Source organism: Onychomys torridus, chromosome 6 (genome assembly GCF_903995425.1).
Source record: "Onychomys torridus chromosome 6, mOncTor1.1, whole genome shotgun sequence".
In the NCBI taxonomy this organism is placed as follows: domain Eukaryota; kingdom Metazoa; phylum Chordata; class Mammalia; order Rodentia; family Cricetidae; genus Onychomys; species Onychomys torridus.
The window spans coordinates 107,438,274-107,582,452 of NC_050448.1; the positions used below are offsets into that span (position 1 = coordinate 107,438,274).

The 144,179-nt window shown below is 38.8% G+C and overlaps 1 protein-coding gene across 1 annotated transcript; it reads left to right on the top strand.

The window, feature by feature from the left end:
• Positions 1-13,202: 13,202 nt before the first annotated feature.
• Dkk2 (dickkopf WNT signaling pathway inhibitor 2) lies at positions 13,203-112,069 on the top strand. The gene is made up of 4 exons (XM_036190802.1): positions 13,203-14,079; positions 104,720-104,870; positions 105,965-106,120; positions 109,875-112,069. The coding sequence occupies exons 1-4, from the start codon at positions 13,858-13,860 to the stop codon at positions 110,123-110,125; spliced, it is 780 nt and encodes a 259-aa protein (XP_036046695.1). The 5' UTR covers positions 13,203-13,857; the 3' UTR covers positions 110,126-112,069.
• Positions 112,070-144,179: the final 32,110 nt, after the last annotated feature.

The window sequence follows — 144,179 nt, forward strand, 5'->3', positions numbered from 1 at the left end:
AGCCTTTCACCTGCTGACTGAGCCATCTCCTCAGCCCAGAGGTTGACCTTCATTCTAATGTTTGCATTGGGCATACATGTACAAGCACAATACAGCTGGGCTACATTTCTAGGCAGTGGGCTTTTCTTAACCATGTAACTTGGAACTAGCTGTTTGTGACAATTATTTATGGCATACTCTATCACCATCTCCTTCCATATTTACTTACCTGCTTGCCTGCTTATCCATTTGTCCACATATCTCCCATGGGTTTTCACACTATGCAGTTTACATTATATCTCCACCTCTCTTGGTGCCTATTGCACCCTCCTGTCTCTTCTCTTCCAGTTCAGTAGGTAGAAACCTCTTCCAGTGAGTTCCCATCTGTTTTTCTATCAAGGCCCTTGAAAGTCACACCCTGTTATTTTTACAACAAATACATGGCCATACTGGCCATACAGGATTGGCTCCCATGTGGTACAAACCCACCTTCTGTGCTTGGGGAGGAGATGGTGGTCTCATAACATGACAACCAGAAATCCTGTCTCTCAGTCACAAGAAGAAAAGAGGCTAAGGGAAATGGGATTTTCTTAGCCAAGGGATTTTCTTTCCCAAGTTCAATGGTCTAACTAGAATACTCTATGATATTCATCTTGGAAGATTTGTTCTTGTGAAAGTTTTATGGTCTGTAGCTTCAACTCACTATGTTTCTGCTGTTCTAGAAAAATCTCATGAATTATTGCTTTTAGTGTTTCATTTGCTGTATTGCTTGGGCTTTTAAAGCTTTTAAAAATATCTTTGTTTCCTATCTTCTGCATTTAATATTTCACATAAACCCCATCTCCTTCCCTCCTCCATAGTTTGCATTTTTCTTGTCCGGCTTTCCATTGATTTCTTTTACAGCTTTACATGATGCTTGTTTTTTTCAAGTTGAATATTTATTTCTGTATAATTCCTTCATTCTGCTGTTTTTCAATTTCAATTTTTCTCAAGCATACCAGAAAAAGTCTTCTGCTAATTGGCTTATGATGCTTGCTCATGGTTTTAATATTTGTCTCCATTTCTTTTGGAGTATTTTGAAATTGTGAGGTTACTGTTTTGTGTGCTTCCCAAGCATTGCACTTTGTCCTTCCTATGGTGACTTTTCTTTTTGGTTATTATCCTGGTTTTCCTTAAATTAAATTTGTACAAGGTTGGGCCACAGTCTTTTTTGGTTGCCCATTTTTAAAACATGTTTTCTTAACTAATTAAGAGAAGGTTTACCAGAAGTACATTTCTGGTGTTACTGCTCCTGGTATTAACATCCCATGGTTTTTATGAAGGGGTTTTCAAAGGTCTTGTTCTTCTGTGATCTCCCCTTCCCTTCGTTTTTCCTTCTCTGTCTGTCTTGTCCTTGGCCTGCTGACTTTACAGGGCGGTCCCAGTAGTTTCTCCTCCCCAAAGTACACCATTCATCTAGTGTCCACAGAAGCCACCCACTCCTGGTGCGAGTGACTCTTTTTCAAATTCTCAGGGGTCTCCTAAGGGGTCCTATGGGAGAACTGAGGGATGACTTGTTCTTGGAGCTCCATTAATTGCCCTCAAACTTCTCTCACAGAAACTGTCATCTTATAATTTGTGATTTGGTTTCCCTGGCTCTAACCTAATGTGACTGTCAGTGTTTCTCTTTGTGTGTGGTCGTCTTGGTTCTGTTACCCATGTGTCCCCTTTCTGGTTCTATGCTGACCATGGCTGTGGGGATTAGAACTGCTATACCATAAAGTTTTCCCAGGTTCTAAACATCCCTCCCCCTCCTACAAGCCTGGGCCACCCTGTGCCCATGCCATTTCCCTGGATGGTTCCTCTTCAGCAGGAGTCAAGACAGAGTGTGTGAGGTATGGAGGTTGATTTTGGAAAAACCAGGATAAAATGACATAAAGGTGTGGGGATGATTGACAGCTGCATCAGCTACAGTAGGGCAGGTACTGCTGGTGATAGACTTTTGGTTTTTGTTTGTTTGTTTGTTGTTTTGTTTTGTTTTTGTCTGGATAACTTGAAGCATTTTACAGTGTCTCAAGAACAACCTTAGCACAGACTCTGACATGGAGTCAGTCACCTGTATGTAAAGCTTCCTGAGTTTATGATTGCTGATCAATTATTTGAAGAACATTTTAACCCTCTATATGGGAGGAATAACTATATTTATTCATTTACTCTTTTATTATTTAATCTTTGACAACTGTGATATAGTAATGACCTTTAAAATACTTTTCTCCAGAAAAAAATGACTTGTTCATAAACTCTTTATCGTTCATCTTCACCTTCATAGGAGAGCATCAGTGCATGAACCTGGGGCTCTCACAGTATTTCCCACTGGTTTAATGACATGAATTTTTTAAAAACCTCATTGTTACAGTTAGCAGGAACTCTTTGGCTTCCAAGGAATAATATCATAATGTGTTGTAATTTCCATCCCCAACTTACATAGACTTACTTAAAAGCATGCCATAGAATGAATTTGTTTCATATTTTTTAATATTAAATGGCTACTCAAATAAAATAAAGTGGTCATACTATATTCAGGAAGGGATTTCCTAGTAAACATCTTGTATATTAGCACATTTATGAGTCTCAGGATTTGTCTACATTTGGCTAAAGGAGATGTAAGAGTTTGAGCTGTTATATAACTTTTGGTTGAACCTTATAGCTATGGAAATTTAAAATAAATCAACCCATGAAGTATCACAAATATATAAGCAGAGAAATTCATGTGATTCCGTGAATTTGAAAGTAGCACTGAGAGGTTCTGGATGTGCTTTGCTCTGTGATGTCAAAAATTGTTCTACTGTGCACGTGTCTGGCCTCAATGAGTTCCAACCTAGTGAGACTCTGTTTTTAAACACCAAAAAATGAAAAGTTTACCAATTCTATTATGTTCTATGATAATATTTATAAAATTTGAAGTATAAAGGCATTGATTGAAGATTTAAGAATTTCATTTTAATTAAATATACGAAATATATGCTTTTGAAAAATAAGGCTGACATAATTTTATCCATGTTATGCACAGTTGCTGTGTCATAAGAGAGATTACTTGATAGTTGGCACATATAAATCTGCACATGTATTCTCAATAGTAACCACCAATGTGTGTTTTACAATTTTAGATGGGATCACAGCACCAATACTCAATTTGAACTCATTAAACCTCAGATTTCTTGATAATTTAAAGACTTAATGGTCTAGTGTGCATATGTTAACAAATGATTTCATGAACAGTTTCAGTGAAATTAGATATTCCCCCTGCTTTCACTTATTTAGTGCTGCCTTGAACTAATTAAAGGTGCTGTGATTCCAGGCAACTATTAATTTACTCAGCAAATTGAACAAATCAAATTAAATAAATGGACAAATTAAGTTAGTAACAGAATGACTTGCTGATTGCTAGACCACTCACTTTCTGATTGCTGCTTCTTTATTCTTTGATCTGCGATGATTTCATTTTTGTATCATGTACTGCTGTTTTATTGTTTCCATCCTTCATTAGCTAGGTACTCTTTAAACAATGTGAAAATGACCTTATCTTCTTGGAAAATAGCTTTCATTATTTGATTTCATCTTCAAGGCCCCAGTGGAATCTTAAAACCACACTTAAACGCTGTTGACTGAGCTCAAATTTAGCCATATGTAATATGCAGAAAGAATTTAAAAACTTAACATTAGCACTGCTCTGGAGGTCAAATGACAATAGAAAGACATTTATATATCACATTTAAATAGATATGAAACAAAGCTTCTCCATTACATATCAGAACTTGGGGAGACTGCTATACAGATTTTGTATGAAAATGTTAGCTTCTCCCAAGTACTTTAATACATACCACATTTATAAATCCACCTGTGGCAGCCTGAGTTGTGTTCTCTTTCCCAGAAATTTACATGTTGAGGACCTAGTTCTCAATATGTAGCCAGACTTGGAGACAAGGTCATCAAAGAAGTAATTAAAATGAGGTCTTTAAGGGGACCCAATGCAACGTAACTGGTGTGTCCAAATATGAGGAAATTTGGGTAAAGACCAAAAAGGATGACCATTTCAAGACACCATAAGAAAGTGGTGATCTAAAAGCCAGGAAGAAAATCCTCCAAAGAACCAAAAGCTTTTGATCTCGGTCTTTAAATGCTAACTTTCAGAATAGTGATGAAATGAAGTTCTGTTTTTAAGCCACCAAAGCAAGAGGAGCACTGTGGTGTGGCCATCTAATCCACCATGCTGGAAGTAAGGGGTCTTTTTCCTGCTGGCCATGGTCATTTTGTTCTAAGAGTTTTACTATGGTAGGCAAAGTATAACACTTGTGCTTAACTACTTAAGCATGTGGAGCTTTCATAGTCAAAGGAAGAACCTTATTTTACTCAGAAGAGTCCATGTTGGGACATACTATAAGAATACAAAGGCACCACTGTGGGACTGGCGGGTAAGAAAGATTTGTCCTAACTGGGCCGGGCAGGAAAACTCCAACTACAAATGGCACCCAACGTGGGGCCCGAACCCACGACCCTGGGATTAAGAGTCTCATGCTCTACCGACTGAGCTAAACAGTGTAAGTTTCTGTGTGCTTTCTTGGTTGGGTCTGAGCAACTGTGGGACTGGCAGGTAAGAGAGATTTGTCCTGACTGGGTATACACAGAGATATTTCAGATAGATAGGTAATCTTCAAATACTTCAAAGACCTTCAAAATATGGCATTTAAAATATTTTTAAAATTTAGACTTTCTGGACAATGAGACATGTCTGCTCCTGGCAGCACTGATTTACTTCAGAGAGGAGGATGGGCATTGAAGACACTTCATATGGAGTTTATCTTCACCTTGGCAAAAATAGCCATTTGGGCAAGAAACTGTTCTTGCCTGGACTGCTCGATCAACTAGACATGCAGGACCCATAGAAAGGTGACCACTGAACTTTGCTTGACAAAATGGTCCTCAGGCTCCTGCTTCACAGAGGAAACTGACAGACATTCTACAGGACACTGAGAGAAGTGACCGAGAGACTCTAGCCCTGTGGACTGAAGACAAATGCCCCAACTTTACAAAGGAACATTAGGTGACTGTTCAGGCTGCCAGCTGTCTCTGTCTACCCTGCAAGACTCCCGAAAATTGCTTGCATCCTTCTCCCGGTTCTCAGGTAATATTATATCCTTCTGAGGTCTTTGATGTGATTGAAGACTAGATAGTTATAATTTCCTCAATTATGATAAAAGATAAGTCAGATATAAAACCTTAGACTCACAAATATAAGATAGATAGGATATCTTCTTTAATATTGTAACTGTAATTCTTGCTTGATAATTGTTTTGTTATATGTAATTGTACTATGTAAAAGTTAAAACCTTCCTTAAAAAAAAAAAGAAAAGAGGAAGTGCTGTGGATATTGCTCTGTGTAAATAAAGTTCTGATTGGCCAGTGGCCAGGCAGGAAGTATAGGCGGGACAAGAGAGAAGAGAATTCTGGGAAGTAAAAGGTTGGAGAGAGACACCGCCAGCCGCTGCCATGAAAAGCAACATGTAAAGACACTGGTAAGCCACAAGCCATGTGGCAAAGTATAGACTAACAGAAATGGGTTAATTTAAGATAAAAAAAGGTAGATAACAAGCAGCCTGCCACAGCCATACAGTTTGTAAGCAATATAAGTTTTTGTGTGCTTTCTTGGTTGGGTCTGAGCGACTATGGGACTGGCGGGTAAGAGAGATTTGTCCTGACTGGGCCGGGCAGGAAAACTCCAACTACACACCACCCAATAGACCTAGGTGGAAATCCCAGCCTTGGGTGCATTTCCCTGGGGCCATATTCTTTGCTCAGTGTTATTTTAATGTTGGCTTATATACTCATTGTTTTTGAGGTATGAATTATGGGGACCCAACTAAGAGATAATGCATGTCATATGTTTAACAAACCTGGCATATAGAGTGGCAAGCAATTATGATACTTCATTATTTTCATTTTTATGTATTCTTAATCAGTTATCTATAAAACTCCACAGACTAATTGGTGTTATCTTGATTCTGTCACATTCCAAACTGTTTTTAAGCTTGAGCATTAGTAATTTATATTTTTATAGTTTGAAAAACTGAGATCTAATTTAAGATGATCATTCAAAGAGAAACTGAATGCATTTATATTTTCTATTACTAAACCCACTATTATACTTCAAATACAGATGTCAAATCACCACTTGGAAATTTTCTAATTGTTTGAAGATAATCTCATTGTTTTTCCTCCCTCCCTCCCTTCCTCCCTCCCTCCCTCCCTCCTTCCTTCCTTCTTTTCTTCCTCCTTCCTTTTTTTTTTTAGTAGTTCTTACTACAAATGACCAAATAATTTCTGACAGAATGAACTTTCAGTTTGAATACTTTCCCCACTTGAGTAACATTCATTTGGGGAATGTCTTTAATAATAATAGGGCAGAAACCAATCCATCTTGTGATTGGCAGGTTGAGTTTAGAGTATTTTATCTACTCACTGTGGTTCCCAGACCTGAGCAGTCTGATTTCTGACTAAAGCCACCTATCCAACAAACATAGTCCTCTTCTAAAAGGAACAACAACAAAAGTAGGCATTTTACGCCTATTCTTTCTGCTTCCTCTTTTAAAAAGTCATATAAAAAAATACAACTCTCAGCCAGTTCTAGCAATGGAGGCTACTCAGAAGGCTGAGGTAGGAGGGCCACAAGTTCAAAGCCTTCCTAGGACACAATTCAACCTAAGCAATTTAATGAGACCCTGTCTCAAAATAAAAGGTAGAAAAGTGAGACTGGAGATGTTTCTCATGGGTAGAGCATTTATCTAACATGTACTAGACTCATGGTTTCAATACCCATATTACTAACAAAAAAAATCACAACTCCTGGCTTTGTTTGTGTGTGTGTAACTTCTGCAGAGCCCTGGAGTTCTAAGGCTCTGAGTCCAGACAACTTTAGTCCAGGTTATCTAGAAGTTATTGTTTCCCAGGATGAGATTTCTTAACTTGAACTTCACAAATGATCAAATCATTTCTGACAGACTAAACTTGAAGAACTCACTCTTCTTGTTCATGTCATTTGTTCCTTGATGCTTCCATACAGTTTTCTTTTTACTATTGCTTGGGACAAGGTTTCATGGTGTCGGCTAGGATTACCTGGACCTCACAGAACCCCTGCTACTCCAGTCTCCTAAGTGTTGAGCTTACTGAGGTGAGCCACCACACTTAGCTCTTGTATTGTTCTCAAAGATGAGTCTTCACTCCACGGGAAGGATAAACACATTACCAGGAAGGACATTTGGTGTATATAAACAACAGGAAATGTGTATCAGAAGGAGAAATTTAGATTTGAGTATGTGGAGATTGTTTCTGATTCCAATCCCAGGTACAGTCACGTTCACGCCGTTCACGCATGGGAATAGATACAAGTCTATCTACTTGAGTCTTAGGTTGTATTATTTGGATAAAAAAAAAATACTTGTGTTCAGACTGCGAAGGAACAAGCTACAGAGCAATTTTCTTTCATTTGGATATTAGGATGAACAATGGGAGGATGACTGATTTTGCAAGGTTCAAGTTAACTAGACATTGGCCAAGCAGCTATGCTTTTGATTGTTTCTTTGTAAAACCTTCTGGTCTGTTTTGTTTGTATGTGTCGGTGTCAAGCCCAGGCCAATGACTCATATGTATGTGCTGAGGATACCTCATCTTTTGTCCATCAGATGAAGACAGGATGCAGTTAGTAGTATAAACCAAAGCAAGCATCAAATATGAGATTCAGGTTTTTTTCATATCTAAATTTATTTCCAAAGTTGTTAGTGCTCATTAACATCTATTAAAATCAGTTAAACATTACTGATAGGAACTTATGTTGTTGCTGTTCTTTTGGCAGGATGAGTAACTTCAACTTCACATGTATTAAGAATCAAAGGGTGAGGACTGCTGAGTAACAGTATCATGTGGTTTGGATCACTATACAATAATGAAACTCCTAATCCATATTTTCCAGATTCTTAACAACCACCAAGATTCATTGATATCACAAAGGTCTTCCATGTCCATTTTGTATATGCAAGGTGATATGGAATCCTGTGGGCCTGCAGTATTGTAGCCTCCCTTCCCAAGTTGGCCAACATCTAATACTTTATTCTTTTTTTTTTTTTTTTTTTTTTTTTTGGTTTTTCGAGACAGTGTTTCTCTGTGTAGCTTTGCGCCTTTCCTGGAACTCACTTGGTAGCCCAGGCTGGCCTCAAATTCACAGAGATCCACCTGCCTCTGCCTCCCAAGTGCCACTACCGCCCAGCCTAATACTTTATTCTTAATGACCTTATTGTGGCTATTTGTGTGGGTTCAAACTCAAACATGGGTATATGTGAAGTATATGCCATTCTTAAGATGTATGTGAAAGTACTGTATGAAAAAAGGGGATGTCTTTAATCATCTTTATTTCTATAGTCACATGACTTCACTAGCTTGGAAGCTGTAGATAACCTAGGAGAGACTGAATTCAGAGAATTCTGCTTCTGACCACCATTGTACAGAATTTTAATCAGAAATCATTGGTTGACACAAAGGACATTGACACTACCCCATTGGCCAGTACTTTTGGCTGCGTACCATCTTCATACCAGCTGTGCTTCATTCCTCATTAAAGAGCAGACTGGCTGATGCCATGCAGGTGCCTGTGACTTCTTCCCAGAGGCATGGTCCACCTCCTTCCCACTATTAGGGATACCTTTCTGTTTTATTCTCTCACATCTCTCCATTCCCCACAATCCAGTGAACAACCATCCATCCTTCTTTAAGAAGATTTTATGAGTTATGCAAATTCACCCACTGCCTCCTTCAGTCTGTAACTCTTGCATTGACCATGACCTGTACTGACATAAATGCAGAATTATTAATATGCTACTGACATAAATGCAGAATTATTAATATGCTATGAGTGTAATACAGAACAGTTCAGCCAAGAGCCATCTCTGCTCTGCTTGGTTCAAAATAAAAAGAGTTATTAATGGAAAACAATTTCAACAGTGGGCAAGAACAGAAGAGAGCTCAGAGCAGCTGCCCTTCCCAGGTGTTAGAGGTAGATGTCAAGGGCTTGACAGTAGGCTGTAAGCCTCAACAATGTCATGGACTCCGTCCATTCACCTCTGTTTTCACACCGCCCCATGCTTACTAAATGTGCAGCAATATCATAAGGGACCGCTAAAGGAAGCATTACGGGAAGTACTAATCCAGGAGGCTTGACAATAGACTGGAATAGTAAGGAGCTGCAAATGAAAGCAAAAAGGGCAAATGCTGTTTTAGGGTTAAGTATTAGGAGGAAACCTGGTTTCTGAACAATTGCCAAGAAAGTTGTTTCTTTTTCAATGGAGCCAAACAAGATGGCTCAAAGCTAGAGGAAGAGAGAGGAGAGGGCAGGTTTAGCCAACGAATAATACACACTTTCTTCTGGGCAGGAGAGATCCGACTTTACCTATGTACAATCTTCTTTAGATGTATTTTCTGTCTAATTATGTTATAGCCTGTGACCTAAGAATCAATCCTCCCAAGTAAAATATGATGGTGTTTCTTCCTATTTAAGAAAACACAAGGAGAAAATATGTGCAGATTTATGACAGCAGCCCAAGGCATGGGCTTATTCAGTTATTGATTTTTTTTAATGTTTGTATCTCTCTGTATATATAAATTATGTGTGTTTGTGTATGCCAAATAATCTATAGGCAGCATTTCAGTCATCAATGAAATTAGTTTTTGCTTCCTTTCTAGTCTAAGGTGTGGTTGTTTGTATTTAACTGTTTTATTCCCATATATTCGATTTCATTTAATGTAGGAGAATAATTGCAAAAGAAAATTTTATGTGAACTTTTTTTTTTTTTTTTTTTTTTTTTGGCCGAGTCTCACTGAGTATCCTTGCCTGGCCTGGAACTCACTATGTATATCTGGCTGGCTGGCCTGGAACTCACAACAATCACCTGCCTCTGTTTCTTGGGTCCTTGTACCACCACCACGCCTGATATGGCCATATGAATGTTGAGTTTAACTGGACTTTTGTTTGTCTCTGGAGTTTATTTGAGTTGTGTTGGCTTCTAGATAGACTCACTATCATGGTCCTCAAATCAGTGGGATTTATTCAGTAAGTACACTGTGATGGCCATTAGTTTTCTGAACAGAGTGCATATGGAGGGGTGATTGGATATAAAGTATAAAGTGACAAAAACAGGCAATTATTCTTTATATTTTTCTTAATTAACTTGATTTTTTTCTTCAACTAGTGTCAAATTCTATTTCTTTTCAAATGAATGTATGGCAATACATTGCATATATGTTTAAATACATTGTTTTTCTTCTTTTGCTTGAAAATATTTGTCAGGGGTGGCTCAGCTAATAAAAGAACCTTTTGTATGAGTCTTACCACTGGAATTTGATTCCAGGAGGCCATGCAAAGACAGAAAGACTGAACTAACTCCATCAAGCTCTCCTCTGACCTCCATAGATGCCAGGACACATGGACGCCCTTATACATGCACTGATAACAAGTAAGAGTTATAAAATAAAATAAAATATTCCTTAAAATATCTGAATCAATACATATGTAACTTAACTTCTTGCATTTTTGTGATGTTTCCTGATGGGTGATGTTGCTCTGTTTGCTGTGAATGTGTTGCTCTGATTGTTTGATAAATAAAATGCTGATTGGCCAGTAGCCAGGCAGGAAGTATAGGTTGGATAAACAGAGAAGAAGAATTCTGGGAGAGGAAGGCTGAGTCAGGAGATGTCAGCCTGCCATCCAGGGAGCAGCATGTAATGGCACACATGTAAAGCCACAGAACACGTGGCTACATACAGATTAACAGAAATGGGCTGAATTTAAGTGTAAGAGCTAGTCAGCAATAAGTCTGAGCTAATGGCTGAGCAGTTTTAATTAATATAAGCTTCTGAGTGATTATTTTATAAGCAGTCCACAGGACCTGAGAAACTTCTAGCCACAATTTCCTGATTGGCAAATCAAATCAAAACAAAAGCAAAAAATACTATCCATTTGTAAAGACTAAGAGCTTATTCACAACATATAGACCATTCTTCTGCCTGTCTTCCAGTAAAGCCTTGCTTATCCTTAAAGACATACAAATTCATTCTTGGGCTCACACAGCACACACCACTTTTGCTGTAAAAAATTATATGTCCATGTGTGTGGTTTATTGTAGTGGGGCCATTTACCAAGAGATCTTCTCTTTAGACAATGTTTGATGTTCATTTCATTATTGTTTATGCTAGATGCTATGTGATTTAGCAAGTATCCAGAGTTTATTTATCTTGGTGTATAAAGACTTTGTACCTCTTGATACAGTAACTCCCGACCCTTCCTTCCCCCAGCCCTTGATAACCACCATTACTCTTTGGCTGTCTTAAATGTGTATGGCCGCTGGTTTTAACTGGCATCATTTCTTCAAGAGTTATCCATCTTATTCCTAAGCATTTTTAAAAAGAGACACAACCATTAACTATGAAGACCTGATGAAATCGATGGCAGTTGTCTGTAATCTCAGCACTTTGGAGGAGGAGGAGGAGGTAGGAGGATTACTAGATTGAAGTCAGCTTGAACAATGTAATCAGAACATGGCCTCAAAAACAAACAAACAAAAGGCAATAGGCATCCAAAGATAAGACATGTTTTATTTCCGGTTTGGTTGTATATTTTAAAAACAAGAAAATCAGGGCCACCACTCCGTGTTCATGGTAAGTTTCAGGACAGGCTGACTCACAGGTCAGGAAATCAAAGTGCATAGCTGAGTCTGCCCGGGACACCCCAGTTCTGAATACACACCTCAGGTCTTAGCATGTTTGGTGGAAAATACCTTCCCCTTAGCGACATGTTAAATTCGGCTCCTGGACAGACTGATATATGCCAGAATCAGGCGTGACAGAAGAGAGTTAAATCCAAAATTCCAGAGTGTGCTGCTGGAATCCGCTCCTCACAGAAGGCCACCCCTGTCTGACTCCAGGCTCAAGGACACTGTTAGTGGTTGCACGAGAGAGCTCCGTCTAATGAAACAAGTAAAGACCTTTGCTCCATCACCCTGGACGACCAAACTTCTCCAAACCCAGAGCTTGCTGGCAATGCTGGTCTCCCGCAGTGTTTGTGAGCCGGGCTGATGGCTGCGGCTGGCGCCCCCAAGTGCTGCAAGCCGGTAGGCGCGTCTGGGTAGCTCCCTGCGTTGTCGGTGGCTTTTTTTTTTAGAAAAGTGCAGAACTCCCAGCCTCAAGGGCTGACCCAAAAGGCTATCCAAGGAATGAGAAGGAGGGCGCAGCGTAGGAGACAGTACCAGAAGCTTCCGGCCTATTTAGCCACTCACCCGGTTCCCCATTAAGCTTTTTATTCCTGTCCGGGATTTCCTCTTTGCAAAGAGATGGCTTTGGCATCATAAGGTGCCTCATCAAGCGGTGAGGTCGCACACCCAGGGATATCATCCCCTTCCTCCCACTCCCTGGATAGACAAATGTGTAATATGTGTGTGGGAACGGGCAGGGGATGAGGAAATAAAAAAGATGCCAGCACTTCAAACGGGAAAGAATGGTGCCTTATCTCTCTCTTTCCTCAGTTCTCTGGTACCGGTTTCTACAGCTCCTCCCCGCCCCCCGCGCCCCCAGGATCGGATGTGCACTCTCATGATACACCTATAGCGGTCAGCTTCACACAGCACGTTAACCGAGAGGCAGCAGGCTGAAGTCACACTAGGCTGCACACAGTCCACCAAGTTAACTTACAGATGTTCTCCAGGGCTTTTCCAGAGCTCCTAGTTGGAGGCTGGAGCTGGGTGGGAGAATTAAGAAAGGATGGTTGGTGGCAGTCATCACAAACAGAGACAACTTTTCCCTTCCTTTTCTCCCGTTTCCAAACTCCCAATCACTCCCAGAGCTGTGATCAGCCACGAAGAGCTCCCCACACGCTGCTCTGAAGGCGAACCCCAAGTTTTCAGTCACAGGGTGAAGGAAGGGTGGGAGGGTAGAAAAGGTGGGGACAAGGGGGAACAGTCCCAGAAAGAGCGCCTACTGGGGGAAGGGGAGGGGAGCGTGGTGGGGGGAGTGAGAGAAACGTTTTCACTCTTTGTCACTCTTGAATTGGGGGCGGAGGAAAAACCCACTGTGAAAGCTATAAAAAGAGAAGAGGGCGGGGGAGAGCAGAGAGAGAGCGCTGGCCCTCTGCTCAGCGCATCCCTGCATCGCTGGCCGTGTTTGGTGTGAACCAAGGGGCAACTCTCCACCGCACCAGTGCGCGTGTGCGTTCAGGGACCTCGGCTAGCCTCAGATCTCCGGAGTGCGGTCAGCGGGCGGGTGACTCTTGATCACCAGTTATAAAGCGTGCTGACTCGGAAAAGAGGGGCTTGACTGGAGCAAAGGTTGAGAGCTAAAGCACAGGAAAGGAAGGAAAAGCAACCGAGGCCGAAGGGAAAGAAGCTGGGGAGAACCCAGCTTGGTGAGCCACTGAGAAGAAGGCTTCAACCGCGGAAAATCGGGCGAGAGCTCAGAGGTGTGGAACTCAGAGCCGCCAGCGGTGCGATCCGCAGGGCTGGGTCTCCTAGCACCTTGGGTCACGCCTCCTTGGCGAGAAGGCGCCTGGCCTTTGATTGCTTCCAGGGACTGCAGAACTTCCTGCCCGCCAGAGGAGCGGGTCTCTCTGGGGTCGCGTTTGCTCCCTGCTGGAGGGTCGAGACTGAGTTCTAAAAGTTCTGGGTGCCTGCCTGGTCCAAGAAGGGCTGGGGGAACGGTGTCTGTGAGGAGCCCACGAGCCCCACGTCAGGGGTTGAGTGTTGGCGTCCTCCCTCTCCTGGCATTCACATCTCGGGGCTCCACCCCACCACGGGAACCCCTCACCCGGAGATGGCCGCATTGATGCGGGGCAAGGATTCATCCCGATGCCTACTCCTACTGGCCGCGGTGCTGATGGTGGAGAGCTCACAGCTAGGCAGCTCGCGGGCCAAACTCAACTCCATCAAGTCCTCTCTGGGAGGGGAGACTCCTGCTCAGGCTGCCAATCGATCTGCGGGCATGAACCAAGGACTGGCGTTCGGCGGCAGTAAGAAGGGCAAAAGCCTGGGGCAGGTAGGAAACCCCCTCAAACACACTCTTCAGCCAGGAGAGATAGGGACCAGAGATATTGCGCCTGCAGTTCTCTTTTGCGCCCTGAAAAGATCAAAGCTTTACCCTAGCCAGGTGTGGCGGCGCTTCTGGCTACTTGGGAGGGGGTTCATGAAGCTGGGTCTGCATGAGCACCCCGGCCTGGGAGATTTGCTGGCCTCTGGGATATTTGTCTATAGCGGGAACGGGGTAGATTTGAGTTGAGACATGGGCACTTTACAAGATGTAGTGCGTTTCTTTGGCAAAGTGGCCAGAATAGTCCTTCCATGTAAGAAGCGGGTGCAATTGATGTGAACAGCAGCTGACATAGCAACTGAGATGTGCCTGCTAGTCTTGATTCTAAGCGCTTTGGGTGTTCCCTTGTTTAATCTTCACAACTCTGGAAAATAGGGCCTGCTGCCTCCCCATCTTCACACGAAATGTTTGTGTGCGCTCAAAACTCACCACTGGTGTAAGGGACAGCGCGGGATGAACAGTGCTGTGAGAATATGAATTCCAGGAGCCCAAAACATTTCACACTGCCTAGAAGGGGACTTGATTTCTTTCTCATTCTCTCTCTGTCAAATTCTTTGCACTGGCAAACAAGATCTCCAATATACTCGCATTTTTCACACAAGTAGAACTGCACATAAATCAACTGGGAGGAAGAAAATAACGAAGGGACAATGACAGCCTCTTAGGTGCCTGCAACACAGCAGGGATACCAAAACTGATTTTCAGGGAGGGAACTTGCCAAGGGGGGTCTCGGTGTCTGTCACACAGGCAGATAGGTTGACAGTCATTTGTGAAGGGTTACACACACCCAGAGCTAAGCAAGCCTGCGCCCTGGGCACCAAATGTGGTCGGTGCGCTGTGGCCAGGAGAGGGGGCTCTGTGGGCACTGGGAACCACCACAGCTCCACCTTCTGCTCCTTTTGTGGGAAGCCAAAATCGAAAGCCAGTTTGCCAAGCAGCACAGGCACCTCGCACAAGTGTCAACCACAGGGGGAGTTCCAAGCTCAGCAGATGCGGGGTTTTCTGGTTCCTCAGAGTTGAGTCTGCACCGGTTTTCAGCGCGCTGTCAGCAGCTGCGGCGGCCCACAGCCCAGGAGGCAGGGAGAAGACTGGCCACTAAGGCTGGACAGCCAGGGAACTCTCACTCAGGCCTGAACTTGGCCCCCTACTGCCCTCTCATGGTCTGCAATGCCTGGTGTGTGTGTGTGTGTGTGTGTGTGTGTGTGTGTGTGTGTGTGTGTGTGTGTGTGGTTTCAGCTCCTCTCTCAAAGGACTGCAAAGTCTTCAAACGCAGGACTTTAGAAGAATATACGGAGAGTAAAAAAAAAACCCAAAAAACTATACATATATGTACACGAGTACATATATACACAATCTTTGCACATCATATCTCTCTGACACACACATCTACACCAACATAGCTCCCTCTCTTTCTATTTCTTCTTCCATGGGATATACCCCAACATTTTTAACAGCAATTAACTTAACATTCTCTTTGGAAGTTCATCACCAACTGGGGCCATCATGAGCTGGGGTCCTTGCTGAGAGGACATTTACAGATAATCTACTGCAGAGTGCTCTCTTCTCATTCCATCTTAGTTTAAGAGAGCATTAGCTCTCCCAAGAACAGAAGGACATAGCATCTCCTCAGGCTGCTCTTGTGCTAATCAGTGTATATCGGGAGAGTCTACAACGTGCCTTTACTTCTGACATAACTTTGGGCCCCAATTCCTGATGTTCCTCTGTCAAATAACCTGTTATGCCAGGAGCCCGAGTGCCTTACAGACAGGACTAAAGAACATATCTTTGAGTCTAACTTACCCATTAAGTTTTGCTAACATTTTGCTATGGTTTATCTTTTCTGTCCCTCAGAGACCTCCTTAACTATGTTTTTTTTTTTTTTTTTAAGAGTTTGCAACCACACTTTGACTCCTGAAATTGAGTATCTAATTGTTTATTTTACAAAAAAGTTGAATTCCTGATATGCCCTTCAGAACTTGGCATATAAAATATATTTCATTTTAGGTTCTTAACTATAATTAAGAGATTCTTAAAATGTAACAGTAGCTTTGTGAAAAAGTCTAACCAGCAGGAATTAAGAGTAAGCAAAACAAAATGTCAGGTTATGTGGCAGGAGAGTCGCTCTTCAGGAGGACTTAGCCTGTCTAGTCTGTCTTCCCACTTGTGGTTTGCTCTAAAGCATGTATTCTCCTCAAAAGAGAAGTGCTTCTTTGAAGAAGAGGAATGAATTATTTTAACATTTATTACTCCATCCTCTTTATTCCACTGAATACATAGTCTCCAAAAGTCTTGGTATTCATAATTTCACAAATAGGATATAAATTAGAAAATCAACCCAAGAGAAATGATGCCGCTATTTTTTTTTTTTTTTTTTTTTTTTTTTTTAAAGGCGAGGGGACGGGAATCTCTAGAACAGCAATATCGTGCCCAGAAATTTTTGCTTGCCATGATAACAAAGTTCAGTTGAGAAGACTGAAGGCAAAGTGTCAATTGCTGAAAACAGCTGTTTACATATTAACTCCCAAGGCCTAAGAAGTTCAGTTTTGTCCATTGCCTACAGTGGTGACTGGTGACATTGAAATGTCTTTAAGATACAGGGGGAATCTCTAGGATAAAACCCCGCTCCAATCGGGAGATTAGAATCTTAGTCTTTGATTTTCTTTCTAGTAAACTGAAATTTAACAACTATCTATTTTAAAAGTTCAGAATAGGGAGCTAAAATGAAAATTTTATTGCCGTTGCAGAATGATTTTTTTTTTTAAGAAATGTAATAATTTTCGTCAATCCACAAAAGTGAAAAAAGGACTGAGGAAGCTCCAGGGTTTCCCAGAATCGGTTCAGCCCGATTTCATGGAAGAGAAGCAGTCTTAATTTATAGATTCTTTCTCTTCTGGAGGAATTGTGGGTGGGTTGTAAATTACTCCTAGGAAACACACCCTTGCATTTTCAGAAAGAAAGAGCACAGAGGGAAAAACACACTGCTGAGCAGAGGTGTTGTAGGCCTGTTTTCGCTGATGGTAGGAACTGACAGAAAAACTTCAGCTTCCTTTCCAAGACACCACAAAAGCTCATGGTGGGAACTGACAAGGAAAACTGAGGGTAGTACTATGTAGGTAGTTGGTACAAAATTAACTAGGACAGGTGATTTTCATGATTTATTCAGAATTTTTAACGTAACTTTCTGTTCTGGCACTGTGAATGGGTTTTAAAACATAGTGCATGCCGTATACAAGTACAGGATAAATCAAGTTCCACAACTAATACATATATCTATGTATTTCAGTTCCTAGGGGAAGTATTTCACATGTTTGAAACCAGAAGTAATTTTAAATACTATCTTCAAAATCATGGAAATAAATACATTTTTATGATATTCCCTGACAGCTCCTTGACCATTTTCCATATTGTACATTATGGGCCACCTTTGAAATGAGTTTAAAAACACACCAACGAAATTAAACAATCATTTTATCCTTTACAGTTCACAGTGTTTGTGTGTGAATGACAAATCTTCTAGATTTGTGTTTCTAAGCATTTCTGTTACATCTTATTGGTCTTCTTAGTAGATGTATTTAACCTGAATGCAAGCTATACAATTTCAAATATTTCTAACAGTGATAGGTAGATTTATCAGTGACAAACAGGTATATTAAAAAAACTTGAAAAGCATTGTTTTTACATGTTTGTAAATCTTCAGCTAGTTCAATGTAATCCCGACTCTATGACTTTTGAATAGAACTTGGACCCTTGAAGGGCAATTACTTGGATGAAATTATGCTTTGAGTAAAGAATTATTGAAATTCACTGAACTTAGAACTTGGGAGACGTAGTTAGAGATCACTAATATTGGTAGATTTCATTTTCTTTAATAAAAATGTGGTATCTATTTGCACTTGTGAAGATTCACGAGAGCACCCACTAAAATAAACTACACCGTCTTTTCTTTGTAGCGGCTCACCTCGCTTTCTGAAATTATCCGAGATTTATTTTAACCCTAGCCCACCTTCTCCCTGCTAAGAAATAAATAACCTGCTAACACTTGTTGGATATCACAATTCAAGTGTGTTATTTTGTAGTTAATTTTTCAAAAATAATTTAAAATATTTTGAAAGAATCTACATTTATATTCCATCACTTTCATGATAAGTCATATACAATTGGGAAGGTCACAATGACTAGCAGGAGAAGCATTTCAATGATAATCTAAGTATAAGCATCCATCATGTTATTTTTGTGCTAGGCAAGAGTGAACAAGAGGACAAGGTGACTTAAATTCACTCCAGCTGTGACTCTGACTGAGGGTAGACTTTTTTATTATTCTGTCGGATACAGATTTCTGCCCTCTTCACTCCTTTCCCGACTGTTTCAAATCTATGGTTAAAGTTAGCGATGTCATAGAACAGTAACGGTATATTCTGTTTCAGGAGAATATTTGTGTCCACTCTTTTTATGCATGGGTAGTTATTCCTTAATATAAGGACTGACTTAAAATGGTAAATCTAATAATTATTATAAATCTCTTCTAAAACTCCACAGATGATTTTAACACACATTTTAATCAATTGCATGCATAAAAAGAGTGGACACAAATATTCTCCTGAAACAGAATATACTGTTACTGTTCTATGACATCGATTCCTTAATATAAAGATAATGTCAATGTGAATTACAATCTTATTTCTTCCCGTGACTCCCTGAAAACATATTAAAGTTGATTTGCTTCATTATACCTCTAGTTGCTTGTATTCATCTATAAAAAGAGGTAAACCCACCTCCTGTTATTTATCTGACAACTGGTAAGATTTATGTCACAAATTGTCTGCATGAGTCTCTTAGTCATTTTTACTATTTTTTATATATTTTAATCATATTCTTTCATTTTCTCCAATTCCTCCCAGATTCTCTTCATTTCCCTATCCACCCAACTTGGTGTTCTTTTTCTCTCTTTCTCGACCGTCTCCAAAAATCAGAAAATCAAAACAGACTGAAATTAGTAATAATTAATGGATTTATTTTTGCATTTTTGGCATTACATTTTAAGGTTGCATAGAAAGATTTAATATAGAATGCATAATGAAATTTAGTATTAATGTTTCAGGTAAGTTAACAATATTTTCTTTTTCTATCACATGTGCATAGAAATTGGAACAGAACATCTTATTTTCCCTTGTTGGTTTTACTAAAATAAATCCAAACCATTCTCTCAAACAAAGAGGTCAGTTGATATAAAATTTGGGAAGTATTTTTTTCTTTTTTAAAATAGAAACATCTGTCCACAGGATAAAATGTCACCATCCAAATATTTAAAATAATGGCTTTTCAATGAGTGTTTCATGATGACAACTTTGGGTCACTGCCTACTTTGGTTCTGAGTCAATAATAAGAAGGCCATAGACAACACCTATATCTAGTCAGAATCATTCTGGAGTGTTTATGCCATGAATTATTTTCTGGTTAATGGCAAATTGAATCAGAGAGATCTTTAAGATTAGTGATTTCAATCTGATAGTGAAATTATTGTACTGTTAATTAAATAACTAGCTTAAACTTTAATAATATTGTTCCACAACCACTGAACCTATATGGCAGATTATTTTTGTGAGATCTTAAAATTAGTTTTTATTTAGCTTTGGACTACAAATTAGATTTGTAGAAATCAAGTCAATAAGACTGAATGGAAATAGTAAAAGTTTAAGAGATTGCTAGCTAACTTGTTTATATAACAAAGTAACAGGACCAATGTACATTACTTCTTTCAAACCTTTAGCAGCATCTAATTTAATTTATTTGTTAATATTTTATAATTTGGTACACACAATAATTTAAATTCAAGTATCTCACAATTACCCATTAAATGGCCCTCTCCTGTAAAAAACAAAAATTAAAAAAATCAGTAAGTGAATAAGTACAGGACATGATGAGATGAACCCAAGCCTCACAATGAGTGAAAGAGACATCAGTTTTCAATATTATGATTTATAATGCGCATAAGATAAAGCATATGTCCTTTCTCCTGGAGACAAGAAGAATTAGTTATCATCAAATGTATTAATTCCTTAAACAGCTTGCAAATACTTAGAGCATATATTAAAATTGACTAAGGGGTACTATTGATTGACCATCTACTCTGTGTCAGACATGACTCCAAACCCCTATTTGTATTAACTCTTTTGATTTTCTAGACAGTTCAAAGCTAACCTTAATATTCTTACTTTTCCAAATGATGAAGATGCATGAAAAAAAACATGGGGCTAGATGGAGAGATAGTTCAGCATTTAAGAGTGCGCGGTGCTCTTCAGAGACCAAAGTTTTGTTTCTAAAACCCAAGTCAAGTGGCTCACATTTGCCTTAGGAACACTTCCAGGGGATCTAATGCCCTCTTATGACCTCTTTAAGTACCTGCACACAGGTGTTTCACACACACACACACACACACACACACACACACACACAAATAAATAGAAATGTAAACAAGAGCTAGAGATTATGCAATTTGTATAGTTTATAAAGTGGTTAGTGCAGAAAGCGAAAATCCTGGACCTAATCTGTCTGATTTTTGAGCTAGTGTATTTAATCACCAGGCTCTGATATTAGTATGATAAGCTTATTGTTATTCTGTATTTAAGAAGAATTTGTAGCCACTTTTTCTAGTGTCTCTTATATTGGGTAGTGATGTGGGTTTACCCACAGCTGTGTTAAAACACACAGCAAAAACAAGCCATCTGTGGCTGTCAACTGCTACTCAAAGTCGTCCAAAGCTTGTGATTATAAAGGTAGACAACACAGCAGTATATTTTATCTCTACCTCTACTTACCTCTCACAGATTTTATGAGTAAGAAAAATTCATGTGTGCCCAACACCCACACACCCACAGCCACAGTCACAGCCACAGCCACACACAGACACACAGACACAGACACACACAGACACACAAACACACACACACATGCACACACACACACATGGATATCCACCACTTTCCTACCTAATTATAGTAGTGCCATCAGCAGCATGGGATGTTCTTGAGTAGATCTTACTTTCTCATGCCAATAGCATATGTCCTTCTACACATGTCTCAGAACATGAACACTTCCATGAGACCAGGCCTCCTCCATTGTGTTTCTTCTAGGGCATCCCTTACTCTCGTGGTGCATGGAGGGGATTATCTGTATTTAGACTTTTTATTGCTTTTGCTTTTTCCTTGGATTTCTTTCTCCTAGACTCCTGTTAGAGTATCAGTTGGCCCTACAGTTTCCTAACTGGTTTTGAGTGGCAGCTCACCACTGCCTAGCTGAATATTTTGGAAAGTGTCTCTTTATATAAGTACAATCAGCATCATGATAACAACAACTAGTGAATAACAATACTAATTAAACATGAATGGGTAAGAATAAGAATCACACAACCTAACATGTATAAAAAAAATCATAGAATGCTGATGCCATTACTTCAGGCTGTACAGAAACAGATACAATCAAGTATCCATAAACCAAAGAAGAGTCTGTTTAATCTTCCTTAGTAAGTACAGGAAAAGTAAATAAGCTATGTGGTGTGCATGGAGGGAAGAATCAAATTCATACAAGGCTGAGAACCACAAGAAAGACCAACTAAGTAACCTAGATATCGTCACATTTTTCTCATTGAATGCTGCCAATAAGAGTGACTACATCACTGTCATAGAAGGGAAGCTAACTCATTACTGGTTAACTGGCAAAATTATGGATGAATATGGAAGCAAGAATAGCTCAGACTTCAAGGATACAATCATAATAAGTTGGGGTTTTAATACCCAAGGCAATATTAGTTACTTAACCACAGGAATCAAAATAATTGAGCATACTTGTAGAATCTACTCCAAAAACATTAATCTGGTGCTGTTTAAAGCTAAGACAGTCCCTCAAGTGCAAGACTCTATTGATTTTGAATGTCTAGACCCACATATTGAGCTCAGAATTCAGAGTGCTGGCGTGTCTTTGCATATCTGCTGTCTCTATGAGAAGTATCCATAAACTGGAGGTGTATTGTTTCTATGCCATCTCCTCTGGCTTTGACATTTTCATCTTGAATGATGTTTTCATAATTCACACAAATTAGAAGCACTTTTAATAATGTTGAGAATTAAATCCAACTCACAAAAGGGTGTAATAAATAAATTTCTTTTAACAGTGCTCTTACAAACAATAGTATTTGCTGATACTGTTTCTATCTGGTCAAGGATGACACATAAGCCTTCATCCAAATGGGAGCACCGAGGGAAATTTCAGTTTCAAATCACCTAAAATTGTGGTTGTCTGCAAATAGTGGTGTTCTCTTGCACACCCTTGAAATGTGGCTCTACCTGCATTTGGGGTGGTCTATTGAAACCTAAAGTCCTTGTCTCCCCAACAATTATCTTTGCATTCTAGGGTCTGCTGTTAATTCCTTATGCTTAAGTTTTCCCTCTATCTCTAATATTGTGCTGTTTCTGTTTTCTTTATTTCCTCTATTGATTGCCAACTGTAGCCATCTACCTGTAAACCTGGGTGCTTCTCACAGTCTTTTCTGTTTGTTTCTCTCCCACTCCTGCTTTCACTCAATGAAAGACAGGACCTTCCATTTTTAGAATCATTTGCTACTTATGCAGATTCCTGCCTTTAAGAGGATAACCCTCTTCCAGAAATGAGAGCAACAACAAATGAAGCCTCAGTAACAAAGCTTTCACTCTTAACATCAAATTGCCAGCACTTAGGCCACCAAGCACCCACCTTTGTGTAACTGTCTCTGTCCTGGTGATGAAAGAGCTACAGGGCACCTATCAGGATGGGTGCTTTGTTTTTGTCTTTTTTAAATCTCTGTTGTTTGGAAATCTTGGATCTTACATGATTTTTAACTTTGCTCTGTGGTGCATATGATGTTTGTTTGATTAGAATGTACATATAGCAATGATTTATTCTTATAAAGTGTTCCATACTATAAAATGTCTAAAAACAGTTTAAATAACGGATTATTTTTCTGTATAGCTTGAATGATATAGTAAAGAATGACTATTATTTTTTGCTGTATCCTGTAAGATCAGTTGTTATTTTCAGTGTGAAGATTCTTAACTTTTTTCAAATGGACGGACTCTTAAAAAATGCTTGAATATTTGATAACAAATAAAGTCACTGTTATGTGTTTAACCATTGTTAAGATGGATGCATTTATAGAAAAAAATCAAAATCAAAATAAACATCATCATCAACAAATATAAATGCTGCAAGACCTCATACAAGAGATTAAATGAATACCTGAGCGGCACATGGGCAATCATTTAGTTTTACTTCATCCTCTTATATTTGAGGGAGTGAGGTTGAGAGCAGTGGTGCACAGATGGTACCCATGGCAAAAGAATCCTCTCTAGATCTTGGGTCCTGCAACTCTAACACAAACGTTTCAAATAAGTAAAAGCCATGTTTTCGGTGAACCCTGTGCCATCTGAGCTCCGTGTAAGGATTAAATTCATCCTCTTGAGCTGATTAAAAAATAACTGGTGGGAGATAAATTATGCATAGTTCTTTCAATGGTTGTAAACTTGTGCATATTCAAATGTGTTAACAAGGATTACAGTGTTGTTGTGACAACTGTATCTGTAGCTTTTAAACAAAATTAATGAAGGGAAATGGCTGGGATTGTGTTGTCCTCATTTCTTTCTCAGGCCTGACACTTCATAATGTGATTAGCCAGAGCCTGGCTGATCCGCACTGCAATGGCTGGTATCACAAAAGAAGCCAGGATGGATGCTACAGAGGATGCAAATTACTTGACTTTGGTCCAAGCCTCACCAGGATAGGGGCCAATGGCTTTAAAACTTTTCCTGAGTCAGAAATGTATTTTACAGTGTGATCCAGTGTGACCTTCTACTGTCACAGCCCCCCAAAATGTCTCAAGTATAAATTCGATTATAATTGGCAATGAAGCACATTTAACAATTTCATTTCTTTCCTTTTTTTCTGTCCCATTTTATCATCAATTCCTTCTTTTCTTCCTCCTGGGCCTCCTTTATCCACCTCTTTTAGAAATGCTGGTTATCACTGCTTGAATTAGTGATTAAAACCTATTGTTTGAATAACACTGAGCCAATGAACTATTAGTTGTGCTCAGCAGGGATCTCAGGTACTATTCTTGGCAGCTGGCATAATTTTCTGAAGACACTCAGAATTCACCATGGTAGTATTAGAGAGAAAGTCTTGTGAAGAGAAGCATCCATCTCTTAAACTTCTTCTGTTCTCTTATAACTCAGGCAGCCATGGGCCCAGATATGCTGGATCTCCTCACTTACAGATATATTTAATGTCTTTCTCTTTCACTACCAGTAGATGTAAGCAATAGTTATGGGCCTTTGCTATTTTGACATTTCTGGCAGACATCTGTAAACCCTGTATTAGTATCCTATTTCTATGTACAGGTCATCTGCACTCTCCTATAGTTTTTCAGAATTTGCTATTGAAGAACATAGCACTCAAGGAACAATTTCTACCCAGCACAGCAGGTGAATCAGAAAGTAGATAGACATGTGTATAGTAGTCAGAATTACCCATATGTGTTGGACCTTAAGGAAATCAGTTAACACCCAATGCTTTTTTATCATTGCATCTTACCTCTTTGCAGTTAACATTAAAAGCTGCTTTAAAGAGAAAGTTATGACCTTCTCATTTAAAGTTATGAATGTTAATTCCAAGTTAGACAATCAGCCCAAGTAAATTATCATTCTAAAATCATTACTATAGTTTCCACATTGATGATTAACACTTTTTTTTTCTGGAAAAAAGGTATAGGTATAAGAAAATGAAAGTGGAAAGTATTTTCAGGTTTTAAATTATTTTTATTATGACCTATGGGTTTGGGTTTTCTTGAATTTTCTTTTAAAATCTCAGTACCATGGTAATATGTTCACAGTTCTGATAAACACTTACTTATTTGTATGCTTGTTTCCTACAAGCAGCATCCCTGCCTGCCACTACAGTACTCTGTGACTTTCAGGAAGAGCCTGCTTTTCTTCCTGACATACCTGAGATATGTTCCTTGAGTGCTATGTTTTGGACCCATAACAGATCACAGGTTTAGAATGCATAAAGTTCAGGGAAATGACTCCTTGTACAGCTGAGCTTCATTAATGTGAAGCAACATCAACTAGGATAGGAGAAAAGTGTGTGGACGGGGAAGAGGTTCTTTTTCAAAGCTGTTGAAAATATATTACTCTGTTGAGTAAGAATATCCTCCTCAATTCCATAGTAACTCATTATCCATGTTACAGGATCAGGAATCTCTGAGTCATAAATACAATGGAGACACACACACACACACACACACACACACACAAAATAATGGGGTTAAATTTATTTTCAGAAAATTGATATGATTGTTTAAAAAATTACTATTAATTTAACAGACCTCACATTCAGAACAGTTTCAATGTTACAGGAAAATGGAGCAGTAAAGTAATGTGACAGTAGACCTTTAGCCTCTGACCTCACCAAGTCATTGTATTTCTCACTCTTCCCTGTCCCCTATCAAGCAGTGATAACTTTGTGCTTTCCAGAATCTCAGTAAGGTAGAATCATATAGCATGCTGCTCATTTCTTTTTAGACCTAGCAACATGCATTTAAGTTTCTCCCATGCCTTTTCATGGTGGGGGGTGTTGTAAGGTAAAATTGTTCTCCAAAATAAGTAAACAGTCCTAATTCAGGTTACTATGAGCATAATTTATGACTTCTGGCTTCCTCATTAAATGAGAACATGTAATGGCTTTTATAAACATGATCATTCTTCAATAAAATAAAGAAAATAAAATGATTACAATCTACTGAAAAACCATAAAGTGAGACTCTACACTGGCAAAAGTACAGGAAAGTAATCTAGGCTATTTGGTTACGAGTTTAGATTTTCAGGCACAGATCTATGTATTTATTTTCTTAGGAGTTATATATGTTTGGACAGTTGATAGATGACTTAAATAAAATATATTCAAAACTAAATATTATTTATTTCTTCAAAACTTGCTTTGCTTATTATACTCCTTACAAATTTTGTTATTGTCAATATCCAACTAGTTATTCAATCTAGAAACATGCTAGGGATTCTCTTTTTTATCCTCCACCAAGGCAATTCTCCTATCTTATTGCCGGTCATTATTTAATGCTTTTTTTGTCATCTAGTTGCTGTCTAGACTCACAGGACATCAGTATCATTCTCCATAAAGTATTATCAATGTTTTACACTTCTGCAAGGTGTCTTCCACATCGTCTCTGAATGAATTTTCTAAAGTTAAAATCTGATTAGCCTGTTCTCCATCAGCTGACCATTTCTAAAGCATAGAAGCTAACCTTAATATTTCAGAAGGTTATATTACTTCCACTACTTAGTCCCTCAAATTATATAGTACATGAGTGACAGAACTGGAGTGTAAGTCAATCAGTCTTGTGGCTGAGAATGTAGTTCAGTGGTTGAGTGCTTGTCTTAAATGCGCAGGGTTCTGGGATCAATCCACAGCACTGCAAAAATTAAACAAAATAAAGTCAAATAGTCCTCCTTGAGTCTGTATAGTTTATTATTATTCTATGCCACCTCATACATATCAGAGGCCAGGGAAACAAGTTAAAGATCTTTTCACTGATACACCTGAAAATTCAGATGTAATTAATTCTTTAGGTAAATCAATCAGCTTGTTAATTGCTTTCTTTTCAAGTGTCTTAGAGTCTTAGACACTGTGATTTCAGGTAACCAGCATGGGGTTGATGGAGGCAATGATGGCAGCAAGGGACCCAAGATCTCACTACTGGGAATGCAGGAGCAGTATGTGGGCTGAAATACAGTACGGAAAGCAATTTCATAGAAAGATATATTTCAAGCTTTGTCATAGATTTTTAAAAGTATATTCACATAATAATTTTCCAAATTAGCTACCACGAAATTTCTTTCTCATGACACTAGAATGTAGACCTTTGTTCTGAAACTGACTTCAGAAGAAACTCACATGTTTATTTCTTCTGGGCCCTATAACCAATGTCATGCATATTGATTAGTATATCACATTCAAAATACCTGTCATAGTGGCTTTTTGTTGTTTTCATAAACTCAATGCCTATACTCAATGAAGATGTCAAAAAAACAAAATACAGAATTATTTCCGAAAACAATTACAAAAAGTTCCCCAAGTCGTTCTGAGTCAAGGCAGTATTGTGGCTGTAATCCTCTCAATGCCAGTTTAACACGGGAAGCCTCATGCGGCTTTATAAAATCTGAAACTTAAAAAAGAAGATCTCCAGGATTATCCTGTAAACTGGTCTCCATTAAAAAACCTGGGAAGAATTTTTATAAGATGCTCTCCATTTCTGAGAGAATCACCATGTTCCAGTGTAGGCTAGAAGTATGTTCCCCACCCCAAGCCCACTCTCCTCGAAAGAGGCAGGAAGAGGTCACACCCAGTATAACTCTCTGGAGTCCAATCTGGTGACACAGGGTACTTCACGTGTAACTTGTTAGTTAAAACACATGCACCAAGAAAAGAAAACAATGTCTGTAAGAAGGTTTTGTTTTGTTTTTTTAATGTGAACATATTATAATTTCAGAGGAAATCTGGACTTCTTAACTCTGTAAAAACGTCTTTGGAATTGCTTAACTAACACAATGCTTCCACAATACTTTGGAAATCCTTGTAGACTCCCTTGCTTGTCTATTCGTGCCACAGGTATGTTCTCCAACATGTTTTAAAAGGAAATAGCTTTAAACAAGAAAAATCCTCTTGAAGTGACATTTCCAAGGGGGTCCTAGCCACAGCAGCTGCAGGGCATTGTAGCTAAATTTTAAGGTCTGTTGGTTGTTAAAAGCATGAGGGGCTGATGTGCAGGTCTTAGGGTACAGGTCACCCACTAATTGATTACAAATTGCACTGGAGTGTGTACTGTGATTTTTCTTGTTAGAAAATACAAGCTTTCAGTACAAAAGAGCGACTATATTTGATGGCCTAGAGCTTACAATATGAAGGACAAAAAAAAAATACAACAGTGGTTTATTGAAGACATGAAAAAAGAATAGTGTGGCTCAACCACACCAATAATTCTATTTGAAAAAACATATTTCACTTCTGGGAAAGCCAAGGACTGGGTGGAGAGGATGCTTTGATGGTGGGAGGAGGAAATTCTGGAAATTGAAGGAGCTGTTTAAAATATCTTAAGAAAGTGCATGGCCAAAGCAGTGAGCAGATGATTGATTTCAAATCCATGCTATCAGGTTTAGCAACATGCCAATAGTAATCATCGCTGTGGGCTTGAATGCAGGGTTCTGAAGGAGTGATAGTCTGCAGCTAAGATACATGAAAGGGGTCGGAACAAACCATGGCAGCTGCTTGTGACTCAAGCACACACAAATCAAACAGAACACATGCAAACCATAGTAATTGTTTATCCATGCATGAAGCAGCCTGGCACTAAATGTGGTTTCACTAGAAGAATCCCGTGTATTTTTAGCAGCACCCTCCCAGCTAGTGTCAGTACCATCAGATATCTGAGAAGAAGTAGGTGTTGTCTGTTGTCTAGAAGCTGTACGCAACTAACATTGGTTGAACACCTACATTTTCCCAGGGTTTTTCTTTAAATTGGGCTTAACCTCTCTGTACCCTACCAGCTTCTGGGTGTCCTGCAAAGCACTCACTGAAAATCTGAAGGAGGAGGAAGGAAAAAAGGCGTCTGCTTCTCTGGAGGTTCAGCCTTATGGTCAGAATTACTTTTTTCCATTTAGATATAAGATGCTTTTGCCTTGTTAAGTTAAATGGGGAGGCCACTTTGTTTCTCATTTTTGTAAAAGTGGAAAAAGTTTTTTTCAACATATTGGAGCTTTGGTTTGATTTATAAATTTTAATAACTTTAACAGAATTTTGCCTGTAAACTTTGAAAATTATTAATGTTCCTGTCTTCTATCCCTAGAAGACAATTATAAAAAGGATATATGTTTTAAATCTCCATAAAAATCAGACCAAACAAAACAAAACACCTCCAAAGGCTAAGTGAAAGAAAAAAACCATAATATTTTAAATACAAAATAATTACTCATAGCTACTGAAAGATGGATTACTAAATAGGTATATGCTGACGGCTTGTAGGTAATTAACCCCTAAATTCAAACAAGTATATTGTTCTAGATGTTAGTGATATGTGTGGTGGGGAAGGGCAGTAAGAACTGAAGATTCACTTATCCAGAGGGCCTGATCCAGCGGAGGCACCCAGTCTGTGGGACCAGGGTCTGTCCTTAGTGCATGAGCTGGCTGTTTGGAACCTTGGGCTTACACAGGGACACTTTGCTCAGTCTGGAAGGAGGGGACTGGACCTGCCTGTACTGAATCCACCAGGTTTAAATGAATCCCCAGGGGAGTCTTGATCCTGGAGGAGATGGGAATGGAGGGGAGGGGCTGAGGGGAAGTTGGGGGTGGGGGGGGGGGGGGGGAGGACAGGGGAACCCATGGCTGATGTGTAAAATTAAAACACACAATAATAAAGAAAAACAAAAGATCTGACGATTCTATGGAGTCTGGATCCTCCGCCATGTTCTTTTTTTTTCTAACAGGAAGTGAAGGTGTGGGCCAAGAGTCTTGTTATGTGTCTGATGAGCTAGAGAAGAGAGCTATTCCCTTGCTGGTCTGATTGTTGCAAACCCAGGCACAGGAACACAGAGCATGTTTGGAATTTGCACATGCTTAACACCTGGAATTTTCCAAGAGTACGGTCATACTTCATCCGTCACCAGAGTGAAAAGCCAAATGCCGATCTGAAGGAGGACTTCAGAGGCAAGGCTTCTGGAGCTCACAATATACCCTCCTTGTCATCTCTCAGACATAAGCCTTTAATTCCCTCTTCCTAAAATTGTTTATTTTAAAATGTGAGAAAGTTTATGGATGTCACAGCCGAGCTGTGAGCTTTCTCTTTAAAGACTCTCATCCTTCAAACCCATCTTCAGCAAGAAACTGGCATTTCATGTGCTGAGCAGATGGTGTCAGGCAGCGCTGGACAGCCCTCGGGTGCAGCTGGGTGGATCTGGCACACAGGTGTCCTGATTTGGACCTTCTTGCAATTCTGACACCACACTCCCCTCCATGGGGAAGTATGGCTTGACAATGATGCTATTTTCCCAGTACAATAGCTTTACCTCCCTAACCAAATCAGTTTGGACCAACCTAGGTGATAATGTAGCTCTGACTTAGATGTAGCGTGGACAGAGGATGTGGATGCTTTGGTCTAAGTCTCGGGGGCCAAGTGTTTGGTTTTAATTTCTTTGTTTATATTCTGTATTGTCCACTGTGACTTATTCCTTCACCTCTTAGAATTTGGGGTGCTTCTCACCAGGGTGGGGCTGTCCCACTGAGAGAAACTATACTGCAGTACTCAAAAAAGCAAGCAAGCAAACAAACAAAGCTAAAAATTGTGCTGGAATGGGTGGCTTTTGTAATCATGGGTGATGATTGGGCAATCCCATGCCCAGCTTAGGAAGTCTTCAAGGGTTTCAAATGAGACTCATTTTTCAACGAGGAAAACAGGACAGGTTTGTTACACATTTCACAAACGCTACTGTGAAAGTAAAAGGTTCATAAATAGAATAACAAAGAGACCGACCTACTGTCTGCTTCTTCTGCATAATCTTTTACATAATCATTTCAGTCTCACCAAAACTATTTCCCAGTGCAGAGCCCAGATGTTTTTGAACTGTGGCTTTTTTTTTTTTTTTTGAAAGCAATATTTAAAAACTTTCCCGTTCCTTCCTATCTTTGTAAGAGCTGTTAATAGTGAGTATAGCCAAGTAGGAAAAAAGTAATTTGGAGATGCAAAAGGGGAGTGGTGTGGACCACAACTCAGACATGCAGATTTTGCTCATGTTTTGCTTCTGCTTCTCTCTCTTTCACAAAAACACAAACTTGAAAAGTACATCTCATTACTTAAACCTCCCTATTTTCATTCAGGTATGCCATGCAGAGTCAAGTGATCCTACTTAAACCACAGGGGCAGATAACAGGGGCTGCACTGGGAACAGAAAGTTCATCTTCTCTAAGTGTCTTCATCCCTCCCTTGCCCTCATTCTGGCAGGATCATTTACTGTTGAAGAGCAATCCTGTTCTCAAAAAGTGTAAGTTGTTGAATAAAGCAATGAGCTTGAAGTTCATTCTGAACCACATTACGAAGCGCGGTTCCATTTTAAACGCTGAGTTCTAAGGGAAATGGATGACTAACAAAACAACATAGGCTTGTCAAACTCATCATATGTATCATTTCTTGTGACTTAATGATAATTTAGATTTAAATGCCTGTATATTCATAACAATGACCCTCATATTTCTAGGCATAACCCCTCTCTCTTGAACTCAAGTAGCCACATAACAGATACAGGAATCAATAATCCCTTCTGAGCACACCTAAAAATCCATCTTTTTCCTTAACAATCTCTAGCCCTGATTTCTCTATCCCAACTGATGGAAGAAATGCTTTGGTAATTGCTCTACAATTGTACCCATCTGTACCCATCATCCATATTCCACCCGTTAGGAAAGTTCTTTAGCTAAGAGTTAATTAAGTCTCTTAGCTGTATCTTCGAAATACGTTCTTAGATTTAAAAGGGCCATTATCTATTAAGATATGACTTCATATTAGGCCACAGGGAGGTACCCTAAGAATTTAAATCAGGCTGATGAGATACACACAGGACAAAGCAGATCTTTCTAAGAAAATAACCTCAGATAAATGTGAAAAACATCTTTATTTTATGGTCTTGCATCTGTTCTATCTGTTTACATTTATAACATTTAAAAATGGATATTCTAGAAACCAATTAAATCATCAACTCTACCACTGCAAAGCAGGAAAATTACTGAAATATCATTTGTTAACCATATCCTATAAAAAGAACGGAATGTGAAAAGCCTGTTCTGTGGTGGTGAGAAAGAGAAGTGTGAAACATTGTCTTAAGTGGCAAACCAACATCAAAACTCACACACAACTATCTTCTTGATGTTTTCCCAAACTAGTCTATTTGTGTGTGTGTGTGTGTGTGTGTGTGTGTATGTTTTAGTTTCTCTGTATCCTGGGCATACATCCAGCTAAAGTTAGCAGCTAAACAATGATGATTGTGTATTGGTAGATTAACATCATGAAGTGCTTTGGTAACATATGACTCAGACCCTAAACCAAGATTTCTAAATACCTTTGTTCCAATTTGACTCATTTAATGGGCAGGCCTTGTTTAGCGTTAAGGAAAATTATCTCACTTAAGAAGTGTCAGGGCATCTTCATCACATTCCTTATTGTAGATAACATTTTTTTTTTATCTTAAGTATTAAGTCTCTTCTTTAATTCTACTCATGTTATCAATATTTATTCACAGACACTTAAGAAAATTACATCTCATCTGAATGATTGGAACTATTTTCCTTTGTCTCAATATCATCCCACTTACAGGAACCAGCCAGAATGTGTGTGCTTAGGTGAAAAAAAGCACAATTTATCAACTGGCACTGTGGCATTAACATTGACCAATAAAACAGACCAGAATACATAGATCTAAACCAACACATAAATCAGTAAGGAAATAAGGCACCATTTAAAAATGATGCTGAGCTGGGTGGTGGTGGTGGCGGCGGCGGCGGCGGCGGCGCACACCTTTAATCCCAGCACTCAGGAGGCAGAGCCAGGCAGATCTCTGTGAGTTTCAGGCCACCCTGGGCTACAGATTGAGTTCTAGGAAAGGTGCAAAGCTGCACAGAAAAATCCTGTCTCAAAAACCAAATACTACTACCACTACTACTACTAATAATAATGTACTATAAAAAGAGAAAATTGGCACTAACTTGGATTTGTATTTAGCACAAAGAGCCAACCAAACTTTTGTATGACTAGAAATTACTGTCCATAGTATACAACAAATCTCTGTAAATCCCTAGGCGTTTCTCCTAGGCATTTTTAGGGAGACACATATCTCCCTAGCCATTACTACAGAGATAAACAATCTTGTAAAACTGGGTAAAGCCTATGAACAACCATTTATCAGACCAATAAAAGTAGCTAGTAAGTATTAGAATAGAGAATTAATTGTATTAGTTTAAAATAACAAATGAAAATTGAGATATAGATCCTTCAATTTATAACATTAGATTTTCAAATGTTAAAACTGGTAACATGAAGTAAGTAGGTATATGTGTGAAACTTTAATGCATGGTTCATGAAGATGAAATTGTTTCAGTCATTTTGTCATGACTTGTAACCCTAAACACTGAAATACTTCCATACATGATGACCTAGGTAGGGTTCTTCTAAGCATGTTCAGAAGCCGAGCCCAAGGTTGACTATGGGAGTACCACTTGTAATATCAAGAGAGGAAACTGCCTAAAAGTTTATTGTCTACAATGAGAAAATGTCTACACAGGTTATGGTATAGTCAAACCATGATGTGTTGGGAGGATTGAACATGTGTAAGTGAATTACAGGTAGAGAGGAGTATAATGAGGATCAGAAATACAATGACTATGGCTTGTATGTAGCATATTAAATTTTCAAATTAGTTAATAAAAGAATAGTTAATATGGAGAATAGTGTTCATTTGGGAAAGAGTGAAGGGAGTCGGAGTGAGGAAGGTATTTTTAAATAGAAACAAGATACTAGCACATCCTAGTTCTTGGGTTGGATGGTGGCCTCATAGTCTTAATTGTTAACCTAAAACACTTAAGTATACTGCTATGATAAAAAAAAAAATCAACGCAAGGAATGCATCTGAGAATTACTAGGCAACAAGGGCATCTTCCACTCAGGTATGTTAAGTGTGGATGAGAGCATGAGGAAATACCTTTGAGCATAGCTCTTCACTGTAGATGGTTTCTGGTGAATGGTGAGGGATGGGAGAAGGAATCAGTTTTCTTTAAGGGGCTGGCCACTGGGATTTTGTACATGCCCCAATAAGTATATGAGCAACACATTTGGACTCGGTGTATATTTTTTCTCTTCTTTTGGGGGGTGGGGAGGGAAAGGCACAAAGGTGGAATATGGACCTGGGAAGACTAGGAAGAGAGTATGATCTAATGGGTTGCATTGTGTGAAATTCCCAAATATTGAATAAAAATATTAGATTGGGGAAATAGTGAGATCGTTGTAAAAGTATTTTTAGAGGCCATATGTTGAAAGCATCATGATAAACAGTGTTGGGGAAAGCTGGGTGAAATAACTTGGAACTTAGAGATTACAGCTAAAGTTTTTATGAGTCTCCTCCCTGGCTAGTGATAAATCCCTTTCCCATTCCCACACACCCCACCCTCTGGAACATTCTCCTGACATAAATCTTGTATCCCTCTGATTCTTCACCATCTCTGTCAAAATTATGTCCTGAGTATTTTCCACCTATCCTGGAAACAGCCTTTTTTCAGAAAAGCATTCATAGCTCCTAGAAGCAGCTCCTTCTGTAAGGCACGTCACTCCCCTTTGGCTGTTGTTTCTCAGGAAACTATAAAAATATGAAATAACTTACAATGAATGAGCGTCTAACACTGAAATTGAGATAAACATGAAGAAGTCTATTAAATGTGCTTACAAATAATGCTCCTGAATTGTTGTGATGCAAATGTTACTAAACTTGCTTTTTTCTTTTATCCAGAGGGTAATAATTCTTAAGTTGCAGTAAAAAAGTTAACATATTTTAAAATAAACTTTAAAGTTTACATAACATTACATTACAGTATATGAAGTATTTCAGGAGGAATACTTGGGAAGTCAGCTGAACTTTCTTCATGGACATCAAATGCTACCTGAAAGAATGGCAGGTGAATACATGAAGGGTGTCTAGACTGGAGGACTAAGTGAGTATTTTTTCAGAAATGAATAAAGCAAATCTACCACTTCAAAGACAACAACTTGCAGTATTGGTTGCCTAATTTGGGCTTTCAGGCTCTACACAATTACATGAACCAATATTTTGCGAATTATCAGCAGATGCTGACAAAAAATCAGACTGAATTGTGTGAAATAAGATTTTACTCATGTGTATTCCCTCAAAATTTATTTAGAAATTTTGACGTGATGATTGTCCAAGAACCAGTAACATAGAGAAGCTGTAAATGTCCCTTAAATAAGCTTATAATTATAATAGTGAAAGGTTTTGTAAAGATAGTGAGGCAGGCTAGGGATTTGGGAGGCAGAAACAGGTGAATTTCTGTGAGTTCAAGGCCAGTGATGACTACATTACAAGTTCCAGGTCACCAGGATTTCATTGTGAAACACTGCCTAATAAAAAGAGAAGAAAAGAAAAGAGAAAGAAAACACTGGTATTTATATTCAGATATTTATATATAGTAGATTACTTTGATGTAGAAAAATAGCAACAAAAATTGTCTATTGCCCCATGGTTTTCACATTTAGATGTTTTGTTAAAGGTTAACCTGTACCTTGAAAAGGACCCATGGGACATTTAATAATATTTTTGACAGACAGGGATTTACTCAAGAATCATGGCTGCAATTTAGATAAAAAGTTAATCCATTGTGTAAACACATTTAAGTATTACAGTGTCCTGCTTTTCAAGAAAGCAGTTTACTGGTAGATAAATTAAGTAATTTAAATGAGAGGACTCACACACACACACACACACACACACACACACACACACACACACACACAAGTATATTATTTGAGTTTGTAAGGTGATGGCAAACTTCACAGATGGCAAGATTATTTGGGACTCTCAAGAAAAATAAATCCCTTCAAACTACAAATTTGAGGAAGAGAGGAACAGTCACTATGGGCTAAAATGTTAGTACTCTATAATTCTAGGAGCATTCTCACAGATTACAGAGATCTAGAACATGGACAGCAAATAGTCATTTAAAGGAATACTTCAGCTTAGCCAAGAAGCCAGAGATTATTTTGTGCTCAACAGAATGCCTGATTCCACTTTGATCTGAACGCCAGAACATCCTTTCCAATACTGTGTCAAAGCAAGGGCTCAGATACTTTATTTGAGTGAAAAAATATCACTGTCCCTTTGCCCCCACCCAGCTGCAAGTTCCCTTGTTGAAGTGTAATTTCATGAATTTATTCTGAACTAAAATTTCAGTTTCCTGAACTTTCCAGCTGCAAACTTCTACCCAGCTTTGTTCAATAATTAATACATATGCTTAAAATAAGAGCACATCTCCCCTCTCTCCTACCAGCTGCACATTTCTAGTATTTTTTAAATGGATTTGAGGGAGTTTTTTTGTTTGCAATAATATTTCAAAAATATGAAGCAGTCCAGATTCTCCCATCCCTCTTTCCAAGCCCACACTGCTATGCCAATTCTCAGGGGTTCTGACAGCTGCCAGTGGCAATCACCCCAAGCCCTTCCTCAGTTGCAGCAGTACTTTTGAATCCCACTGTTTTTTAGTTTTGAACATTTCAGATCTTAAAAACATGACAAAATTAGCATTAGTCAAGGAAGTGAGTGTTAAAGACTTCTTGTGAAACGATGGGAATTTTTTTCTGTGCTTGAATATAACAGCAGAGTTTATCTTTTGAATTATTGCTCAGTTATTTGTTATTTCTTCCTTTTAGATATGTGTTTGTAAACATTTTAGGTGCCAGAAAAATATATTCGGTTCATCTACAGTAACACATAATGTTTATGATGATTTTCATTAATTTATTAGATTTACAGGCAGAAAATGTCTTGCTGTTCAGTCAATTCTGAAAAAGAATTTCAAATTATCAAGTATTTCTGATATTGAAAAAGAATTGGTATTTCTGTTAGATAACCCAATATCATTTATTTATTCCTATTTTACATACCCTTATAGGTAGACTTCTGAATAATAAAATCACATCTTCTGTTTTATTACTATGCAAATAATTTTATTTGACATGAAGTTTTTTAGAGTTTTAAAGAGTAAGACCTTGTCAACACATGTAAGCCTAAATGGACTGTGGGGGAAAGTGGGGATTCCATGGAGGCATTCTCCCCAGCCTCTGCTTAGTCAGAATGCCACATTCTCACAGTCCCACTCGTGCTCACTGGAGTCCATTGCTTCTGAGTTCTTGTCTCTTGCATTTAAAGAGCTTGAGAGGCTGAAGGCAGAGCCCTGCATAACAGGGCTGAGTCCCCAGAAAGGTTACCAATAGGCTACTAGTCTGGGGTCCATTTGAAGACTGAAGGCAGAAACTGGTGATGCATGAGATCAGTCAAGTTGATCCACCCCTAACTGGCCAGGTGCTTCCACTTGGTTTGGGTCATGTCCTCATCCTCATATCCTCATGTAATAGCTTCCAGATAGTGGGTGCTCTTTTGGAAGAGATAACAAGAACCCAGGAGCCAAAATTCTCTTCTGATATACTCTGCCTCCTGCAGGGACATTCTCAGGACTGCAGCTTTGTGGTCCCTGATCTAACTGACCCAATTTTCTCACTAGTTCTCATCAATATGAAGTCTAGAGAAGGCTCCATTTGAGTGTGTGTGTGTGTGTGTGTGTGTGTGTGTGTGTGTGTGTGTGTGTTTAATATTTCTTGTGTGTGGAAACATTCAGGATGCCTTGGCTCTCTCTCTTGATCCTCCATATTATGGCTGTGATAGCATGCTCAAAATTGCAAATTGATTATTTCACTTAAAAGAAAGGTAGTGGTTTTGTTTTTCCCATTACAGATTTTACTGATAATAGATTACCTTTCTTATCCTAGTCTACCAACCTATATCACCTTATTAGAAAGTCTTTCATAACTTTTCATATCAAGATCCCCATCTAGATGTCCCAACAGTACCTTGTATCTTTCTGAACATTTTGGGTCAGTGTTACTGAAGAGAAATACTATACTCACATTGAAAGATCCTATCATGTTTACCACAGCAGACTCAGTGTTACTGATCTACACCCATTGTGTACCCACAATAGCAGCCTATAGGAAATGTCAGCCTTTACTTGAATAATGAGTAAATGGATACTGAATTACAAATCCCAAATTCTTTTTGTGAACCAGAAAGTAGAATTTTTGAAACCTACATGGTCTACTCAGGAATGAGTGGTTGTCACGATCTATTTCATTGTGCCCTTGCTTTTCAGAGGCAGAAGCATCACTAGGGGCATAACTTGTAGAGTGCTGGAGTTGACTCAACATTCTACAAGAAAAGGAGTAATGGGTCAGGAGGTGATACAGGGTCACGTGTGGGGAACTGTCTCATCCTGACAACTGATGTGTTCCAGGGAACCAGCACAGCTGCGCAACAGTGAGCAACCGAGTCACTCACTGTTCTTACCCTCCATTCTTAGCAACATCTTATGTGTCCTTGGGCACAAATGACATAACATATGAGTTCACCCACTGCACACCACCAGCTCCTAGATTTAGGTATACTTGACATCTCCAAGTAACATAAGGTTGTGCCTAGGCCAAGTTAGCTAACCTCTGTCCCATATCTAGATCTCAAAGTCACCCACGTGAGATCAGACATGCTTCAGGATGATGGCAGGACTGCTGGTTTGAAATGATGAGTTTCCTTGGGTTAGAAAAATTATCTCAACCTGTGAGCATATCTGCAGTATTTGATTCCTTTTCAAACCATTTATTTTTAGCACAGTAACATAGAAATTATTTGTATTTTAAAGCAGCCTACTTCTTTAACACCATCTTTTAAGCTATAATAACAAAGAATTTAAAGTGTTTCATGACTGACTAAAAAAAAAATAGTTTTTATGGCTCCCAGCTCTCGTGGCTCAGAATGGCATAAACATTCCATGTAGGAGCTTCAGCTTAAGCAAAACTTTAAAAGTCAACACAAGACCATTATCTATTTTTTAAAAATAAATCCATGGTAATTCATTGGAGAAAAAGTATTACTTATTTAGGAAAAGCAAAGTTGCTATAGGAATCACTCCTTCAGGGTATGGGAATGCATCTGTGCCATCTATTAACCCTGAAAATGAAATTCTGTTTTAAACAATATCTTTCCTGTACATCTAAAACACTGAAGTTGCTCAATGTATCCATGTTTGACCTAACTATCACAGTGATATTCTTGAACTCACCTGACTACGCCTCTTTTTAAATGGATGCATCTATCATCAGGGAAATTTAACCTTTAATTTAAGCAGACCTTGGACAAGATGCTGTACTTTCTAAGCAAAATTTGGGAGCAGCATTTTGACTCTCATTGAACAGTCAATATTTCCTCGATTTCCATTTGAATGGTCTTGTATCTGCATAGTACACAAGTCACGATCATCACCCACCTTTTCCTTTCCACGTGAGCATCACTGAGAGCTGCAGTGGACACAGGGACAGAAGAAAATCTTAGAAAGGAAATATATCCGCACTCAACTCAGCCACTATGAGACTCATATAGAATTTTACCTTGATAAGTCAATGCAATTAACATGATCTTGAGATCACTGAAGATTTCAACCAGCTCCTAGAAATTTGACCCAGGCAAACAAACTTTCATGGATACCAAAAGACTATTTGTTGAAGGTCCCCACCGCTGCCACCTTCCCCCACCCTCCCACAGCCAGGTGCTATTAACACAGAGGCAGGATCAGAGGCCAGGGAGGGCTTCTGCCCCAGAGCTTAGTCAAGAATTCAGAAAACCCGATTGTTTTGAACTTTCTTTGAGATGTTGAAATTCTTCCTTCTGAACCATGCTGCCCATATTACCAAAATCATGCATGAAAACACAATTACCATGTTAATACACATAAACACAATACAGAGAAGACTGTTTGTCTTTTTAAAAGTCATTGTCTATAGTATAATTCTGGTTCAAACTGTAATTTTCTGGCTCTTTCATTCTGATTTCTAACATCTAACTTTTAACTCATTAGGTACACTTTGGGTCTTTGGCCACCTGCTATCTCTTCAGTACTTGCTGTACCTACTTTTGGTGTTTCCTTAGTTTGCCTATAAGTTGTTTTAAAATAAGATAGTAGCCTTTTCTTGAGAATTTCTCTGCTGGGCTGTGGCCAGAGCTAGGGGCCCATTGCACTAGTGAGAAAGTTATTTTAGGAGGAGTTGAATAAGATCATCCCAGGAGGGTAGCTCAATCTATGAAGGGAAATCCTTCACAGAGCTCTTCAGCTAATTGGATGACCATGGCCCAGTTTCTTGCTTTATCTAAAGTAAAAAGGCTGCTCAAATGCTGGCCTCCAGAACCCTCTTCCTTCCCCTTCAAAGCCAGCAACAGGAGACTGAGGTCTCTCCAAACTCCCTTTCTGCAACACTACATCTTAGTAGAATCTCCTTTGGCTCTGGCTTAGAAAGGGTTTTCAGTTTTAAAACCTCTTATGATTAGATTGGACCCATTCACATACGACACTCAAGTCACCAAACCAGATCAGCAAAACCCACTTTGTCATGTAAGACTACATATTCACAATATTCAGAAATCAGGTTATGAACATTGTTGGAGGCCACTATTCTGCTGACTATATGTGACATTTAATGGTTATTTTGTTTTGATACATTTTCTATAGTTTCAAAGAATCATAAATTATGAAACTACAAAGGTTTTATTGTTAGATTTTTTTTTTTTAGTGATTTCATCTGCAGTGAATTATCAGGATTAAGTTGACTTATGGTACGACACATGATGAACATTCTCAATTGGAATTCAAAATCACAATAGAAATTTTCTTAGGAACAATTCATTATCTATCAACAATAGCTAACACAGAAATCCAAGGTAAATCACCAGAACAATAATATGTCTGTGCAATAGATAAATGATCAATAGATGAGTTGATTTACAGTAAAATTTTGAACTGAGACAGAAACATATAATAGTATAAGCACAAAAGATGGGGAGTTGTTCCTGGGCAGGGGGAACCAAGAAGAAACTGGTAGAGGTCTGTAGTGGTCCCGATGATCAGTCATCTAAGCTGAGTATTGAATGAAAGACTGAATCTTTTGTAGCTAGTAACTAGTTCTCTTAGTGTCCTTCACAGTATCTGGCAGCACAAAGAGAATGATACAAAAATGTGAAGGCAGAAACTTATAAGCCAATGGCTACCAAAGATTGTTAGCAGACCACCAGAAACTGCAGTAAAGTCATGGGACAGTTCCTCCCTCGGGTACATCAGACAGAACCAACATTGCCACAAGTTTTTAATTAACAAGCTTCTACTGACTTGAGCTAAGAAGACTCATTTTTTGCCTATCCACAATCCTGTAATAATTGCCACAAATTAGGTATCATCACCCCTATAGAATGTGATTATCTGGTGATCTTTGATACACTTTGTACATGTTATCTAATTTAATGACCAATTAGAGGGACAAAGGGTGAGCATTGTCTCTATTTTACAGAAAAGGAAAATCAGATGATCTAAGACCACACGTAAGTGTTAACTGAACTCAAACATGTCTATGTATTTCAGAACCTGTATTGTTAATCAGTGATACTGAGTATTTTCACAGGAAGTACTGCCTTCAGAGACCAGTCAATTACACTTCTCTCTCTTTTTTCTTTTGCTCTTTGGCATGAGAACTCATGAAGTCAGTAAAGCAGAAGCATGTGAAGCCCTCCAGCAGATAAACATTTTCCATTCACATTTTTTTTAGAGAATAAAAAAGCCAAATTAAAAAAAAAAAAAAAAAAAACAACCAACTAAATGGCAAACACTGTAAAGCCATTCCTTCTTCGTAAAAATAAATGTTCAGTCAAGAGGTCTTTCATTTGGAAATTAGATCCAGCTTCTGCTTATGGGAAAAAGCAAGTAAATGGATGAGACAGTCACTAGGTCTGCTGACTGTAGAGCCATGGGATAAAGCTAAAGGGTTCAGCAATACTAAAATGAGGGCTTAACGGGGTTGAGCAATCTGTTCACATATCTCCACACTGTGTGAAATCCAGTGCTGTAAAGGAAGACTCTTGCAACTAGTTCAGAAAGATCTAATTCAGGACAGATCCCCCAATCCCTGCTACCCAACACATGGTTTTGAAATCGAAGATTTGTTTTCTTTGAAGAAAGATGGAAAAGTCATTATGTACCCAAGTGCAAAAAATTAAGTTCAGACGAAGATTTTCATGGAATGCAACATTTCACATCCTGCTTAACTTTGATTGAGTGACTGCATTTCTTGTCAATAAAGATGTTAGTTTTTCAGAGTTAAAGTGTACAGTAGTTGGATGGATAGAGAAACTGGAATGATAACTGTCTCATTTTAAATGAAAATGATTTATTTCTGCCTTAGTTCTGGAATAATTGATTTCTTTTACTAATTATCTCAGAAATGGTCTTTGAGGCATCATTACATGCATTTTTCTCACAGAGAATGAATGTTCATTATCTTCTGAAAATCAGGCAGCGTATCATATGGTGTAATGGATGGTAAGTGATGGCCTAGCCTTTTGTGACTTTAAAACCTGCAGCTAGGACAGACAGAAACTACAAATAACATGTTCTGCCTCTGCCAGAATGCTCAGTCTCCAGCTACTGGTGCTGCTTTGGCAGGTTTTGGAACCTGCCTAGCTAGCAGTCCTCTGAAGGATACACTCAGCATAGGTTCTGGTCTAGTGCTCTTTGCTTCTTGGTCTGGCTGCTTATCTGAGGAGCAACAGCTCTACCCTCAAACTGCTACAAAGCCACTCTGCCTTGGATTCCCTGGAAGGATGAGTTGTACTCTCTGAAACCGTGATGAAACCCTCTGAAACCCTGAGCCAAAATGAGCTTTTCGCTGCTCAAGGTGTTTCTGTTATGTATTTTTTCACAATAATGAGAAAGTAAATAATATGAACTCGAATTCTGTTGCTTCCAAACTATTTTTGTTTAACCATGAAGGAAGGAATATCATCATATGAGAGCTAAATTGTTAATATAGAAATTCTTGTAGAAAGGCAGGAGAGATAGCTCAGAACTTACGAGCACTTGTTACTCTTGCAGCAAACCTACAGTTAGTTCCCAGTATCCACATGGTGGAATACAACCATTATAACTCCAGTTTCAGGGGGTCTGATTCCCATTTCTGACCTCCACAGGCACTAGGAATATACATGTTACACATATATACATGCAGGCCAAACACTCACAGATATATACATTGAAATAAATGAATCTGAAAAAAATTAAGAAAAGAAATTCCTGTAGAAAAGAAAAAGCTTTAGGATTATTCAAGTCCCTATGAACATCATGTGGTTTAATTCATCAGTGTGTGTATTCTCCTATCAGTGTGACTCAGAGATGCCTGATATCAAAGTGTTGTTATAACCCTGTTCCTGCTGCAGGTTTTGGAACAGTATTCTTGCTTGACTCTGCCCACCTTCTCATGGTTGTAAGCAGTTATTGGCATTTGATGTTCTTTTCCTGTTGTGTGGGTTTGTGATTCAGAGAAGGCATAGTGTCTGCCTAAGTGAGGCTTAACATAAAAGAGAGAAGAGAGAAAGAGAGAGAGAGAGAGAGAGAGAGAGAGAGAGAGAGAGAGAGAGAGAGATTTTAAACTAGTCACGTCTAATTTTCCCAGGAAGTATCAACTTTATGACATGACAACCAGTTACCATTGGGATGGTTCATGTAGTTATGGAGTTGAGAATATTTACCTCATTTTAGGGGTTTGAAGGGAGTGAGATCTAAACTTCCCAGCTGTGTGGCCATGGACAAGAATTATTCACATTTCAGTCCCATGTGTAAGATAGAGATATAAACCTTGTGTGAAGTTTTATGAGACGATGCATAAAGTCTGATGTCATCCCTGGCACACAATGGACCATAGACATCTGTCCCCTTTGCGGTTTGGTTTAGATGGGCGCGTTGCATCACAGAGAGGTCACTATTTAGGAATCTTGAGAAAAACATAGAACAGGAAGAGCAGGAAAATGGAAAAGATTAGGATGTAACAGACTGAAAAGGTACTAAACAGTTACCAAGTGTTTCTAACAAGTTGAAATATGCAGGCTAAGTTATCCTTTTGCCCCATAAGTAGAAGGCTCCAGTATGAGAAATGGTTCGGGTAGTTAAAGTGCTTTAGGGCCCAGTGTACAACAAAGTTTAGCTTATAAACTCACAATCATTTTGTCCAAATGTTGTAAATAACAGTCTTTATTATAGTTTAAATAAATGCTATACTACTGATGAATTAAACAGAAACACTTTAATCTCAAGTCATTAGCATCATGTTAAAACTAGTACCTGAGGTTTTGAAATCCATAATACCAGCAGAGAAGAATTCACAGGAAAGAAAAAAATGCTATTAATCAAGACCTGTGATTCTTTAAAGTAATAATACATTACATGTACAGCTTTGTTTCTGGCTCCTCCTAAGACTACATTGTTTGCAGTGTTGGGCTGTTGCTGTTTCTGCTTTTATCACAGTTACACATTTTCCTCCAATTGCATGCTCTTATCATCACGTTCTGTATTTCTTCTCACACTGCATATTCCCGTATCACATTTATTTATTCTCATAATGATAAGATCTCAAAACAATCTCCTTCCATTCACAACAGAGTCCTTTCCACAAGAAAGGGTTGAAATCTTAAACAGACTTTAAATACTCTAGGTGGCACTAAAAATCACAATTAAATGTGTTTGTAGACTACCACAGTTTTAAAAAGATGTGAAAAGACATAATTTGGACTGAGATCATTTTAATTAGCTACTTGCTTCATTACACAGCATTATCATTTCTAATTAAAGAAAGAAGATCAAATCAGAAATAGTTAAAATGATAGACACCTGTATGCACATTTATATAATTTTAAATAAAATTTTCTTTACAAATTATGGGTGCTAGTAGGTCATTCTGAAGACTGTATTGTACATGATGATGCAGTACATGCTTGGCAACCTTCATGCTTCAACTGAAATTCTCACAGGAGTTCTAGGAGGTAGGCATAGAGAGGAAATAAAGGGAGGGGTCAATGAACACAAAAACTGAGCTATAGAGTTAAGCTGTTAATCCAGTTTTGTATACTTTCCTTGAAGCCAATTTTTTTTGTTTACTTTCTAAAAAGAAACTTAAAGCATCTGATTCCATGAAGATGCCTATTATGTTGCAGTGGCTGAGTCAGTGATGTTATATTTTTAATTTTTTTTATTTATGTATGTATTTATTTACTTTTGAGGTTGCTGTTTCTCCTGTCTCTGTTTTTTTGATAGAGAATTTCCTATGAAGCACAGGCTTGCCTTCAACTCATAGCCTTTCCTGCCTCTGCTCCTGAACACTTAAGATATGATGTGACTTCGAGGCTCCCAGGTTTTAGTGCCTCAGATGTTCTGTTGTGAAATTTCTCAGAATATTCAGAAGCCCATTTCTATCAGCGATAAAATCACATACTTCTAAGATGATCAGCCTGTGTGGTAACATGAAATTAGTTGGGAATTCATTGCCACAAGTGTAAACATTTTTAGTATGGTCTCCTGTATTTGCACAAATAAACAGATGTATTTTTTTTTTCAAAAATAAAGGTATCTTTTTCTGACTTTATAGCTATGCCTATCCCAATATGGGTCAGCTTCAGGGACTGTGACAGCACATTGATTGACTATGTGCTTTTACCACTTTGATAAAGAAATTTGGGTACATGATTTTTTTTTTTTTTAAACAGAGTCTCACTATGTAGCATTGGCTGACCCAGACTGGCTTCAAACATAGATATCCACATGTCTCTGCATCCCAAATGCTGTGATAAAAGACATGCACTACCATGTCTGGCCAGATACACCTTGTTTTGGTTTATATCTTTTAATAATGTTTTGAAAATTTTATACCAAGTACTGTATTTACATGATTTTCAACCCTTCTTTGTCCCTCATCTCCTCTACTATCCCCAAATCCACTCTCAAATTTATGGCCTTTTCTTCTTTAATTATTATTATCAACACACACACATACACACACACACACACACACACACACACACACACACACACACACACCCTGCTGAATCCATCTAGTATTGTTTATATGTATTGTTTAGGGCTGACCACTTGAGATAGAGTAACCTTTGACCTATGAGAGGGTCTTGTAGCTCTTCATTTAGGGGTTGAACCTTATCAGACATCCCCATCCCAGTTGACCTATCAATCGGTACTGTCAATGTGCAGGTTCCATACTCTTTTTTTTTTTAATCCAGAAGTATTTAAAGCAAAATTGATTATTTGAGAACAAAAATGGGGGTATCATTTTTAAAGACTTTTGTTTTAATGGTTTTTAAGGTAGGATGCAAAGTGATGAGCTCCATATGTCATTCGCATGCATCTGTGTCCTTATGGTTTGCTCCTCTTGGTCCCTCTCCCCTGCTGCCCTCACCCATCTTCCCTGCTGCTATCTTGCTGTAACCCAAAAAGTTCTCTTCTTTTTCTTTTCTTTCTTTCTTTCTTTCTTTCTTTCTTACTTTTTTTTTTTTTTTTTTTGCTTTCATGCCATGAATTCCACCACGCTATCTTTTTTATCCCTTCCTCCCTCCTGAAAGATTTCTTTCTTCCCTCTAACGGGCACATGTACATGCACACCCATGCAGCACATAATACACTCACACGAATTAAACCTAGTCACACAAAAACAGCTCCTACTCCACCATGTTGCTCAGCACATACTGAGAGATTCCATCTTTTGAAGTCGAAACCCAATTGATTATAAAATAAATCGAAAATACGGTGCCTTTAAAAATAGACTAGAAGAATATGATACAATTATTTTGTTAAAAAAAAGACACAGTATCTTTTTACCAGAGAAAAAAAGAGAAAGTTCCTTTGCTCAGATATTTTCTGTCCTCCATGCCAGTTGCTCAGCATTCTCCTGCCTCACCTATTGAAATGTTCGCCAAGCTCATATGCCCAGCGATCTCTGGATCTTCCTTGTTCTTGAGCAGTTCTGACAGCTTTAAGACCGTAATTCTAGAAACAGGAGCCTGCTGCTGAGCATATGCATGTGTTTTCCATTATATCCTCCAGAAGAGTACAATAGCTGGGTAAGATTACACTCTAATGGAATCCACTTTCATTAAATAGGTACATTCAGTCAGTTGTAATTTGGTAGACCATAAAAGAGAAAAGGAAGAAGCTATTTAAAAAGAGAAAGGCAAGTGTGAGGCTATTAAAACATTTTGGAGTGACTGATTTCACATTCATTCATAATTGTAGACCTAAATATTTATTTCAGTGTACTTGAAGTCTTGGAGATTGTTGAGAATAAAAGTTAGATTTAGGTTACGACAAGCTTTATTATGGATGTTGTTGGTTGTAGATTTTCTATGTTCCTGCCCCAGTTAATTTTTTCTGATAAAACTATAAAGAAGTTTTCAGTCAATTGGTTAAAAAATAGTTAAACTCCATGGAAATTTGTAAATACATCTCTTGGGTATTTTGGCCCCAAATTGTCTTGTTGATACTCTATGTGATCTTCTACATCGAGGGAGGGATTTAATTCTTTTCATATCTGGTTGGTGTTTATTCCATAGTCACACACAGTATTCAGCTAATAAGAATTCTAAAAATCAATCCACAAGATGTACAAACAACTGAATCTCTTAACCAGGAGAGAATGTTTGGCAGTACCTAAAGTCTTGATAGGAAGTACCACTCACCCAGCACTTACTGAATAAACATTTACAGGGAGTCTGCTATCTGATGGGTCCTGTGCTGGGTGCCAAAATTCTAGAAAGGGCTCTACTTTGCTTTATAAGAATGATTGGAATAATTATTTTTTGCAACTCATAATGCAACAGTGGGCATTATAGAGATCTAGTCTTTTCCCAGACGCCTTTAATCCCAGCACTTGGGAGGCAGAGGCAGGTGAATCTCTGTGAATTCGAGACTAGAGCAAAATCCAGGACAGGAACCAAAACTACACAGAGAAACCCTGTCTTGAAAAACTAAAAAAAAAAAAAAAAAAAAAAAAAAAAAAAAAAAAAAAAAAAAAAGAAAAGAAAAGAAATCCAATCTTCAACTTTGTAAAAAATTTGTAAATATCACAGATTTTATAAAAGAAGAACAAATTTTTATTCATAAAAATATCTGGGAGTATATGGAAATGGTGGAGGAAATTAGCTTCTAGTCACTTCAGTGATTATTTTCAACAATTTATTTGGAGCCAAATTAAAATTAGATTTTCTGAGTTACCCTTGTCCTCCAAATGTTGGGCTTAGTGTACAGCATAGAGTTTTCAGAGTCTGAAACCAAACCCACAGCCAAATTAAAATTAGATTTTCTGAGTTACCCTTGTCCTCCAAATGTTGGGCTTAGTGTACAGCATAGAGTTTTCAGAGTCTGAAACCAAACCCACAGGTTGCCTCCTGTCACAATTGCCTGATGAGGGAGAAAGCCACTTCATGCAACTGTTTAGTCCCTCTTACCAGTTAAGCAAGAAAATAGGTCACCAACAGAAGTATGGAAAGCTATCTCTGTGGTGCGACCCTGCAATTTTGTCCACGAAGTTGATCACCACATATTACCCTTTCTTGTAGCAGAATTGTTAGAAGTTCTTATTAATAAAATAAAATCAAAGCCAAGTATTGAGGTGAATGCTGGAAGATCAGAGACACAGAACAAGCCACAACTTCCTCACCTCGCCAGTTCCTCAGCTGGTCTTGTTTCCTCAGGCTGCAAGTTTCTGAGTCCTCATTCAGAATGGATCTCAGCTGAACTGTGCTGCTCAAAGCCTAAAAGCTTAACCAGCCAAATGCTGCTAGTTTCTGGTCTCCATGCCTTATATATCTTTTTGCTTTGTGCCATCACTCCCTGGGATTAAAGGTGTGAGTCACCATGCTTGGCTGTATCCTTGAACACACAGAGATCCAGGTAAATCTCTGCCTCTGGAATGCTAGGATTAAAGGTGTATGCTACCACTGCCTATCCTCTATGTTTAATATCGTGGCCGTCCTGTTCTCTGACCCCAGATAAGTTTATTAGCATGAACAATATTTGGAGGAACACAATACCACCACACTTTCTTTGAGGTCTAGGACCCAGATTTCAAAATTTGGATGTGGATGTGGCTTCCAATGTCTGTCAAATTGAAAAATCTGTGTGATGTCACAGAGTTTACTTTAGAATTATAGGATCAATGGGGTTTCACATAGCAACCTTTCCTTATAACACACTGACCTCACAATCTGATGTCTGTCTACTAGGAGCATATGGCTACCTTCCTGGAAACAAAATGGAATCCTAGTCAGAATAACTAGAATAAGAAATCTCCCAGTTTGTGCCATTTTCCCTTTGAGCTGTATATTCTTGTATAGATTAAACCTTACACTATATTAAACTGAATTACACATATTGCATGTATGAGACAGTCCATGGCTATCAAGATGCAAAATTAACTAACAGACATTCTAATATACACTGTCTTTCTTTGGTTTATATGATGAATGAAATACTTTTGAAACTGACTTTAAGTAATCCTTGGGCTGGAGAGATGGCTAAGGTTAAAAGTGCATACTGCTCTTGGAGAGGACCCAATTTTGATGCCCAGCACCAATGTCAGGCATATCATAATGGCCTGTAATGATAGCTTCAGGAGAAGCTGATGCCCCCAGCCTCTGTACCTGTAGGCCTGTGCACATTAACTCCTCCCAGACACACACTTGAAAATAAAAATCTTTTTAAAAAGTTCTTTGAGACAATTTTCACCCCTCAAGCTCTCTCAATATTACATAAGTAAAAATTTGGGGTAAATATTCACATGCTCAATAAAACTAAACTGTGGGAGTAAAATTCTTTAGAATCCTTAGTATGGGAATTTCTATAGGTTCTGACCTTGGTGACCTCATTCTGTATATGAGACTGGTTTGTTTTTCAGTTACATTATGAAAAGCTGTGCAAATTCATTTTGGTGAATTTATTTTCTGAAATTTTGTCCTCATGAAGCAATAGAATACTCATTGAAATTTTAATCTGAGAACAAACAAGGAGAGAGGGCAACAAATAAAACATCAGCGATATTTCCGATACAAGGCTTTAATTCAATTTGTTATTCCTGAATAACGCAGCCCAATCAGGAAAATGGACTTCTGTGCTCCAATCCATGCTATTCATGTACCGTCTACAGCTAATAGGACAGAGAACAGATTGATGAAAATACTACCCACTTCAAGTTCTCACCCAGCTCTCAAGACTTGCCCTAGGAAACAACATTAGAGGTATTGCTAGTGTTTTGTTCCTTGTTGAAGCAAAGTTTTACTCTGCAATCTAGGCTGGCCTTTAACTAGCCATTCTCCTGCCTCAGACCTCTGAAAAATTGGATCACAGGTGTGTACTTACTAATTTTAATAAAAAATTAATAATATTAATTCCCAGAAAAATTACTAAGAAATTGGATTATAGGAAGTTAATGTCTTAGGTAATAGTTTTAATATATATGCACACACATATAATTAACATGGTTACAGTGTTGTCTAGAAGCTATGAAGTTATATTTTTATAAAGTAGTATACAGTTTGGAGAAAGCTTCTATAGTAGAATGACAGTTGATTTCAGTAGAAAATTGAGTGAGGATATAAGTCCCACCATGTTCCAGAAGGTGCTGGTACAGCACATCTGTGATGGTTGGGAGTGTCAGTTCTTCAGTATCACTGTGCAGGGCATCCAGTAGGGGTGTCAGGATTCCAGAGAGAGCAAGAGGGACCAGCAGCAGCTGTGAAAGAGTTCATCTCAAGTTCCTTAGCCAGGGCCCCTTGTTCTTCCCTGGTCGGTGTCCTATTATCTATGCAAAGTCATGATACTTAATCTTAAAACAGAAATGAAAACCACTTACTGTTCTTTCATGTCCATGTTCTTCATTAGAAAATATACTAACTGTATTTAATTGAAGTATTTAATATACCTTTATCATAAACTTACACTGCGAATTTCTCTGAGTATTGCTGTATGCATGTGATTGTTTTGATAGACTTTCCTGGAAGAGAGAGGGATGGCCCTAAGACTGGTGTGTAAGTACACTCTGGGAAAATATAGCAAGTGGACAGGGGCAGGATACCTTGAGAAATAAGCAGCAACGCACAGACATTTGTGCATTCTTGAGGGCATGGATTTTGTCTTCTGTATGTTGGTATAGCTGAGCAGGGGAGAGGAAGGGAGGGAGAGAGAGAGAAAGGAAGAAAGAGAGAGAGGGGACTTTTTTGATGAGATGAGGAAAGGATGTATAATGAACTTAGTCATGGAGAGCCTACTAACACACTGTCTGTTGGCAGTTTACAGAAACCACAAATGCGTTTTAAGTCCTTCAAACCAAGTTACTTCAACCACTAGATAAGGTTACAATGCATGACACTATTACGCCGCAGGCTTCTCTCCCTCCAAGTCAATATCATTGTTTTGATTTTGGCTGGGGAAGTTCCTTTGTTGGTCAGCCACAACATTTCCATTAACTCAAATAAATTCCCCATCTCACCACTCCTGTTAGTCTTCTCCCTGCCCAAGCAGAACAGATAACATTACAAGTGTTGCACAAACATAAAAAACGGAGATGATTTTCCCACAGCTTCTGATCCCTGGATTGCAAATAACTTCAGTACTATTAATAACATTTATGTACAAGGCAATGAACTTGGGGAGACTTTTAACTTTAACTAGTAACCAAAGTTTTATCCATTATATTAGAAATCTTTAAAAGGTTTAAAGAAAATAGAGGAATATGAGTCCCAGAATATGAGTTCTTTTAGAGACTGCCTTGTGATAATTGTGAAATTTCAATTTCTGTTTTGGATTTTTAAAAGAGAGTGGACGGGGTTAGGGATTTAGCTCTGTGGTAGAGTGCTTGCCTAGCAAGCACAAGGCCCTGGGTTCGGTCCTCAGCTCTGGCAGAGAGAGAGAGAGAGAGAGAGAGAGAGAGAGAGAGAGAGAGAGAGAGAGAGAGAGAATTGAGAGCCTGGGCAACCTCCTCCTTAAGCTCATAGCAGCAAAAAGAATACCTTCCAGACCGTCATTCTAGTGGCCAATGCAGTTACAAAGTATTGTATAGTCATGAAATTCATGGTCATAAAATTGATCTTCTGGGATATAGTGGCAATATCTTCATAAGTAAAGTCAATTGGTATTTCATGGTCTGAATAAATGAGAGGTAGTTAGAAGCATTCAACATTCCATCATGTACCAAGTATAAAGACAATACTTCATCAGTAGCATCACTTTAACTACTGATAACAACTCAGAGAGCTAATAAAATTATTCAAATATCACAGAGTTATAGACTTTCTCAAAGATGCATGACCACTCATGGAACCCCAAGATTTAAGCAAGACAGTAGAGGTTGTACTCTGAATTCTCTTTCCATTAGACAGCTGCATTGGGCTTACTTTCTGACACAAATGACCTTAGAAAAGTCTATTCGCATTCTGTGTAATATCCACATATTCTTAAGAAAGAGACTATTGAATTCACACAGAAGTCTGGTTCTTTTCCCAGAGGACACAGGGGCACCTGGTATATGCCAGTTAGATTAACAGTATGGTGACACTGATAGGAACAAGCATTGGGAGCATCATTTGTTCTGGAATCTTAGTCTAAGATGTGTTAAATTAGCTTATGCCATGGAATATTTATTTAATGATGCAAAGATGTGTTGCATTCTTTTATGTTATATTTGTTTAACTCTGTAAAGCTGTGTTACTGTGCCTGCCTAAAACACCTAATTGGTCTAATAAAGAGTGAAACAGCAAATAGCTAGGCAGGAGAGAGGGATAGGTGGGGTTGGCATGCAGAGAGAATAAATAGGAGGAGAAATTTAGGCTCCAGAGAAGAACAAGAAGGGAGAGGTGTGAGAAAAGAAGATAGGAGAAAGTCAGGGGCCAGCTACCCAGCCATACATCCAGCCACAGAGTAAGAAGGAAAGAAAGATAATAGAATAAAGAAAGGTAGCTAGGCATGATGGCACATGCCTTTAATCCCAGCACTTGAAAGGCAGAGGCAGGTGGAACTCTGTGAATTCAACACCAATCTGGTCTACAAAGTGAGTTCCAGGTTAGCCAGGACTGTTACACAGAGAAACTCTGTCTTGAAAAATCAAAAAACCAAAGAAAAGAAAGAAAGAAAGAAAGAAAGAAAGAAAGAAAGAAAGAAAGAAAGAAAGAAAGAAAGAAAGAAAGAAAGAAACGAAGGAAGGAAGGAAGGAAGGGAGGGAGGGAGGGAAGGAGGGAGGGAGGGAGGAAGGAAGGTAAAAGCCAAGAGGCAAACTGTAGTTAAAGAGAAACTGAATAATTTAAGTTAGAAAAGCTGGGTAGAAACAAGTCTAGCTAAGTCCAGGCGTTCACAAGTAAGAATAACTCCCCATGTGTTTATCTGAGAGCTGGGTGGTAGACCTCCAATGAGTACAATAAAACAAAACAAAAAACAAACAAACAAAACCCCCCACTACAATTATTCTTCTAGACACTGGAGTGCATTCCATATAACCACTCACATGGACGGGGCTTTATTGTATCCCTCCAGGGTCAGTTCTGATGTTCTGGGTACTGGGTGTAGTAGAGGGAATGTTCTTTATTCAGATATGGCAATGCTGCCTACCATACTGCCTTTTTACTGATTTGTATTTATTAGCTTAGCAAAGACTCTGAGAAGTTCTACAGTGAATAAGCTTATCTTTATTTTAGCCAGTATATCTGAAGTTTAATACACATCTTCTATTTTACTTAGGACGTGTCAATATCTCCCAGAACACACAGTGAAATCTATTGCTTCAGACTTTCAATGAGAGATTAGATCTAGAAGTGAAATTTCAATGGTTGGGAGAAGTTGGGGAGGGCAAAGGGCATGGAGGAGCAATGTTAGCATAGGTTAACACTTATAAACTCAGATCCCTAACATTATAATACAATTCACAGGGCATCTATTAAAGTGGTGATTCCAGGAGTTAGGAAGGGAAGACCTGCACATGTAGGTCTAATGACAGGATAAATCTATTCAAGCAGGAAGGATATATATTACCTTCTCAAGTGATTGTCTTTCCTACCCTGCTATTTCCCTTAGGACTTAAGCAAGTGACTTTCATTAAAAAAAAATCTAACTACCTTCTAGATAATGGGATCAATTTTAGAGCCTCATGATAGGATGGAAACCAAAAGGAGTGATATGGGGAAGCCTGAGGAACAACTGGAACAAGGATCTGACATGCAAATGAATTGGGGTTGGCTTTCCCTAGCCATAAAAGCATATACCTGGTACTTCATAAGGCCGTTTGTTTGTGAGAGTTCAGAGAGCTGGTGTTTGAATCTCAATAACTCAAGGGCTTAGAAATCACGGGCATAGAAAAGTTGCATTTTGACATGTACACAAGCGTCTCTGTGTATGTGTGTGTGTGTGTGTGTGTGTGTGTGTGTGTGTGTGCATAAATGCATGGGTTGATGAGTATGAGAGGCCACAAAATGAAATAAGCCTTATTTAAATTGAGCCTGAGGTCTACATGCAGTAGTAATAACATAGCTGTTGCTTATTTGAGATTTAACTTCAGAAATAGAAGTTAAATTTAAATTATGGAGTTTTCTGAAGGCCAGGCTGCATTTGAACTGGTTTTGTTAATGGAAGGGGAGTCCTTGAAGGCTCTTGAGAAGTGAGATGACATGAAAAGCAGTGTTTAGGAAGACACTGTATGGGATACTCCAAAGGATGGAGGGCACAGAGGGATCTGTGGTGTGGATGAGCACACAGTACAGCCTGTGAAAACCTAGGGTTTTACAGTAGTGGGATGGAACAAGAAAGAAGGATTGGAAAGATTACTCTATGGAAGAGGAGACAGTTTTTGAACTCAGGTGTTCAAACACCTATAATCAGAAATGGGGATGATTAACAAGTGTGATTTTGTATGTATAGTTCCTTACTTTTGTCAATATGCCAAGTATGGACACTTAATACATGTAAACACTTTAAATAACATACAAAGTTCAGTGTTTTCTAGAATTCTTTTCACAAAAGTTCTGTAGCAGAGCAGCTTTTTTCTTTTATGTACATTCTATGCCAATAGGACAAAATGTTTTCACTGAAGAGGTAAGAGGTCTGATGTCTGCTCTAGGTTCCATCTTGCCATCATAGCTGATGTTACCGATTTCAGCTTCCGATTGACAGTCATTTTCTTCACGTGTGCACAAGGCAAAAAGAAAAGGATGAACTATTCTTTAGAATCCAAGTGTCTTTCTCTTGCCTGTTATGACCCTTCTCCATCATGGTCAGTGTTCTGGGAGGCCTCAGGGTAACAGGTTTCTGGAAGGAGACTGAAGGCAGTCTGCACATCTTCCCAGAGTCTGCTTTCTCCCATATCATTAGCTACTAATCAACCATGGTGGATGAATTCACAGCAAGAGACCTTACATGGGCCTTCCTTGTGGGCACATGTGCCTTTGTTTCCCTCTGTTTGGATCACAAGGATGAATTTCTGATCCACAGGTGAGTAGTGCTGAGGCTACACTCTTCAAGATTCTGTAAGCACACTTCACCTGCATTCTCAAGTTCAAAGAAAAAATGATGCTTTTGTTTGTTTGTTTGTTTCTTTTTTCTGCCCTGCTCACCTCAGGCTGCTGTTCCACCTGGGTCTGATCTATAAATGTGCATTTCCTGATGTGTGAACTATGAGGCACATATAGCTATTAATTGTCATCATAGTGTAATCTAGGTGCTGGGGTTTGTCTTTGATTTAGCTAAAATCAATTAATTTAAAATTAAATTAAAAAACCAAACATGATTTCCTTTTATAAAAGGTATACAATATTTTCCCATTAAATACAACTTCATTGTTCTGGCAGGCTGACCTTCAGTTCAAGATTTACTATTTGGACTATAAATGCAAAATACACACCAGATTTCAAAAAGTTAACATGACAAAAATGCAAAAGCATCTTTGTATTTACCCACTCTTCAAATTATATTTAGGTTTTAGAAGATTAAGCTATATTTGTTATTAAGATCAAAATAACTCATTTCTTCAAACTAGACAAATTGAAGTTCCTGTGTGGTTCCCACTACATAATAGTCCAGCTTTAAACTTTGCACACACACACACACACACACACACACACACACACACACACAAGCTCAACATCTAAATGAACCTCTCCAAACAAATCATGTACTTTCACAGTTAAATTATCACTCTCTTCTTAAAGAAAAGGAGGTTTATTCTACAAGAGACTTAGTCAATGGGTACTATTAGCTCAGGAATACTTGGCTTCTGGTGATATTTCCAAAACAATTGGTAGGATTTTTACAGTGTGATATAATAGAATATTCTCAAATATTTCCAGACTAAGCAGGAAATATTACTATAATTAAGTAGTTATCACACACCAGATACATTTTGAATATCCTAGTCAACTTTCTCTATAATCTCAAGGGAGGGCAACACTTTGATATACTTTCATTTTACAAACCAGGAAACTGAGGCCCAGAGAAATTACTTGACTAAAGTCACACAGCTGGTAAATATAGAAGGCCAAATCAAAACCAGACTTGTTCATTTCCAATGTCCATGATCATTCTGGCATACTATTCAATAATATCCCCACTCCAAGGCATTTTAAACAAAATTTATGGGGAGACTTGTTGATTTTATTGGATTTTGATTCTAAAACTTTCTTGGAGAGTAGGTGGTCCTCAGCATGTATTCTTCCTCCCACACCAGTGCCTCAGACTACATTCCAGTTCTTCCTTGACTCCAGGTGTAACCACTTTGAAACAGACCTAGAAAAGACTGGAGCTTACTACACTTCCATTAGAAGTTGCTTCTAGGGTGGCTTGTCAGGTCAGTTCCAGGAAGAGAGAGGCAGAGGCTTACTGGAACCCATCCTACATCTCCAGGATACTGCCTGCAAGTGAGCTAGCCCCAAACCCAACTGCAACCTTACCCAATCTCATCTTCTACCTTTAATCCCACTAGAGAGTATTGTTTCCTTTGTAAGCCACTGGTCAAGAAGGAAACAGCAGCTCACAATGCAAACAGTATCCAAGTCACACATGGGTTGGAGGTCCTAGATCTGAGGGCTAAAGACTTCACAATGTACCTTCTAGTCTTATTTTCAACCTAGTCATAATTTGATCCTTCTGAATTTGACTCTGACTTACCACCAGCGTGGCTTTCCATGGGAGTTTAAAAATGATGTTTACACACATGTTAACATTCTTTGCACTAGACTTTTTGTATCCCTTGCTAAATGAGTTGGCAATAAAATATTTTTAAATGCAGGTAGGCTCTGCAATTGAACCCATGTTAATTCTGGAGCTATGTACAGCTGTGTGACATTAAACACTGAAAGAATGACAAGAGCCTCCAGGGTCATTGTAAAATTTGTCATGGTCTAGCAGTCTTTATTTATTGCAAGGAATCCTTTGTGTACATAATAAATACTGACTGTCTAATTGAATATAACAAAGGAAGAAGTACTTTTTACCATGTGCTCCTTATGTTGCCATCTAGTCTAATACTTCCTCTGTAGCTACCTTTAAAGCTCTTCTGAAACAGACAAAGTCACCTAGAGTTTAACAGCAAGTCTTTCAAATCAGACTGGTCTGAGTTTAGCTGTGTGACTGTGGTCTACTTTCTTTACTGCTCGACACCTCAGGTACATCTGCAAGAAGGGGGAACTTCATGTCAGTTAGGTTATGAGGTATAGGAAAGAGAGATCAACTCTTCAGTGATCAGTCCTTTGTTCAAGGAGAATCGATTGCAAGGATATAGTGTAGATATAGGTTAAAGTTCAAATAGAGAACCAAACTCATCTTTGAAAGGAAACGACATGAATTCAGGGAACTTTTGGCTTACTAAAACCAAAAACATATTGGCATTATTGGGGTGCAGTTACAACCCCTGCCTCTCTACTCAACACACAAATTCTCCTGAGTTTCTGGTGGCTAGTCGGGGGTCACATATACCTCTCCTTGGTCAGGGCAGGAAAAGATAGAGTGCTCTACTGATAATGATAATAATATTAGATGTAAGTCAAGGCTGCAGGCCAAGTTTTCAAGGGTTGTATCAGGTGATATAAGCAAGGACAGGGATTATAGATCAGAAAAACAAACAAAAATGTTTGGCAGACTTCTTACTTGGAGTTATTAAGATGTTCAAATGGGATAATTGGCTTAGACACACGCAGTGACAATACCAAGTTGCCAACAAAGATAATTTAAAAATATATTAGAAAGCTCTCATCATCCCATCTATTTTTCTCTAATACTGACCAGATTTTCAAAGAGCTCATTCTATACATATGTTTGCGAATGTACATGGAAAGCATTGGTTTTCAGAGATTGATCTTGGATAGAACTTAAAAAATTCCTAACAGATCATTATAACAATTTGATTGCTAGATGAAGGTATTTGAAAAACAAAATGAGTAATAATTATGTTCCACACAGTTAGCATGCAATTATTCAATTCAGAAATCTGCCTTTGCTATTTCAAACATAAGCCAACAATAAATCTCACACCATCTATTTTAGTTATGGTAAATCATAGGCATATGTGGTCATGATTATGTCTAATTGTGGGATAAAGAATTTAATTTTAGAGCATGAATGAAATATACTCTTGATTTTGAGCACGATTATCTGGGAATAATAGGGGAAAAGCTAACAGCTATGTGATAATAAATTCTCTTTCTGAGAGAATGATAAGGATGATAAATCAAGGATTCTGATTCTTAATAATGGTTTTAGAATCCTGGGTTCTCCATATTTAGAATGTACCAGCTGCGTCCAATTAGGAAGACTGTAGACACTTCTGACATGAATCAACTGACGACAATGACAGTGATATGTGTATGTGAGTAATTATTCCAGTTGTGTGTAAATAGAACATCTGGAATATTTTCCCAAGTCATTAGCTTACAGAGGAATACGTTCTTTGATAAACTTATTCCACAAGAAGATTTCCACTCCATACTGAAAATCACTGCTCTTTTAAATAATAGGAAGAGAGACTCTATCATGTACTTGGTCTGGAATTGCTTAGAACTGACTGTGATCTGAAACTGTCTTCTTTCAGTCCACAATAGACCATGTCTTCATTATAACTGAACAATCACACTGCAAAAGCAAGTCTCAAACAGCTCAAATGAGACACAAAGTTACCCCTTTTCTCTGAAATCTTCTGTGAAACACAAACTACTTATACAGTATGAAATTCAAGAGAAAAAAAATCAGCTTCTGTAGTATGTCTCAGCTCAGAGAGACTCCCAGTGCTAAGGTGAGTATTTCAAAAGAAGGTGAGGTAGATGCCAAAGTTCTAGGGAGTTATGTTCATGAATATGAGGACGTTGAACACTCTGCCATTCTATAAACACACTGCACACAGCACACTATAGGTCTTCAAGTCAATCTGAATTTCCACCCGTTCCATTCTGCAAATACATTAGTGTTCATACATTGCATCTGAGTCACCATGAGGGGAACATATGTAAGAGGCATGCCAGATTGAGGATCTAAACAGACTCCTAATGAGAGCCACTGTTCATTCATTCATCCCATCCCTACCTCCCTCCTTCCTTCTTTCCTTCTTTTTTTATTTTTAGGTTATTGTAAGTTTGATGTGAAGTTATAATAAATGACATGAATAAACTGATGTACCCTTCATCAGTTTCTTCCTTCTGAAACTTCAGGACAATAAACAAGTAGGATACTGACATTGAAGAGTCAAAATATTTCCATTCCTAAGAGCAACTATCAGATTGACATCTCCAGTTACATTTACTTCTCTCTTGTCCTAATCCACCATTTCAAAAATAGCAAGTACCTCACCTCCTCTCCTGGTTTGCGACCTCCAAAATGCCCTCCTGTGTCTCCTCCTCCTCCTCCTCCTCCTCGCCTCTCCTTATAAACCCTTCTCCATCTGGCTCCTCCCTACCACTTCCTGTCAGCTAATTGTGGTTCAACCTCCTGACCGCAGGTGAATTTTATTTAATCAAAACCATCTTTGTACCATTAAACAAATGTTCCAGAGCATAAACAAAAGTAACACACCTCAAAAAACATTCTACAACAATGAACAATGAGTCTTAAGATGAAATAAACCCTTTCCTTCCTCCCCAAGTTGCTTTTTGCCGTGGTGTTTTATCACAGCTATAGAAACCCTAATTAAGACTTGGGTAATAGACACAATGAGGTATATATGCAAAGCAGCACACCATCCACCATGAACGAGGAAGAACAGCCTGAAACAGGGTCTAACAAGGATCGACCTCAAAACCATTTCTCTAAGTGAAAGAAACCAGGCATATAGGACACATGTTATATGAAGCCACTCATATGACCTGTTGACAATGAACAAATTCATCAAGACAGAAAGTAGAAAAGTTGGCAAATGCTTGTGTGAAGGGATTTATTGAGTGTGGAGTGTCTATCTGAGATGATGGAAGCATTTTAAAAAAGAGATTGCTTTAGGTTTTATCCTTAAATTTAAGTCTAGTACTTACTTATTAATAACTTAATTTTGAGTTATGGCTTATCAAATTATGTTTTGCTAGTGTACATTAAATTTATTGAAAATACCGTGCTTCTTATTGGAAACAATGACACTGTTACGACCTTTCTCTCTTTACTCTCCTCTGTGTAAGCACCCTCTCTCTGCTCATTCCTTTAAGTATTTGAAACTATCTTCACTGAGCCCACCTTTACCTTTTTATAGCTTGGTCTCAGCACCTCCATGCTGAGATGTGGTGCTTAGTGAGAATATGCACTGAGGATTATTTTGCCCATGCATTTACAAAACAACTAAACTGGCATTTCATTGGTCAGTTGCATAGTCTCATGATTGTCACATTAACTAATGAATGAATACCAGAGAAACCGAAATAAATAAAGTATTTCTGATCCTTTCTTTGTTATACAATACACTTAGGATCGGCAGCCTTGTTCATCAGGATTTAATTCTGCTCTGTTTTCCTACAATCCTACAAATCAGGGATTGGAACCATGAGTGACTTTGCAGTTAGCAACACTGTTGATGAGAGCAGTTTTTGTGCCATCAAAATCTGTGCTTGCTTGCTTCCTCTCTTCCTTCTCCACTTCATTTCTCCTTTCCCTGCCTTAAATTTTCTTTCTCTATCTCCCCATGCCTCCTTCCTTCATTCTTAAAAATAAATAAATAAATAACCTAAGAATAAAACATCAAGAAAAGTAGATAAACCCTAGCCTAATGAAAGAGGAAGAAAACAGACAAATATACAAATGAAATAACCATAGACTAGAGTTAAGGATTGTTTCATATGTTTTTATCTATTTATTTATTTTGTTTGTTTTTGTTTTTCGAGACAGGGTTTCTCTGTGTAGCTTTGCGCCTTTCCTGGGACTCACTTGGTAGCCCAGGCTGGCCTCGATCTCACAGAGATCCACCTGGCTCTGCCTCCCGAGTGCTGGGATTAAAGGCATGTGTCACCACTGCCCAGCTTCACATGGTTTTTATCCATGTTGCACACATGGAATATTGCTTAGTTGGGAGCATTCACTGTATCTATTATAACAGAACTACAAAATATATCAATATAGTGATGTTGACTGAATTCAATGAATGAATTTCATTCTTTTATCAACTTGTGCAATAATTACTCAATACAGTAACATGTGTAAAAGTATACTACGGGCTACTACAAACCACCATCCTAAATTTTACAATTTCTCATCTTTAGGAGTTTAGAATTTATCTAGAGATATTATGCATGAATAGATATTTATTATATAAGCATCATATCAGAAAGTTGAATCACAAATAAAGGTAAAATAAGAATTGTTCCCTAATGAGGAAAAAAATATCTCTTCTTTCTGAAGTGATCATGGAAAACACCATCTGAAAGGTGGGCTTCACATCAAACCTAAAACAGGAGGGAGAATTTCAAGGAGGCAGAGGTTATGGAGTAGGGGAAGGACAGTGATAGGGAGAGAGACTCGGCATGGTGAGTACAGGAAGAGAGAAAGAATAACAACTAGTCATGAGAGTTAAAGGAGACTAAAATACACACGAAAAAACATATGGGAACATATTTGGGAAGCCTTATTTATTCTTGATCCTGCCAAAGGAAATCAGTAAGGAAACATTCTTTAAATAGGCAAGGGCAATGTTTTCATTTGTGTCAGTGTGTGTGCGCCTGCATGGAGCTTTTATATACATATATATGTATGTATGTGTATGTATATGTGTATGTATTCTTCTTTTTTATAGAAAATAGATTTTCTCCATGCAATATTTTAATCATGGTTTCCTCTCCCTCATCTCCTCCCAGATTTCCCTATCTCCCCACTTACCCAACTCCATGTCTTCTTTCTCTCTCTCTTTAAAAAACAACCAGGCAAACAAACAAGCCAGAGTAGAACAAAACAAACAAGCAAGCAAACAAACAAAGAAACAAACAAAAAACCGAAGTTTTCCTTTGTGAGTGGCTGTCAGTTGGAAATAGTCTCTTCATTAGGGATGGAAACTCATGTCTTTGCCCCATGTGTAGCTTTTTTTCCAAAATCTTAGACTGGAGCATAGATAAAATGTGATGTTTTCTAAGGAAAAAAATCATTTTAACATTGACTAGAAATACTTATTTATACAATGTGTCAGCATGAAACCATAGAGATTTTATTAATTCATTTCTCCTTAAATTTAGACTATTTCTTCAAGTGTCCATAGGGCACATTTTTGCTTGCATTTCCATTTTTTTCTTAGATAGCCTGGCCCCTGATAATTAAGTAAAGACAATCAATATTTCAAATAATTTTTAAAATGGCTTTTACAGATATCCCTTTATTCAGAGTGGAGTTACAGCCTGATAAGCCTATTGTTAATTGGGACTATCAAGGCAGAAAATGCATATAGAGCACCTAGCTTCCTAAGCAACATAAACTGACTACATAGTGCCCCGAGCACCTGTTTTCTAGAGGGGCCATTAGCTGATGCCATGTGACTGTTTACTCCTAATAGCCAGCACTAGGGGAGTCTATGTTCTTACACTGGATGATTGATCCAGGAATCCATCATTCTTCCAAATATGTTACCTTCTAAATGTGCCACGGTGCTATGGGTGCTTTGTACCATTTTAAGGCTGAAATATAGCAAGTCAGATGAACATAAACCAGGACTATCATAAATACTGAATGCATGAGATTAAGAGGAAGCTCTTCTTACTCACTGGGCTGCAGTGCCAGTGTTGGTGTCCTTTTGTCTGTCGAGTCCTTACTCACGTCACCTGCCTCTTTCCAGTGGCAGACAATGATGGTATTTGCTTCATAATGGTGTTGGAAGGATAAAAGGGTGTTGTGTGCATGTGTTCAGCTGAATAACCAATTATACATTTTATGTTGAAATAAAAATACTAATTTAACATTAATATGCGGGGGTTGGGGATTTAGCTCAGTGGTAGAGTGCTTGCCTAGCAAGTGCAAGGCCCTGGGTTTGGTCCTCAGCTCTGGCAAAATAATAATAATAATAATAATAATAATAATAATAATATGCTCCAAAATGTGTTGGGTTTTGAATAGCATTGGCAATAAAACAAAACAAAATGATACACTTGTCTAACTTCACAGAAATTATCTTCTTTAAATAAAGTTTCCCTCCAGAGCTCTTGTAACATCCTTGAGAGAAGTTTTCCATATTATAGACTGGTAAGTCAATGATCACAATCCATCCACCAAGATGGAATTTCTATGGCTAGGTTTATGAATGAGTAATTTAAAACTTATGATAGTAAACTATTACACATGACCATTACTATGGATTGTTTCTGATTCATCAATGGGACTGTTGACAAAAGTTTTATGTGGTTAAATGTCAAGGTTGAACAAACAAACACCTGGATACTATGATATCTGAGTAAAGACAGAAGTTGGATTTGTGCAAGAGTGCATTGAGTTGGAGGAAGTGAGTAGTGAGGCTGACATCTGCATGTGGATTGCACACTTAGACCAGAACCCTCAGCACGTGCAGGCCCTCACAGTGGTGGCCTCAGTCAGCATTTCTGTCCAGCCATGATGTGGGGCTCCTTTTAGGATGCATGGTGAGCGTGTAATTTACCGTGGACTGGCCTATTTATGGTACACCAGAGGATACCTTGCTGTTTTTTCCCCACAGCTATTAAATCTTAGCGGCAGTTAGAATCCAGGATGCAGAATGACTCTGTAGAAGCTGACAGGGTGCTTCCTACACTCTTCCTGTCTGAAAAAAGTGAGATTAACTAGACTGCTTAGAACATAGAGAATGGAAAGAATGCATATTTTCAATCAGATGAATTTGCCTTCGTATTGTGTTCCTTATTGAACCTTTAGGTTTTACTCTGCAGACTTAATAATATGTACCTTGTATAGTCACTTTGAGTATTAAATGGAACAATGTATGCAAATAGATAAATATAATGCCTACATCTAGTACATGGTTACATTCTGTCACCCTCCAATTCATTCTACATCCCTTCTCAATCCTGTTCATGCACGAAGGTGTCAACAACAGCAAAATTCGAGTTTTATAAATTTTCAAGTGTGAAGAACTGATGCTAATTCACATCACACAACAACTTCTCATCTGCCAGGAAGTACAGAAACAAGTACTGTTGTAAGAGCTTGCATATACACTGTGAATTTAGTATTTATACTAATAGGAATCCTAGCTGGTGAACATCTTTACAAGCATTTTTAGAGATATAACATAATAATAAGAGGGGTAGTGGATATGAATGTACTTATGCTTACTTTATAACCAATGGTTAGTCAGAATGTTTGCCCTGTGAGAATTAAGCTCTGTCTTAGAGTCCTTATATTTTAAAGGTAACTTACTTTGCACTTAATAGATAGTCTAGAAACATCAGAATTCTTGTTCTTTGTTTTGGTTGAGGTTTTCCTTGCTAATCCTAGAAAGATAATGACATTCTATAGATGCTGCTTCTTTCATCAAAGCACCCACCAATACTTTGTAAGAAAGATTTGTTTAGGTAAGAAAGCAAAACAAGAGATTTTCTTTGTAATTTATGAATAACTTTGGAAATTGTGTTTCTGTGAATTGGTCTGTTTGCTTGTGTAAAGCTGTGTGTGGGAAGAGCAGAGAAGGGAAGGGCGGGGGGCAGGGGGGAGAGAACTCTTCTTAGTATCAGATGTCAGAAGTTAGTTGTGAGTTACCCTTGAAACAATACAATTTTGCTTCAACAAGTTTCACTACAAAAGATGCTGTAGAAAGAAGTGGTCATAGCCTGCACTTCTATTTACCTTGACTAATTAATTAACCAGTGTTAGAGAGAAATGGATGCTCCATAACTACACACTGAGAGTAGAAAGCAAGCAGGGCCAGCCAGGTTGCTACATCTGGAGTACTTGCAGTGGTGGAAAGTAAAATAATGAGGATGTCAACTGGGCCACCCACTGCAAAATGTGGGTGACCAAATGAGCCAACGGAACCTCTAATGAGTATTTACTACAAAGGGCTCTGCATGCAAACTGTTTCCAGACTGATGTGATGCCAAGCTTAGAGGATTGAGTGTGTCCGTGGCTTTTGCTGATCGGCAGCCAAGGCATCTAGGAACACAGGAGGGGGTCTTTTATTAAGTATATCAAGAATATTACTTTCAGACTCTGTGGAAGCTGACAGGGTGCTTCCTACACTCTTCCTGTCTGAAAAAAGTGAGATTAACTAGACTGCTTAGAATGTAGAGATTGGAAAGAATCAGGTGAATTTGCCTTTGTATTGTGCTCCCTTGCAAAGAATGGATCAAACGATGTTATAAAAGTAGATGGAAGACAGTAGAAATAATTAGTAATAGCAACATTCATATTATGCATGGAGGGAGATTTAGTGCATTTTTTCAGATTTATAAGCATTTATGTGGTCTGGCCTATGTTATAGGTAATGGTGTATACTTATTTGATTTGTGATTTCAGCGATGGATATTCCTCTGCTCTATTCCATCTTTATTCTATTGTCTTTATCCTTCCAATACTAGCAGAGGGAAGATATAAGAATCTTAGTAATTTATCTTCAAATACATTGATTAGAAAGTAGGTGGCTAACATGGCTTTGATAATACATGAACTATGAAGAACAATTTTTTTTATCAAGAGGTAAGTGTGTAATACAAAGAAGTCAGTTTGAGAAGGAATTGCTCATTATCATTAAGAAAGTTAGTGTCCTAGTTTATCTTGACTCGTGCATTCTGTAGCTCTCATCCTCTATATATTTCCCCAAAGAGAATATCAAGCAAGAAAACAGTTCTGCACTATGACCAAAATCGGTCCTGGGAGCAATTGTAAGATGGCTGCCAAATAAATGTTTACATCAGTACAGCAAAACAAAGCCAAACAAAATCTAATTTGTTGTATTTGAAATGTTTAAAACATAACAACAGTAGTTATTTGATTCTCTTTTCTGTTTCCAGATAATTGCATTGACATTTTGGAAATTTCACTTCTGGTCCTTTTCAAAGATATGTTTGCTTGAATTTAGTAGCAAGATTTCATAAGAAACACTGACAAATGTGAATGGTGACCACTGGTTTCCCTCTTGTTAGGAACAAGGGAAACATGAGCTATGGACCTAGAGTTTATAAATGCATTGCCTGGAAGTAACTGCTAGAATTTTTCCAATTCTACAGGTTGAGTCAAATAAACCTTTGTATCCACTAAGGGGAATTCACAAACTAGGCCAACATAGTAGTAGAAAGATTGAATTTGAACCAAAGCCCATGAGCACCACTTGGGCCAATCATTTGAGAGGCTCTGTACTAGTGAAGGGGTTTCCTTGGGAGATCTACTGGTTCCTGTGCATGGGGGAAAGACAGTAGCCACAGGATCATCACAATAATGATAGTGGTATTTACAGCTATGGTTGAGGATCTGCTCTATGCCAAATGGGAAAGTCACTGACACATCATCCAATCAGATGAAAATAATAATGCCAAAACTAGATAGCCATTATTCACTACTAGACAGATTGCATTTGATACACCACACACACACACACACACACACACACACACACACACACACACTCACCTCATTCATAAAGCTCATAAATATGTTACCTTTATAATTAGACAATCCCTTATAATACTAGAAAGTATTTTCAGTTCTTTATATTAATTAATTCAGTCTTCACAACAGCCTTTTGAAGTAGGTGGCCAGTGTCTCAGTGGAAAACAGAAGTCCAATAAACAGGAAAGATCATGCATCTTTTAAACAGTAGGGTTGGGGGTTAAACCCAGGCTCTCTGGTTTGAGTGTACTGCAGTTCAACTCAAGATCTAGATGCCTGATTAAAACAATGACGAAGCAGAAGGTAGCAGTGCATGCCTGTAATGTTAGCATTTTAAGGCTGAGGCAGGGGGATAGAGCTTTAGAGGCCAACCTGAGCTGAGTAGGAAAATCCTGTCTTCAAAAGTCAGTAGTTGGGTTTTGACTTGCACCAATTCCTGAAACTGTGGCTCTCAGGAAGATTCTCCCTCCTCTGTGCCTCACCCACTGTGGGTTCTCCAGGTCTCCAGCTACTTAAGGAGGAGTCTCTCGTTTTTGAACTGAGAGAGAAACTATAACTACGATGGAGAGGAGAATGGGACTATTGGAAATCCCGGGGCTTTTCTGTGCCCTTGAGGGTTCTGGGCTTTCCTTTTGGCTTCTCCTTTTCTCTCTCATGCCAATCAGTTACACAATGGTTTGTCTTCCTACTGTTGAAAGCCAGAAGCAATATCACATCTGAAACAATCACTCAATGTAAGTATCAAAGCTTTCAAAGTTTATGTCATCAGAAAACAAAAGAAGAAGTAGTGGGGTGAAAGTCTACCAAAGGGGAAAACATACTGTCCTCTTATTTTAGTATTGACTTTCTGGTCTGGCCTCTGCTGAAACATGACCCTGGGCTCAAATGACTTGCTGATTTTCAGAATGAAATATTTCATGTAATTCTGGAGTTGAAATGGGACTGCATCTCTGGGTGGAGGGCCAGGAAGGATAACATGGACAGAGCGAGCATGACAGAGAAGGTTGGGCACTCCTGGGAGAGTTGCTTTAGACAGTGGGGGAACCCAGAAAAACAGTCACAGATCAAGAGAATTGCTAGTCCCTGCTAGAAGTTGTGTGAGATGGGGAAACCACTAGAGTCCCAAGCTAACGCCGGAAACTTGAGCAAAAGCAGAATATACAGGAATCCCAGATTTGATTCTGAGCAGAGATCATAAAACTGCTTAGTTGAGGCAACTGACTCTTAAATTAAAAACAAAGAAGGAAACATAAATCAGCTGTATCCTCAAGGAACCACACGCTTAATTCCAGAAAGGAATTGGGACTCCTTTAGGTCAAACTTGAAGATGTCTCTGTGAATAGTTTTGTTTGAATATGGGTATTTCTCAAAGTTGAGCAATAATGCTTCTGTGAAATCTACGTGGGGAATGTGGAAAGGAAGAGGAGGGCTATACTCTTGGAACAGTGTCATTCGACCTGCTCTGGTTGGGACAGTCAGTGATAGTGACCCTGCCTTCTGACATGAAAGGTCTGCAGCTCTTCAGTTTTTAGCAAGCCCTAGTAGCTCAGAAGTTTTGTAGAATTTACACAGACATTCATAAGGAAAATGAAGACTCAGTTATTCCCTGTCAGGTATTTTATGTATCAATAAAATCCCTAACAACTTGGCTGAAAGCAAACAATATTTGTGATGATTTTAAGAGTGTATGAGGCAGGGTCTCATTATTTTGACTCTTTTTTAAAAATCTTGATCATGAACCTCAGTGTAAAAGATGACCGCCACCTCTCTCTCTGTATGATATGCATGTTCTTCTGCATGCTTAGAGTCTAGTGCAGAGCCTGCTGGGGGAGTAGAAACCGTGCCACCTTTAGCATGTTCCTTAATTATCTTGTGTTTATTATTACTAAGCATAAAAGAATAATAGTAACTTACATAAGTCTACCTGGGGAGTTCTGCAAAATGTTGTGCATGCAGTGACAGACTGGGCTGTATTTGATTTAGACCTTTTCAGATCTTAGGTCCCTCCATTTCATACTCAGAGGGAAGGTCTCTCGCCCTTCTTCTCTCCCTCACTCCTTTCTTTCTTACCATCCTTTCCTTCCTCCTTTTTTTTCCCTCTGACAGATATTTGCCAATCATTGTGTCAGGCATCATGTGCTAAGTACCAGGGTTAACAAAGCTCCCAGTGAAGAAGAGAGACCCAGGACCTAGGGTCATCCTCCTTAAATTCCTTTTATGATGACTGAACAAGCCACAATGCAGTGTATGCACTTTGATATCCTCTCCGAATCACTTTGCTGTTTTTTGGATCAGGCATGAGGATGTCACACATGCATTTCCATTTCCTTAAGTTTTTCCTCAGCTTTTCTGTACGTCAGCCAGTCAACTGCAAGGCAGCTTTCAGATCCCGGCTCAAACTTACGCTCCAGGTTTGTTTTCTCCGACTCTACCTATGGCAGATCCTTTTGCTCTGTGCAGGCTCAGCACTGGGTCAGGTTTATTTAGAACATTTTATCTAAGCATGTCACGTTTGTTTTATTATTGGCTCTCCAGGCTTCAAAATGGTGACTGTCATAGGACCAAACGTGCCTGTCCCCCCATTGGGTAGCTGGTGACTAACTCAAGTCCTGGCCAATGGTCGGCTGTCTGTGTTTTTTAGTTGATGAATGAATAAACACATAACTGGATGAATAGGACCACTAAGGGCTTTTGCCGACACCAGCTCATTTGCTGATCAACAATTATGAGTAATTCTATAAGGCAGTTCTTCCCTTTAAATTAAATGCTTAAGAACAAAATCATGATGCTTCTGTAATACTCAGATTATAACAATGAAGATAATTCTTTGAAGGCAGTTCCTTGTGACCATTTTTCTACGTGTACTCTGTTATAAACCAGAGAACTATGGCTGCAAAGGAGGGTAGGCATGAGACCGCCTCAGAGAATGATGATTTCCAGGCCCCTCATTATGATGCATGCTGTTTAAAGAAAGGAAGAACCCAGAGGCTTACAATCTGCCCGTTCAAACACGACTATTTGCAAACAATGGGCAAGACAGCTGTGTACTTCCTAGCAGATGGGATTTAAATAAAAAACACAAGTACATTCTTGGAAAAACTAGAATTGTTAAAAATTTAGGATGGATGGAGAATTGAGACTAATGAGCAAATGCTTAGGAAATTGATGAAACTGGTGTGCAGCAGCAGCAGCAGCATTTGTGACAGGAGTTCAGAGTTGAGGCTACATAGGCTTTGACATATCAGGCTTATTCTTGCATGAATTTCATTGTGTGAAAAGTCCAAGAACAGATCCGTGGATTGCATGCTTTTTCCTAAATGCCAGAGACTGATTCTGAAGGGATATACATGTCTTTACTCTTCAGTGAAAGAATATTAACTCACAAAAGCCAACTTTTTGCTAGAAGCACTGCATTGGCCACTGCTGAGTCGCTTTCTAATAATTATCGTTACCCAGTGGGTGGAAATTAATTCTCTAGGATGGAGTGCAGAAATCCAAATCTAACTTCATTTGAAATTATGAACTTAAGAATCCTTTACAGGTTCTCAGATTAATTTCAAATCTTACATTATTACATACCCTTGGACTTCACTGGACTTCAAAAACAACCAAAGCATTTTTCTCTCAGAGGAATAACTTCCAAAGAAATTCCACAAAAGATTAAAAATAAGGGATATGGGTTCTATATGCACTTAGTTTTCCTTTTGATGGGGTACTAAAATTTTTTGCTGCTTTTTAATTGTGACAACTTGGGTAGAACTTGATTCCTTTTTCTCTTTCCTTTAATTATAATAGAAATTTTTTAATACAATATAATCTGACTGTGGCTTCCCCTCCCCTAGGCCTCCCAGTTCTTCCCCATCTCCTCTCCCATCCAGATCCACACCCTTTCTGTCCTCATTAGAAAACAAATAGGCATCTTATATAGATATAGCAATAAATATAACAAAATAAAAAACAAACAAATAGGAATATGACAGAACAGACAAATGAGAAAAAGAGTCAAAGAAAAAGCACATGAAATTCATATAGACACAAAGATATGCATGTTCGCTCACACAGAATCCCATAAGAATCCCAAAAGAAAAGCCATAATACAATGCAAAGTACCCATACAGCTACAGAAATAAAAGGCCCTGATTTAACAATATGAACTAAAGAATCTCCCAAGATACCACTGAGTTCATTTTCTGTTAGACATCTACTGCTGGGCATCTGGCCTATCCTTAAGAGTAGTTTGTTTCCACATTGAAACTTCCTTGGAAAAAAACTAATTTTTCATTTGGAAAAATTGGCATTCAATTGGAGATAGTTTGTGGATTAGGGATGGGGATATGTGTCCACTTCTCCTTTCAGCTCTGAGACCTTATCTGGGGCAGACCCATGCAGGCCCTGTGCATGCTGCCTCGGTCTCTGAGAGTTCATATACGTAACAGCCCTTTGGGTTCTAGAAGGCTTTGATTCCTTGGTGTCCTCCATCCCCTCTGGTTCTTACACTCTTTCTGCCTCTTCCTCTGTATCAGCTGCTGAGCCCACAAGGGGAGGCATTTGATGGAGACATAGGATTGTGTTTTCCAAGGTCTCTTACTCTTTGCATAATGTCTGGCTGTGGGTCTCTGTATTTGTTCGCTCCCCCACACCCGCTGCAGAAGGAAGTTTCTCTGATGATGACTATGCAAGGCACTGATCTATAGGTATAACACAGGAGTCATTTTTTTATTGCTACACAAAACATTTGCTTTCCCTAGGTCTCTGGCCTATATAAACATGAAACAACAATATTTATGATATAAAGTGAAAATGTGAGAAAAATAAAATGTGGAAAGAAGCAGGGCACTGGTGGCTCATGCCTTTAATCCCAGCACTTGGCAGGCAGAGCCAGGTGGATCTCTATGAGTTCAAGTCCAGCCTGGTCTATAGAGTGAGATCCAAGACAGGCACCAAAACTACACAGAGAAATCCTGTCTCAAAAAAACAAACAAATAAACAAACAAAAAATTGTAGAAAGAGAAAGAAAATGATATTTCTTCTGATTCTTTTATTTTGTTCAAAATTAAGTAGTTCCAAGGTTGTTAAATGATTTGTCCTCAGTTGCCCCTTCAAATGAGAGTCTTCATTTACACTGGACACCAGAACAGCTTAGAAAATTCTAGTGCTTCTATAATTGTAACTCTTCTCCCATTAGTTGTCTGCTATTGTCTGACTAATTAGAAAAGAAAGGAAATAAAGGTCAGTAGGTCAGTACAGTAGGCCAGCAGCCTAGTGATGCTTAGGGACTGGTGTGAACTATAATATTGCCAAAATAATAGATTAAAGGAAACTTCAACAGAATACTCATTAAGAAGCCCCAGCTGCAGGTTTAATGAACACCGTAATTTTAAATGGTGATGAGAGAAAACAACATTACTAAATGCTAAAAGGAGTAATTCTCCAGGAAGAAGAAAAAATTTTAGATGGACATGCATTTAATAACAAATCTTTAAATATAATGTAGAAATTTGTGTAAGTACTGGGCTAAATTGATAAAGGAAGCTTTGTGATATACCTTTGTCAATAATTTGTTTTGCAATTATGAAAGATTAATGTTAAACACATGGGACATTTGACAGCCTCAAACAAAAAAGCTGTTTAATGTGATGCAGATATTCACCATCTCTTTTGCTGATGATGTCACAGCATGTCTGACCTAGTAGCAACCCATTCTGCAGATTCAAAAGTAAGAGCATGGAGTTAGAGGACAGCAAGAACAAAGACGTCACCTTCAGTTAATTGATCAAGAATCAGTCCAAGGTTTGTTGTGCCCAACTGAGACATGAGGGTCATCTGCAGGTTTGTTATCTCACATCGACCATGACAATGACATCAGCAAGAAGTGATGTTCAAAGGGGATCATATTTATTACATCACCTCATTCTCAGAGAAGCTCCGCTGAGTAAGACTTCTAGATGCAAAGAGGTACAGCAACTAGTTCCAAGCTATGCAGCTTCAAAGAGGTGGAGACAGGAATAAAGTAGTAGTATATGGTTTTACACCTATACAGCGGACAGCTGGCTTCTTTGATTTGCCTGACTTGTGCAGCATTTTATATGTGAGGAGGCTTATGTGAGCATAATTTTAGTAGAAAAACATATGAAGCACATTTTGAGTATCTATGAATTTACATGAGTTGGTTATGATCGTCTGCCTAACCTATGCATGACTGTAACTGAACTGTTAATGTCAGTAACACCAGAAAGAGAAAATCCACAGCCCTGTGCTTGCAAAGGAAGTCTGGAATTCCTAACGATTACCAGATTTTTTAAAAAAATTTTGAACAGTCTGTTCATGACTACAAATACTAGCATTTGAAATTATTTATAAAGCTAAAACATTTTAAAATTTATGGTCCGATGGTTATTGGACTCTTGGAATTCTAACAGCATTTTGTTGTGAAATGTCAGGGTTTTAGAAGTTTTAATAAGATTAAAAATTAACATGGAGTGAAGACATGGTTACTATAATTAAATATTAAAAATTGTTCAACTCTAAAATATTTTACAAAATACACAACCCACTAAATGTACAAACTTTTCAACAGATTTAGAGCTTTTTTTTTCCCTGAAAGATTTAATGAGTGCAAAATTACTATTTTAGAGCACACAGAAAATTAGTGATTATTGGATTTCTCGAGAAAGGGGAAGCCCAAAATGTCAAGAGCATTCCTTTATCATATCATGCCAAAAGTTATTGTCTAATATTGATCCATAAACATGTTCATTTACCAATGTATTAAACTTCAAAGAAATAGGATTTTAAAAACCAAATTTCCTTATGTGTTAACTTATAAAAACATATTTAAAGAGACACAATCCCCTAAACGTGTATACTTACAGTGAAGAATAAACATACATAGTGACCTTGTCATTAAACTATTCTCCTCAGCCAGAATGGGCCTGTCACAGGAGGATGAAGAACCCAATGAAAAAGAATAAAAGCAGGAGAGTTAGCCCACTTCATTGTCCTTTTACAGTTTAATTACTAACTATTGTGAGAGAGTGAATTAGCTGGAAAGGGGAATTTAATTAATTATAATTATTTCCTCTAATTATAAACTAAAACTACCACAAAGGCAAGTTTCCTCATTTTGTAACACTATGGCTGTGATGGGAAATGTCCTGGAAAGCCAGGCACTATCTCCGTGTTAGCTGAACACTGAATTAGGGAGACACAAATCACTGTTAATTTATGACGACTACCTAGACATTCCCAGGTTTCTTTCTTTGAACGGTCTTGTTGATATGAGTTTAAGTTTGTGCCTTCCCATTAGCTTGTCAGTGAGAAAGGCAAGTTCAGAAACAGCATCTGATCTGAAACACTGCTGCGGTTGGTGTTGACTAGGGTCACAGTGCACCTTACATATGCTTTCCCTGTAGCACCAAGGACAGGTGTCCGTCTAGAGAGTTAAGTTGCAAATGAGTGAGTGAATGAACAAGGGAAGGGAGCTTCTGCCATTCCCTTTTTCAATATCCTTTAATTTTGCAAACTTTTATAGTTATAGACTTGCTTATATGTTGAACTTTTGCTCTTATCATTACCAAGCATAGTCCATACTAAAAACAAAAATAAAATTTTTGAAATCCCCATTAAAGTCTGATCATTCTGGTCCAGGTAAACTTACTTGTGGGAATTTTAAAAACCAAGGGTCTAAGTCTGTTTTCATCTCTATAGCCTCTTAGGAAATACAAAATAAAGAACTAAGTTAATTTCTCAGGTAAATGAAAAGATTTACAAGAAAGGGAAAGGAGTAACTTCCTTGCATTGAATGCAGCAGCCAGCTGTGCTGATGGAATGAATGGAGATCGACTTTCTAAAGTCCCTGCGAAGGAAGAACGGGGCCAATCAGAACATAAACTGCGAGGTAACCAGACTGCTTAGTAAACAGAATTTTTGTGATGTAAGACTTAAGATATTTCATTACTAACCTATTAGGAAAACAATTTTATATATCTAAAATATTTTCCCATACAAGCAAATAAAATCTCTGGGACATCTTGTGATTTCAAAGAGTCATGTACAGCAACTGAGCTTATATTTTATTTCCGTTTTCCAAAGTACTGTCTACTTGGAAGGATCTAAGTATTAAGAAATTTTAGGAGTGTTTGCGTTCAGGCTTGATGTTGTTCTAGCTTGATGTTATTATTATTGTTGTTGTTTTTGTTATTATCCTGTGGTGTGAGAAACAGGTGTGCTCATCCGGTATGTACATGCTAAGGCCGGAAGTGCTTATTGGGTGTCCTCCTTTTTTTACTGTCTACCTTAAATTTTTGAGACATGGTCTCTCAGCAAATCTAGACTGTCTGTCCTGTGAGTTCCTGGGGTCAACTGTCTCTGCTTCCCCAGTACTGGGATTACAGACACATATTTCCAAGTTTGTTTTTTTATGTGGGTCCGGGGGTTCAAACTTGGGTCCTCATGCTTGCAGAAATAGCATTTTTTTTGCCAGCTGATTCACCTCTGGAGCTCCTCTTAGATTCTGAATGGCTTTGGCTCTCACTGTTTTATTTAAAGGACAAGAGCAAATACTAGGAAAGTGGACTCTATAAGGAATTAGAGCAATTGGGTGAACTGGATATCAAATATTAGAAGCAGCTGTGTACAAGTGAATAATTTTGTCCTCTATTGTTAAGATCTTTCCAACTGTATCATTTGAACATTTTTCTAGGCATGTATCCGTGCATTTAGAGTTTGTGGTGCTTGCTGCATATTCAGTGTGGTAGGATTATTATATGATATCTATGAATAGAGATAATTATCACATTATAATCTACTTCTTGAATACAGGTTCAAATTTCATACATATGGGTGATATGTAGTGCAAGGATATTCCTACAGACCTCAAGTTTGCATCTATTTTTGATTGATATTTCTAGAAAAGAATATGGTTAAGCTTGTATTTGAGCTTTGAACAGTTAACATTTTGCTAATAAAGCTACAACAGCAAAGCAGTGTACTTCAGGGTTCTCTAACAGTCTTTCTGTTACCTGTACATGGCATGTATCTTTTATTACTCATTATAACATAACCGTTTCTATTCTGGTCATAGGATGTTAAAAAAAAAAAGTTTGTAAAGCAGACAATTCTGAGTAAATGATCAATTCTTTGATTTTATCTCATGTTATCAGCTAAATTTTCGGAACTCCTTTGACATGTTATTAGCAAATATGGGCCACATTTTTTTACTTCTGGCCGAATTATCTTTCAGGTTCAGTATTCCTGTATAAATTCAGTAATTGTGTACTGACCACCCACATGCAGAGAAATTGTGTTGGGTACTTACAGAGGTGAGGCAAACACCTTAGCTACTGAGCAGAAAATTTCAGTTGTTGCACTACACTGTGGCAAATGCTATAGCAATGACAAAACAGTTAGATGGAAATGTGGATAGGAACCTTCTTTCTGGGACTGAAGTATGGAGAGAAGGCATAGAAGAGAAGATCCCAGAGAAGGGCAAGTGTATTCCTTTTCTTGTTGTTATAACAAAAGCAATTTACAGAGGGCTCTTTTGACTCATAATTTGCGGGTATATTCTATCATGATGAGGAGCATGGTAGCAGGATCTGGAGGTGGCCCATCACACTGCATGCACAGCACAGAGAGGAGTGGTGGACTTTAGGTATCCATCTCCTTTTTATTCATCTTAGGATTCTCTGGTCCATGGAATGATGACATCCACACTCAAAGTGGGTATTCCTACCTCAATTAATCAAACCTGGAAAAAGCCTTCTCAGACATGTCCAGACATTGGTTTTCTGGGAGATTCTTGGTCTTGTCAAGCTGACAGCCAACCTAACCATGACATTCACTTAAGTCTTCACTGGCCTGTGACATGGCTTACATGAAGTGTATCATTGTAACCAGCATTCTAGGAAATATATCTTACCACTGAGAAATGTTTTAATTTACTTTCTGTTTTATTTTTCCATTTTTTATTATTATATTTGTGTTTTAATTTTACACATCAGCCATGGGTTCCCCTGTCCTCCCCCCTCCTGCCCCCACCCCCACCTTCCCACCATCCCACCCTCCATTCTCATCTCCTCCAGGGCCAAGACTCCCCTGGGGATTCATTTAAACTTGGTGGATTCAGTACAGGCAGGTCCAGTCTCCTCCTTCCAAGCTGAGCAAAGTGTCCCTGTGTAAGCCCAAGGTTCCAAACAGCCAGCTCATGCACTAAAGACAGGTGTGGTTCCCACAGCCTGGGTGCCTCCCAAACAGTCCAAGCCACTCAACTGTCTCACTTATCCAGAGGGCCTGATCCAGCTGGGGGCTCCACAGCCTTTGGTTCACAATTCATGTGCTTCCGTTTGTCTGGCCTTTTGTCCCCATGCTTTTTCCAATCCTGGGCTCAACAATTCACACTCCAAGAGTCCCTCCTCCTTCTCGACAACTGGACACACGGAGCTCCACCTGGGGCCTGGCTGAGGATCTCTGCATCCACTTCCATCAGTCACTGGATGAGAGTTCCAGCCTGACCATCAGGGTGTTTGGCCATCTGATCACCAGACTAGGTCAGATCAGGCTTTCTCTTGACCACTGTCAGCAGTCTACAGAGGATGCATCACTGTGGACCTCAGGGGACCTCTCCAGCACTCTGCCCACTCCTGTCCTCATGTGGTCGTCATCCATCATGGTCTACCATTCCTTGTTCTCCCTTTCTGTTCCTGATCCAGCTGGGATCTCCTGCTCCCCAAGCCTCCCTTCCCTCAAACTTTGCCCTTCATTTCTCCCACTCTCGTCCAGGTTGTTCATATAGTTCTCATCCATTTCTCTGTCATTGGGTGATCCCTGTGTCTTTCCTAGGGTCCCATTTTCTAGGTAGCCTCTCTGGAGTTGTGTAGCAGTCTAGTCATCTTTGTTTTACATCTAGTATCCTCCTAGGAGTGAGAACATACCATGTTTGTCCTTCTGAGTCTGGGTTACCTCACTCAGGATGATTTTTTCTAGATCCATCCATTTGCCTGTAAACCTCATGATGTCATTGTTTTTCTCTGCTGAGTAGTACTCCATTGTGTATATGTACCATATTTTCTTTATCCATTCTTCAGTTGAAGGGCATCTAGGTTGTTTCCAGGTTCTGGCTATTACAAACAATGCTGCTATGAATATAGCTAAGCAAATGCCCTTGTGGTATGATTGAGCATTTCTTGGGTATATGCCCATGAGTGCTACAGCTGGGTCTTGGGGGAGATTGAGTCCCAATTTTCTAAGGAAGTGCCTTATGGATTTCCAAAGTGGCTGTACAAGCTTGCATTCCCACCAGCAGTGGAGGAGAGTTCCCCTTGTTCCACATCCTCTCCAGCATAAGCTGTCTTCAGTGTTTTTGATCTTAGCCATTCTGACAGGTGTAAGGTGGTATCTCAGAGTCATTTTGATTTGCATTTCCCGGATAATTAGGGATGTTGAGCAATTTCTCAAATGTCTTTCAGCCATTTGAACTTCCTCTGTTGAGAATTCTCTGTTTAGTTCTATATCACATTTCTTAATTGGACTGTTGGGCATTTTGATGTCTAATTTCTTGAGTTCTTTATATATTCTGGACATCAGCCCTCTGTCAGATGTGGGGTAGGTGAAGACCTTTTCCCATTCTGTTGGCTGTCGCTTTGTCTTGTTGACCATGTCCTTTGCTCTACAAAAGCTTCTCAGTTTCAACAGGTCCCATTGATTGATTGTTTCTCTCAGTGTCTATGCTACTGGTGTTATATTTAGAAAGTGATCTCCGGTACCAATGCGTTCAAGAGTACTTCCTACTTTCTCTTCTATCAGGTTCAGACTTTCCGTATTTACAATTATGGAAAATAAAACCATTAGTAAATCTAGGTTTAGCTAAACTTTGCCAAAGGCTTCTATGGGATGTCATATATTTTTGGGCATTGTTGGGAAATAGTAATAATTTTATTCTTCCTTGGTGTAAAAAGACTAATTGTGGAGAATTCATGGGTGGTGTGTTGATCTCTGCTGGGTGTGAGTCCATTGGATGGAAACATATATTCCAGACACACTATTCTGAGTATGCCTTGGGCAGTACTACAGCTTCTCAGCCCCAGGTCATGCTTCTGCCTAACAAACGGACAGAGCAAACAAGCCTGCTTAAAAAAGAAAATCATCAGTGTGAGATACTTTGCCTAACTTCAGAAGGGCAGGTTGAGAATTTGGGTAAGGAAGGAAGAGGCATCAAAAAGTATTTAGCCTTCAGTTCTTTAGGGGATTCAGTATAACATTAGAAGAGAAAATAATAGTTCATCATGTTTCCAGGAAGTTGTTATTTTTAAGATAATTAGTATTAAAGCCTAGTACACTGTGTCTTGTTCTTATTACTTGATTTATGAATAAAACAAATTTCCATTGAGAAGACATGTTGAGTTGCCTCACCGAACAGTTTCCCAGGGTTCTTCAGTGGAAACAGAGCATTGTTCTTAATTATGAATGTGTGAGGTCATGGTCCACAGTGAGGAAGCCTTCCACATTTTCCAGAAATGCCTCCATTCTACTGACATCCTCTTATGTTTAACACTGGTAGCAGCTTTGTGTATACCATGAGCAGCCAAAAGGACCCATTTTTCTGATACACAATAATGGTCATTTTTTAAATCTGGTTTAGATTGCAATTTGAAATAATAAAGTGGTGCTTAAAGAATAGCTTTTGATTAAAATGAAGTGCTAATAATCATCTCCCTTGTCTGTTTGGTATTCAATGATAGAATATATAGGTGGACTAAATGTATAATGGAAGGCAAGTGACAATAATATTAGACCAGGCAAAATGAATCAAAAAACAAAACTATACAACCAAACCCAGAAATTCAAACTGTTCTAGAGCCCTTAGATATCAGCTCACCTGTAAACTGTCTTGCTTGTGAAACGTTTGATAGTGCATCAGTGACAATCACATCTGAAAGAGGAGGCAACATTTCTGTATTGCAGGCTAATTTGAACACAGTAAAGCTTATAAATTGATGGGAATTGTTACTCGCTTACAACACACTGTGAATAAGATAGATCGGTTGATTGCTAGATGGTACAAAACATAGAACAGTAGATATTATTGAACTCAATTTGTGTTTGTGGAAATCTGAGGTTTATCAGTAATTTGAAATAAACAACACTTAGTATTAACCCAAAACCTAGATTTTCCTCATCACATTGCACAACAAGACTTTTATACCATTGTGTGTGTGTGTGTGTGTGTGTGTGTGTGTGTGTGTGTGTGTGTGTGTTTTCCTGGTGGCATAAGCCTATAATTCACACTACTATGGAATGTGGAGGCTGAGACAGGAAAATCACTAGTTCAAGGCTAGCATGTGTCACAGACTGAGTTCCATGCTGACCTGAAAAACTTGAGGGTACCTTATTTAAAAAATAAAAATAAAAAAAGGGTTGGGGTTAAGTCGTTAAATGTTTGAGGCTTGAGGCTAACATGTTTAGTCCTTAGTATAAATATCACCATTCTGGATGTCAAAAGCAAAGTGATGATTGACACCATAAGGTCCATGAGTAGAGGCTTTGTGTCCTCTAATTTGTGACTTCAGAATGAAAGAATGAGGCTAAGGTATTCCCTTTCCATGGGGAACATCGTGAGTCTGGCAGCTTGCCCATGGATGCTGAAAAAGAAGGATGGGTAGGAAGTTACAAAGCTCCTCCTTCTCATCTCCATAGCGATGCAATGACCCACAACGTTGAAATTATGAAAATGGAATTGATCCTTCAAGTGGTAATCATTAAAACATTCTCTGCCCTCCATATAAATGGAGCTCTTCATACTTTGTTCTTACAAGTATAAAAATAAAAGATGGTAGAAAACAAGCCACAGTAGAAGATGCTCTAACCACTTTACTTTGTGTTACTGGAGTGTTTTTATCTGTTTCATTTTCATAGAGAAAGTTGAGGTCTAGATCTCTCGGTAGAGTAGCAAACATAATGATGAAGAGGCTCCAGTGCTCTATGCTGGTTGCTCTGGAAACAGCATCTCAAATCTTACACTAACATCTGGTATTCTGAAGCTTAACAGCTGGTTATCCACAAAAAATGCAAACAAGGAGTTGAAACACAGATGGGAATACCACAAAATAAAAGAGGTTACCTAGGAGGCATCCTAGAAAATAACTAAGGTAAAGCAGGAAATTAGATGAAATTTGCAAAAGTATATCAGGGATTGATTATAAAAATAGATAGAAGAGAATGTGAACTCCAGGATATAAAATGAAGATTATGTGCTTAGCATTTGAATTATTTTTTGTAAGATGATGCACAAATTTCTAAATGGTCTTGTAATAAAAAACCCATTGCCAGATATTATGGTAAATGCTGAAAGATCAGAGAGACAAAGGAACAAGCCACTGCCATGTCTTTATTTATTTTTTTATTTTTTTTATTTTTTGGTTTTTTGAGACAGGGTTTCTCTGTGTAGCTTTTCGCCTTTCCTGGAACTCACTTGGTAGACCAGGCTGGCCTCGAACTCACAGAGATTCGCCTGGCTCTGCCTCCTGAGTGCTGGGATTAAAGGCGTGTGCCACCACTGCCCAGCAAAATGTCATTCTTTTTTTTTGAGCTGAGGATCGAACCCAGGACCTTGTGCTTGCTAGGCGAGTGCTGTACCACTGAGCTAAATCCCCAAACCCCACTGCCAAGTCTTATCTCTAGGACTCCTCAACCTGAATAAACCTCAGCCTCTGGCTGAATGAGCTTCCTTAACCCAAAAGGCTTTAGTTCCTGTCTCCTCACACCTTATATACCTTTCTCCACCCAGCCATCACTTCCTGGGATTAAAGGCACAAGTACTTCCCAAACAAAGGCATGAGATCTCAAGTGCTACAATTAATTAAAGACACGTGTTTCCCAAGTACTGGGATTAAAGGTGTGTGCCACCAATGCCTGGCTCTGTTTCTCTTCCAGGGTGGCTTTGAACTCACAGAGATCCAGACAGATCTCTGCCTTCCAAGTGCTATGATTAATGTTGTGTGCCAGCACTGCCTAACCTTTATGTCTAATCTAGTGGCTAGCTCTGTCCTCTGATTCTCAGGCAAGCTTTATTTGATACACAATATAAGACCATGTAAGCAAATTGACTACCACATGGTATGAAAAGTAATAACCAAATTTTAGAGAATTTAGGCTATTAAAAATGTTGACATCTTTTTAGTGCCTATCAGAGGTAATAACTTTGTACATGTACAATTCTTTTACAGTGCAAGAAAAAGTGTTTAGAAATAAAATATTCAGATCATGCTCTAGAAGCGATTGACAGATAACTCTTGATTTATATGCATGAAATCGTGTTATATTTTAAGGTTTTGAAGCCAGTTTTTTATTTCTGATAAGGTTGTTTTACTTTGTTGAGTCACTAAGCATATTAAAGGAGTCATAGTGAACATTGTTAACCTTTGTCTCTGTTAATTTAGCAAGCTCATAATGCTGTCATTTTTGTAAGTTCGAGGGAAGTCCTGCTATACCCATTATAATAACAGATGACATTAAAATGGCATAATGACAGTCTTTTTCTCCAGAGAAGAGAATCAAAAACACAAAGAGATTGTCTTGTACATTCAGACCAACCTGCAAAATTAACTTCACAGAAAGTTCAATGTAAGACTTATTCTGAATGGATTTACTGGGGAAAAAAAAATCAGAATCGAAAGGATTTGGACATTTATGTTATGCAGAGAACAGAAAGCAGTCATTCGATTTGGAATGGAATATGCAGCCCCTCCAAGTCAAGATTTCCTGCCTGAAGCCAACACTGGATGACCACATGTCAAGGACTGAGGAACAGGTGTCAAATAAGGATGAAGATTACATCTACAGTGAAGATTCTGTAGCCTGTCTAGTCAATGCTACAGCAAACACAGTCTTCTCCAAAAGAGCTTGTTTTTAACGGCACTCTTTAAAAAAAGAACAAATTGATTCTGTTATTTTTACTTAATAAAAAATGCTTTCTAAAATGGTAGACAACTATATTTGTTTGAGCCATATTTTTTAAAAAATTCTTAACACTTAAATATTTTTAAAATATTCAAGTCCCAATTTCTACCAAGTAGAGCTAATAACTTCTAAAATTTGGCCATATTTGTTCAAAACAAAATGTTTAGAGCTTAGTACGTTTAACTTCCTTACTGTGAATACTCTGAATTTGGTTTCTCTACCTTACTGGCTCCTCCCAGCTCCCATAGGCACTAGCTTTGCAGCTCTCTTTTAAACCTTGGAAACCTTCCTAATTTTAACTTCTTAAAGGCTAGTTAGAGAGTCACAAGGAAAAGTTGGCTTTATCCTAGTCTTAGTGAATGTGGATACAGGCATACAGCATGTGATGCTCAGGAAGAGATCTATAAGACACTTGAAGATGAACAGGAAATATTTAGTCTTGAGGAACAATTCTTAATCCTTGTTTAGAAAGCCAGTGGCACAAGATATTCGAAGGCATTGTTAGAATTCCAGAGTGAAATGTTTTACAGTACAGGAAGAAACCTGAGGATAGAATAAATGAGAATTACTATGCTGGGAACGTGAGGGGAAATGGAGGACTCACGAGACAGGAGGGAAACAAGAGCGTTGTGTACTGGAAGCTCAGAGGAAATGGCTCTCTGTACACAAAATCCTACAGAAAGGACAGAAAATTATATCATCCCAGGGAACCCTTTACACTTAGCCATTAGAAGCTGAGAAAGGAGGTCTGAGAGATGCATTTTCTGTTGCCCATATTGGCATTGATTTACAGTATTTCTGTAATGAAAAAGAAAAGATGAATAATAAATAGTTCCTGGGAATATGGTAGCCCCCCTACACTAGCAATCTCAAGAGATGGCTTCTAAAAACAAAAACAAAACAAACCCAAACCTAACATTTTGAAAGCTGACCTTCATTCTATAGATGAGAAAGAAGTCAATAGCCCCCAAACATTAAACATATTAGCTGATAACAATCAAACCTTGAACCCCAAATTCTGTCTTTCAATTGCATAATGACTTTGACCACAAACTATTCTTTCTCCTTTTTCAATCCACAGACCATTTGTATGAAAATTCCTACTGGCTTGCAAGCCACTGTTTTTATATTCATAAGCACTACAAAGCTTTCCCCACTCTGATCATTGTGATTTTATTTGATATATGTGAAGAAAATAAATAGAAGTAATGACACTGTGACTAGAGCTATCATCTTCTTATCCAATAGGGTTTTTTTTTCCCCTTAAAGATTGGAATTGCCACCCACGTACAAAGCAGAAATGTAGAAATGTGTGTGTAATTCAAGTCACCTGGTTCCAGGGGCACTGCAGGTGTTTGTAGCACACACACTCTTTACTGGAAAATGGTTTCCTGGTGTTGCTTTGGTCCCAGTGTCACTGCCTAAAGAAGGAAATCTCAGACATCAAAGGAAGAAAGATTAAAGGATCCAAGCACTTTAGAAACAAGACATCCTCAGCCCCACTGTTGACTCCTGCAATGCTCCACCTCACCCAACCTCAAGCTTCCTCACCAGGAGGGCACAGGCAGATCTGCTGGGCAGATGTTGGAATGCTCATCTACACACAGGCGCACACATGAGTGGTGGTCTTGAGTTGATGTTAAATCATTGGCATTAACTTATACAGAAACCCAGGAGAGGAGTGGATGCCGCTGGCAGTATAATCAATGCCTTGAAGAAAACCTCTTAGTGCTGGTAGACTACCATGCCAGCCTGAAACTTGGCTGAGGGTGAGCCAGTGCAGAAATCCCTGCCCATAATACAAAACACATCGTTTGCTCTGTGGCCATGTACTTGAAAGTACTTCAAGTAATACTAAATGAAGCTTACCTTTAATTGTTACATAAGCTAGTTCATTTACCAGGGAGTTAGTGATTACTGTATGCCAGGCACTATGTCAGATTACTATGGGAAATGACCTCTGATTGGTGCTGACCTACAAACATACATTATAAATATTTCCCCCAGACATTTGAAAGATAAAAGCTCAGAGGCTCAAGAGAAAGTTCAGTCTTCAGCAGGAAATGAAAATTTCATCTAAATGGTAACTTTTAAGCTGACAAAGTACATTTACCTACAGATTTGTGTCTGTATGGTGATTTCACCATAAAACAAAAGCAAAAATGAACAAGAAAAATCTTACAACACAGAGAATGTAAGTGCTTCCAATGTGCCTACTTTGTTTGAATATAGAAATTTCTGGTTAAATTTAGCAAAACCTGTAATTAGGACATTAGAGCTGAGACAACTCACTACAGCTCCCTGGATCTTGAGGTGCATCATGGAAACAGCTACATCAACAATGATGGAATCTGCAAAGTGAGCTTCTAGTTCACTGCAGGCACATTGACTCACACTTTGAAAGTGGAACCTTCAGTCTGTGTCTGATACCTACAGCTCATTGTCTGGTGAAGGTGAATATTTGAGAGACTCCAGTCTGCTTAATGAATTTAGAATTTTAAAAGCTGGATTCTGTTTCTAGTTTTTATATGAACTAACCACAGGCTATTAACAGACTTTGAGGTAGGCCTCCTCACCTGTACACTCAATATTTCTGGTGAGCCCTGAAACATGTTAGAACCAAAAGTGTTGGTTGAACCACTGGGAGTGTGTGAATACATTATCTCTCAGAACATTCATCTAAAAGTGATTAGTTTTATGTTATATGAATTTTACATTAATACTATTTCAAAAATCCAACTCAACTCCCTTTCCTAATTCCATGAAAGAATGTATGCCACCCATAAGGTGCTATGTAGATGTGATTTCAGGTGATGGTTGTTCAGACACAACACGGATATGGAGCTTCTTTTGTTTTTCTTTTTGCAAGTGATGCCAACAATGCAATATTGTAAAGAAAACACTTCTTATAATGGAATTATCACATGGTGAGCTGGGGTGGTGGAGGAGAGCACTGGCTATCAGAGCTATGTTTAATGTCCACATGTGTAGTTGGAGTTTTCCTGTGTCCCGGCCTGCCAGCAGTTGGGACAAGTCTCTCCCACTCATGTCCCCCAAGTAAGCACAGAGGCTTATATTAATTAAAACTGCTTGGCCATTATTACTGACTAGCTCTTACACTTAAATTAACCCATAATTCTTATTTATATTTAGCTAGGTGGCTTGGTACCTTTGCTCAGTTCTGCCTTGACATCTTGCTTCCTCTGTGTTTTCCTGGTGACTCCTGACTCAGCCTTCTTCCTCCCTGAATTCTCCTTGTCTACTTATCCCACCTACACTTCCTGCCTGGCTATTGGATAATCAGCATTTTAGTTATCAACACATATTCACAGCATACAGGACGGCATGCCACAGCACACATGTTGTGAATATAATCCTTGTTATATATGCACATGTTATATATGCACATCATAGTTATTCCAAGACCCAAAGAGTAATAAAAAAGATACAAGACACTCTATATGCTTAGAAAAATTGTCACTCAGCTTGGTCATATCAGTTCTTCTTCTTCTACATCAAGGTAACAGGATTCCTATGGACTGAGGGTGTCTCAGCAGTGCTGGATGTCTTGACTCTTCCCTGTGTTCTATTGGTATCTGTGGGGTACTAACACGCCCTTTGTCATTCTTTCCTCTGTTGAAGTTAGGCCTTTGGGAAAGTTATCAATGGGTCCCAGTGGCTAGGGATGTGTATGTTTCCCTGTTGGCTATTTGGGTGATTTGATCTGTATGGATTAAGGAATACATGGCATTCTATGATCTCTCTCTCTCTCTCTCTCTCTCTCTCTCTCTCTCTCTCTCTCTCTCTCTCTCTCTCTCTGTAGGGAATTTAACCCAAGGATTTGTTTATGTCAGGTTGACACTTTGTCACAACCTCTATATACCTCTAAATCTTACTATTAGTTCTGAGACATGATCTCACAAAGTTGCCCCTGCTGACTTTGAACTTAGTATGTAATCAAACAGACTTTAGATTTGCCATCCTCCTGCCTCAGCATCTTGAGTAACTAGGATTACAGTCTTGTGCCTCTTGGTAGAATTGAGAATATTAACATCTAAGCCCAGTTAACTCATAACTATCTCTATATAGTGTGAGTGTTCCAGATTCTGGAACTTCTGAAGTTTCTTTTTTTTCAATAATTTAATTTAATTTTACATATCAGCCATGGGTTCCCCTGTCCTCCTCACTCCTGCCCCTGCCCCCCGTATTCCCCCAGCCCACTCCCCATTCCCATCTCCTCCAGGGCAAAGACTCCCCTGAGGATTCAGCTCAACCTGGTGGATTCAGTACAGGCAGGTCCAGTCCCCTCCTCCCAGGCTGAGCAAAGTGTCCCTGTGTAAGCCCAAGGTTCCAAACAGCCAGCTCATGCACTAAGGACAGGTCCCGGTCCCACTGCCTGGGTGCCTTCCAAATAGTTCAAGCTATTCAACTGTCTCACTTATCCAGAGGGCCTGATCCAGTTGGGAGCTCCTCAGCTTTTGGTTCATAGTTCATGTGTTTCATTAGTTTGGCTATTTGTCTCTGTACTTTTTCCAATCATGGTTTCAACAATTCTCACTCATACAATCCCTCTCCTTTCTTGCCAACTGGACTCATGGAGCTCTACCTGGGGCCTGACCGTGGATCTCTGCATCTGCTTCCATCAGTTATTGGATGAGAGTTCTAGCACACAGTTAGGGTGTTTGGCGATCTGATCACCAGACTAGGTCAGTTCGGGCTTTCTCTTGACCATTGCCAGTAGTCTACAGTAGAGGTATCTTTGTGGATTTCTGGGGACCTCTTTAGCACTTTGCTTCTTCCTAATCTCATGTGGTCTTCATTTATCATGGTCTGTTATTCCTTGTTCTCCCTCTCTGTTCTTGATCCAGTTGGGATCTCCTACTAAGCTCTCTTTTCCTCAAACCTTGCCCTTCAGTACCCCCACTCACATCCAGGTTGTTCATGTAGATCTCATCCATTTCTCTGTCATTGGGCGATCCATGCGTCTTTCTTAGGGTCCTGTTTTCTAGGTAGCCTCCCTGGAGTTGTGAATAGCAGTCTAGTCATCTTTGTTTTACATCTAGTATCCTCCTATGAGTGAGTACATACCATGTTTGCCTTTCTGATTCTGGGTTACCTCAGTCAGGATGATTTTTTCTAGATCCATCCATTTGCCTGCAAACCTCATGAGGTCATTGTCTTTCTCTTCTGAGTAGTACTCCATTATGTATACCTACCACATTTTCTTTATCCATCCTTCAGTTGAAGTGCATCTAGGTTGTTTCCAGGTTCTGGCTACTATAAACAAGGCTGCTATGAACATAGCTGAGCAAATGCCCTTGTGGTATGATTGAGCGTTCCTTGGGTATATGCCCAAGAGTGCTACAGCTGGGTCTTGGGGAAGATGGATTCCCAATTTTCTAAGGAAGCGCCATATTGATTTCCAAAGTGGCTGTACAAGCTTGCATTCCCACCAGCAGTGGAGGAGAGTTCCCGTTGCTCCACATCCTCTCCAGCATAAACTGTCTTCAGTGTTTTTGATCTTAGCCATTCTGACAGGTGTAAGGTGGTATCTCAGAGTCATTTTGATTTGCATTTCCCAGATAATTAGGGATGTTGAGCAATTCCTTAAATGTTGCTGGGTATATTAGTCTAGGCTGGCAACTATGGTCTCTTAGTGTCTGCATTACATCTGTTCAGGTGAAGTTTCTTTTAAGATCAAAAGTCTTTCTAGCCTGACACAGCCTTTCAAAGGTAGCCTTTTCTCCAAGTAGAAGGTGAAGCCAAGAGACAATTCTGAATGCATATTCCCAGGATGCTGCCCAGGCTCTGTGTGTAGGAATTAAGTTATGTGATGTATGTATGTATAGAGTTGATTGAGTTTAGATTAATTTTCACTTTTTGTCTATATTTACACAACTTCTTTTGTTTTTTATGGAAATTTCTAGTAAACACAAAAGTAGAGGAAATAGTGTGTTTTGAACCCTCACATACTGGTCCTGCAGTTTTGGCCATTTTCAGTTCATTGCTATCTTTCGTGCCCCAAACACTCCAGCCACATCTTTAAAAGAAACAAACTTTAAAAATATAACCAAAACTAAGAGTTAGCAATAATGTTTTCATGTTCTTCCATAAATAGGAAAGGGAATTAATAATTTTTCACAAGCTTGGAAATCAACAAAGAAAACTGATTACAATTAATATTTGCAATTTGTAATTAAGATTAGAGCTTGTTAATATTTTTCTATAAAGTAACACACACAGTAAAATGTCCAGGGAAGTTGTGAAATCATTTTGTGAAAGGCGCATCTGTAAAATATCTTCAGTCTCCGAGCCTTGCTATTGTCAAGGTCTCATGGAAATAGGAGAAGTCTGCAATGAAGCTTTGTGACTGGGTCATCTGTTAGCAGGAGGAGACATTTTGGCCTGTGAGATGGTGAATTTCAGGATCTGTGGCTGGGTTGAGGTTACGTGGATAGTTACAGAACTCTAGTAAGAAATAGGAAAAGCTCATTGCTACCACACCCAGGTTATGCACCCAAATTCCCAGACAATTTCTCTATTATTCTCAGCTAAACTTGTCTTCAATGAAAACCATACCACTCTATCACTCCAAACATGTTTTTTGCCTTAGAATGGGTATGAGTTGAGGATTCAGCACTGAGCCAGCCAGATGTTGCGATGTGGGTGTGTTGCTTCCCCATCTGAGTACATGCAAGAATGTTTATTACTATCTAACCATGGAGCGATGCCACTGTAGACATGACAAAATGACACACATGGATGCTAACGTTCTCCAAACATGTGCTGGTAGTTTGAGACAGATAAGTAATTTGTTAGTATGTAATTTCGAAGACAAAAGGTCTATGTACAGTTGCTGTTAAATATTAATTATTGCTTTATAATAAGTAACAGGCTGATTACACCTTGAACTGATCATTCTGTGGAACTGTGTTTTGAAATCTACATTTTGTACTGGAATAATTTCCAGAAAGCAAGACTAGACATTTTAGAATTGAATTTGTTATTTATTAATGGCTTCTGTATAAGAAAGACATTCTAATGTTTCTTGGAAGCATAATTTGAAAGTTGTAAGGATTTCTGATCTGTCAGTAATGAAAAGACAACTTCAGTTCTCGTTGCTACGGGATGAGCAGTTTGGTTTCAGGGACTGCCTTGGCATTTCCATCCACCCTGTTTCTAAGCCCAGTCAGCATTTGATCAGCGTGTACAGTGCTGTGCTCCAGGAGGGCAGATGAAAAGCAGTTTGCAAGCAGATTGTTATGCTTTTGATCTATTCTCAGACAGGAGCCTGGCTAGTGTTGGGTTTAATAATAATAATAATAATAATAATAATAAACAACCCACTTTATCTAATCTTAGTGTGGAAACAACTTGACTTGTTTATATGAATGAAGTTCTGGTGATCGCATTTAAACCCAGGAAATGTTGTAATCAGATATAATCCATCCTGCCTGATACCTGCTGTGCCCAGGTGTGTCAGTCTTTCTTCTTCCTACAGAATTAGAGAATCCAACACTCTGGTCTATTCTATGCAGTCAGAGTGCACAGGAGCCTTACAAATGTTCAACTTTTTCGAAACAGACTGACATTCTGTGTGGAATGTTATTGTCTATGTAGGACACATTCAACCTAGAAGGCAGAATTTTTATTTCTCACCCCTCTGTCCAGCAAATAGTCTCATAGTATTTTACTCCAAGTATCAAATATGAACTCAGATGAAGCTGAAAACAATCTTTTGCAAATTTCTATATGCTGTTAGATTTAGAAGCAGGACCTAACACTTGTGGAATAAAGTTCCAATAAACATGGACATGATTATGGAAGTTGAGGGGCATATGAACAAGAATTATAGAAAATAGCTGAAAAACATTTTGTTCAAGACCTATAAACACTATATATAATGTTTGGTGAGAGCTGACACACAAATAATATTTAACTAATTTAATGTGTCTGATAAGGGATCTATCTTATTTAGCTCAATTTGTTCAGTATTATAATTAGTTGTTAAATGAGAATTTTGATTCTTGCAAAAATGAGTCTTGGAGAGCCCTTCTGTTTAAGTCTATATAGCACTAAAATGTTGGAGGATGCCATCCTAGGTTATATTCTTCTTTGCAATAACAATCAATAGTTGTGGTAGCTAACTAGGAATCTATCACATATGATACGTAATCAAAAGACAATATTTAGAACAAAAGCAAAGAAGTGATAGAAGTATTTAGCAATGGGAGGGAACCAGCTCCCTCATCCAAGAAATATCCACTGTGAGTGTTCCAACATAGCAAAATTCATAACCATTTTCAGAGGACAATTAGGGAATAGATCAGGGCATCATTACCTTTAATGGTACAGACAATCTACAGCTGCTTAGAAATGAAGGGATCTGTTTTCCACTGAAGATAACTTATACATGAAAATTAGGAAGACTATAAGGCAAGGTACTAATGATAGCACTCAGGAAAGGGGAGTTGGTGGCTCAGTGAGATACTTGTAGCCAAATTCCTAGACAGAAAATGTCTCATCATCCTTTCTTCTTAAATATCTTTATGGTCCTACGCTATAAATGACTTCAGTAAGATCTGACTGACTTTAAAGACCAATGTGAAAATACATACAAAGTTATCATTAATTTTTGAGCTTTTTCTTATTACCAGGTTGATCATGAATTTATTTTTGTCAATGTAATTTTATAAATTTTTAACCACTGTTACAACAAAATCTTATTAACTCAAGAGAAGACATATTGAGGGATGTGAATTCATTCCAAATATTATGTAACCACTGGGGAAATGGAGATTAAAAATGTTGTCCTTATTCAAAGAATATAAAGAAAGTAGACAAAGAACTCAACAGAGTGTACTCTGTGTCCGGGTACAGATAAGCACCCTATATCAGCGATATAACTGTCAAATCCATCACAACTGGAGGTGGCTACTAAACCTGGAGAGTTGCCCAAAAGTGAAGTAAGTTGATGTAATCTTCGAGTGATGAGCTAGAAATAACCTAATGATGAATTGGGATGGAGGAAAGGTGTTCTGGCAGAGATAAATTGCTTCTAAACAGATAGCCATGGATGGGGTTGATTAGAGGATATGCATATAGCCCATGTAACTAGAGTGCAGGACATAAATCCTAGAGAGGTTGTTGGAGATTCACCAAGCCAAGGACAAATGTTTCCTGGTAATCTTAATTGTAATATAGCTTTCTTCTTCTTTGGCTAAAATGATTAAACAACACTGGACAGACTTTGTATAGCATTCTAAATATTGCTCTGGACACATTTGAATGTATGGCATGAGGTGAAATTTTTTTAAAGTGAAATATTTTTAGAATGACCCTAGGACTGTTGTCTAAAAATTCCATTAACCCTTTCCATGAACCTCCTGTTGGTAAGAAAAGCACTCTGGTTGTTTCAAGGCATTACAAACCCATCTCTATCCCTGTGGGAACTCCTGTTTTCTTAGCTGCATTCTACTTTTTCCTTATTGCCTTCTCCTGTACTCACATTTTAAAACCACATACTTTTTTTTTTTTTTTTAATTTTTGCAAAGGCTTTTGGAATGTAAGGTCAGACATGGAGGTGTTAAAGAGAGTTCAATGCCAGTACATCTGGGGATCTTTAGTAATGTCCAGGGGCACACAAATAAAAGCTGCAGAAATACAGAGGAGCATACTCTTTGCACAGTCAGAAGGAGCCAATGGAGTGAAAGGAAAATGACTTACACACAAAATATTATTTCTCTGTTTGTCCTTTAATCTGGTAACAAATATTCTGACCCCTTTGCTCTACTGAGAATGCTTGGGTCACCACACAAAAGCAGATGCCCTGGGATGTGGGTGGTGTGGGGGGACCAATGTCTTCAGTATGTTCTCTTTGGGATTACTAACACATTAAGAATGTCATCATAAGATGTACCACATTTCTGAGGCTGATATTTGAACACTAGGGTCACCAAAACCCAAAACATCCATCATCTGGCTTATGATTTCCTTCCTTTCCAAAGCTTTTGAAGGAAATTTTTCATAGAAACTGATGCTAACCCAATGAGTGATGTCTCTATATCATATTGTTCTGGAGACACATATTTCCTTACCCCATGTGTGCTGACCTTCCTTCATTTTTTTCTACACAGTAAGAATTTAAATTGTTTCATAGGGGTATGAGACTGAGAACTAAGTCCATATGTATACTGAGATACTGACTTTTTTGGAAAAGTGCTTTATTTTAATAAATAACATGTGGTAGTATTATTGTTATTATCAGAGACTGAAACTATTCTCCAGTCTTAGACTTTTCCACTCAGTCATCTTTAAAATGCCTCAAAAAAAAAAAATGACCTTGGCTACTGTCACATTTCATCTGTCAGAAAGTCAAGCACTCCTCTACTGGGAGGCTTTTACCCTAGCATGAAGTTGACACTCTGAAATTGTTTCAAACATTCACAGTTGTCTTGGATTGTGGAACTCAGAAGTGACTTGATGGACAAAGTGAGTGTACTTTGCATGTCTTGTGCATAGGTCGCTATGTGGGATCTGTTCTGCCTTCCAACAGGACAATCCAAACATCAGAGAACAAACACAGGACTAGGACACAGAGCCTTCATTAACAACGTACACAGGACAGACTGCATATACCAGAATGTATTCTGTAAACACCATAAATTCAAGCATCAGGCTGAAATTGCAAAGAATAAGGATGGTAAAATTCTTATCATATGACATAGCTTTATTTCTTTTCTTCCTAATAGGCAAGTGGCTTATTCTAGTCCTCCGTCTTGTGGCTGACAGAACAAGATGTCTAATGCTCCTTTATCTTAGCTAGACATATCATAGTTCTGATCTAATTTTTTCCCATACTTCCCTGTGGTAAATTGTGAATCACAGCCTTGCCCTATTAGTTAGTAATGAAAGGTTTCTCAGTCAGTGCAGTCTGATGCTAGCTGCAGAGTCCAGCTCTTGCTGTAATGCCCTTTGTAGACATTGGGCTAGCTTCTCCTCAGTTGCTTGCCTCTCCACACTGTCGCACCTGGGGGGATAAACATTGTGTGTCATCTTCTTTACAGTCTCTAAGCTCTTATAGGAACAGTTTATCATTTTCAATATTTACTCATAGCATTCTTAACAGATGTGGGAAAAAGTTCTTGTGCCTTAAGTTAGATATTTTTCTGGGCTTCCTTTTCATCGTTTTTGACCAGAAATGAGCAGTCTTTCAAATTTTATCTGCGTTTATCAGCTGTTTCCTCCAAATTAGAATAAAATGTAGCCAGTGGCTACTTGACTTGTCTGGCCTAATTCCTGGAGGAAATGAAAGAGAATTCAACAAGATTAGAGAGGCACTCCCATTTGACTGCTCTATATCAAGTGAGATCAGCCAAGATACCTATGAACATTAGCCCGGTCAAGTAACTGTTAGAGCAATGCATTGTGTATATATGTATGTGTGAGATAATATGTTTTGAATGTTTAATTAAAGTCTTATTGTTCCAAGAACGTGAAATTTATGAACTCATTCAGGACACTTTTCTTGGGGAGCCTTTACTTGAAGCTCTTTAGGAAGTTTTGGATTAAGGAAAATTGTTTTTTCCTAAAACAAAAACATAAGGCATAACTTAACAAGTAAGAAACTCTGTTTTAAATTTTCAAATACTAGCTTTTTAAAGAAATTGTATTAATTATAATTGGAGCTGCGTGTATCTAGTGCTAATTATAAAATATTTTTAAAAGCTTATATGTAATCTAAATGTTCTCCTTTCTTCTATTCTCAGTATTAACCTTGTCTGCCTTCCCATGGGTAAACTATCACATATTTATTTGGTACATTTCCTGAGATAATTTGATAGGATTTCTACACCCACATGTTCATGTATGTAATTACACACACACAGCACTGTCATGTCATCATTTTCTAAATTCATGATAATGTAAGCAAACATTTGGTCACCAACACATTTGACATTTAAATTACCAAGTATTTATATTTTGAAAATAGTTACAGAAATAGTTACCAACCTTGGCCTGTTTTATTATCATGGAAGTCTTTTTAAAGCAGTAAGTCAATAGTATATGTTTTCATATCCACTTAAATATCAACTCTTAAATATAAATGCACCTTAAATGCCACACTAAGAACACAAATTAGCAGATGTTCACATGACCTGTCTTTCATATATTGTATGGGGACGAAAGCTATTTGTTTTGTGTCTCCCCTCAGGATATAAAATACAAAGAAAGCTGCATAGTTGTGTATTGCCAACATGACACAGGTGTATACCACATGAGGATATGAAACAATGCAGCAATAATGGATGTGCTGACAGCTCTGATTCCACAATGTCTTCTTCCACAGCACGATAGTGTGTGTGTGTGTGTGTGTGTGTGTGTGTGTGTGTGTGTGTGTGTGTGTGTTTCTCTTCCTTTACTTTCATAGAGCTCTAGAAATTCCCAAGCTCTCCCCCAAGCACAGTGGATGAGTACTAGGAATAAAAATGAACCTTTCTGGAAATAGTTGTTGCCAGTGGGTCACTTTCTTAGACTCCCTTATTGCCATGTAAACAATACCCGCTTAGACCCTTGTCTGTCTGGAGAAGGTGTTGGTTTCATAACTTGTCTAGCTTGTTGTCATTTGTGTGATACCTATAAAACATGGACCATTAATCTATGCAACATCTCTGAAGCCATGCCTCTATATTCTGGCTTATTGTGTGTTCATCAGAATAGAATTTATTAAAAGACATTCCTTGGCCCCACCCAATCCTAGAATAGAAATAAAATGTCTAGGAAGAAAGTCCATGAGTACGTAGTTTTTAAAGACAATCTATAGAATACTCATGATTAAGTAAGCAAGTAAGCATTGTTGAAGTTAGGGATATATGTCCATTTTATCAAGGGACATATGAAACTCACCAACTTATCCTAGAGTCATAAAACAAATTAATCTGGAGGCATAATCAAATACTACAATTATAAAATCTGTCTTACCACAATATATTTCTAAAGACATGAAATCAGGCAAATTTATAAGACTATGATGACTTTTTTTTTTAATTAATGATGTCAACCAGACATTTTGAAGAGAACCTAAAGTTGGGCACTTTACTGCTCTGTTTAAGTTTGGATAATTATACTCAGGCAGTCAGTGAGTTATAAAGGACTTGGTAATAGACACACAGAACACACAGGACTTGTCAACTATGCACATGTTGAGGTATTGCTGTTGTCCCAGGTAGGAGTAGTCTGCTCTACACATTTTGAATGAGGGGAAATGACTAAACATAATGATGGGAGAAAGGATTAAAAATAAAAAAATTGAAGATCCAGGTAAACCACATACTTTAGGTTTCCATTAGTTCTCTGACCAGACAGAAAAGTTAGTTCTCCCATTCACTCCATGATGGGTAATGTATGCTACAGTGGAGAATATGAGATGTGTTCACACAGTTTCTTAAATCTCTCCTTTGCTTAAAAGGCAACTAAGGAATGCTAGAGCTGGGAAATAATCTTCCCCAGGGAAGAGCATACCAATTAGTTATCCAATACCAAGTGGTCATCCCTGAAAACATATGACATGTGAGTATTGTGTATTGTATGAGTACCATTATCCAGGCTGAGCAGGTTATACTTAGTAATATATGTACACACACACACACACACACACACACACACACACACACACACACGTAGCAATATCAATAAATAAAGAGGCCATGAATTTGAAAGAGAACAAGAAGGGTTATATGCCAGGATTTGGAGGGTGATACATTTTTATTATAATCTCAAATACAAAAGAAATTTTAGAAAAACGACAGAGTGGAGCACAACAAGCCAGAGATTACCTAGTCTTTAGTTTATAGAATTAGCTTTGTCTCTTGGGACTTGGTGGGACTTTCTGAATTAATTGGAGAACTAATGTATTTCCAAGCTACTAGAAGAAATCCATTATTCCTAGTTAATAACCCAGGCAGCATTAGCAGGTATTTTCTTGCCTTGTAACCTTTGTGTCAAAATTCAACTTTCTATCTTTTCTTTAAAAAAAAAAAATAATATATATATATATATATATATATATATATATATATATAGAATGGGATGAACAGCCTAAGTTATTTTTTTATTCTTCTTAGGAAACTAAATTTAATGTAGACTCAGTCATGTTGATCCAGTGGCTGTTTTGACAGTTTGGTTAGTTTTTCAATGTTTTCTTTTCTTTGGGGGATTATAATATCATTACATCATTTCTCCATTTCCTTTTCTCCCTCCAAGCCTCCCCATATATCCTTCCTTGCTTTCTTACAAATTCATGGCTTCTTTTTTATTGATTATTGTTACATGTATCTATGTATACATAGATGTCCTCAAATACAGCCTGCTCAGTCTGTATAACGTCACTTGTATTTATGCTTTCCAGTGTGATCATTCAGTATTAGGTAACTAGTTGGAGGAAGACTATATTTTCCCACTCTGAGCATTCCTTGGTGTCCTGTAGTTCCTTATGTAAAGTTGAAGCCTTGGGGTCTTCCCCCCCTCCAATTTGACAAGGCTGTTGTTGTCTCATATTTAGGCTGTTATGTTGGTGAGACTTTATGGGATAGCTCCACATCTTCAGATAAGACTACACTTATATCTGAAGATGTGGAGCTATCCCATAAAGTCTCACCAACATAACAGCCTAAATATGAGACAAAGTGTAGTCTTCAACCTTCATCCATGAAATATCTCATTCTAACAGAGAGAGAGAATTATATAAAACCTCGACCAGCCAAACCATGTCCAACCAAAATGTACAGCTGCATATCCCAGTTCCAATAGATGAATCTATAAAACAACTCCTGCACCAATACTCAAGGAACATTGTGTAAGAGGGGGGCAGAAAGATTATAAGAGCAAGAGGATCAGGGAGTTTCCTGTGAGATTGTGTCTCCTAGTAATGCCCGACAAATTATTTTAATTAAATTAGGTTCCAGATCCTCAATATCCACGGTTCTTCTTGAAATTGCCTTGGGTTACATCTGAGGTTATGCATCTTTTAACACTTTATAGATGAAAATATAAGCAAAATTCTTAAACATTTCAATGTTATATAATTTGTGTGTGTGTGTGTGTGTGTGTGTGTGTGTGTGTGTGTGTGTGTGTGTGTTATAGGGTCTCATATAGTCTAGACTGACCTTGAACTCATTATGTAGCCAAGATTGGTCTTGAACTTGGAATCCTCTTGTTCTGCCTCCTTACTGCTAGAATTACAGACATGTATCACCTGGTTGAAGTTTTGACTTGATTTTATTTTTTAAATTTTTTTCTTTATTAAGAATTTTTAAATTCATTTTGCATACCAACCACAGATCTCCCTCTCATTCCTCCTCTGCTCCCCACCTAACAGTTTTTCCCCCAACCTACCTTCCATCTCCTCCTCTGAAAAGGTAAGGCCTCCCATGGGGAGTCAGCAAAGCCTGGTATAATCAGTTGAGACAGGTCCAAGCCCCTCCCCACTGCATCAAGGCTGTGCAAGGTGTCCCACCATAGGTAATGGGCTCCAAAAAGCCAGCTCACGCACCAAGGATAGACCCTGAACCCACTGCCGGGGGCCCTTTTAACAAATCAAGGTAAACAACTGTCTTGCTTATGCAGAGGGCCTAATCCAGTTCCATGGAGGCTCCACAACTGTTGGTCTGTTCATGAGTTCCTACTAGCTTGGTTCAGTTGTCTCTGTAGATTTCTCCATCATGATCTTGATGTCCCTTGCTCATAGAATCCCTATTCCTTCTCTTGGACTGAACTCCTGGAGCTTGGCCTGGTGCTTGGCTGTGGATCTCTTCATCTGCTTCCATCAGTTACTGGATGAAGGCTCTATGATGACAGTTAGGGTACCTACTGATCTGGTTACTGGGGTAAGCCAGTTCCGGCACCCTTCCCACCATTGCTAGTAGTCTAGGCTGGGGTCATCCTTGTGGATTCCTGGAAACTTCCCTAGCATCAGGTTTCTCCCTATTCCCATGATGTCTCCCTCTGTCAAGGTATCTCTTTCATTGTTCTCCCATTCTGTCCCTGTTCCAGCTCAACCATCTAGTTCCCTTATGTTCTCATCCCCCATTCCCTACCCTCCATTACCCACCCCCTCAACCCCAGTTTACTCAGTAGATCTCAGAATGATTTTATTTTTAATAGTCTGTCTAAAATCTTACCCCCTTTGTGTTATCATTGATTTAAAAATGTTTGCCACATTTATTATTTATTTATTATGTGTTATTGGGTGTGCATGTGCCATATCATACATGTACATGTGGTGGTCCGAGTACAGCTTGGGGGAGTCTGTTCTCTCCTTCCACTACGGATGGAGCCCAGGTTATCAGTCTTGGCAGCAAGTGATCTTGATCAAGGCTGAGACATCTTGCTGGCCCCTATCCTGAATTCTGAAGTGAAATCATGGAAAGTCTGGAAGCAAAACATTCAAAGTTGTGATGATGACTTCTGCATTTCAAAATTTAACCAAATGTAAGCCACAATATTTAATTGAGGGGGAAATGATCATGGGAAAATACACTGCAATTAATTGTATGATGAATATACTGTTTTTATCTATTTTATTGAGCCTTATTACAGTACTGGGAAGTTAATGTTACAAAATATTTTAACATTAAGCGTTATATTAATGAGACAAACAAGAAAACACGTGTTGACAAATTTTAGATGTTGAATGTGTAAGAGAATATTTTTAGAGTAGCCAGCCACACGTTCGCAGATTACGGATCTAGCTCTTAGAAGTCCCTGGGAGATAACTGGTAGTGAGTCCACCAGGGCTCAGTACGGCTGACTGGCGAGAGCATAGCCAGCCAGCTGTTTGAAAGAACCCAAGCTTTCACAGCACCACAAGAATCTGAACTCTTCCTCTCAAACTTAATACAGCTCATTCCTCCCATCCTGACTCAATGAGTCCTCAAAGGCGCTTACCCAGAGATAATAGTGGACAGAGGAGAGAATGAGCATTTTGCCCATAGCCAGACTGGGGTACCTACTGTCCACACAGAACTCCTGTGGTGCAGTTTCGTCATGCAGTTTTGAAATGCATGCCTTGGCAGTAGTGTGCCTTATGTAGTCGTGGAAATAAAAATCTACCAGGTGGAGTGCCATAACCTGGGCAATTAACCTTTCCTCTGAGAAGTTAGGAAAAAGCTGTGGTTTCCCATGAGTGACGGCCAGCCTTGCTCTGCTTTGACCGCAAAGCCCCAAGATACGTTCCTATCCCCAGCCCTCCACTGTTGCGCCCTCTATCCACTCAAATGTTTTTCATTCACACAGCTGGGTTGTCCCCACCCCACCCCCAACCCCCACAGGCTGTCTTCAGCCTGCCCAGCTGATGACGTTTTCCTGGCTCCAGCCAACTTCCTTGCTTGTTACAAACAGCGCTCAAGGGGACAAAGGATTGTCTAGATTAAAACAACAACGAAAGTAGGTCGATCTTGCAAGAATCCGGATGGGTGGCCAGCCATCCCACATGAACAATGTGTGATGTTTCTGTCTCTTTCTCTCCCACCCTCAACCCCCATCATCAAACAGGAAAAATATCATTATTTTGGGAATGTGGGAGGTTCGGTTGTGGCCAAAGGTCTATTTGTTGGTCAGTGTTGTAGAGAAACCTGAAGCAATATTCCTCATGATTCCAGAGAACTGATCTAGTGGTTACATTTCAAAGGGATGGGGAGTTCAAGCGCGCGCGCGCACACGCGTGCACACACACACACACACACACACACACACAAATATATTCAATCCTATATGTAAAACTGAATTAATAGCCCCTTACTCTTGGGATAAATGAGGGGAAAAAAGACTTAATTGTTTCAAATAAGATGGAATGGCTGCATTTCATTTTTGCTTTGCTCCTTAGAATTCTATTTGTCATTATTGCATGGTGGGCTTTTGCTTATAACTCTGCTTTACAATCAGTTAAAACTGTTGTCAGGAACTGGAATCATTGTCATAGCTTTAGCTATGTTTCCCTCCAGGTTTCTGAACTTCCAACAGCTGCTGCAGGCCAGGCTATTGGCATTAGAAAAATGTGGGCAGGTTTACTTTTACAATCTCTGTGTTCAGCACAGAGGTCACCAATGCACAACCTCATCTCTATGGGCATGAAACCTTCCCCATGACACGTTCTTGGTTCTGATATCTCAGGTCTGATGCCAAGGCAAGATCAGCACACTCAGATTCTCTACCATTGAGCATACTATTTATTTCTAAAAGTTACATAATGTCTTTTCCTCATTTAAGATAAAACTATAAATAATTATTCCAAACTACCATGATGGAAAATGGACTTCAAACTCTTCATACTAAAGAGAAATGTTGGTTTCTGATAGACTTCAATTCAATCTGTGTCCAATGTGTTTACTCTTTTTTTTTAAGCTCCTGTCATGGTTATAATGATCACTGGTGTAGCTATTTATAGAAGTGACTTTATATTTAGACTAAAAAGGGGCAAGACAAATGTCTTTGTTTTTTGGCCTGATCCTGGACAGCTTTCATATATTCTTAATTTATGGCAAATCATCTCCTTTTCTTAGGCACCCCTAATTAATTTACATCTTAACCATGCCTGAGTCTGGGTAGTGAATGATTGTGAATGCTGACAAAACAGGATTTCTAATCAGTTCTGGAAGTAGTTAGTAGAGAGAGGACACAAGTCTCATTTTTCTGGCTCTTACACTTGGCCATTGGTTTTCCAGTAGACTGCCACTGGTCTTCACACACCATGGTTATCCAGTCTCTTTGCCTAAAGACCAAGTCAAGAAAGCCATCAAAACCCCACTGCTATTAACTGCTGCAGTAAGAAACATATCAGCCTTGTACTTTTAAATCTCTAAAACAAGTACCAGGTGAGCATGTTATTAACATTCAATTGAAACTTTGGCTAAGGCTCTCAAGCTTGCTCTATGTTTACCACAAGGCTACCCAAGGAGCCAAGTGACAGCCTTTCAAGACCAAAGTAAACGGGAAGAAAAGATCCTTTTGTGAAATTCCTGAAGGGCAGTTATATTTATGTAAATGTTTCTCACCAGAAGTCCTTTCAATCACTCCTTTGCCCATCAGGCCCCCTGTTTCTCTGTTTGCCTGTCTCTCCTTGCTTTCCTACTGTGACACAATTTAATAATAGAAAAACAAACACCAAACACAAAAGAACACCTCTGAAATGACGTGACTGAGCCCTCATGGTAGTGCTGAAATACCTTTGTCCAAAATTCAAAATTGCTGAAATGTGATGCACCAATGCTGATACATATGTATTGCTAAAATGTTAGGCCTACAGTTTATGTTTTGTTTTCTTGATAATGATCAGGCTAAAAAGGCTTTATGCCTCAGTAAATCTGTGCTGAGAACACTGATTTTTGAAAGCGAGGCATGTCTCCTAAATTCACTTGCTTCTCTCAAACGTACTTCATTCAATTTATTATGCCCCTTTTTTGAAAACATTTATGGAATATATGTGTATTCATATTCATATATTTTACTTCATATAGTTTACTGTGGCCAAAAGCTTTATGAGCTTTGGAGAAGTTATATTTTTATTTAAAATTATTACACATTGCTTTCAAATTTTCAAACTCTTCCTTCTAGAATTTTAGTATGGGTGTTCAGTCCCAAGCACAGAACATTTATAACATTTCATGCTAAATCATCCTAAATACTGTCTTTGCCTTTGCTACTGTTTCTTCAACCTAAGAATATTTTTTCCAGATAAATAAACTAAATTTAGCAATCAGCTTGTTCCTCCAATGTAGTCTGTTCTTTATGGATGGAACCCAGTGTTACTTCTAGTCAGAACTGTTTAAGAGTTTGCTGAGTTGTAAATAGCACATGATGTTTTAGGTGGCACATGTTTGTTTCGGATGAGAGAACATGTCCTATTTTTGAGAAAGGAAAGACTTGTAAGACATCAAATGTTTCTTGCAAAACAATTTGATGAAATGAATGTAAATGAATCAGAAACATGTGAATTGTGTTTCAATTAAAATTAATGACTCTAAATAGGAAGATGGTAAAGTGCTTGGGGGCAAGAGTGTGGCAAGGCATGGCGGGAAGTGACATTTGTTTGGTTTTCGTCAGTCTTGGGTTCTTGAAAAACATCCCACTACTGTGAATTCAGCTTCATTCAGGTTCTTGAAAGTCAAACTAGGAATCATAAAGTGGAGTAATAGCACAAATTCATCTTATGGATGGATGCATGGCACACTGCCACCATGCAATCATTTAAGATTGTTTTCAAAGGGAAGTGAGTGGCTCCCAATGCTACTCTTTCAAGGGTAAATAAGATGTTGTGATGGTGATAAAATCCATTTTCCCTCAGACTCACACATAAATTTCATCTCTACTTCCTCTTTCTAATTGAAGATGATGAGACATACCTGGCAAATACAAAGCAGAAAGGGGAGGGGAGGGAGGGAGGAAAAGAAGGAGGGATGGAGGGAGGGAGGAAGGCAGAGAGGATAAAGGAAATAAGCAATGTGTGGGGTCAGGACATCAAGTGGGATTTCATAATGAAAACACCCAAACCAAAATAATTATTTTAGAGACACAAACATCATATCCACAGTTTCATTCTTATATCATTTGTGCACACTTCAAAGCAAAAGTCGAAGCTTTCAAAAATAAGATTTGTATTTATAGTTAACAATTAATGTATTTCTTAAAAAATTAGAAAAATAAAATAAAAGGAGGCAGGCCTGGTAATGCTTGCTTGTAATCCCACTACTTAAAGACAGAGGCAGGAGAATCGTCGTAAGTTTAAGGTTCAAGACCAATCTGGTCTAAGGTGAGTTCCAGCAAACAAAGGCTTCGTAATTAGACCTTGTTTTTTTTTTTTTTTTTTTTTTTTTTGTTTGTTTGTTTTGTTTTGTTTTGTTTTTTGTTTTTTGTTTTTTTTAAAGGACATATCTTAATGCTCTAAGTCTAAGTCTTAATGCTTGTGCTGTATGACATCATAGTTTCTGAATGTGTACATGTTAAGTATTCCAAGAACTTCCAAAAGGCAGGGTGTATGTAACTGGAGTCCGTATTTTACTTTTATGTTTTGAGTTACTACCACACACAGCTCAAGTGGTTTTCAGGACTTACTGCTGATGGAGAAATGCATTAATAACCTGTCTTTTCTGGACAAACTGAAGGCATAGTTGCTATAGTTGCTGCAAGGAGATTGTGAGAGGACACCTTGTTGAGCTTCATGAGAACTCTCAGTAACTGAAGTCCAGAATCCTTCTGGTTATGCGGACACTGCTGTTGCTCTGTGGAGGAAGTAGGGATGAGGTCAAGGTCTTTTTTTTTTTTTTTAAGGGGGGTGTTGTTTTGTGTGTTGTGTGCATATCAGGTTGCTTCTCAGATCATCTGTAAGAGTTTCTCCTTACCTTTCATAGGCAGGGATTGTGAGTTTTTCTTAGAAGTATTTGTTCTCTGGGCAGATACCAATCAGCACCATCATTTGTCTGTTTTACTCTTCCTCATCTTTCAATATCAGGTGGAATGGGAATGGTGAGGTTGCTTGTGTGTTCTGCAATTAGTGGCAATTCAACGGTTACCTTTTCCTGAGTCTCCAGAGTAACTTACAGCAGGTGCCTACCAGTATACAGTATAAAGGTGGCCCATGAAAATGCATGGGCATGTTAATTTCAAGGTGCTTTTTTACTTTAGAGTGTATTTCACTCAGGCACTGCAAATGTTACTTAGTTTCTCTTAAGGTTGCTGTCTGAATGCCTTCCCGGTGTTCAAGGACCTCACCCCTTTCTTTCTTTGCTGTCCTATCTGATGACAGGCCTACCCTTGCAGCAGTGATAAGGAATGCGAAGTTGGAAGATACTGTCACAGTCCCCACCAAGGATCATCAGCCTGTATGGTGTGTCGGAGGAAAAAGAAACGATGCCATAGAGATGGCATGTGTTGCCCTGGAACCCGCTGCAATAATGGTAAGAGATCTCATCAAGTGGTAAACAGCCTCTTTTGTTCTCAGAAGCCTTTGTGGTAAGGTGATTGAATGCTTCTTTATCCAGACTCCTGAGTTATAAGCCTTTTAGGATTGGGAGGGTTTGAGTGTTTGTGTAGTATTAGATACCAGAGTCACCTTCCAAACTTAGGCTTCCTGAGGTCTGGCAACTTCCTATTGTAATTGCAGTGTTGTGTGAAAAATCACAAATGTTCTGTTTCCTAAATGCATACGTACCAAGACAAGAAGTGTAGTTGTGAGTCCCTTGACCAGATTCACAGGAGTTTTATATTATAGTTATTATATTAAAGATGTCCTAGGGTATCCTTAATAGATGAAAGGAGGTCTGTAGTGTCCACCTGTAGGCTGGTTGCACTCAAGTCTAATGAGTTGATAGGCAGACATCTATTTAGCACTAATAATGTACTGCAAACAATCACGGACACTTGATTAATAATTGATAATTGCAGAAGGTGGTTAGAAGCACTAGTCATGAAAATGATACACTCAGGCTCATATTGTCATGCCTTCTCTGGTCTCTAAGCATAAACCTACTATGAATATCTTAAAGAGTAACTGAAGGAGCAAAGACCTCACACCATGTGAGAAGTTGGTAGGCTTGACTAGAATTGTTTAGCTCATAAACAAAAAGGACCTTGGACAGGTCCTTGGTCAGATGACTTTTGAAAAAAGAAATAGTGGACACTGATTTAATTCTATACCATGTCACTATTCTAAGTACTTGTCATATATTTACAATAATTTGATGAGATTCATTTTACTTTTATTCCTAATTTGTTGTTCTTTGCATCATGTCATTTGATCTTAAAAAGGAAAAACTCAAATCTAGGAAGCTTGGCTCCAGAGCTAAATTATTCTATCCTTAATAAGTAAGTGAATGAATGAATGAGTGAGTGAATGAATGAACTAACAGATAAAAAGAGATACACAGTAGGTAGATTAAGAAACAGACACATAAATGTCTACACACAGATATAAATGTCCTAACACAGACCAGGATGAACATCACAGATTATATAACCAGTTATAGTGATCTGTTTACAACCTCATTTCCAGGTATTTGCATCCCAGTCACTGAAAGCATCCTGACCCCTCATATTCCAGCTCTGGAGGGCACTCGGCATAGAGAACGGAACCATGGTCACTATTCCAACCATGACCTGGGATGGCAGAATCTAGGAAGGCCACACACCAAGATGTCTCATATAAAAGGTAGGACTACCTATACTTGCATGTTTGTTTACCCTTTCTTTCTTTTATAAAGAAGTAAAAGAAAACATAGTGTCTTAGGGTTTCTATTGCTGTGAAGAGACACTATAACCACAGCAACTCCTAAAAAGTAAATCATTTAATTGTGGTGGCTTGCTTACAGTTCAGAGGTTTAGTCCGTTATCAACATGGCAGAAAGCAAGAAATCACACAGGCAGACTTGGTGCTGGAGAAGGAGCTGAGGGTTCTTACATCCTGATTCACAGGCAACAGGAAGTGGTACCCTGAGCATGTATGAGTCCTCAAAACCCATGTCCACATTGACGCACTTCCTCCAACAAAACTTACAACTATTCCAACAAGGCCACACCTCCTAATAGTGTCTCTCCCTTTGGGGGCCATTTTCTTTCCAACCATCACACACAGATAGTTAATTCTCTTTGGTTCTATGAATCCATTATGAAAATGTTCATTAATAGGCAATTTTAAACTGAGTTTATTAATTTTTAATTTTGAAAATGCTGGAGATTTCATAGAATTGTTGAAAAGTACATATTATGAGAAAGGCAGTAGCCTGAACTGCCATGCTATTGTCTAAGTATGCCTCTCTTTTCATACGAAAACTGAGAAGAAATCTTCTAAACAAACTTGTATGTTCCAAACCTATCACAGAAAGCATTGTGGGAAATGCATGAGGAAATATTGCTGCTGGCAATTAAATTCCTGCCCATTTTTTCACCTTTGCAGATCCAGGAAGTAGATTTCACTAAACAATCATATGACATGTTATTTATAGCCAACCTATGAGGAACAGTTGGTTTGTGGTGGAGTGATGCATCATTATAAAGTCCTTTTCTTCCTCCTACTCACCAATAACAAACTTGAATAGTGTGAAATTATTTTAATAATAGTAAATTATTTTACTAATAGTAAAATTTTGAAAGCATGAAGTATACTTATACTCAACGGAGCTTTTTCCATGTGTATCTGTGAAGTATTCCTCTTTCAAGATGTCCATGATTAAAAATGTTCAGTGTTCTCAAGAATTTTGTAATAGATCATCTCACTGTTGTTGAGAATTTTTGATGACCTGTGGTGCTCTGAGAATCCATGATGTGAAAACCTAGTTTCCTTTTCTAAACTTGCTATTTCCATCGCTTGCCTCACCACAAAACCATTTCCCCACTTTTTCATCTTCTAAAGAGCCAGTCTCTTGGAGAAGATCTGACCCACTGGTGTAGCTTGGACCACTAGAGGTCATATGTATAATGCTAAAGATGTTGGCAAGTAATTTCTCTTATTATTTTGCTTTACCTACCAAGACCCTGAATTATTTCCCATATCTCTTATTTCTGTTTCATCAAATTCGTATATAGTCACCATTATGTGTCTGTCCTCATCCTAATAGATATCTACATCACAGCACTATTCAAAATCTACCAACTATTTCAAGCTAACTAGAAATCTTGTGTTGCCGTGTAGTGTGAATCCTAGTTGGTCTTAATAAAAACCTGGAGTCAGATATTGGGATAAATGCTGAAAGATCAGAGAAGTAAAGGAGCCAGCCTTTAGAGAGACTTCTTATCTGCCAAATCCTTAGACTAAAAGGGCCAAGCTCCTGTCTCCATACCAGCTTATCACTTCCTCTCACCCATATCACTTCCTGTTTCCTCCTTCCAAGTACTGGGGTCAAAGGCACGAGATCCCTATGCTGGGATTAAACATGTGTGCCACCAATGCCTGGTCTCCAGTGGTTAGTTCTACACTCTGATCTCCAGACAAGCTTTATTTGTTAGAGCACAAACAAAATAACACCACATTGCATGGCTAGTGAATTGCATCAAAATTTATAGTGGAAGTTGTTACATCAAGGATACTAGGGAATCCTTTAGACCACAGGTAGTCACATGACAGACTTTGAGCCTAATCTGCATCACCATCACCGGATTTTCTAAATAATGGTTCATAAAAATCACAAACTTACCTATTCATATAGACCTTTTCTATGGTTAAGTTTTACAATATAACACAACTGAGTAGCTATAACAGATCATTTAGCCTCAGAACCCTAATGTATTTTTAGCTGGGCAACTAACACAAAAGTCTGACAACTCCTGCCTTACACTGAAACACAAATCAATACAGCCAAGATGTGTGTGGGAGGGTGCTATTTGGTGACTTAATCTTTCTGTGTGTGCACACACTAACCCGATTTGTAATCTCACATATTTTTAACTAAGTTCTTGGTTGCTCCTGAGCCTGATGGCTCTGAGCTCAGCTGGCTGTCACTTCTCTGCTCTGTTCTATCTCCCAGCTTCTTGTAGGCTGTATTTGCTGCCACTCCTTGTCCCATGCGTTTGGCGGGGTTTAAACCACTTACTACTCCCCCTGCCTCCATTGGTATGACTGTGCTTCGTTCAGTCTCCAGTTGCTTCCAGGTGGGGCTGTTAGATTCTGGCTAGTGAATCGAGCCCCTGGATGCTGACATCACCTGCTCCTTGGGGGTCTCTTGGCCTAAATGTGCTAGTAAATTCCTGCAGCTGATCCATCTCTTATAATTCTTAGTTCAACCGCCACACATGTGACCAATTCTCTGTATTAAATAACCTGTGCTAATAATTCTGCTTTCACAGCTGGACTCAACTGATAAATGGTGTCAAGAGTCCCTGAAAATTTCACTTTCTTGAGTCTCAGCTTTGTTTAGGCCTGTTGAAAAGACATCAAGTTAATTAGTTTGAAACCAAGTTTTCCCCCCTAATTCACCCCATACTTGAAAAATCATCAGGAAAATACCTAAAGTTAGACTATAGACTGGGGAGTTGGCTCCATGGTTAAATTGCTTGTCATGCAAACTCAAGGACAGGAGTTCCAATCCCCAGAACCCTTATAAATATGAGGTGAGGCGTGGCAGCTTGTCTGTAAGTCCAGTCTCAGAAAACTGAAGCAGGAGATCCCTTAAAGAAGCTGGCTAGCAAATCTTGCCATATCACCTAGCTCTGGGTGGGACTGAGAGAGCTTGGTTCGAAGAATAAGGGGACAGAATGATGAAAGGTGCTTCCCAGCATCACACTTGGCCCTTCACACTCACACACACACACGTGCTTGCACACCCCCACACACATGTATCGGTGAGATTATGAAGGCCACTCCACATAGTTAAAAGGGAGGTTTATTTTGTGGGGTAACTTACAAATGAAGGGATAGGTTGCGGGGTCTGGCAAAGGTATGGCGCAGTCTGGTGTGTTCTCTGGAGAACTCTGCTCGGTCTACCTCCAGCGTCCAGGGTCCAGGAACCAAGAGAGAGCCTCTCCTCTCGATCCTGGGTCTTCCGCCTCCTCCCTCAGCCTTGCCTTGTGGGCGTGACCATTACTGAAGCCTCTATGGGTGTTGGAACTTCCAGGCCAAGGCTGGGATGGCTACCCACTACACACATGCACTCACACATGAGCAAAAAGCATGCATATATGTACACTACACACATTAACACAGAGAGAGAGAAATAGAAAAATGTAGACTATGACAAAATGAAAACAGTCTGACTGTTCATTAAATGCCATATTCAGATGGCAGAAAATGGAAAGAGACAAAAGCAAACTTATGAAAATAAAGAAATAGCAAATTGATAGGAATCTGAGATTTTTCATTACCAGTGGCCATATAATGCAATATATGTGAAAGCATTTCCTGTGATTCTGATTGTAAAGGAGAAATTGCTCTCAAGCACCCATGTACTCCTTTTTGCTCATGTTTTCTGTAGGACACGAAGGAGACCCCTGTCTGAGATCATCAGATTGCATTGATGGATTTTGCTGTGCTCGCCACTTCTGGACCAAAATCTGCAAACCTGTGCTCCATCAGGGGGAAGTCTGTACCAAACAACGCAAGAAAGGTTCTCATGGGCTGGAGATTTTCCAGAGGTGTGACTGTGCAAAAGGCCTGTCCTGCAAAGTGTGGAAAGATGCTACCTACTCCTCCAAAGCCAGACTCCACGTGTGCCAGAAGATCTGACAGACACTGGGAGAGTTAGCCCTATCAGACTGTGAATTTGTGTATTTAATGCATTATGGCATGATGGAAAAATCCAGTTTGGAATGCAGAAGAACGAGGAATGTGTTAAGAATTTGGAGCACAAGGGAGAGCTGGGACTGAATGAAGTAGATAGAGACAGTGAAAACCAAAGCACAACCAGTGTTTCCATTATGCAACTTGTTTATGTAAATAATGTACACATTTGTGAAAATGCTATTATAAAAGAAAGCACACCACAGAAATTACAGACAAATGCCATGGGATTTTCCAAGAGTTTAGCTTGAGCTAGAGGGATCATTTCCTTCAGATTGGAAGTGGCTATAAAAATAACCTAAAGCCATATTTCTGCTCAAAGTTGTAGTTTAATAAATTATTCTCACTGTCCCTTGACATAAGATAATTTCTAAAACATGGGAAAGAAGATAAACAGGAAGTGAAAATATACAACATCATTAATTTGCATCACGAAAAAACTTTTAATTTGGAACTCTGTTTTGACTTCTCAAATAAAGGCCTTTGTAGACAAGAGAAAAAGGCAATCGATATTTCCCATATCACTTCAAGATACTGGCATGTCTTTTAGACATTAGAAAAACATAAACATGTCTCCTCACACCACTCATTTCTTTTCTCAAAATCTTAATTTTGCCTGAATTAATAAAGACATATGTAAGACAAAAACAGATCCTGCATTGTGAAGGAATGGCATTGTGATCAATGTATGCCTATCTGAGCTATTAATTGTGTGATACAAGCACAGGGTAGAATTTTCACAGATTGCAAAAACATTAAAGATGTCCAGCACATGTGGGGAACTGAATAATGGAGTAAGCACTATTTTGCCAAAGCTTTGACATACCCTATATGTGATAGAACTAGACTGCTAAATGCATTTATCTTTGCATAGCTGGAGACCAGTAGGGTGAGGCTGACACTAGGGACTTGAATGATATTTGTACTGTGTGGAGCACAGCAGGGAAGTAGAGGAAACCTCATCATTTTTCCAGGCTTTAATTTTTACATGGCTGAAGCACAGGCTGAATTTGTATGGCTGACACTGGAGGCTCCACAAGCAAACTCAAAGCTCTCCATGGGGCTTGTTCTCCTCATGATACTTACCATGCAAATGAGTTCAGTGCAGTGAAACTTGCCTTCCCTAGCCTCAAAATATTTCACAGTTTTGAGGTTGTAAAATTTAATATGAGAGGCCCTTAAAGAGTGGGTTCTCTTAAGCCACGTAATAAAGAACCAATGTCTTCCCTAAGCTTTGAACTGATGATGCTTTCAGAAGTTTCTGTACTAGCCTCTCAGTAGAATTTCATTACCAAAGACATAGTTCCTATTTTCTGTGACTATTGAGAGAGTTAAAAAGCAATAACAAGTGAAATAAACATATCTCCAATCTATAGAAATTCTCTGAAACCATTTTTACTACTTTCTGACTTAACACAGTTCTAAATATTATGTCTAGAGCACAGAAGGCCAAAATAAATGTAAGGTTATCATGCCATCACTTAAGGTCTTGTAGACCCACATCACTTTCTTGCTTTACTTAAATCCCATGTGCAGTCTCAAAGTACAACCCCTTAGGAGTTTCAGGTTCCAACATGCATTTTGCCAGGATGATGATGATTTGTGCTCCACATATGTATCCTAGAGCAAAAATTCATAAGCTAATGTATCCAAAAGCCAAAATTTGTTATATGAGCTTAGTGAGGTAAAAATGGAGTATTTTGGTCAGAATTTCCTCCATAGCAATGACACAATCTAGTTTCCACATTATTTCCCTTATATTCACCCTCTCAAAATTTATTATTTGAAATAATTTATTTACAGGAAATGTTAATGAGATGTATTTTCTTATAGAGATGTTTCTTACAGAAAGCTTTGTAGCAGAATATATTTGCAGCTGTCGACTTTGTAATTTAGGGGAAATGTATAATAAGATAAAATATATTAAATTTCTCTCTTTCAAAAAATTGAATGAAAGTGCCTGTGTCTTCTTATGGGAAAAATGCTCACAGAATCCTAAGTTCTCAGAGTTTCAAATGGGTGTGGTATGAGTCTTCAGCCTGAAGGGGAATCATCAGCACTATGGGGTGGCCCAGCTTATTGTTACCAAGACAAAATGGCTGTAATTGCTATTATAAAGTTAAACCAACATACTCCCACTTGTGATTTCATCCATTCATTTTTCCATTGCCTTCAGGACCCTCTTTAAATAAGAAGTCTCTACAAACTTCTTCAAAAACACCTGAAGACAGCTGCCACAGTCCCTACAACCTTCTCTCTTAGGAGAAATTTTCCAAAATGGAGACCCAGCATGTTTAGTGTATTTGTTCATTTCTATATGCTATGAAATTACTACAATTGTAGAGGGGAATCAGTCCATTTATTTGGGCTTGTTTTAACCCCAATCTACTTCCTGGCAAGTTGATTTTTCTTCTGCTTTCTGAGCCTTAAGGGTCAGGAGTGTTTCACTGACAATGCTCAGCATGAGACTGAGGTGGATGTTAAAGCCCATGTTATATTGTGTGTAGAAATGCAAAAAGCAGACATTCTGTGACAAAGTGGGATGGTTCACATGTAGCTATAGCAGCTTAATGAAGCCAGAATAGTCCCAGGGCTGCAGGAAAGAGTTAAAGATCTCAGAAGCATGACTGAACAATTCCCACATCATTTTAATCAGTCACTTAGGGTATTCTCAGTCATTCATTCCCTCAAATTGAGACCATTTGTATTTCCTTGTGAAAATGTATTTTTAGACTCCAGCAATCATATGAGTGACATTCTTTTTCTTTTCCACTAAATGACATGCTCTGAGAAGTGACAAATGTCCTCATTTTCCTTTTTAACCAAAAAGTACCTTACTGTCTTTTATCATTTGGGGAACAATTATTTAATTATATTTCTTTCTTCCTTCAGGCTAGTTAAGGACAAAGGTCTTTCAAAAGGCCAAATGACCTACCAGTACTCTGTTGTAGATAAAATTAATATTAGAGAATATGACATACATCCATGAACAAGGGTATTTCCAAAAACTAAGCACTGGTATGAGATAGTAAGCACGTGACACTGAACTATATCAGTCTTGTGCTATGTGAACTTTCCCTTCAAATATCCAACATGGTCAGGTAGATCAGAATGGCACACTTCCTGCCAGAGTTAGCATCAAAAGTGAAGGAGTAAGAAAGTGAGCTATGCATTTCTCATCCAAGAATTTTATTAAAAATTCCCCTACACTGGAGACTCATATTGAGAAGTAAGTGAGGGATGTAATGAAGTGGACATAAGTATTCAAATTATAAGAGAAAACTACCACACCAAATACACCATTCCCCATTCCATCCCATGGTATAAAACCATTCCTATATTATGAAAGCCATGCTTTCAACTAAAATGTGACCTGCTATCTACCAATGCAGTACCATGGCTTGAATATGACTTGTGTCCCATCCAAGATCCATGTGAGCACAACTTGATATCCTGAGGGGCAGTACTGGATGATGGTGTTGATATTTTAAGAGATGGGCCTAGTGGAATACCCATGAGTCATTGACAGCATGCCTTCAGGATGTGTAGGAGGACTCAAATCTCTCTTGGTTTCTGGTTTGAGATACACCAATCTGTTCCCAGATGTACACCCACCATTATTGTCAATTATCATTATTATCAATGAAGATAAAGTACCCAGAGAATCCTCACAACATACTTGTATTACACTGCTGGACTTTCAGCTTGCACATTGGATGAAAATTGTTAATTAAACCAATTCCAAGATTACTTTGTTTCCAGATCTGGAAAATAACTCCCAATTCTTTTTTTTCTTTTTCTTTTTTTTTTTTGCCATATCAACTATGTCTGTCACATCATCTAACAGAACCTTTCAGAGATTATGGGGTAAAAATACCATATTAAGTATCCAACAATAGAATGCACAAGTGTATTTTAGTAAAAATAAAATTATAATGCAGAAAAACCCCAAATTTGAAAACTGAATATCTTCCATTAAAATTCCTTAGAGAGGAACTGAACTTCAAAAAGTAAATTATCTTTCATGTTCAACTAAGTCAAAACAAGTTAAGGTTCAAAGGAATTAAGTTGTGCAATCATTATCTACCTTTTAAAATGAGTCCCAAACAACCAAGCTTCAAAATCTTCAAGTTAATAGCCAATTTTTCTCATCTCATCATTATTTTGTATTCTGAAGGGTTCTTGGTGGCTAAACTAGAACTCCTTGAGCAGCTGTGGCCAAGATGTTCTTTTAGCTGACAATCCAGTGGGACATCAAGAACTCATTCATCCAGTCTCTAACACAGCCAGTCATTAATAAAGTCTGGTGAATTTTGAGGACACAAAATGCTAAGACAAAGGTGCTCTACTGCACTGAAAACAAGGTGTTCTCTGGTTCTTAGACCTGATATCTCTGTCAAATCCAGTCAGCACATATACTGCTTAGGAGTTCTCAAAGGCCCCCATAGAGGTGCATAGAACTGAGTGAAGATAATGCACTCGTATCATCAAAATAATTCTTCCCTTTTACTTTGTGAAATTGTCTACTGATCTAAATCAGGTGTCTGGAACTATGACATATTAATTGAAGTCTATGTTGGGGGGGGGGGGGGGGTGGGGGATGTGTTCCACCAGTTCCACCAAACAGGTATGGCGCTCTCTCTCTCTCTCTCAAAAGTATTTTTGACATTATATTATAGTTACATCACTTACTCCTTCCCTTTTCTCCTTAAAGTCCTTACATTTATCCCCTTGTTCTTTTTCAAACTTACAGTCTCTTTTATCTTTAATTTCTGAAATATATATATATATATATATATATATATAATTGATTACATATTATATATTTTACAAAATACAATTATTCCTAAACACATAGCTACAACCTGCTCAATCTATAATAATGTCACACCTATGGATACGTTTTCAGGGCTGACCATTTGATACTGGATTACCAATTGTGCTTTTCCTTGGGGAAGATTATTTCTTCTGCCCTCGGCTTTCCTTAGTTGTCCCTGAGGTGGCTCTGACCTGAAGGCCTCCTCCTTGAGGACTAGCTCTCATAGTACCACAAGGTACCATGCAAGCTTCCAAAGGAGGGAAACAAGTAACAGTCCGATCTTGCCATGGAACCCATGAACAATATTTATACCCAGCACAGCATGACAACCCGAGGGTGCAGTTGTGGCAATATACTTTGGCTAATTAACAGTCAGTAACTAACAGCTCTCTAATTAGACATAAGAGCCTCTCACCCCAAGGGAAATCATGCCTGGTACTGGAAACCTAGCCAATTATCCAGGCTGGTGAAGTTGCTGACACTCTACTAAACCTGCATGATGGCTCTATGTTTGAACACATGGCGTGGTGAAAAGAGAATCTACCTATACAATCTTTTTCCTTTTAAGAATGTGTAGGCTTTGAGTTATTTCTTCCTTTATACAAGACTGGTCAAGTTTAGGGATTTGCCATCATGGTAATCTTAGTGTTTCCTTTGCCCATGCCTAGCGTACTCAGAGTACTTACCTGTAAACAGGTTCTGTTGAATGACATAGCCTCCATAGTCTCTTACAAGCTGACATCTTTAGGTTCATGTCTCTGTGATTTTTTCAGTGATTCATGTTGTTGAAACATGCATTCCATCCTCCCTACATTTGTAAGGTTCATTGACATAGTCCTGAAGTAAAATTGTTACTAATATTTTCAGAAATGACATACTCCAACGATCCTGGGGGATATTCTCTCTGTGGCTTAAATATGGTTTGTGCTCCCAAGAGGCTTACATATTGGGGAATTTGATCTTTACAGTGATGATGTGGGCCATTATCAGTTGAGTCTTAGTTGAAGGTCCTTAGGACATTGAGGTTATGCCCTGCACAAGGGACTGTGAGATCCTCTGTGACTTTTGGAGGCCACTTACTCTGACAGGCACACTACCATCTCTATCTGCCCTTTACCACAAGGTCTTTAAACCCTGAAATGATAGAGGCACCATGAAAACTAATGAAATCAGTGTTTTCATCTTTATATTGCAGTTAATATTTTACCAAGAAGGATAGGGAGAAAAAACTAAATAGCAAACATATTAACAATATAGGAGACAACAATGAACACAATGAATGAAGCCAGAGTAAGGGAGAGAAGAAAAGGAAAATGATTGGTATTTACATGTTAAAGTTACTAATCAATGAATGCCTCTTAGGATAAAGTTTGCACAAATAGAGTGAACTAATGAGAACTGAAGGGGTGATGATTGAAGATCTAAAGGAACGATGAGGCCACAGAAGAACAAATGCATGTATTTGTCAATGGGATGCAGCTAATTGGAGAAGGTTGGGACAAGATAAATGAGACAAAGAAGGCAGGATTGGGGTCAGATGGTAGAGAACTGTGTTGCCACCATCAGTCTTTGGAAGGGGATGACATAAACTGGCATGTTTTGCAAGGATCAGGCTGATGATCAGAGGTTGGACAGTTGGACACGTAGGCAGGATCTCATGGCTGTATACAATAGTGAGAAAAAGTAGAATTCATGAGAAGTAACTGGATTTAGGGTATGGAGAATTACCTGGACTGTGAGACTAGACGAAAGTTATTCATGAAAGAAGGAAACCTTCAAGTCTACTATGATAATCAGAACAGAGGAAGAGGAAGTGCTCTCAAGAGGAATTTAAACAATCCTCTCTACTGTATAGATATTATATAAATATTCTATGTATTTAATATATAAAATAATTGCCTTAGTACAGTACAAATAAATGTTTAGAAAGCTGCCCTTAGTAAATCGTTCACAGGCCATCCTGATATCCGAAAAGAGTCTATGCAGAATGGATCATATTATCAAGAAATAATTTGTTAGATGCACTGAAGGAAGTGGCTGTAGAAAAACAGAGGGAAATGAGAGGGGCAGGGTGATCTAGGGAAGACATGAAACCTAAGATAGAGCATGGGCCAAGCAGAATTTCAAGTGAGGAAATAAAGTGAGATGTATCGATTTAAGGCTGGAAGTCCTGAAGGGTGCTAATAAGGAATTTCAATTTGATACAGATGTCAAAGAGTGTCAAGGAAAACTCACAACGTGACCAGTTGACTCACAGCGGTAGGTTTAGAAAATTACTTTAGCAAAGAGTGTAGCTCAGGCAACATTCCCATTGACATCGCGCCAATGAATTGCATTAAAGGCCAATTTGTCAAAGCAAGTCATAGCTCTCTTTGAGCATTAAGTAAGTGTATAGTGCTGGGCCTGGGAATTCTAAAGAAATAACAATATGCAAGTAATTGAAGTGCTTTCATGAGAAATACACTTGCCATCACGCCTCTCACACATACGTCATGAATACTGCAGCACAGAACCTTTTAAAATTTCCTGGGGGGTCACCATTTCTTATAGATGCCATGGACTTGTTTTATTTGCTCCACACCTTCCCACTTCACTGCACCTGTTACACCAGTCATCATCTTGTTGTTTAATGGCCAGTCAGCCTCTGGGGTCTCATAACAGATGGAGACCATCAGATCGTCATAGCACATGTAAGATGTTCTAAGTCCTATTTAAGCGTTTTAGACGAACATTGAAATTTAGATCATTTTGTCTTCCATTTCTTTTTCTAACTTCTCTATCATTTCTGCCAGCTGCGTTCTTTCTGTTCCAACAGGTGTTGATTCAGTGCCCAGTTGTGTGCCAGTCTTAAAGCTGATTTCGACATCAGTAAAACCAAGTAATGTCTATGGGAATCTCATATTCAATTGGTTTAACACACATCCATGGCTTGCAAGTTTTCAAGATCCTTTTATGATGTTTGAGAAGAAAACATGGAAAGACTCTCTCTTTTACATGTTCCAAGGGATCTGGAATTCTCATGGGTAGTAAACACTCCAGTATACTCTGGAATTCCATTTGAGACTTAAAAATTAACCTGAGCTATGGAGAAATGGTGTGTGTGTGTGTGTGTGTGTGTGTGTGTGTGTGTGTGCAGAATACAGGTTAAAGGTCTTTCTTCAATAGTATGACATCACTCAAAATACTGTTTTCAGGTTACAGAAAGAATAGATACTTCATACAGAAAAAAAAAGCCCCATGGCAAACTTATTCAATTTAATAGTAGAACAGGCCAAAGAGATGGGCCATTTGGAAGATACGGGTAGACAAAGGTGATCTAAGAAACTATTCAAGCATTCAGACTTTCCTCATAGGAACAAAGTTTCAGGAGCCTTGAACAAGCCAAATGAATGCAGTGCTAAAGAGGACTGAACAGGGAAACAATGGATATAAGGAGTGGGATTATAGTACATCTAGTGACTTAGGGACTACCTAACCATATTGTTATAGTTCAATATGCTTTTCTGATGATAGAAGTCATCCACTGAGACTCTAACTCTTCTCACATTCTACTAACAAGGATTGTTCATGAGGACTGTCTGTAGGGTATAGGCAAAGTGACAGTGACAGTAACCCTACATTTATGTAGCAGTTTGTTTTTTGCCTCACAATGCTTCTGTGTCCCTACACTAGTGCTTACAATGATCCTGTCCTTCCTCCTGATGATTCTTTACTGTGTACCACACTCCTAGGTTGATGAAAATCTGTTGCACCACATTTTACTCTTGATAGCAACCATCATGGAGCTAAGAGAAGTAGAGTCAGAGTTTGAAACCATGCTGCGCAGGCTGTTTCTACTTGAAGTAACTGGGCCTTTTATGTGGCCTTCTTGCTGTCACACAGTCATGTGAGTATTGGGTCAGATGCTTAAGGCTGTCTTGGGCCATCACTATCACTGCCCTGTACCATCATTATTTCCCAAAGCATCTTTCCTAATTTTCTCCAACAACAGAGTAGTTATAGCTGAAATTGGGGCAAATATATCTCCCCCTTTCCACCACCCAGAAATAGTCCTTCCTGGTGGTTTCTTCTTAGAGGACAAATTTAACTGTATGTCAGTATTCTGGACAGTGTTAACAAAAGCAGGTTGAGGGTATTAATAGTGTGCAACTTGCAGTCAACAGACATGAAGGCAATTGAAGGCTAATCCAAAAGTTCAAAGTTTCATGAGGCTAATGAAAAACAGCAATAGGATTTTTCAAACAGGTCTTGCAGTATGTAGCTAGGAATAGGCTAAGGCCAAGACTATTTGACAGCTGCTGAATCTCAACCACAGTCTGCTGCTGTGACAGCAGAATTCAGTAGAAAGCCAAATCTGTATTTTAAAAACATTAATTAAAATTATTTGAAAAATTCTGGAAGATTTTCAGATAGTCTTTAAAAGTAATATTTTTAGAAAATTTCCTTGGAAATACCATTTTTTTTCAAAAGTCAAAGATACCACTGACCTCATTCTCTGTCCAGTAGCCATCTTCAGATCAATTTCTGTTTAGGGAACACACAGATTGACTAAACACAATGAAAACAATTGACTGCATATCATTTTGTGAGGGAACCTGAAATGCAGAGTGGGCAAAATGACTTGCCAAGGCTTGGGAGTCAGCAGGAGCAGAGATGGACATGTACCCAAACTATAACCCATAGGCTTGTACTCCACACTCCCGCTTTACCTGAGGTTGAGCTCTCTTCCTTATGCTTTAAAAGCATTGATTTTTGTTCCTTTGTATAGTAGAGCATGGTTAGAAAATCCATCCATTTCTGGGAGGCTGGAGATTTCTCATCTCAATTTGTTGATAGCATCTTATCAGCCACTAAGTCAGTTCAGCTCTGTGAGGAGGAAGGGAGGCTGTTTCATAAGTTCAGATGCTGCTTCCTTAAAAGCAGTGTATGGGGGCTGGAAAGATGGCTCATGATTAAGAGCATGTGCTGCTCTTGTAGAGGACACCAGGCATCTGGAACTGCATTAAACTCCAGCCCCAGAGGGCCTGACCCCCTCTGATGGCCTCTGTGAGCACATGCCCTCATGTGTGCATACTCCCACACAGACACAGTACATACATCCAACTTAAAAAATTTAAGTAATATATTTGAAGACTACTTTTCACTCGAATCAGTGGCTGTCAAAAGCAGGTTATTGTTATTGTTTCCTTTGATTCAAAGAAAGGAAAAACTTGAAGAATCAGTTTTGGAAAAGAAAAAGGCTTTGTCTGTCCATAATTTTCCAACAATGTGCATGTTAAACAAGTAAAACTTTAAGCTGGTTTTGGCCAGTTTATAATTGGTTTCTATTTTTAAAAATTCTAAAGTTCTTTATTTCTCATTCAACTGATATCATTTCAGAGATACTAGTATCTTTGAAGTCATTTGTACTTGAAACAAATAATAACGTGGAAATGATAAAGGCATCTGTTTGTGCTGGATTATCTATCTTTATCTCCTGTATCCTGGGAGAGTGATGGATACCTGCTTCATGCCCAGGATTCCCTGTTCCTCAAGCATACTGAATTTGGCTAACAGGAAATGCCCATGGAAGCTCCGAGAGTGAGAAAAGAGGACTGAGAATCTCCAGCCTCTGAGCTTTATCCCTGACCTGTGTAGTTTGGTGGAGCCTGTACTCTACCTCAGCACAGACCTGGGTGTGCAGAGAGCCTAGTGAGTTTCAGCATGGGCTTCTCTGGGCCCAGTGACACTACCTCCTGTGTTCTCAGTCCTGATAATTCAGTCCCCCTTGCTTCCTGTTCCAAGTCCTGGTCCCATCACATAAACAGTTCTCTGATCAGCCCACACTCAACTCTGTGCCTGTCTGTCATAGGCTCCCTGCCTGATGCCACACCGAAACCTGACCCCAACCTTTCCCCTCCCATTGTTCTCCTTCATCATGTATGAAAGTCAGGACATAACATCATCAGGTCGATAGATAATCAAAACCAGGCTCGGTCTGGCTGCCAAGAATGTTCCATTTTATCTACAGAGTGCTGCCTTATTTGCCAATGGTAAGAAACTGTGTATCATTTGACAACAGTTACATGTTTATTCTGTAAAATAAGCATTTTTAGGTGTGCCTGAAGAACAAAACAGAGCAAAGCAAAACAGAAAATCAAAACAAAATAGGAAGATTCTGATCCTAAATTTCTTCTTGGTGTTAGAGTGCTGAGAGAACCCCATTGTCTTACCTTTTCATTTGTCCACCACCTGCTAGTCCACGTGCCAATTTCCTTTTCTTTCCTTTTTTTAATATCAATGCAGGTGTTTTCCTTTTGAAGCACTAAGGAAGCATTGTCACACAATTTTTGTCACCTGTACTCCAAGGTCTCCCATTGCCTCCAACTGGCTTCCAGGTACTGCGCACTCTGGCCAGTCAACTGGCTTCACTTTCTGCCACTCTTGCTCTCTTCTGCCCCTCCAGCCATGCTTATTTCTCTGGCTCCTTAAACTTCAAACTCTCCCCTGCTTCAGCCTTTCTGCTTGTCATGTTTCCATTTAGACAAGAACAACAGAAATGGTGGCTGCCCTTACTTCCTAGAGAATTGCCAGGTGGTATCTGTGGTGGTACTGTGTTCCCCGAAATATTGTGCACCCTAATAAACTGCTCTGGCGTCAGAGACAGAACAGCCACAATATTAAACATAGAGGACAGGCAGTGGTAGCACACGCCTTTAATCCTAGCATTCCAGAGGCAGAGATCCATCTGTTCAAGGATACAGCCAAATGCGGTGACTCACGCCTTTAATCCCAGGGAGTGATGGCAGAAAGAGAAAGATATATAATGCGTGAAGACCAGAAACTAGAAGCATTTGGCTGGTTAAGCTTTTAGGCTTTGAGCAACAGTTCAGCTGAGATCCATTCAGATATGAGGACTCAGAGGCATCCAGTCTGAGGAAACAGGACCAGCTGAGGAACTGGCAAGGTGAGAAAGCTGTGGCTTGTTCTGCTTCTCTGATCTTCCAGCATTCATCCCAATACCTGGCTTGGGTTTGTTTTTATTAATAAGAGATTTTAAGATTCATGCTACAGGTATCTTTATAAAATGGTAGTCCTTGCTACTCTAATGTTCTCTATTATGAGAGAAGAATCTCACCTGGGTGCATACAACTACCATATCTTGTCCTGGTCTTACTTTCCACTGACCTGTCTCTCTTTTCCTAAATTCAACATCACTACCTTCCAGAATCATCTAGCAAATCCATAAATTTGTACCACCAAGTGAACCAATACTGTATGACCTCTAAATGGTCCAGATTATGACTGCTCCTTCAGCCCCAGGATTAGGAGTTTAAGAGTTATTGTGCACTATGGAAACCCAAGGATGTTATTTTAATTAGAGTAAAGATACTTTGTAACTAGGAAAAGTACAATAATAAAGCAAAGGTATTTCATCATGACCATTAAAAAATGTCAAAGAATTGGAAAGCCATTGCATTTGACTATCCCTGAATTTTTCTGTGCTATTAATGCTCATTTCCATTAAGGTGAGTCTTTCCCTTTCGTAAGTTTTTATTTTTCTAGTTCTTTTAATGAGGAGGCAAAGAAGTATAAATGTCCTAAAAAGCACATAGACATAATTGTGAACCTTGTTGTTAGGATTTATATCTTTGTGTGTGTGTGTGTGTGTGTGTGTGTGTGTGTGTGTGTGTGTGAAAGTCAGTGTGTTTCCTATGTTCATAATGCATATTTTATAAAAATAAAATAAATAAAACAAAAGACAAACCCTCCCTCCGGAACATGACTCTCAAAGACTCCCCCAAGGAAAGTGAGACTTAATTTGGAAGTGATGAATGGAGCAAGTTGGCCCCATGGGTAGTGCGCAGTACTTAGCTCCACTCCGGCCACTGTAATAATCCACACCCTCCCTTTCTCCTTCTCATTTCCAGGCATCTTAGCACTTCCATGTCCATCTCTGGAGACCCTCTCATCCTTTCCATGTTTCCAACACTCGTGCATGTATGAGTTGGGGCTGATCCTCCCACATCCATTAGACTTTAAATTTATGGTCCATCAAGAACTTTACAACTTCCCACGCCACTTAGTAGCCCAAAGGATGAAGATTTAACTCCCCTGCAAGCTCTTCCAAGCTGACCCCAGTGAGCCTTTTCTTCTGCATTCATATTCTGTTTCTCACTTTAGCACACTCTGCAGCTCTTGATGTAATGATGTTTGCTGAGCATTGTTCTATAGCACACTTTGTATGTGTGTGTGTTCTCTGTGTGTGTTCATTTCACTCTCGCAATAACTACATGTGTGACACTCCTCTCCTGAGAGCTCAATTGTAAGATTTAAATATCTTCCAAAGTGGCATTAGTAAATGAGAGCATCCACTTAGGTTTCTGAATTTGGAGATTTTTTTTCCCTTTGGAGGATTGCTTTGGTCACATTGTCCTTTCTTATGTACCCATTGTCCTCAATCTAACTATTGTTCAATAACTATCATTCAATTTAAGCTATTTCTGCTTCACCAAGGTATGAGAGCAATCCAAATTTAGTATAAATCCTGCTTTGAACTTTGAACCTTTCTCCAGTACAAAATGAAGTTTTGTTGTAACATCCTCAGTTCACAGTGGTTTCATAGAAATGTAAGTTCATTGCAAATCAAGTATAGACCATGGTTACTTTCACCTGTTAATGATATCTTATAAATCTATTGAATCTCTGACAAATATCATCCTCCATTCAACCCCTACAGTGTCCAAGTCTATACTCTAGGAAACAATAAATCTACTTTACTGACTTTAGAAGCCGCAGTTGGTACTTAACAGCTCTCATAAGCATCTGCTGCTGCATACCAGTTCACCAAATTGACTGAAAGGAGCCATGCTTTTCCACTTTATGAGGCTTTTGCATTTCTATTTTGATATTATGAGATTATTGCAAACAAGGATCCAATGAAGGAAAACTGAACCTGCCAAGCCTTCTACAGGTGAGGGTAACTGGAAGCATCACTTACTTCTGCCATAGAACTAACTGGCAGTGTAACATGAAATGCTTTACCTCAATTCATGCCTAGAGAGGTAGTAAGAAAGGAGATTTTTTTTTTGGTGCTTTAAGCTTAATTTTTTTTTGTACATGTTTATTGTGTGCCTGAGTATATAAATGTATGTGTACCATGGACAAGCAGATGTTTGTGGAGGCCAGAAGATGGCATTGGAACCCCTGGAAATGGAGTTAGAGATGGTTGTGAGCCAAAGTTTGGATGCTGGGAACCAAACCCAGGTCTGCAAAGGCAAAGACTGCGAGTGGCCATTGAGTCATCTCTCCAGGCTCCTATGGTGTTTTAAACTTTATTTCATATTATTTATTTTTAATTGAGAAATAGATTTTTTATACAATATATTTTTTATTATGTTTTCCCTTCTCCAAAGCCTTCCCAGCTCCTCACCCACCCAAATAAATCCATTAGTATCTATTCTATTTCCTCTTCCTAGGGAGCTCCTTCTCTCCCACCCAGTCCCTCACTCTATATGATAACCACTGTGGTTATTTAAAATGAGAGGCATACCAAAGTGGATAGAGAAAAGCCTAAGAGGCCTCAACCCCACACAAAGTACTATAGACAACTAAGGGATGCTGAGAATCTTCCCCAATGAAGAGCACCAATTTGTTGTCTAATACCAAACAGTCAGTCCTGAATGTGTACATACAAGTAATATTAGATAGATCTAGCAGATTATATTTAGGAATATATATGTATATACACATGCATATATGCATGTAATAACAATTACCAGGAAAAAGGTCATGAATTAGAAAGGAGAGGAATATAGGAGAGTTTGGAAGAAAGACTGGGAAGGGAGAAATGATATAATAACGTTATTGTTGTAGGGCAATCTTTTTGTACACTGTGAAGATGTGTCTTTGTCTAGGTGCCTTCTGATTGGTTTAATAAAGAGTTGAATGGCCAATAGCCAGGCAGGAGGGGACAGGCAGGACTTCTGGGGAGATAGAGAACTTTGGGAAGAAGAGAGGCAGGGAAATGCCAGTAAGACACAGAGGAAGGCCAGTGTATAGCATGAAAGAGAGGGGAAAAAGCCATGTGACAGAATGTAGATTAATAAAATCAGATTAAAAAAGTGGGACACTGAAGTATAGTGCGAGGTAAGGTAGAGCCAAGACGCCACCACTGGTTCAGCTGCTGGTGCCCTTGCAGTTCTGTGCAAGGCAGATGGAAGCAAGACTGCAAGTCACACTTCTCCACCTCTTGCTCCTTCTTTGACCAGCCCAAGAAGCACTTGTGACCCTTGATCCACAGTTTTAAGGGTTCACATTACCTTCAGAGAGGACCATGCCCATAAGGCAAAAAAAAAAAGGCTCCATTCAATTGGTCAGTGGACCCAATGACAGCATTCCCACAACAGGTTAATTTAAGCTATACAAGCTAGTTCGGAATAAGCCTAAGCTAAAGGCTAAGCTTTTGTAATTAAGTCCCAGTGTCATTATTTGGGGATTGGTGGTCCAAGAAAACCCAACAAGAAAGTCCAACTATACATTATAATATCAAAAAATTAAAGCAATTAAAAATTGTGTTTTCATATAATTTAAGCAAACAATTCTTGGGGCCAGGATATCCATTTAATTTTCCTTTTCTTGTGGACAAGTTCTCAGAACTGATGTGAACAAACCCTGCAATGTTTAAAGCATTATGAAATTCTTTTCAAGATTCTGAGTCTTCTTTGTTAAACCTAATATTTAACCTCTGTGATAGTAATGCTTCAGGGTTTGGTTTTGTTTTTTTGTCAAGAGTGAAAGTGAAAATAATCACAATGTTCACACATTTGGAAAGGACCCTTTCATACTCTCAAAGATGACTGGGGGGCTGGAGAGATTGCTTAGTGGATAAAGTCCTTGCCATACAAGATCAATAACCCAAGTTTGATTCTTGGTCTACAGTGGAAAGAGAGAACCAACTCCAGAGTTGTCTTCTGACCTCCATACATATATATCTTTATACACACATGATAATAATTTGTTTAATTAAAAGAATGATTGTAACCTTCAAAGTGCTTTTATTTCGATTGGCTACATTTCTTGATGCTTACTGTAATAAAAACTCAAACAGGAAAATTGTAAAGGAAAGGAAATCACATACCAGCACATACTCCATGGGCATATAGACTCATGGCACTACCACACACCCCATGTCTTCAGGAGAGCTTCACCATGTAATCATGAAGGAATGAGAAATCAATGATAACCATGGTTTTGTCCTATTTCAAGAAATTGTTTCTCTTTTAAAACCCCTGGAGGACCAAGGTAATCTCATGTATTCTCAGGAGCATCTTGAAAATCTTAAAGAAAATGAAATCAGGCTAGAGAGACAGCTAAGAGCACATCCTACTTTTGTAGATGACCATTTTTTTGTTCCCAGCCTGCACATGGCAACTCAGAAATGTCTGCAATTCCTGTTTCAGGGGATCTGATGTTCTCATGTGGTACCACATACATGCATGTTGACAAGCACTCATACACATAGATAAAAATAAACATTTCCTTTACATGAAAAAATGAAATCTTGTCGTTGATAGTGTTTTCTCATTTGTTTAGGGCTTTTGGAAAGGTGAGATTCAAATGTGAGACTCATTTCTGGAAAGCAGAGTCATCCTCACGAGTGTGTCCATCAATCATGAAACCCTCCCTAATTTCAGGCCCTATTTTCTCCTCTCTTCTATGTTTATTTCATCTGACTATATGGTATACATACTTACAAATCCACTTCCATTCTTTGTAGAATAAGATGGAACTTAGGATTAAAAGAAAAAGCAACCACAGGTCTGAGGAAATAACCCAGCCCATGAAGTGTTTACTATGCAAGATGAGGGCCTGAGTTTGGATTTCTGGCATTCCCCTCAATTAGCAAACTGAGTGCTCTAACACTAGTGGATAATCCCAGAGCTGGGTGACAGAGACTGAACTCTGCTGCTTGCTCACCAGCCAGTCTAGCCAGGCTGTGAGCTCCAAGATTAATAACAGACTCTGTCTCAAGAAAAATAAGGCAAAGAACCAGGAAGACACCCAACATGGACCTCTAGGCATTGTACACAAGTACAATAACACCTGCATACACATTCATGATGCACACACATACACACCATATACATTCATTCCAAAAACAAGAAGAGGAAATAATAATAATAATAATAATAATAATAATAATAATCAACACAGAATCATCAACACATGCTGAAACAGGGTCAAAGACTTCCCAAGGTAATTTATTCTGAAACCACTAAGTCCAATGTCTTGATACTATTAAAAATTTGCAACTTTTAATAATGAAAAACCTGTGTAAAGCAATACTTTTAAAGCTAGAAAGAGTTCTGATGTTTTAGCCAACTGAATTTTTACAGAGATGGAAGGTAAAACATTATCTTTGCTGCCATTTCCTCATTTATTAAATATGGAATTTAAAAATTGTACCTCTGAGTTCTTGACACAGAAATTTCATTGATATTTAATTATAATTTTGCCATTTATTGTGATAAACATTTTTGTAATTATCCTACCAAAATGAGCTATAAAACTGCTTACCTTATGATGGATTCGGATGGAATAGCTAATGTGTATGCATCACAGGAGTGGATTCCACAGAAGTAGCCAATACCCGTGTCTGCACAGTCTATCATTGACAACACAATACACACTTTTATGTGTGACTGGTAGCTTTCCTTCCTGCTGGTAGCCCATTGTTAAAGACAAATGTTTGAAAACACAAGATTTCTCCCATGAAAGCATAAATCTGTGTTTGCGGTGCAGACTAATCTCTGTTGTGGGAATGGATGTGACATCACCATCTGAAAATTATGGCTTCTCTCATCCCAGAACCAGGATGCAGATGATGATGAAGAAGAATTTCCTCTTTCAACTCTGGCAAATGTTGCATTTGTGTATAATTCTGCTGCCCATGCTGAGAAGCAAATGGACTTAGGGTTTACGATCCTTTAATCAGAATTATCTTTCAGGAGATGTCATGGTTTATGCATTCACTAAAGCAATTCATCTGAGCCCTCCTTCCCCTCCAGATAATCTTGGGCTGGAGAATGCAAATGTCATCACTGTAATGTTACAAGTCATGGAAATGGCCCAGAAAGAAAGATTTTTCATCCAAGAGTTCAAATCAAGTCCATATTTCCAGGTCCCCAATCACTTCCCCATGTTTTCATCAAACTTTTCCAATGCCATCACACCTTACTAGAAACAGTTTTAAAATTCCTCTTTGTCAGAATGATATGATGCTAAAGTTGTGTTTTATGGTAGGAAAACAGACTGCCACCTACTTAACTGCTCACTCCTCCTTCAGTACTGGACAATGCCCTCCCAGAACGTGCTGGTGTTTTACTTAGCCTCCCTTTTCTGACGTTTGCATCTGTGATGGAAGCAGTGACATCATGTGCTGACCTTCCTTTCTTCAAAAGCTTGCACGGGTCAGGCAAGGTGTTTGGACTAAACATTGAGTATATATCCTATCGTTTCTCTGCCTTTGCTATGCACTGTCCATAGCACCACAGAGAAGTTGAATTGTGTAAGGTGACTCTGATGGTATAACTGGAAAATAGAAGCCAGAGAACCCGTCTCTTGTTAATGTGTCCTAGCTAGAAAGCACTCAGATTGTTTCTCCAGAGAAGGCAGCATTCTTTGAGAAGAGATAAGAGATTTTCAGTCAGGTTTCATCAGCTCTGTGTTAGCATCCATCCCATTCAGACATCCACACAATGGTTTATAGGTGGGTCTGACTTTGCTGAGAACTTAGTTTCTGTCAGGACAAAGACAATACTACTCAGTGTTTGAAATAGAAATATGAAAGCAAGATTCATAACACAAAAACGAGGAAAGCAACAGCGAGAAAAAGAGCCACCCTGTCTAGAAGATTCCAGACCTACTCCTTCACCTCCAAAATAAAAAGAACAAATCAACAAAGAAAATAATTATAGGGAGGGTAGAAATGCTCAGTTGATAAGAGTACTGTCTACCCTTGCAGAGGACCTAGGGTAAGTTCCCAGAACTCACATGGCAGTTCACAACAATCAGTAACTCCACTCGTGGGCTATTTCATGCCCTCTTCTGACTTTCTCAGGTACTAGGCACACATGATCCACAACCTATATGCAGACGAAACACTCGTAGACATAAAATAAATAAATCTAATACTCTGAGCTTTCAGGTATTAATTTGATTCAAATAGTTTCATCTGATTTTCTTGATTATTAAAATATTACTTACCCATTTTAGCTTTACAAGTATTTATGTTATCTTATTTTTCTTTTTTAGTTAAAATATATTTATATCCCTTTTCACCATCCCCTTTGTCCTCCTCCAATCTCTCCCATAACCTTCTCCTAAACCCCTCTCAAATTGATGGCCTCATTTTTGCTATTGTTTCTGTATGCATAAATATACAAATACAACCTCTGAGTCTGTTTGGTGCAGCTCGTGTATATATAATTTCAGCGATGCCTATTTTATATCGAATGACCAGTTGTGGGGCTCACCCTGGGAGAGGCTAGTTTCCACATCTCAGAAGTCCTTAGTTGCCGGTGCTTCTTTACAGATTGGACTCTCTGAGATCTCTCTCCTTAGCATGTCTATTGATGTCATTGTTCACGTCCTCTTTAGGAAGCCATATTGTTGAGATATCATGAGTGCAGCGTCTCTGCCATTTCCAGGAGACATATTCTCACATGATTTGTTTTCCATCTGTATTTCCAGTTAAGATATAGGCTGTCAATAAATATTTGTGGACTATTATAATAAAAAATTACTATTGAAATCCATGCCTATGGAGGATGTTCTTTTCCTACACTTATTTTATAGGAGAACCACATTGTACGTGACACTAAAGAATTATTTGATAGCAACACAAAGCATTTTGAGATGTGTTAATACTCATACAGATGCAGATGCCATTATTGACTTTAGAGCAGTGGTTCTCATCCTGTGGGTCATGGCCCCTTGGGAAAACCTCTATCTCCAAAAATATTTGCATCACAATTTATAACAGTAACAAAATTATAGTTATGAAATAACAATGAAGCTAATTTTATGATTAGGGGTCCCTCAACATGAGGCACTGTATTAAAGAGTCACATCATTAGGAAGGTTGAGAACCACTGCTTTAGAGTATCATTAAACTCAATTAAACATTTTCATCCTATTAGCAGTTCTGAAATTAGCTAAAGCAATGAAGCCACTATGTCTATTTTATTTTCCAGAAAGACAAGATTCAATAGAGTAAAACATGAGAGTTAGATTTTAAAGTTATCTTTTAATTCTAATTTGAAAGTTTCCCATAAAATAAGCCCTCTTAAATAAGACTGTAAGAATTCAAGTTAAATAGCCATATGGAGCTGAGCAGCCATTTGTCAACCAGTAGCCTGAAATTCAGCACAGAGTGACATAAACTTGTATTAAGGAATGATAAACACATTTTAATTACTGGGACAATGGGAAGTAGATGGAGGGAGGTGGGGGGCAGGGCAAGGCAATCTTGAAGTTGGTAACCTTTCACCTGACTCACGTTGGTCAGAATCCAATGTTAGCCAGAGGGACTGGAACTCATTCTGATGATGTGATGGTAAAACTCTGTGAGCTCAATGCGTCTGGTGGTCTTGGCATTATTCCCAGAGAACTAAAGCTCCCGGTGTATTAGTAAAGACCTCAGCTTTGGCCCAAATGGCAGTCTTTGTTCCGTCAAAAAAGCATCAGCCTGGAAATGGGCTATGGGGACACAATTTTTCCTTCTTACTGACAGGGCCCATCTCCAGATGAGTGAAGGGGACTCTGGTGGTCACTTCTGGAGAAGTGGTGGCCAGGACCCTAGTCTCACTCTGGCCCAGGTTGTGGCAGTCTGACTTTGAAGAAGTCCTTCACAAGGCCTAGTGCTATCTTTGGGGAGCATAATGAAATAGAAAATTTATCACTTGGAAAGATAGAATGATTACATGTGCAGCCTTCATATCAGAGTCCTTAAGGAGATATGATGGATAAGCTGAGAAATTTTATTCAGCAGAACTATCCCCTTGGGTATGGGGGATAGGGAGCCATACTCATCTTTATTAGAAGCTATGCACCTGAAATCTCCCAGACAGAGTGAGAGGGTATGCATGACTCCACTTTAAAACACTTCCAGAGAACCTTTCAAATGCATTAGTGCATTAATACACAGGGGGTTAGCTTTAATTGCCTGATATGGAAATTCCAGCTGCTCATCTTTACAAAGTAACACTTTGCACTTATAGTGTCCCCCTCCCTGCAGGGGTTTTCTTTTCTTTTAATTCACGGATTTCATCTATAGAATCCTTGTGTGGTTACTATGGTTATTACAATTCTAAAAGAAGAAACTCTTCCCTGGAGTCCTTGCAAGTGGCTGGTGTGAATCAATCCTATTCATTGATAGTCTCGCCTCCCGACTCTTGCTGTCTCTAATATATTACAAGTCAGGTTATGGCGAAGTGGTAATAGTCTCTCTTATTCCATTAATGTGCCAACCCAAACACATTATCTGAAAAGAATAATAAAAATATCAAAAGTCCCTTTAAGAGGTTCATTACCAGTGTGGAAGAGTACAGATAATCAAAAAACAAATCACAAAATTACATATGTAATAAAGGGAATAATGGTCCCTAAACAATTTTCATAAAAGAAAAAATAACATGTGGGACAAGAACTTATGAACTGTAAGTTCAGTCATATCTGCTAATATATCTTATTTGACTCTCTGGGACAGATTGGAATAATTTTTAGTGTCTTGTCTTAGAGTATTCTCTTCTCCTGAATACTTTGCCTCCTATCCAAGCTTCTATTGTACCTGCAAACTCTGAACTTTTTCAAGGACCCGTGGATCTTTATTCTTCCACTTTGAAGACTGTCTGAGGGGACCTGTCCTGTTTCTTGGCCTTATATTCCATCTGTTTGATGAAAAGTTATTGCCTGGTCAGGAATGTGTAATATGCTAGTAACACCAATTCAAATGAAAGCAAATCAGTTTTAAAATCAGATATATATTGGATTATCATCTGGAGAAAAAAAAACCCTAGCTTTAAGCACATTAAAGTTCTTAGCATATCCATTTGTTTAATAGTTTTTATTTTAAAGAAGACTTATTAAAACAAGGACTGTTCTAAAACCGAGGATGAAAAAGAAAACTGATTAACAATTCCTGATGCCATTACATAAGTAGTTTACAATAAAATACATACATAAAATTTAAGTATGCAAATAAAATGTATGTTAGATTATGGTAGGTTATATGGAGACAAATAGAGCAAAAAATAGAAGACAGTGGGTGGGCTGGGATTGGTGAATATTACTAATTTTAAAAGATAGGAACCTACCTCCTTGAGCATATTTGAGTCAAAAGGTTAAGCGTATGAAGGAGAGCCATGGGACTGCCACAGAAGGATGTAATGAGCAAAGGAAACATCAAACACAAATGCTGGGTCTAAGATAAGCTAAGAAAATGTCAGAAAGGGAGAACAAGGAATGGTAGACCATGATGGATGAGGACCACATGAGAACAGGAGTGGGCAGAGTCCTGGAGAGGTCCCCTGAGGTCCACAGTGATGCATCCTCTGTAGACTGCTGGCAGTGGTCAAGAGAAAGCCTGATCTGACCTAGTCTGGTGATCAGATGGCCAAACACCCTGATGGTCAGGCTGGAACTCTCATCCAGTGACTGATGGAAGTGGATGCAGAGATCCTCAGCCAGGCCCCAGGTGGAGCTCCATGAGTCCAGTTGTCGAGAAGGAGGAAGGACTGTGGGAGCATGAATTGTTGAGCCCAGGATTGGAAAAAGCATGGGGACGAAAGGCCAAATGAACGGAAGCACATGAATTGTGAACCAAAGGCTGTGGAGCCCCCAGCTGGATCAGGCCCTCTGGATAAGTGAGACAGTTGAGTAACTTGGACTGTTTGGGAGGCACCCAGGCTGTGGGAACCACACCTGTCTTTAGTGCATGAGCTGGCTGTTTGGAACCTTGGGCTTACACAGGGACACTTTGCTCAGTCTGGAAGGAGGGGACTGGACCTACCTGTACTGAATCCACCAAGTTTAAATGAATCCCCAGGGGAGCTTGGCCCTGGAGGAGATGGGAATGGAGGGGAGGGGATGGGGGAAAGGTGGGGATGGGGGTGGGAGGGGGGAGGACAGGGGAACCCATGACTGATGTGTAAAATTAAAGCACAAATATAATAAAAAAAGGGGGGGGATGTCAAAGGATCCAGCACCATGTTGGAAAATGACTATTCTCAGATCCTCCCTCTTCCCTACTACTTTGTGTCCCCCCATCCTCTTTTTTAATCCTTCAGGAGCAATGTGTGCACTCAAATATTCTTGGATATTCAGTCTTCCTCTAGAGTTTGTTCAAGTCACCAGGGCCTATACTCTTAGAGAAAACTAACCAGCCCTTTCTCAACAGCCAACAGTTACTAATAGCTAGGGATAAGATTGTACACCCAGTTCCCTTCTCCACACTGGTATTCAGTCTGGCTTGAGCTTGCACGGATCTTGTACATTCTGTCCCTACTACTGTGCGTTCGGAAGTGCTGTTTTCTGTAGTAGGAATCTTAAAAGTTCTTATTAATAAAACTCAACCCGAGGCCAGTTATTGGGGGTGAATGCTGGAAGATCAGAGAAGCAGAACAAGCCACAGCTATCTAACCTTGCTAGTTCCTCAGGTGATCCTGTTTCCTCAGGCTGGAAGCTTCTGAGTCCTCCTCCACATGAATCTCAGCTGAACTGTGTTGCTCCAAAGCTTAACTAACTACATGCTTTTTCTCCCCTAATTCCTGGTCCTCACGCCTTATATACTTTTCTCTTCCTGTCCCCACTCCCTGGGATTAAAGGTTGTGTTTCTAGGATTAAAGGTGTGGGTCACCATGCTTAGCTGTTTCTAAAGTGGCCTTGAACTCAGAGATCCAGCTAGCTCTGCCTCCCAAGTGCTGGGATTAAAGGTGTGCACCACCACTGCCCAACTTCTGCTATAGCTTACTCTTCCCATTTTCTAGCCACCAATTTTGGCTTTGTTCTAGTGGCTGTCTGTTCTCTGACCCCAGATATGTTTATTTCAGGGAACACACAATATTTTGGGGAACACAATACCACCACAGTTTTCCTGTTGCTTTCAGAAGACACTGTTTCTTTGTAGTCAGCCACTGCCTCTGCCTCTGATCTCTCTTTTACAATGATCCCTGAGGAGGGGTTATAGGGTATAAGTACTCCTTTAGGGCTGAACATTTTGCAGTCTCATATTATCTGTACCTTAACAAACTGTGAGTCCCTGTGTTAATCACCATGTACTGTAAACAGAAACCTCTCAATGAGTGTTAAGAGATGCATTGATCTATGGAAATAACAATACGTCATTAGAAGCCAGTTTGATATTCTACCCATTAAGCAGAATAATAGTAATAGGTTCCTTGTAGGGCCTATGACCTGTCTAGCCATGAGTTCTTAGCTTGATAATGGTGCCAGACATGGGTGTCATCTTGTGGAGCTAGACTTAAATATTACTAAAGAGTGGTTGATTGTTCCTATATGCTCCTATGGCATTAGTGGATATGTCATTATTGTAGCTCATAGAGTTCATAGCTTGGTATGGCTGATGATTACTGTCTCCCATAGTATCTTGCATAGCCTTCCAATACTCTGAAAGCTAGCCAGTACGGATGAAGTCCAAGTCCATATCAGCTTAGAGTCCTGGAAATAGCCTCTAATATCTGTAGATCTATGGGACCCCACTGGCCAACAACTTCACAAGTAACCCATTTGTGACACTGGGCATTTTATTTTTTACCCTCTGGTGTCTAACAAGGGCATTGTTGTTATAGTGTCTTAGTTAGGCTTTGTGTTGTTGTGAAGAGACACCATTACCACAGCAACATTTATAAAGGAAAACAATTAATGGGGTGGTTTACATTTTCAGAAATTTAGTTCATTATCATCATGGTGTGACATGGTGGTGTGCAGGCAGACATGGTGCTGGAGAAGTTTCTGGGTGTTCTATATCTTGACTTGCAGGCAGCAGGAAGTGGTCTGTGACACTGGGCAGTATCAAGCATAGAAAACCTCAAAGTCTGCTTTTGAGGTGACACAAAGTGACATATTTCCTCCAACAAGGTCATACCCACTCCAACAAAACCACACCTCCTAACAGTGCCACTTCCTTTGGTAGGGTATATTCTTTCAAACTACATATAGGACAGCTCTATTTGATACTCCCTCTCTGTAGCTTCTACAGTAGTAGATTTCCATATGTCTTTTTGAAATGTCTTTAATGCTATTTCTCTCTCTCCATATTCCCTCCTCTACCACACTCAATGCTTCCTTGCCCTAGTTTAACACTTCCTGTTCCATTGTTATCTATTTAACATTTCATACCAGTGTGCTTTACCTCTCATCCCTTTAACACTCCTTCCCATTGTTCCTTAGTCATTTCCTGACCTCTATGGGTATGCCAAATAAAAAACACCTGTCTGAAGATTCAAAATTAATATCCATATGCTAGAGAGAAGATTCAAAAGAAACATCTACGTGTGGGAGAAAATATATGACTTTTGTATTTGTAGGTCTGGGTTACCTCACTCAGAATGATTGTTTTCTGCCCTCTCCATTTATCTATGAATTTATAATTTCATGTGTTCCCCTCAGAGCCTTTGAATTTGACCAGCAATGGTGAATAAAATGAAATGAGAGTGGAAAAGTGGTGGTTCCTCAAAGAGAAGTGGCTAGCTGGCTCGTGCAAGTTGAGAAGGGATGTCGGATGGGCCATAATGACATGTATGAACCACATGTCAACAAGCCATGTCTCCTGCTAAGAGTCTGATGGCGTGTGCCAAGTGTCTTAAGGATCTTGACTTTGGTTATCTCACAGACACTTCTAGCCTGACTTGTAACAACCAAGCTTCTTTCTTCTTCCTTGCCAGCATAAATACTCTCTTACATTTATTTTCTGTTTATTCAAGCAAAAATCTCCAGGAAACAGCTCATTTATGCCTTCCCAAAATTCAATGAGCCACGAAGTGCTGAGATTCAGAAGGACTGTTAGTTTGGACCATTATCCACAGGAGTATCCTTTGATTCTATTGTCTCGCCTTTCTTGTAAATGGTTTTTCCTATTATAGATGATGATATTTCTGTGACAAATCCCATTTGTATAGTTTCTTTGACTAATGTTTTAGTGTCAATCCATTTATTCTCTTTTCCTTATTTAATTTAGTGTGTGTTTGTGTAGGCAAACATACACATGTGAGTGCATGTGCCATGGTGCACATTGGAGGTCAGAAGTCAGTTCTTTCTTGCCAGCATGTGGATCCTAAGGATGGAACTCAGGTCATCAGGCTTGGTGGCAAACACTTTTATACACTAAGCCACCTCTCCAGCCCGGGGTGCCTTGTAAAATAATGGAGTTTTAAAGGTCCTTTCCACCCTCCGGTTTCCTGTTCTGCTGCTTCTTGCCTCTGGTCCACTGCTCACAGCATGCTAAGTGCATGCCGTGTCTTTCAGGAACACACGCTTTCCCCTCAGGTAACTGCATATTCTATTTCCTTTCATCTCTATCAAGTAGGTGCAAAGTTTGCCTTTGTCTCTCATTTAAAACAAGTGTGAGAACAGTCATGTCTTACCCAGCTCCTTCCTTGGCATCTTCCCTGGAAGAAGCTCCTTATTTACATATCCCATGTCCTCTGTATAAACTGGTTCCAATCTCTCACCTCCTTTCCTCTCAGGTTACTCCTTGGTGCTCCTGACCGGGGCTCCTTTTCCTCAGGGAGATTTGCTGCCTGGCATTTCACAGCCTGAGAGCTGGACTGGAGGTTCTGTAAAGGGTGGATCATCTTGACTGAAGACCATCAGTCACCCTCTGATTCATCAATAAGGCTGCTGGCTAAGAACTGACCATTTCAGTATACATTTCCAGTAGAGTAAACAAGAGTGTTGAGAAAGCACTAGCGGTGAAATCCCAGAGTCAATAATGGAGAGATAGGATGCTCCTCTTTCCACAGTGCAGACGCAAGAGAGACTCACCATGCATGGTTCTCAACACTCAGACTAAAGGCATAGCACTCCACAAACAACAGGTTTGAGGAGCTGCACACTTAACTCAAGTTAGCATGCTTCAGAGAGACAAATCTGTCATCCACTTTCAGCCAGATCTGATGGGTTCTGTCAGTTTCCTTAATATTAGTTTGAAAATGAAGGATATTTATTTCCAAAATTCTTTAAAAACTAACCTTTATGAGATTCATAACTATCTTTTTAAAAAAAATCATGATTTTACATCTTTCGAATTGTCAACGGGTATCGACAATTTCTCTATCAGAAAATGGTGACGGCCATTGGTAAGCCACTAACAAAGGAAATTGAAAAGTATCTGCCCTGTGATGAAGACTATTATTCTAGGAATCACCTTTGCTGTAGAAAATAAATCCCCTTTTGAACCAGTGTCAATGACAGAAATGGATTTATGAAAAGAAAGAATAAGGAAAATAATACGTTAAGCATAATACACCATGAAATAGGAAAAGTAAATATTAACATTGAAATTGCAATTACTGTAGCTGTTACTACTAATTACTTCTAAAACGATTTTGAATTCAAACAAAAATAGCGACAACCAAAGCAGTCACAAATCAAAGGAAAACTCATCACACATGTACCTGCATGTCTGTAGGAAACACACACATTACTCTTGCGAACATATTCCACAGATATGTAGAAGTATCTCTTGTTCTAAAATAAAATTTAAAATATGTTACTCATGTAACCTAAGATCCAGATTCCATTTGAGAAGCTGGGTTCAGTATTAACAATATTGTTTAATCAGCTTGTCACAAAACCACTCCAACTTCAGAGCTCCCGAGAATCAGGCCTGCAGTTAACAGAACACTAAACATTCATCCAGCAGAGGGTGCTGGTTCCGCTTTCAGCTCAGCTCTGAACTGCAGCCCTGCATCCCAACTTCAGGAAGGATCGGTCCCACGACAGTGAACACGCTAAGCACAATCTTAGACCTTGTTGTAAACATCCTCGATGCTTCTGAATGGAAGGAGAAGAGAAGGAATCCCAATTGGCCAAGGTTTCTGAGACAGTGGTGGGAGACCAAGCAAGGAGAACAGAAGGGGCTCCTCAGACATTCCACCTTCAAATGCTGTCAAGACTTTACAACAGCAGGGAAGAAGCACTTTTTTCTTTCCTTTTTAGCTTTGAAACTCTGTGTGAAATTTTCAAAGAAGAAACGCAATTAAAAAGAAAAAAAAGAGGGTGGGTGATAGCCAAACAGCCTCTGCTCTCAGAAAAGGATGCAGAGCCAATCATAAACAGAAGTCTATTTCTCACAGACTGAACTCTTTACGATTGCTCAAATGCAGAGGAGGAAATGGGCACTTTCCTGTGAGCTTACTTGCTTTTCCTTGGCGTTATGCTTCTTGTTTGCTCATTTGTTCATTTTTCTATTGAGAGTTTTTACATATGAAAATTTTAAAGTTTTACTTTGTGTGTGTGTGTGTGTGTGTGTGTGTGTGTGTGTATGTGTGTGTGTGTGTGCATGTGCACTCACACACACATGCACATGAGCACTTGTGTGCGTTTATGTGTGCCATGTGTCTGCAGGAGCTTGTGGAGTACAGAAGAGAGTGTCAGATCTCCTGGAAGTAGAGTTACAGGTGGTTAGTTGTGAATTGTCCTGTGGGTGCTGGAAACCAGGTCCTCTTCATGCTGAGCCATCTCTATGGCCCTTATATATATTTCATTTTCTTGTATTGTGTTGTGTTGTGTTGTATTGTATTGTTGTGTTGTGTTGTGTTGTATTGTTGTGTTGCATTGTGTTGTGTTGTAGTGTATTGTATTGTGTTGTGTTGTGTTGTATTGCATTGTGTTGCATTGCATTGCGTTGTATTGCATTGTAGTATATTGTGTTGTGTTGTGTTGTGTTGTATTGCATTATCTTGTGACTGTTTTCATTCTTCCATTTACCTCTCATTCTTCTTTCAATGTCTAATGAAAGAGTTGCTTGGGGATATTTTTCTGTGTTTTTAAGCTGAATTTTCTCAGTGTATGACATGATAGGTTTCATTATGCTGTTTTCATTCATCTATGATGCTATACTTTGTTCTTATTCACCTTCCCTCCCCAACTACTATCCCCATCCCCTCTCCAGCTGTTCTCCTTCCACCTGCACACAGTCCCCCTTTCTACTGTAAGTCACATCAATACCTTCATTGTCTTTTTCTCCCCACTACATTAATGTTCTCATGGTCCCATTTCTACTTTTATAACACACACACACACACACACACACACACACACACACACACACACACATAGCTGGAGAGCTTCTCTCCAGGTGCCCTCAAGCCCCCTCGGTCCCACAACCCATGTATGAAATAATCACTCAGATGCTTATATTACTTATAAACTGCATGGCCGTGGCAGGCTTCTAGCTATCTAGTTCTTACACCTTAAATTAACCCATTTCTATAAATCTATACCTTGCCATATAGCTTGTGGCTTACCAGTATCTTACATGTTGGTACTCAAGGTGGCTGCTGGCAACGTCTCCTCCCTCAGCCTTCCTGTTCCCAGAATTCTCCTCTCTGCTTGTCCCGCCTATACTTCCTGCCTGGCTACTGGCCAATCAGCATTTTATTTATACAGAGTGATATCCACAATACACACACACACACACACACACACACACACACACACACACACTTTATATGAGGGAAATCATGGTTTTGGCTTTCTGAGTCTAGCTCATTTCATTTCACACACAAATTTCCAGTTCCAGTCCTGAAAAGGCCCTGTTTTCATTTTTATGGTGGAAAAACATTCTACTGTATATCAACCACATTTTCTTTATCAAGTGATCGTGCAGTGTCCAGACTCAATGGCTATACCTACAACACAACCCCTTTGCCTAAGGTCCAGGGAACATTGTGGAAGAAAGGGCAGAAAGATTGTAGGAGCCAGAGGACCAGAAAAAATGGTCTGCGATTGTGTCTCCTAGAACTGACAGGGAAGCTCCCTCCATGATACCCCAACAACATGGCTCCCTAAACAAGACATGAACATGTATAACATCAATAGATATACTAATTTGGAAGGGGAAATCTCATGGGGCAGCATTCCTAGACAAAGAAATACAAGAAATTAAGGAATGAGGAAAGCATGAGAAATAGTTGTTTCCAAGGATGAGTGTATACATACATACATATGAGTACTACATTATATATATACTAATTTGTACCACCAAGAAGGGGGTCGTCGAAGCTGAAAAGAGCAAGAAAAAGAAGGAAGAGGAAGATGAGGAGGAGGATGAAGAGGATGAGGAAGAGGAGGAAGATGAAGATGAAGAAGATGATGATGATGAATAAGTTGGTTCTAGCGCAGTTTTATTTCTTGTCTATAAAGCATTTAACCCCCCTGTACACAACTCACTCCTTTTAAAGAAAAAAATTGAAACGTAAGGCTGTGTAAGATTTGTTTTTAAACTGTACAGTGTCTTTTTTTGTATAGTTAACACACTACTGAATGTGTCTTTAGCTAGCCCTGTCCTGGTGGTATTTTCAATAGCCACTGACCTTGCCTGGTACAGTCTGAGGGTTGTAAATTGGCATGGAAATTTAAAGTAGGTTTGGCATTTAAAAAAAATTATAAGCTTATTGAATGACTTCTTTCTGGTTCCTCCCTTCTATTGTTCTTTTCTTTGTATTCTTTTCACTTATTTTTGGTATAATTCTAGAATATTATTTTTTCATCTTCTTTTGCTTCTGAGATTTTTCAGTATGCCTGAAGTAAAGAATTATGTTAGTTTATGTTATCATTGCTGTCACACAAATCAGTGTAAAGTAGGTAGGTTTATTCTATTTGGGCTTATAATTTGCAAGGATAGAGTTGGTCATAGTAGGAAAGGGATAAATCTGTGACTCTTCATCTTCCACATCTCTTAGAGAAAGCAGAGCCACTGGAAGCACAGCTGGGTTGTAAACGCTAAGTCCCATCTTCCAGCAGCAAACTTCCTCCTGGTAGACTTCACTTCTCAAAAATTCCACAGCTTCTTTAGTAGCGTCACCATTTTGGGAACAAGCATTCAATCAGATGAACATTTAGTCAAATGAACTTGTATGGGAAATTTCACACAAAAGCTCTATCAGAATCTCTATTTTGCTTGTTAGTCACTTGAGAGAATCTATTAAAGATGTGTATTTTCCAATATGGAAGCTTAAAGTGTCATGGGATTGTGGACATTTGAATGTAGCTGCTGTGAATTGAAGCACTTTGTAATTAAAAAATGAATACTAAGATTTTAAAGACATAATATGGAAAACAGAACATAAGATATCTTATTATTTATGTTTTAATTACTATATATTTAAAATTATGCTTTTGATTTGCTGAGCTAAAGAAAATTTATATTAATATAAATTCCTTTCTTAAGTGTATACACACACACACACACACAAACACACACACACACACACACACACACACACACACACACACACACATATATATATATATATAAAGGCATTTAAATGTACCCATGAAGCATGCACTGTTTTTATGATAGTGCTGTTAAAAACATGATATAAAATACATTTCCAAATATATACTAGCCAATTCCTTACTTTTGATCTGCAATGCATTTAGATTCTAAAATAGATTTGTTGATGTCTTTGATTCTAAACAGGAAACAGCAAAAATAGTAGAAATAGAAGAAGAAAAGAGGAGATGTTCAGTGTATGACCAATAATATACTTTTAGAAGGATATTTGCCTCAAAGCATGAGAGTCTTGGAGTTAAAGACTTGGCACCCCAAATAGGGCTCTTGGCAGTTGAGGAAATAGTACACGCAGGGAAGTTATTTCTACTTCTTTTCTTATTTCTTCCCTCAAAAGACCATGAAAGAATCTCTGACCTTTGAGGCCATAGAAATCTCCATTCCAGAGGAATCTTTACCAAGAGGAAAAGAATGTCTTTGTTTCCAAGGACATGGAGACACAGGAGGTCTGAACAGGCTTGCCTAAGCTTCTTCAAGTTTGTTCTTAGATATTGTCCCTTGTCTTTCAATTTTATTTCTGTCCAACTTTCCATGAAATATTCTCTCTTTTTTTGTCTTCATTTCTGAAGGTTCCTGTATCATGGTAATTTTATAACACATCTATATTCATAATTTTCTTTGCTTTTTATTCCAGGCATCTCTACCATGAGCCTTGTGAAAAATGAATAATCTCTTTCTTAGGTTCATGAGACAATGGACAGCCAGTAATGCAATCATTTCATCAGCACTTGGAAAAAGAAACTTGCATAAGGAGGTGCAAAGGCCGGGTCAGCCATCCTTCCATCTTAGAGAACATGCTCTGGTGGACAGGGGATGTTGTACACATGGAGTGAAACAGGGAAAGAAGTAGAAGTGATCGGATAAGATCAGGCTGCTAAGTGATTCTCAACTTTGCAGCACCCCATAAATTAGTTTGATGCAGTTTCATCTAAAATCTCAAACATGGCCATGGGCAGTCTTCCTTGCTCACCCCGCAAGTAAGAAAGGATAGAAGCATGCAAGGAACACAAACTTTCAGGCACTGTGCTGTAGCTGAAGTTTTTCTGTGTCCTGGCCTCCCAGCAATCGGGACAAATCTCTCCCTCTAGTGTGCCCCCAAGTAAACACACAGAGACTTATATTACTTATAAACTGTTTGGCATGGCAGGCTTCTTGCTATCTCTTCTTATGTCTTAAATTAACCCATTTCTATAAATCTATACTTTGCCACGTGGCTCGTGGCTTACCAGTAATTTACATCCTGCTACTCATCACGGTGGCTGGCAGTGTCTCCTCCCTAACCCTCTTCTACCCCTGCCTTCTCTTCTCTGCTTGTCCCGCCTACACTATCCTTCCTGCCTGGCTGTTGGCCAATCAGCATTTTATTTATCAATCAGTCATAGCAACATATATTCACAGCATACAGGACATCTCACAGCACTGTGCTCCATAAACCTTAGTCAAGGCAGTCATTCCTAATATGTACAGCCATGGTCTTATGATTGAAATTCTTAAGTCCACCCATTGCCATTTTTTTTGCCTACAGAGAAATCACTTGTGGAGGTTAAAGGAAAACTTCAGTAGCTCATAATGGGACTTGGAATCAAGCAACTCCGTGTTTTAATTGCGGTCTTCCCACACTCTAATAGTGCACAATGAACTTGCCACTCTTCTCAAGCTTATTTTCCTGTTTGGCAGAGATGGAGAATAACAACAGCACTGACCACAAAATGCTGTTGAAAGGAGAAAGAGAAATCATTAAAACGCCTGACGTTTACTAAATACATGATAAATGTATTATTTACAATATAGTTAGGAGACAAAATAGTTATTATTTCCAAATAATAGTCATAAATTTTTTTGTTTGGGGGGGGGGGGTTGAGCTGAGAATCAAACCCAGGGCCTTGTGCTTGCTAGGCAAGCACTCTACCACTGAGCTAAATCCCCAACCCAATAGTCATACGTTTTACAGAAGTTAAACACTACAGAAAAACATAAGAAAATAAAAATCCACTCAACCATTCATGATTCACAGATTACAAAAGACTAAAATTGTAACAATCTGGAAATTAAAACTGATTTTTCAAAGCAAAATGTTTTCATGATGCATTTGTCATGGTTGGCAGACTCTATAAGCTACATCTCAGTTTATTTCATCATTATAAATGTTTTCCTGAATAACACTGATCTGAATGACAAAGATTTTAGAAAAAAGTTATGAAAAAGAGCGTCCAGAAAGTAACAGTGTAGTGGCACGCAATGTTTTACCACAGAATGATCATCCTTGTGGTTTGGTCAACAAGATTGATTTTTCACTTCATTTTGTAAAAATTTAATTCACTTAAAACTTCCTCACACACTAGTGCTCACACAATTCATTTCCCCTTTTGCCTTTTTGTTCAAGCACTTTAATCTTTTGCTTTAAATGTTAACCAACTTTAACATTTTTTCTATTAATTAAATTTGTTCATAGACAATTTCACACCTGGACTCAATGGAGGAGGAACAGCAGGCAGGATGTGGAGCTACCAATTCAGTTGAGCAGAATCTTCTTGGAGTGGAGATTTAAGTTCATTTGCAGCCAGTTTTCCAAACAATAGAGAGTTCCTAAATTTCATTTTAAT

Excerpts from the sequence above, each read along its gene's own strand:
- Dkk2 (XM_036190802.1), top strand. The coding sequence starts at position 13,858 with ATGGCCGCATTGATGCGGGGCAAGGATTCATCCCGATGCCTACTCCTA. Across the intron at positions 104,871-105,964 it reads TGGAACCCGCTGCAATAATG|GTATTTGCATCCCAGTCACT; the intron begins GTAAGAGATCTC and ends CCTCATTTCCAG. Across the intron at positions 106,121-109,874 it reads CAAGATGTCTCATATAAAAG|GACACGAAGGAGACCCCTGT; the intron begins GTAGGACTACCT and ends TGTTTTCTGTAG.